This window comes from Amblyraja radiata, chromosome 30 (genome assembly GCF_010909765.2).
Source record: "Amblyraja radiata isolate CabotCenter1 chromosome 30, sAmbRad1.1.pri, whole genome shotgun sequence".
NCBI lineage: Eukaryota > Metazoa > Chordata > Chondrichthyes > Rajiformes > Rajidae > Amblyraja > Amblyraja radiata.
The window spans coordinates 9,094,436-9,215,464 of NC_045985.1; the positions used below are offsets into that span (position 1 = coordinate 9,094,436).

The 121,029-nt window shown below is 48.3% G+C and overlaps 3 protein-coding genes across 5 annotated transcripts; 1 reads left to right on the forward strand and 2 right to left on the reverse strand.

The window, feature by feature from the left end:
- Window positions 1-18,209: 18,209 nt before the first annotated feature.
- Window positions 18,210-33,390, reverse strand: tcf19 (transcription factor 19). The gene is made up of 3 exons (XM_033047424.1): window positions 32,888-33,390; window positions 26,052-26,826; window positions 18,210-19,220 (listed from the first exon to the last, which is right to left on the reverse strand). The coding sequence occupies exons 1-3, from the start codon at window positions 33,162-33,164 to the stop codon at window positions 18,965-18,967; spliced, it is 1,308 nt and encodes a 435-aa protein (XP_032903315.1). The 5' UTR covers window positions 33,165-33,390; the 3' UTR covers window positions 18,210-18,964.
- A 3,952-nt stretch (window positions 33,391-37,342) lies between these two features.
- cchcr1 (coiled-coil alpha-helical rod protein 1) lies at window positions 37,343-90,566 on the forward strand. Of its 2 annotated transcripts, XM_033047404.1 has the most exons (17): window positions 37,343-37,526; window positions 41,029-41,236; window positions 45,577-45,889; window positions 50,808-51,199; window positions 51,310-51,445; window positions 54,622-54,732; window positions 57,838-57,981; window positions 60,352-60,462; window positions 63,059-63,165; window positions 68,997-69,109; window positions 71,276-71,354; window positions 74,496-74,620; window positions 79,166-79,354; window positions 82,816-82,917; window positions 85,135-85,286; window positions 88,483-88,636; window positions 89,997-90,566. In XM_033047404.1, the coding sequence occupies exons 1-17, from the start codon at window positions 37,463-37,465 to the stop codon at window positions 90,098-90,100; spliced, it is 2,604 nt and encodes an 867-aa protein (XP_032903295.1). In that variant the 5' UTR covers window positions 37,343-37,462; the 3' UTR covers window positions 90,101-90,566. The 2 variants fall into 2 exon arrangements, with proteins under 2 accessions (XP_032903295.1, XP_032903297.1); XM_033047406.1 differs by lacking the exon at window positions 88,483-88,636.
- Window positions 90,567-92,184: 1,618 nt separating this feature from the next.
- On the reverse strand, window positions 92,185-102,338 carry LOC116989848 (protein FAM111B-like). 2 transcript variants are annotated; one of them, XM_033047412.1, is made up of 2 exons: window positions 102,227-102,338; window positions 92,185-95,906 (listed from the first exon to the last, which is right to left on the reverse strand). In XM_033047412.1, exon 2 carries the CDS (start codon window positions 95,878-95,880, stop codon window positions 94,072-94,074), a length of 1,809 nt encoding a protein of 602 aa, XP_032903303.1. In that variant the 5' UTR covers window positions 95,881-95,906; window positions 102,227-102,338; the 3' UTR covers window positions 92,185-94,071. The 2 variants fall into 2 exon arrangements, with proteins under 2 accessions (XP_032903303.1, XP_032903305.1); XM_033047414.1 differs by lacking the exon at window positions 102,227-102,338 and adding an exon at window positions 102,085-102,222.
- Window positions 102,339-121,029: the final 18,691 nt, after the last annotated feature.

Sequence of the window (121,029 nt, forward strand, 5' to 3'; positions counted from 1 at the left end):
GAAACGTCACCTATCCACGTTCCCCACAGATGCTGCCTGATCTGCTGAGTTACTCCAGCACCCTGTGAAACTTCACCGATTCCTTCGCTCCATAGATGCTGCCTGACCCGCTGAGTTACTCCAGCACTTTGTCCGTTTGGTACTGTAATTGTGATGCCGGTGACACCGTACAGGGCGTGAATCAATCCGTACCAACAATACTCAAATTCTAGACTAGGACTTCTTGTCCTTAGACATAAATACTCCATCTCCCAAGTTTTGATTTTTAATCACCAATCTGCTTTATTACACAATTCTAGGAAAAGGAGAAATTGGGGGGAAAAAGGGAAGAGCTAGGGTTTAACCTTCATTGCACATTTGTATTGATTGAAAGATACAACATGGAAACAGGGCCTTAGGCACACAGCATCCATGCTTTATAATAACTTTATAATTTACTCCACGATTTATTCCCCAACGTCATAAAGTTTGTTATAACGTTAAAAGTTCCAACTTGCAACCTGACAGGTAAGAGTACAAAATAGTGTACTCTGTTTGAAAGATAAGTTGAAAAGGGTCTGGACCCGAAACGTCGCCCAGTCCTTCGCTCCATAGATGCTGCCTGACCCGCTGAGTTTCTCCAGCATTGTCTACCTTCAACTTTTAATAAAATTTCTCTGGATACTTTCATGAGTGTAGATACATGTCACTCATGTTATGAGCCATGCTTTGGTAGTTACGCCCACTTGCTTTTACAGTAGTCCTCCCTGCCTGTTCCCTTCAGCATTAGAAAGATGTGCTAGCATGAAGTTATCTATGCTATGTCGTTAATACAGTCTTTGGACCTTTATCATGGTGTATCACTGATTCCTGGGATGGCAGGACTTTCATATGAAGAAAAGCTGGATCGACTCGGCTTGTACACGCTAGAGTCAGAAGATTGAGGGGGGATCTTATAGAAACTTACAAAATTCTTAAGGGGTTGGACAGGCTAGATGCAGGAAGATTATTCCCGATGTTGGGGAAGTCCAGAATAAGGGGTCACAGTTTAAGGATAAGAGGGAAGTCTTTTAGGACCGAAATGAGAAAATCATTTTTTACACAGAGAGTGGTGAATCTGTGGAATTCTCTGCCACAGAAGGTAGCTGAGGCCAGTTCATTGGCTATATTTAAGAGGGAGTTAGATGTGGCCCTTGTGGCTAAAGGGATCAGGGGGTATGGAGAGAAGGCAGGGATGGGATACCGAGTTGGATGATCAGTCATAATCATATTAAATGGCGGTGCAGGCTCGAAGGGCCGAATGGCCTACTCCTGCACCTATTTTCTATGTTTCTATGTAAGGCTTCATTTATTACAACAGCCGACAGTTATTACAACAAAGAGAGAGCTAGATAGGGCTCTTAAAGATAGCGGAGTCAGGGGATATGGGGAGAAGGCAGGAACGGGGTACTGATTGGGGATGATCAGCCATGATCACATTAAATGGCGGTGCTGGCTCGAAGGGCTGAATGGCCTCTACTCCTGCACCTATTGTCTATATTGTATGCTCATATTTGATTTACTACTGTCAAAGAGATATTTATATATCAAACTTAAAAAAACTCTTGACTCAGTGCCGATACACGATCCTTTTTTAACAAATAAAGCTGATGGCTTTTATCATTTGGTTCAAATTTGAGAGGAAATTTGCTTCAACAAAGACCCGACACACTCTGCTTAAAACAGCATCGCACAGAGGCAGATAAATAGTGAGAATTCAATCATGCCACAGCAGGGGAAGGAAGAAAGAGGCAAGATAAAGAAACAGGGGAGCATTGAGCTAATCTACATACTCATCACTTGGAAGTAATGTAGGTAGCCAGCTGCCTACTCCCTGCTAACAAAAGCAGGAGGAACATATGAACTGATTCTTTGAAGATTCATTACACTTGCTGTTTTTTTCTAATGAGGGGTTGGAGGGGGAGAGGGGGGGGGTGGGTGGGTGAAGAAAATATCTATACTATTACTAAAACTCTCATCTTGGCCACTTCCTGTCTACGTTGTAATTAAATTTGCGCAAAAACGATCCCCCATAGCGCTACGATTTTTCACCACCTTACTCACCATTGTCCTCTGCTGCAAGTCAATAATTTTTGTTCCAATCGGTGAAATGGTACAAATGTTATGAAGGTTTTCCCCCACACCCCTTCCCCAGGGTGGTGGAGCATACCGTTGGTGAATGGGTTGCGTTGGGGGGGGGGGGGGGGGACCAGGCCTCCCGTGTGACTGGGACCCAACGGGTCCCACTTAGTCTGGTTAGATTATAACAATGGTATCAACACAGTATGAATGTACGATGTACACCCCAAAGATCCTATAGCGGAGCAAGATAGACCACTTCTAAATGCAATGGGCTGACGTGTAGTACGCAACGGAGCGGAACGTGGGCCTTTTTTTCATCCATTTCAGTAACCCGACTCGCAGTGTAATCAACGTTGCAGGGGAACAGTTTGTGTTAATAAATTATAATTCTGAAAATGAGGAGAAGATTTTTACCAAATAACTTTTATTTTTACGAGGATGTTTCCGTAACCGGCTTCCGTCTCCGCACTAGTATCCTATGGGATCTTTGGTGCGGAGACGGAAGCCGGTTACGGAAATGGGGCCGAAAACTACCCATGAATCTGCCCATGACCGTACTACGTCTTTTTCATCGAGTGATCGATCTTGCTCGCTGTAGGATCTTTGGTACACCCGGTGTGTGTGTGTGTGTGTGTGTGTGTGGGGGGGGGGGGGGGGGGGGAAGAAAAAAGGGAACTGGTGCGTGGGGGGAATCTGTAACTTTGTAAGTGCCCTTTATGGGTGACTATATGCACACCATGGGAAGGTGACTTGTCACATGTGATAATAAAGTTTTCAAATTCAAACAAAGAACTGCAGACGCTGGTTCATACCAAAGCTAGACACAAAGTCTCAGCCTAAGACATCATCCGTTCCTTCTCTCCAGAGATGCTGCCTGTCCCGCTGAGTTACTCCAGCCTTTTGCGCCTATCTTCGGTTTAAACCAGCATCTGCAGTTCCTTCCTACACAGGATTACTAAGGAATCTGAAGGAGAGCTAGATAGAGCTCTTAAAGATAACGGAGTCAGGGGATATGGGGAGAAGGCAGGAACGGGGTACTGGTTGGGGACGATCAGCCCATGATCACAGTGAATGGCGGTGCTGAATGGCCTACTCCTGCACCTATAATCTGATCTCCATCATTCTCAGTCAGTGCATTTCAGGTCACAACAAATCACTTAAAACATTTTTTTTTTAAATCTATTCTCCCCGTTTCGTTTTTTCTAGTATATTCAACTCTGTTCCCTGCAACTATCGACATTAGACCAGGGACTGCACTTCTGAAATGTTGCCTATTTCCTTCGCTCCATAGATGCTGCCTCACCCGCTGAGTTTCTCCAGCATTGTTGTCTACCGTAGCTCACTGTAAGGTGCTTTGGGACCTGCAGAGATCAGGCAATGCTATTCAATTGCAAATCAAGCATTGCAAAGTTGTGGAAATTTCCCACCCACCCGCATACACTCACACCATTCAGCCCATTTCATTTCAGCTCCAAGAACATTTGCTGTACTCGAGCTGAACCTCTGTGCAACATCCAGAGAGATTTTGTTTCAAATCATTCCTACAATCGATCTAGATTTAAACAGAATTCTAATGTTGTGAATGCTGAATTAACAAAGTTTTGCATCACTCTTACTCGAGCACACCATATCCCCCTCCCACCCACACCCCCCTTTTACAACACCACCGATTATTAAAATAAATAGCCCCATAAGTGCTATGTTAATACTTTTAGTGCCAAAATACTTTTCCATCAGAATGCAGATCAGCTAAAGGCTGTTCTTTGAAAGTACAACCTGCTTGTGTTTGGTTTATGGTCAAATAAAACAGTGTCATTTTCTCAGCAACACACCCACATACATCGTTCCATGTAACCATATAACAATTACAGCACGGAAACAGGCCATCTCGGCCCTACAAGTCCGTGCCGAACAACTTTTTTCCCTTAGTCCCACCTGCCTGCACTCATACCATAACCCTCCATTCCCTTCTCATCCATATGCCTATCCAATTTATTTTTAAATGATACCAACGAACCTGCCGCCACCACTTCCACTGGAAGCTCATTCCACACCGCTACCACTCTCTGAGTAAAGAAGTTCCCCCTCATGTTACCCCTAAACTTCTGGCCCTTAATTCTGAAGTCATGTCCTCTTGTTTGAATCTTCCCTATTCTCAAAGGGAAAAGCTTGATCACATCAACTCTGTCTATCCCTCTCATCATTTTAAAGACCTCTATCAAGTCCCCCCTTAACCTTCTGCGCTCCAGAGAATAAAGACCTAACTTATTCAACCTATCTCTGTAACTTAGTTGTTGAAACCCAGGCAACATTCTAGTAAATCTCCTCTGTACTCTCTCTATTTTGTTGACATCCTTCCTATAATTGGGCGACCAAAATTGTACAGAATTTCAGAATTCAGAGCTTCATGGGCCTGTCCCACTTAGGTGATTTTTCAGAGGACTGCCGGCGACTGTCTAGTTGCTGGCAGCCACCTGAAAAACCGGGAACTGGAACGGCGACTGTCAGAGCGGAACACACACACACACAAACACATCGCAAAGGCGGGGGCCTGGGAAAGCGGGGGGAGCACTGTCTAAAAACATTCCCACGGTGCAAAGCCAAGGCGATACAGACACACACCGCGATGAACAGGAAGGATGGCGCTGAAAAGATTTCGGATAAGGAAGTCATAATCACGAGAACATACGACGCCAGCCTTATTTTCATTTTCCTATAAAACCAGGCCTGCGAATGCCCCAGTTATGTACGTCCCTGCCCAGGATAACGGATGTGAATTGAGCATGGTACAGTCTGGGGGGCTGTCAGTTCAATTACATGCCACCTTCACCATGGATTGTTAAGAGTTTGGACACGCTAGAGGGAGGAAACATGTTCCCGATGTTGGGGGAGTCCAGAACCAGGGGCCACACACAGTTTAAGAATAAGGGGTAAGCCATTTAGAACGGAGACGAGGAAACACCTTTTCTCACAGAGTTGTGAATCTGTGGAATTCTCTGCCTCAGAGGCCGGTTATCTGGATACTTTCAAGAGAGCTAGACAGGGCTCTTATAAATAGCAGAGTCAGGGGATATGGGGAGAACGCTGGAACGGGGTACTGATGAACGGGGAGCCAGCTATTAACAGTAAACCTGTGTGCATGGAAGGAATATGGCTTAAAATGTTCTAGTTGGCATTAACCTGAAATGTTGGTTATTAGTATAAATCTATTATTATAAGGTTAAGTAATAGTCAGTGAGCTGGATAATCTCTTAGAATGTAAAAGGATTAAGTCCAAGGCAGAAAACACAAAACACAGTGAGAGAACAGAATATAGGGCACCTGAATAGCAACAGGTAGCATGGCTTTTCAAATGGCAGGAAAGTTGCCCCTGTTAGATTCTGGGTGTAATTTTGAGAAATGGACTGAAGTCTTGGAAGCTTCGTTCATTTCCAATATCACTGCAGAGAAGACATCATGGTTCATATTAGGCTTAGGATTAGAGGGTTATCACACCTTACGTACGTTACTGCGGCCAGCAAACCTCACGGATAAAACATACGAGGAGTGTAAGGAGGCATTAAGGAGGCTCATTTCTCGCCAAAACCTCCAAGGGCATCCAGAGGCAAGGAGCCTGAACTAAAGAGGGCAGGGAGTCCCTCAAAGGACAAACGGGAGGTGCAAATAGACAAAAGTCAAGTGGACAAATGACGAAGGTCAAGTGCAAAAGGCCAAATGTAAAAGGCAAAGGAAAAAAAGGCTAAGAGACATTGCCATCCAGAGGGCAACGCTAACTATTCAAGCTGCATTCAGGGGTAGGAAGGTACGGAGAGAGAACCGGATCAAACACAAGGCAGCAACGGTAATCCAAGCAGCATTTAGAAGTCAAAAGAAACGTGACGGACGAGAAAGAAAGAATTCACCGGAGATGGACAAAGCTCAAAAGATGACTCAGCAGAAACCATGCGCTCAATGCTACACAATATCAGTAAGGAAATACATGACTTCAGGACTGAATATAAAGTGGACTTACATAAATTTAAAGAAGAAATCAAAGAAGACATGAAAACCGAACTCAGGAGTACTGAAGCAAGAAATTTATCATAAACTTTCTGCAAACTGCGAACAAATCCACGCCCATGAAACTAGACTAAACAAAGCTGAAGCACGAATAGAAGAGGCTGAGACCATTAACATGGCTGTGAAAAATGTGCTGTTTAAATCTATGAAAAAACAGAAAGCCATGCAAGAAAAACTGACTGATTTGGAAGGACGGCCTAGACGAAATAACATTCGCATCTACGGCGTACCTGAAGAGATAGAAGGCAAAGCTATGTCTGAATTTGTGGAGCAACTTTTAAAAACTGAACTCGTAATAACAATGGACACCAACGTACTGATCCAGCGCGCGCACAGAGCTTTGGCTCGCAAACCGGAAGGTAATTCACCACCTAGGTCTATAGTGGTAAACTTCCTGGAGTTTAGTACCAAAGAAATGGTATTGAAAAAGGCCTGGGGAAAGAAGATAATGATTGATGGGCGACGGGTATCATTTGACCACGACTATGCAACGGAGGTTGTCCAGAAGCGCAAGGCATATAAGGGAATAAAGAGGGCCCTGAAGTAGAGAGGTGTCCGCTTCCAGACCCCGCTGGACAAGATGCGTATTCACTGGGACTCAGGAACATGCACATATCATAGTGCACAAGACGCAGCGCAGGAATTGAGGAGGAGAGGCAACTCCGTGGAGACACCTGATTACAGCGCTGAGGAGCTGGCGGACCCAGAGATGGAGCGTCTTCTCCAGGCTTTGACATGGCAGAGAGTTGGAAAGAGGAGTGAAGATGAGAGTGAGCAGCAAGAGAGTGACTACAGGAGTCTGAGCAGACCCCATCCAACTAACCTTTATTGTGTCACAACTTCTTTTGGACTAAAAAATAAGTGCTATCGGATGACGTTGGACGATACTAGGATGCGTGAAATGGAGTGTTTCACCTCTAGTGAGGGGCCCTCTGGGAGGAGGCTTTCCCCTCTACCTGCCAACGGGGACTCAGGGTGGAAAGGAATCACCCTTACTTGGAAGTCAACTGTTTTTTCTTTTATTTATTTTTTTTAATTTGGCACATGTTGTCCAGATGTTCAGACCTGCACAGTTTCAAGGTGTCTGGAGATTTATGAATGCAACACAGGAGTAGGTAAATTAAATGTCACGTAATACTATCAAATTGGTGTCACTCAATGTAAATGGGATGAATAATCCAGTTAAAAGGAGCAAGGTCCTGGCTAAACTGAAAAAAGAAAAGGCCCAGGTACTATTTTTACAAGAAACCCACCTGCCTCAACAAGAAACTAAAACGCTTTGGCTTTAGAAATGCATTTTATAGTTCCTATAAAACTAGCCAAAAGAGGGGAGTGGCTATCCTTATTACAAATGCAGTCCAATTTGAATGCCATAAAGAAGTCAGGGACAAATAGGGAAGGTATGTATTAGTTAAAGGAAAGTTGGAAAACAAAGTTGTGACACTGATCAATGTATATGCCCCCCCAGAGAGTAGCAAATGTTTTTTCAAAACTCTGTTTGACTTTATTGCTTTAGAGACTGAAGGTATTTTGATATGTGGAGGGGACTTCAATGTGGTCATGAATCATAATTTGGATACAACAAGCCTAAAACACCCCAAGATGCATCTGACCAAGTTTATTAACACATCAGTACAGGAAATGGGCCTAATTGATGTTTGGAGGGATCTTCACCCTTTAGAAAGGGACTACACACACTATTCAGTACCTCACTCAGTCTACTCCAGGATTGACTACTTTTTAATGAATACGGGTGAAAGTCACAGGATCATAGAGTGTAAAATCGGGGTGGCAGATGTATCTGATCACAGTGCGATCAGCTTGACAGTACACCTGAATAGTAGAAAAAGAAATACTGTTTGGAGGCTCAATGTGGGTATTTTGAATAATAAGGCAAATGTGGAACAAATAAGCGAAGAGATAAAAAGGTACATAGAAGAGAATGATAACGGGGATGTGGATCCTGTAATACTGTGGGATGCTATGAAGGCAGTTGTACGTGGAAAGCTGATCGCCCTGACATCATCACAAAAAAAGGCCCGGCTAGCTACGTATGAACATAAAGTAGAAAAACTGAAAGAATTGGAGAAAAAACATAAAAACATACAGGATCAGTTGGTACTAAAACAGATTAATGAAAAAAGGGGGGAGATAGATGAGATCCTCAGGGGAGATATGGAAAAAAGGGCAAGATTCGTAAAGCAGACCTATTATGAAGCAGGTCCAAAAGCAACTAGACTCCTGGCCAGACGCCTGCGTAAACAGCAGGCCTCTAATACAATTCATCAAATATGAGATCCTAAAACCAATCAATTATCACATGAGCCAGATGAGATAGAAAGAATATTTGAAGAATACTATAAGAAATTCTATTCTAAACCACCATCAGCTGACGAAAGGACAATGAGAAGTTTTCTTAACTCACTTGATCTGCCATCCATTGGTGAGACACAAAATAATACCATTACATCACAATTTATGGTTAATGAGCTGGAAGCTGCAATCAGTAGACTCGAGGCTAGTAAATCACCAGGCAGCGATGGGTTTCCACCAGAATGGTACAAGGCCTTTAAGAAAGAGCTAACGCCTCTGCTCCTGTCTTGCTTTAACTGGACCCTTAAAGAGGGCAGGGCTCCCCCATCATGGAAGGAAGCAATTATTCCCATTTTACCCAAGGAAGGCAAAGACAAAGAGCAATGTAAACATTTCAGGCCAATCTCAATTTTAAATGTAGACTACAAACTATTTACCTCAATCATTTGCAAAAGACTCGAGATCTGATTAATGAAGACCAAACTGGATTTATTCGGGGGCGTCAAACACAGGATAATATTAGAAGAACCCTCCACATTGTGGATAATGCTCAAAAAAAGGATACAAATATGGTCCTGGTCAGTTTAGATGCAGAAAAAGCCTTTGATAGTGTTAGTTGGGTATTCTTATATGAAGTACTGAGGAGATTTGGTTTCAATGAAGATGCAATTCGGTGTATTAAAACAATATATCAGGAGCCTACAGCTAGGATTAAGGTAAATGGAAACATATCAAAAAGGATCCAGTTAGAGAGGGGCACAAGGCAAGGATGCTGTCTTTCTCCTACTCTCTTTGTTTTGTATATCGAACCCTTAGCACAAGCAATAAGGCAGAGAGAAGACCTCAAAATAGGGGGGAAAGAACATATAATTGGTCTTTTCGCTGATGATATCATTATTTTTCTTGAACGACCAGATATATGTCTCCCAAATCTAATGAACCTATTTGAAACATATGGATACTACTCAGGGTATAAATTGAATATAACAAAAACACAAATTCTTTCATTCAATTATTCTCCATCCCAACAAATCAGAGATGCATATAATCTGAAATGGAATTCTAAAACGATGCAGTATCTTGGTGTAACTATAACCAAAACACTTTCCAACTTGTTTGAAACTAATTATAACAAAATTGAAGAAAACATCGAAAAGGATGTTGAGGTGGTCGACCCTTCCTCTAGACTTCAGTGCCAGAATACAAACGGTAAAAATGAATATCCTACCTAAACTACTATATTTATTCCAATCTCTCCCAATTAATGTTCCCCGAGATAAGTGTATAGCCTGGGATAAAATGATCTCTAGATTCATTTGGAATAGCAAAAAACCAAGAATAAAATTAACAACACTTCAACTGCCGAAAAGCAAGGGTGGAATGGCTTTACCAAATCTGAGGAAATACTTTTATGCAGCTCAACTCAGACCTCTGGCTTGTTGGTGTAGACCTGATTATGAATCTCGATGGAAAGAAATGAAAGGGAGATACAGGGTTACCAGACCCAGATTTTGGTGGGAGACAAATATCTGAGAGGGGCTTTGAGACATGCTATTGTATTGTATTTGTATTGTATTGTATTTTAATGACCACACAGCCAGGCTGGTGGAATTTGTTATCAGTACAGCTCGATACAGGTTCCAACATTTCATCAAACATTAAACTTGTAACATAGATATACATACAAACAGACACATTTCATAATACATAAGGGCCATGCTTATGGATCCAATAGTAGCATTTACGTTAGAAATATGGAATGTTATAGTGGAAAAATACAAATTAAAAAGAGGGGTTCACGCATTGAAGTGGTTCGCATATGACTCCAAGTTTAAGCCAGGTGTATGATTCAAAATTCAAAGAATGGGCACAAAAAGGCATAATGGCAATGTATACAGTTTCAGAAAATGGCGAGTTTATGAGCTTCCAAGATTTAAAGTCAAAGTATGGTCTCGAAAACAAAGATTTTTTTAGATACTTGCAATTAAGAGACTACTTTATAAAAGAGATAAGGCCAGAACTAGATGAAACTTCAAATAATGTGATCAAGGTGATTGTGGATGCATACAAACAGAAGGGGTCTCGGGTCATCTCTGCTTTCTACCAAGCTCTGGTGGAAAGCGGGGGAGAATCAACGCTCTACATAAAAACAAAATGGGAAGCAGAATTAAAGATTCAAATAACAGAAGAAGAATGGTATCAAATGTGTGAAACACAATGTTCATCCACAAGCTCACTAGTATGGAGAGAATTTTGCTGGAAGAATCTATCTCGCTTTTTTATAACACCCAAAATAAAAGGCAGACAACTTGCTGTCCAACAACACTGTTGGAGGCTGTGTGGGAGTACGGAGGCAGACCACTCGCATATTTTCTGGAACTGTGTAAAGATAAGGCCATACTGGGATAAATGTTAATGCAGCTGTAATTAATATCTTGGGTTATAAAATCCCAAATACCTGCCCTGTGATGTATCTGGGGCATATTAAAGATAGTGTACAAATAGAAGATACATATTTGATTAAAGTTTTGCTTGCAGCAAGTAAGAAGGCCATTACCAGGCAGTGGCTTAATGAAAAAAGTCCAAAACAGGAACAGTGGTTAGAAATTGTGCGAGACATCTTTAATATGGAGAAATTGACATATTCCTTGCGAGTCGAGGAGAATTCATTTGAGAAGATCTGGGAAAAATGGACTGTTTATTTGAGCCATGACACCAATTAGATAAATGCCGAGCTAGATATGGGAAGATTGCGTTATATAGAACTAGATGGTATGTTTGTATGAATGTTGAATTATCTCCAGATAACTAATCAATGTAATGGTTTTTCTTTTTTTAATTTGGTAAGTGAACCACACGGTCTTATTCCAATTTTTTTTTTTTTATTTACTTTCCCCCCCCCCCATAGAAACATAGAAATTAGGTGCAGGAGTAGGCCATTCGGCCCTTCGAGCCTGCACCGCCATTCAATATGATCATGGCTGATTATCCAACTCAGTATCCCGTACCTGCCTTCTCTCCATACCCTCTGATCCCCTTAGCCACAAGGGCCACATCTAACTCCCTCTTAAATATAGCCAATGAACTGGCCTCGACTACCCTCTGTGGCAGAGAGTTCCAGAGATTCACCACTCTCTGTGTGAAAAAAGTTCTTCTCATCTCGGTTTTAAAGGATTTCCCCCTTGTCACCCCTTGTCCTGGACTTCCCCAACATCGGGAGCAATCTTCCTGCATCTAGCCTGTCCAACCCCTTAAGAATTTTGTACGTTTCTATAAGATCCCCTCTCAATCTCCTAAATTCTAGAGAGTATAAACCAAGTCTATCCAGTCTTTCTTCATAAGACAGTCCTGACATCCCAGGAATCAGTCTGGTGAACCTTCTCTGCACTCCCTCTATGGCAATAATGTCCTTCCTCAGATTTGGAGACCAAAACTGTACGCAATACTCCAGGTGTGGTCTCACCAAGACCCTGTACAACTGCAGTAGAACCTCCCTGCTCCTATACTCAAATCCTTTTGCTATGAAGGATAGCATCTACTTATTTTTTTATTTTGATTGCTGTTTTTCTTACTTTGTTTTATTTATGGTGTTGCACTGTTTTGTAAAAATATCTTAAAAATCAATAAAAATGTAAGTGAAAAATAAAAGATACGCAGCAGCGTTGTACTGCTCCAGGCTGTCTACCGAGGAATGGTCGTTCGAAAGCAATTGCACAAATCTGCCAAGGTCGATACCAACGAGTCAATACAAACTGTCCTGGAGAAGCCTGTCAAAAGCCTCGGGTGATGGTACACCGCATACCTCAAGGATGCAGAGCAGGTGGAACAACTCAGGCAGGATTTAATCAGTGGCCTCAAGCAAATCAACAACACTGCTCTCCCAGGGAAGCTGAAGCTTTGGTGCCTTCAACTTGGTCTACTGCCCCGACTCATGTGGCCAATTACCATCTACGAGGTCACTTTATCCCATGTCAACCAGCTGGAGAGACTGGTGACTCCCAAGTGAGGAAGTGGCTTGGGCTACCGAGATGCCTCAGCAGCATAGGGCTCTATAAGAATGGAGCCCTCTCATTGCCAGTCTCAAGCCTGGTGGAGGAGTACAAATGTGCCAAATTATGTGCTGGTTTAGATAGGATTATTAGTTACGAGGATGTATTGTAACATTAATGTAATAATACCATTTTGCAACAGTGTATTAATCAATTTTATTTTAGGTAAAGAGCATATTACCGTGGTTTAGATATGATTATTACAGTTATGAGGATGTATTGTTAGATGACTGTAATAATACAATTGTGCAAGTGTATTCATCAATGATATGTTAAGTAAAGAGCATATACCGTGCAGGTGAAATTGAGTTTAAAGGAGAGGAGTGCGGTGCATGTAATAGAAATGGTGTTACCTGCCTCCAAGTTAAAGGGGGAGGAGTGTTAGGTATGTGATATAATTAAAGCGCTTTTTCACGGGGCGACTTGACACAAGATGTAACCAGTGAAGTGGTCGTGGTCTAGCACGACATCACACGATATAACGGGGGGTAGATAAAGAGTTCCCACGGGTACTCGGCATTTCTGTTATTTGTGCGAGTGACTTGTCCGTCTCCCGAGCTTTCCCGTTAAATCTTGAATGAACATTGTGAATCCCCATTCATAAAAGAGAAGGTAACCCTCATTCCAGGAGGGTTAATAATTGACAATCTGCTGCTGCTGCCTGCTGAGTTAAAAAGTTCCCACGGTCACGATATACAGTGTAGCGTGAGTCTTGCATGGGAACTTTTTAACTCAGCAGGCAGGCAGCAGCAGATTGTCGCTCCCTTCAGTTTCACCCCACCTACACCCCTCTGCTTCCCGGCCATGTGTGTGACCCCTTCCCTCCCCTCTTCAGCTCCCCGCCCATTGCACCGGCGCGGGGGCTTTGCACTGTCTTCACGTAGGCGATGCCAGCAGGTCAGTGCCAGTCACCGGAGACGCCAGGACCAACGGGACACCGACCCCCAGGCCCACTGCAAGCACTGAGATCCCAGAGACCCACAGCCAGCAGCAGCGCAGCCCCGTTCCAACTCCAGAGGAACACGCTCCCCGTAGGGACAGAAGCTGATGGTGTGCAAGGTACGTCTTGTTCTTGGGGTTGCGGATGAGGGGGCGCAGCTCGGGCTGTGACGTCTCCGGCCACCCCCCTGTACAGGAGCTGAGACTGGGAACTGTGGGGTTGTTTGCAGTTGCAGAGGGAGGGGGCAAGGGCGGTACAGTTCACAGTCTCAGCTCCAGTCCAGGGGGGTGGCCGGAGACGTTAGGACCAACGGGACACCGACTGCAAGCACGGAGATCCCAGAGACTCACAGCCAGCAGCAACTCTAGCCCAGCCCCGCTCCAACTCCAGAGGAACCCGGGTTGCGGATGAGGGGGCGCGGATTCCTCTGGAGTTGGAGGGACAGGGAGACACGGCGGCTTTTGAGAATGGTGGGCAATCACTTCCAAAGTTCTGCCCACACAGTCAGTACACCTCTCCTACACTTGTCTCCCGCACTAAGATCATCTCGCAGAGAATGATCCCAGCCTAACAGCATGTTCATTCCAGATTACTCACCTTCTGTCCCCTCTGTCCAGCTTCCGGGTTCACCGTTCGCAGGAGTTCCCACGGTAAACGCAAGAGTTATTACGGATATCGCACTGGCCACTACGTGCATATAATGTTGCAATCTTCAACCACAAGTGTACAAGTCACTCTTGGAGAAATTCAAACTTGCTTGAATTTTCTCCCGAGTCACCAAGTTACACGAGTACCTGCCGTTAGCGCCACGGTGGTCCACGAATGCCGTACGGTTATCGCACGGGGTTCCCACCATGTTCAACTCTGGTTAACTCTTGCGTCAAGTCGCCCCGTGGAAAAGGCCTATTAGCATATGTGATGTCTTGTGCAAGACTGAAGGTGGCGTCCTGGAATAAAGAAGCTTGTTAGTGTACTTCCATGTCCGAGTGTTATTTTAAGTCTGTTCCAAGCAGCCAAATACACAACAGATAGAGCTGATAAAGATATATGGGGAGAAGGCAGGATAGGGGTACTGATTGGGAATCACAGCTGGTTCGAAGGGCCGAATGGCCTACTCCTGCACCTATTGTCTATTGTCTACAGCAAATGAAACAGGTCCTTCGGTCCAATTAGTGCACTCCCATCATCGATCACCCACTCACTTTCTCATCCACTCCCTACACACTAGCGGCATTTTACTAAATGCACTTCACCAACAAACCCGTACATGCTTGGGATGTCCTTCCTCAAGGACGTACTAGAGGAAGGCCATCCTTGCTATTCGGGGAGTGCAGCGTAGGTTCACAAGGTTAATTCCCGGGATGGCGGGACTGTCATATGCTGAGAGAATGGCGCGGCTGGGCTTGTACACACTAAAATTTAGAAGGATGAGAGGGTATCTTATTGAAACATATAAGATTATTAAGGGTTTGGACACGCTAGAGGCAGGAAACAGGTTCCTGATGTTTGGGGGGGGAGGGGGAGTCCAGAACCAGGGGCCATAGTTTAAGAATAAGTGGTAAGCCATTTAGAATGGAGATGAGAAAAAAAATTTTCAGGCAGAGAGTTGAGAATCTGTGGAACTCTCTGCCTGGTGGAGGCCGGTTCGCTGGATGCTTTCAAGAGAGTTAGATAGAGCTCTTAGGGATAGCGGAGTTAAGGGATACCGAGAGAAGGCAACAACGGGGTACTGATTGGGCATCGCCAATCAGGACCCCGTTCCTGCCTTCTCTCGATATCCCTTAACTCCGCTATCCCTAAGAGCTCTATCTAACTCTCTCTTAAAGATAGCGTAGTCAGTGGATATGGGGAGAAGTCAGGAACGGGGTACTGATTGGGGATGATCAGCCATGATCACATTGAATGGCGGTGCTGGCTCGAAGGGCCTCTCCTGCACCTATTGCCTATACATGATCAAACAAACCCGAGCACAGTCGAGGAGCAAATGCAAAAAATTGGTTGACAACTGTAATGAGCCTAAATCCCCGCAAGCGACTGCCCATTTTGCTAAATAGAAAGGCGGTGAAAATACAGGATGGATGAGAAACTGCACAACATAAATACAATTTGTATCTTCGTGAGGCAGGGAGCTCAGCAGCAAGAAGAATCGCTGACTTCTACGGAAATGATGCAAGAAACTAAATCGGTTTCTTGAATCAGTTAAAACAATCAACCGATCCTTTGAAGAAGTTCTCCTCCTCTCTCCAAAATTTTTTTTGTCTACCTTCGATTATTCCAACATCTGCAGTTCTTTCTTAAACAACTGATCCTTTGTGCAGGACGGACATGCAGATGCTGGTTTATATCGAAGATAGACATCAAATGCTGGAGTAACTCAGCGGGATAGGCAGCATCTCTGGAGAGAAGGAATGGGTGGCGTTTCGGGTCGAGACCCTTCTTCAGACTGATCCTTTGCCTTCCTGCCCACCTCCTGAATATCCAACTCCAACCAGGCAAATTTTGCATTGTCTGAAGGGCCTCGACCCGAAACGTCACCCATTCCTTCCCTCCAGAGATAACCATATAACAATTACAGCACGGAAACAGGCCATCTCGGCCCTACAAGTCCGTGCCGAACAATTTTTTTCCCTTAGTCCCACCTGCCTGAACTCATACCATAACCCTCCATTCCCTTCTCATCCATATGCCTATCCAATTTATTCTTAAATGATACCAACGAACCTGCCGCCACCACTTCCACTGGAAGCTCATTCCACACCGCTACCACTCTCTGAGTAAAGAAGTTCCCCCTCATGTTACCCCTAAACTTCTGTCCCTTAATCCTGAAGTCATGTCCTCTTGTTTGAATCTTCCCTATTCTCAAAGGGAAAAGCTTGATCACATCAACTCTGTCTATCCCTCTCATCATTTTAAAGACCTCTATCAAGTCCCCCCTTAACCTTCTGCGCTCCAGAGAATAAAGACCTAACTTATTCAACCTATCTCTGTAACTTAGTTGTTGAAATCCAGGCAACATTCTAGTAAATCTCCTCTGTACTGCACTGTGCTGCCTGTCTCGCCGAGTTACTCCTAGCCTTTTGTGTCTATCTTCCAGCATTAAAGGCAATCTCCTCCCACAAGACTGAGTAGTAGGTTGATGTTGCAACCATCAAATCCTGACTAAAACAAAAACAAAAAAACGAGGATGCTGGAATCTTCCCGTTGAACACAAAGTGCTGGAGATGGTGCAACACAGAACATTGACTGTCCACGTCCACCAGAGACGCTGCCTGACCAGGAATCACCGGATGTTTGAATCACCAGATCCTGTCAAGCACCAATTGCCATCAGGCATGGCTTTACCCAAGGGCCAAGCTGCCTATGCATATCGGCACTGGCAACATTCGCAGCACATGCTAGCAGTGTTTGGATCCAGTCTTCACATAAACCTACCAGACATCTGACATAAACGTACCAGACAATCGGCAAATACGAAACCAAATGGATTTTCATCCCTTCATGATAAACAACAAGTGGAGTTCATTGCCACAGACGGCTGTGGAGGCCAAATCAATTGATATTTTAACGGCAGAGATAGATAGATTCTTGATTAGTACGGGTGTCAGGTGTTGTGGGGAGAAGGCAGGAGGATCATATAGAAACATATAAAATTATAAAAGGACTGGACAAGTTAGATGCAGGAAGAATGTTCCCAATGTTGGGCGAGTCCAGAACCAGGGGCCACAGTCTTAGAATAAAGGGGAGGCCATTTAAGACTGAGGTGAGAAAAAACTTTTTCATCCAGAGAGTTGTGAATTTGGGGAATTCCCTGCCACAGAGGGCAGTGGAGGCCAAATCACTGGATGGATTTAAGAGAGAGTTAGATAGAGCTCTAGGGGCTAGTGGAGTCAAGGGATGTGGGGAGAAGGCAGGCACGGGTTGTTGATTGGGGACGATCAGCCATGATCACAATGAATGGCGGTGCTGGCTCGAAGGACGAATGGCCTCCTCCTGCACCTATTTTCTATGTTTCTATGTAACAGGGTTAGGAATGAGAGATAGATCAGCAATGATTGAATAGGAATGGACGATGGGCCGAATGGCCTAATTCTTCTCCTGTCACCTATGAAGACATATATGTATAGCAAAGACTATTAGCTAAATTGTCAGATTGCAGCCAGATTAATGCAACATCCATGGTTCTGTCCCTTTAAGGAAACAATTAAGGGGCTGTCCCACTTGGGCCGTCATTTACGCGACAGGCCGGTAGTGAGACGGTCCCGCGAGAGTCGCGCGCATCATCATGCGTCCGCACAGCCGTCTGGAGCGCATGACGTCATTTGAAGATAGACACAAAATGCAGGAGTAACTCAGCGGGACCGGCAACATCTCTGGAGAGAAGGAATGGATGATGTTTCGGGTTGAGACTCTTCTTCAGTCGGAAAGAAGGGGCTTGACCCGAAAGGTCACCCATTGCTTCTCTCCAGAGATGCTGCCGGTCCCGCTGATTTACTCCTGCATTTTGTGTCTATTTTCAATTTTCTTTGCCCCGCTCTGGGAGTAGGAGCTGATCCGGATCCGCAACGGCCGTGAGCCCCAGGCCGAGCTTGGCGATCGTATGCCTGCTTCTGCTGCTGTTGGAGGTGAGACGTTGCGTCGCGCCAGGGTCTTGGGCCTCACCCACTTTGGCCGTCAGTTATGCGACAGGCTGGTGGCGCGCGAAGATTTAGTGCAGGACGAAGTACACACTCCTCCACGCCACTCCACACCACTCCATGCGCCCGCCACCGCACTACCCACACGCTAGCAGGTCGCTTAAATGGCGCGCGAAAGACAGCCAAGTGGGACAGGCCCTTTAGTCCATAATGCCCCGAATTCAGCAAAAGTAACGCCTGCTCCCTCTTTCTGTTTAAAGATGTGTTCAGAACGTCAATCTCGTGGCATGAAAATAGTTTCTGTAAATGGAAGAAAGAAAGTTGCGGGCAATTTGATCCAGCCCGATTCAGCCAAAGAAATTAAATTCCTCAGATCTTCACAGGCATTTTTCAAAGTTTGAAGACCATGCTGATGATGTCTGAGGGTTGCCATACAGGCTTCGTCTGGGTGGATACAACCACAGAGGCAAATGTAGTAGAGTCCCCCTTTGGAGAAAACCAACTAAAATTGCAACATTTCAGTTCCAGGAAGGTTCGACTCAAAAAAGCACCAGTCCGCCCACGTTCTCCGGGGATGCCGCCCGACCCAGCCGAGTTATTCCAGCACTTGGTGCCTTTTTGTTTCAATTCGCTCGTCGGGGTTCCGCTTGTCAGTGGCCGCCATGTGGCCAGCACGTCCCCAGTTTAAACGCAACGGCCCTTTTAAAGTGTGGAGTTCGCTGGAAGGAAATGATGGATAAAGGGACTTTTAAGATCACTGGCGTTTTCACTCAAGCTGACAGAGCTTGAAGGTAAAGCCCGACTGGAAGGCGGCGGGCGGGCGGTGGGTGGGGGGGATATTTTGTCTTTTGGCGCACGCCAGGTGGCCATTACGTGCAGCCACAGTGGAACTCCGCCGATGACTCCTTCATGGCAGTGTAGTTGCAGCCGACACACTCCGTGTGATACCAAGCGTCACAGTCATCACATTGCACCCACTCCAGGGTGTCCTCCTGCGGCAGCTGGCACTGCTCGGCTGCACACTGCTCGGCAGAGTACAGCGTGCGGCTGAAGACCTGACAAGTCACCTTGGAGCCAAGGGGAACGCTGCCCAAAGGGTGCTTCCGTGGTCGCCCCCGCTTCTTCCTGAAAGACAAAAAGCCCACGAGAGTCAACAAACCCTCCTCGTTGCCGAGCAGCGATGATCAGCCATGATCACAGTGAATGGAGGTGCTGGCTCGAAGGGCCAAATGGCCTACTCCTGGACCTATTGTCTAAATCATTTTTAAAAAAAACAATTCTCGAAGGGCCGAATTGCACCTATTGAATATTGTCTAAAACATTTGTAAAGATTGCGCTAATGTCGATAGTTGCAGGAAACGGAGTTGAATATACTAGAAAAAACAAAACAGGGAGAATAGTTTTTTTTATTAAATGATTTAGACAATAGGTCCAGGAGTAGGCCATTTGGCCCTTCGAGCCAGCACCGCCATTCAATGTGATCATGGCTGATCATCCTCAATCAGTAACCCGTTCCTGCCTTCTCCCCATATTCCCTGACTCCGCTATCTTTAAGAGCCCTATCTAGCTCTCTCTTGAAAGCATCTAGAGAACCTGCCTCCACCGCCCTCTGAGGCAGAGAATTCCACACTCACCACTCTCTATGAGAAAAAGTGTTTCCTCGTCTCCGTTCTACATGGCTTACTCCTTATTCTTAAACTGTGGCCCCTGGTTCTGGACTCCCCCAACATCGGGAACATGTTTCCTGCCTCGAGTGTGTCCAAGCCCTTAACAATCTTATATGTTTCAATTTGTTGTGACCTGAAATGCACTGACTGAGAACGATGGAGATCAGACAATAGGTGCAGTAGTGGTCCATTCGGCCTTTCGAGCCAGCACCGCCATTCAATGTGATCATGGCTGATCATCCCCAATCAGTACCCCAATTTCACATCTATTGCATCCGCTGCTCTAGGTGTCGGCTGCTCTACATCGGTGAGACCAAGCGTAGGCTTGGCGATCGTTTTGCCCAACACCTCCGCTCAGTTCGCCTTAACCAACCTGATCTCCCGGTGGCCCAGCACTTCAACTCCCCCTCCCATTCCGAATCCGACCTTTCTGTCCTGGGCCTCCTCCATGGCCAGAGTGAGTCCCACCGCAAATTGGAGGAGCAGCACCTCATATATCGCTTGGGTAGTTTACACCCCAGCGGTATGAACATTGACTTCTCTAAATTCAGGTAGTGCTTGCTTTCCCTCTCTCCCTACATCCCCTCCCCCTTCCCAGTTCTCCCACTAGTCTTACTGTCTCCGACTACATTCTATCTCTGTCCCGCCCCCTCCCCTGAATCAGTCTGAAGAAGGGTCTCGACCCGATACGTCACCTACTCCTTCACTCCGTAGATGCTGCCTCACCCGCTGAGTTTCTCCACCATTTATGTCTACCTTTGATTATTCCAGCATTTGCTTCTTTGTCACACAGCAATCTTTTACATGCAACCTTCCAAACTCCTTTACTCACCACAGGTAACGGACTTTTCCAAAAGCCAACCCAGCAAAAGGGAAGGAATGTAGAAGCAAGGAACTGCAGGTGCAGATCACACAGGCAGACTGACACAAAATGCTGGAGTAACTCAGCGGGACAGGCGGCATCTCTGGACAGAAGGAATGGGTGACCTTTTTTGCATCAAGCCCCTTCTTCAGACTGGTCTGTCTGCCTGTCGGATGCTGCCTGTCCCGCTGAGTTACTCCTGCATTTTGTCGATCTTCGACATAAACTAGCATCTGCAGTTCTTTTTATTTTTTCACATTGGATAACTAAGTGTTGCCCATATGCTTGCAAATAGCTAATTTCCCTCTTAATTCGTGAAAAACTGGGAACTAAAATGGAGAATTGAATATTTGTATCAGGGGTGGGGAACCTGTGGCCTTAAGCCCATATGCGGCCTTCTAGGCCTTTTGAATGAATCCGAATTTTGTAGAACAAATCCTTTTATTTTTATTAATGTCTTTGTTCGTCTTTTGTTTTTTTTATTTTAATCTTAAAATGAACGTATTTAAAATACCAGAGTAAAAGAAGATCCAACAAAATAATCCTCCCCGACTGACGGCCACAATTAAAACATTAGTAAGTCATGAGGGCTATTTTAACACTTGTTATGCTCGTGATTTAGTTCTAATGCGACTCTAATAATAATAATGGATGGGATTTATATAGCGCCTTTCTAATACTCAAGGCGCTTTACATCGCATTATTCATTCACTCCTCAGTCACACTCGGTGGTGGTAAGCTACTTCTGTAGCCACAGCTGCCCTGGGGCAGACTGACGGAAGCGTGGCTGCCATTCTGCGCCTACGGCCCCTCCGACCACCACCAATCACTCACACACATTCACACACAGGCAAAGGTGGGTGAAGTGTCTTGCCCAAGGACACAACGACAGTATGCACTCCAAGCGGGATTCGAACCGGCTACCTTCCGGTCGCCAGCCGAACACTTAGCCCATTGTGCTATCTGTCAAAAGCAGTCACAACAAAGTCATTAAAAGCAAAGATCCTATAGCCAGCAAGATAGATCACTCGACGAAAAAGACGTAGTACGGTCATGGGCAGATTCATGGGTAATTTTCGGCCCCATTTCCGTAACCGGCTTCCGTCTCCGCACCAAAGATCCCATAGGATACTAGTGCGGAGACGGAAGCCGGTTACGGAAACATCCTCGTAAAAATAAAAGTAATTTGGGAAAAATCTCCTCATTTTCAGAATTAAAATTTATTAACACAAACTGTACCCCCGCAACGTTGATTACACTGCGTGTCGGGTCGGGTTACTGAAATGGATGAAAAAAAGGCCCACATTCCGCTCCGTTGCGTACTACACGTCAGCCCATTGCATTTAGAAGGAGTGGTCTATCTTGCTCCACTATAGAATCTTTGATTAAAAGGTTAGTTAACTTTAGAATGAACAAACTTTTTTCATTTTCTTGAAGTTAGTACATAGCAGTTGGATTTTTACAAATTAATGTACATTTTGAGGTATATCTAATTGATGTTTCTTGGATGCGACCATATTAGATTACAGCTAACTTAATGCGGCATTCCAACATGAAACGGTTTCCCATCCCTGGTTTGTACCATTGGGCAATAAGCTACCCAAGTAAAGCCTATGGCTGCACTCTGGCAATGGAGGAGAACCAGGGGAGAAGAGTTCTGGCAACACACGTAATCAGCATGCAACGCGACAAAACAAGGTATCAAGGTCTCCATAGATGCTGCTGCACCCGCTGAGTTTCCCCAGCAATTTTGTGTACCTTCGATCTTCCAGCATCTGCAGTTCCTTTTTGAACACAAGGTATCAAGGTCAGTTTGTCACATGTACCAGTTAAGGTAGAGTGAAATACGAGTTACCAGGACAAACCTGAGTTTCCATCCAATATTTCCATTGCAAACGAATGGAGTGCAGGTGGCAGTGAAGAAAGCGAATGGCATGTTGGCCTTCATAACGGGAGGAGTTGAGTATGGGAGCAAAGAGGTCCTTCTGCAGTTTATAGAGGGCCCTTGTGAGACCACACCTAGAGTATTGTGTGCAGTTTTGGTCCCCTAATTTGATAGAAGGACATTCTTGCTATTGAGGGAGTGCAGTGTAGGTTCACCAGGTTAATTCCCGGGATGGCGGGACTGTCATATGCTGAGAGAATGGAGCGGCTGGGCTTGTATACTCTGGAGTTTAGAAGGATGAGAGGGCATCTTATTGAAACATATAAGATCAGTGAGGTTTTGGACATGCTGGAGGCGGGAAACATGATCCCGATGTTGGGGGAGTCCAGAACCAGGGGCCACAGTTTAAGGATAAGGGGCAAGCCATTTTGAACGGAGACGAGGAAACACTTTTTCACACAGGGAGTTGTGAGTCTGTGGAATGCTCTGCCTCAGAGGGCGGTGGAGGCCGGTTCTCTGGATACTTTCAAGAGAGCTCGATAGAGCTCGTAAAGATAGGGGATAGGGGATATGGGGAGAAGGCAGGAACGGGGTACTGATTGGGGATTATCAGCCAAGATCACATTGAATGGCGGTGCTGGCTCGAAGGCCCGAATGGCCTACTCCTGCACCCATTGTCTATTGACTTAAGCATAGACACAAACAGCTGGAGTGACTCAGCGGGTCAGGCAGCATCTCCGCAGAGAAGGAATGGTTGACGTTTCGGGTCGAGACCCTTCTTCAAACTGAGTCAGGGGAGAGGGAAACTGGAGATATGGAAGGGTCAGGTGTGAAAACGACTGATCAAAGCAGATGACGATTAAGGAAACGTAGAAAGATTCATAGATGGCTGGGGGGGGGGGGGGAGTGACTTCTCTGCAAAGAGGCTGCTTGTCCCGCAATTACTCCAGCATTTCGTGCCTATCTTCGGTGCAAACCAGCAGAAGGTCATAACGAACAGGAGTAGAATTAGACTTGATGGTCCGAATGGCCTATCATGGCTAATTCATCTCTCCCTCTCAACCCGATTCTCCTGCCTTCTCCCCAAAACCTCTGATACCTGGCAATGCGCGCCTGCAGTTCCTTCCTACACAAATGTGCAATCTGCAAAGTGCAGTATTACTCGAGAAAACATGAGGTTTATTATTACACTTTTCATCCACATGCAACATTGATCTAAATTGAATCATTTGAACCCATTTTTTTTTTCTGGAGCAAAGAATGCTGAGGTGTGACCCGAGGCGTATATAATGAAATCAAGGGTGGCAGAAATATGTTGGATGCTCAGTCTCTTTGCTCCCCAAGATAGGGAATTCTGAAACCTGGGGGCAGAGATGATTAGCATTCTTATAGGCAATAGGTGCAGGAGTAGGCCTTCGATCCTTTCAAGGGAGAGCTAGATATGGGCTCTTAAAGATAGCAGAGTCAGGGGATATGGGGAGAAGGCAGGAACGGGGTACCGATTGGGGATGATCAGCCATGATCACATTGAATGACGGTGCTGGCTCGGGGGAGGGGGGGGGGCTAATGGCCTATTCCTGCACCTATTGTCATGAGACATTCACCGTGACCATGGCAGATCATCCACAATCAGTACCCCGTTCCTGCCTTCTCCCCATATCCCCTGACTCCGCTATCTTTACGAGCCCTATCTAGCTCTCTCTTGAAAGTATCCAGAGAACCGGCCTCCACCGCTATCTTTAAGTTCAGGAGTTCAAGAGTTTAATGTCATGTGTCCCTGATAGGACAATGAAATTCTTGCTTTGCTTCAGCATACCAGAACACAGTAGGCATGAATACAGAACAGATCAGTGTGTCCTTCAGTGTAAGAGCTCTATCTAACTCTCTTTTGAAAGTATCCAGAGAACCGGCCTCCACCGCCCTCTGAGGCAGAGAATTACACTGGCTCACAACTCTGTGTGAAAAAGCTTTTCCTCATCGCCGTTCTAAATGAGTATAGAAGTTGGGATGTAATGTTAAAATTGTACAAGGCATTGGTGAGGCCAATTCTGGAGTATGGTGTACAATTTTGGTCGCCTAATTATAGGAAGGACGTCAACAAAATAGAGAGAGTACAGAGAAGATTTACTAGAATGTTGCCTGGGCTTCAGCAACTAAGTTACAGAGAAAGGTTGAACAAGTTAGGGCTTTATTCTTTGGAGCGCAGAAGGTTAAGGGGGGACTTGATAGAGGTCTTTAAAATGATGAGAGGGATAGACAGAGTTGACGTGGATAAGCTTTTCCCACTGAGAGTAGGGAAGATTCAAACAAGGGGACATGACTTGAGAATTAAGGGACAGAAGTTTAGGGGTAACATGAGGGGGAACTTCTTTACTCAGAGAGTGGTGGCTGTGTGGAATGAGCTTCCAGTGAAGGTGGTGGAGGCAGGTTCATTTTTATCATTTAAAAATAAATTGGATAGTTATATGGACGGGAAAGGAATGGAGGGTTATGGTCTGCGCGCAGGTATATGGGACTAGGGGAGAATACGTGTTCGGCACGGACTAGAAGGGTCGAGATGGCCTGTTTCCATGCTGTAATTGTTATATGGTTATATGGTTAAATGGCTTACCCCTTATTCTTAAACTGTGTGTGGCCCCTGGTTCTGGGCTCCCCCAACATCGGGAACACGTTTCATGCCTCGAGCGTGTCCAAACCCTAAATAATCTTACATGTTTTAATAAGATACCCTCTCATCCTTCTAAATTCCAGTGTATACTTGATTGGTAATTGGTAAGAGTGTCGAAGGTTACAGGGCAAAGGGAGGAGAATGGAGCTGAGAGGGAAAGAAAGATCTGCCATGAGTGAATGGCAGAGTAAACTCAGTGGGCCGAATGGGCAGAAGGCTGTGGAGGCCAAGTCGATGGATATTTTTAAGGCAGAGACACGCGAGACAGATGGATTCTTGATTAGTACGGGTGTCAGGGGTTATGCGGAGAAGGCAGGAGAATGGTGTTGGGAGGGAGAGGTAGATCAGCCACGAATGAATGGCGGAGAAGGCTTGATGGGCCGTATGGCCTAATTCCGCTCCTATGACTTATGATCATAAATGAATAGAAACAGAAACATAGAAAATAGGTGCAGGAGTAGGCCATTCTGCCCTTCGAGCCTGCACCGCCATTCAATATGATCATGGCTGATCATCCAACTCAATATCCCATCCCTGCCTTCTCTCCATACCCCCTGATCCCTTTAGCCACAAGGGCCACATCTAACTCCCTCTTAAATATAGCCAATGAACTGGCCTCAACTACCTTCTGTGGCAGAGAATTCCAGATTCTGTGTGAAAAATGTTTTTCTCATCTCGGTCCAAAAATATTTCCCCCTTATCCTTAAACTATGACCCCTTGTTCTGGACTTCCCCAACATCGGGAACAATCTTCCTGCATCTAGCCTGTCCAACCCCTTAAGAATTTTGCCAGTTTCTATAAGATCCCCCCTCAATCTTCTGAATTCTAGCGTGTACAAGCCGAGTCTATCCAGTCTTTCTTCATATGACTTACCCAGTGGGGGTGAGGTGGGCATTATCCGTTGGGCTTCGGAGAATATGAGCACTGTGCTCCTGTTTGTGCTTCTTGACCGTTGGCTTTGGACCGGGCGGCGTCAGTGCCCGAACGCCCAGAGTCAATTGCCGTAGGAGATCAGGGTCGACGTCAGACTCGGACTTACAGTGCCGGCGGCTGGTGGCGCTTTGCTGAACCTCCACCGAAAACCGCTGTATCTCCTCCTCCAGCTCGATGTCGGGGAGGACAGTGTGGACCGTCTTCCGCCGGTGTTTGGCTGCCGGCCGCGTCGGGCCAGGGACGGCGGCAGGAGCAGCCGCGGAGTCGCTCGGGCGGCGTCCGTCCAGGGAGAAGCGTCGGAACTTGCCCGGGATCCCCCCCGCGTCTCCGCCCCCCCACTCGGACTGGAAGGGGGGCAGCTGCGACTTCAGCGTGCTGATGCTACCGATGGAGTTGAGGATCAGCGTGGCCCGCGAAGCCGCCGGCGCCTCGGTGAAGCTGCGGATCCTGGCGCCCTGCGGAGAGATGCACTTGTCCGTGGAACGGACGGGCCGGAATCCGCTCTGCTCCTGGACCTTCGGGAGCGTTATGGCGTCAAAGTCCGCCGGACGCACCCGGACCTTTTGGAACAGGAAGTAAAACTCGGAGTCCTGCTGACTTGCCACACAACCCTCCGGGATGTTCACCGCATCCGGGTGGCCGAAGGTCACCGTGTCTCCATCCGCCATCTCCGTCCTTTGGCCTTTGGGTATGCGGACATCATTCACAAAAGTACCTGGAGAGACACATACACACACACACAGCCATAAGAATAATCCATTTTCGATGAAGTAAGATGATAATCAGCTTGCAAACATTTCGATCAGTCTATTGTCACAAGTCCCGAGGTACAGTAAATAGCTTTTTTGTGATAATAGACAATAGACGCAGGAGTAGGCCATTCGGCCCTTCGAGCCAGCACCGCCATTCATTGTGATCATGGCTGATCATCCCCAATCAGTACCCCGTTCCTGCCTTCTCCCCATATCCCCTGACTCCGCTATCTTTAAGAGCCCTATCTAGCTCTCTCTTGAAAACATCCAGAGAACCTGCCTCCACCTCCCTCTGAGGCAGAGAATTCCACAGACTCACCACTCTCTGTGAGAAAAAGTCTTTCCTCGTCTCAGTTCTGAATGGCGTACTCCTTATTTTTAAACTGTGGCCCCTGGTTCTGGACTCCCCCAACATCGGGAACATGTTTCCTGCCTCTAGCCTGTCCAAGCCCTTAACAATCTTATACAGTTTAAGAAGGAACTGCAGATGTGGAAAATCGAAGGTAGACAAAAATACTGGAGAAACTCAGCGGGTGAGGCAGCATCTACGGAGCGAAGGACATAGGCAACGTTTCGGGTCGAAGAAGGGTCTCGGCCCAAAAAGTTGTCTATTTCCTTCGCTCCAGAGGTACAGTGAATAGCTATCCAATAATGACGTGCTATCCAATCGGTAGGAAGACTATACGTCATTCCAATCAAGCAGACAACACTGTACAGATTCAGGATAAAGGGAAGATAGACAAAAATGCTCGAGAAACTAACCCGCTGAGTTTCACCAGCATTTTTGTTGACCTTCGATTTTTCCAACACCTGCAGTTCTTTCTTAAACAGGATAAAGGGAATAATGTTTAGTGCAGGATAAAGTCCAGTAATGTCTAATTAGTTTAGTTTCATTTGGAGATACGGAGTGGAAACGGGCTAGGAAACTGACCAGCGATCCCCGTGCACTAACATTATCCCACACGCACCAGGGACAAATTCCAACCACATAAGAATAAGGAGGAAGCCATTTAGAACGGAGACGAGGAAACACTTTTTCTCAAGATTGAAAAGACTAGGCTTTTATTCACTGGAGTTTAGAAGGATGAGGGGTAAAACATATAAAATTATAAAAGGACTGGACAAGCTAGATGCAGGAAACATTTTCCCAATGTTGGGCGAGTCCAGAACCAGTCTTAGAATAAAGGGGCGGCCATTTAAGACTGGGGTGAGAAAAAAACGTTTTCACCCAGAGAGTTGTGAATTTATGGAATTCCCTGTCACAGAGGGCAGTGGAGGCCAAATCACTGGATGGATTTAAGAGAGTTAGATAGAGCTCTAGGGGCTATTGGAGTCTAGGGATATGGGGAGAAGGCAGGCACGGGTTATTGATAGGGGACGATCAGCCACGATACCAATGAATGGCGGTGCTGGCTCGAAGGACCGAATGGCCTCCTCCTGCACCTATTGTCTATGTTTCACAGAGTGGTGAGTCTGTGGAATTCTCTGCCTCAGAGGGCGGTGGAGTGGTGTTCTCTGGATGCTTTCAAGAGAGAGCTAGATAGGGCTCTTTAAAAAAAGCGGAGTCAGGGGATATGGGGAGAAGGCAGGAACGGGGTACTGATTGGGGAACCATGATCACATTGAATGGCGGTGCTGGCTCGAAGGGCCGAATGGCCTACTCCTGCACCTATTGTCTATTATCAAGCCAAATAACCTATAACCTGGACGTCTTTAGAGTGTGAGAGGAAACTGGAGTCCCGGAGAAAAGCTGCACAGGTAATGGGGAGAACGTGCAAACTCCAAACAGACAGCACCCATAAATCAGGATCAAACTCAGATTGCTGGCGCTGTAAGAAAGCACTGTACCACTGCGCCATCGTGGGTCTTCAACGAGATAGATGGTAGGTCAGGACCGCTCTCTAGTTGATGATAGAATGGTTTGGATGCCCAATAACGGCTGAGGAGAAATTGATTCCTCAAATGCTGAGAGAATGGAGCGGCTGGGCTTGTACACTCTGGAGTTTAGAAGGATGAGAGGGTATCTTATTGAAACATATAAGATTATTAAGGGTTTGGACACGCTAGAGGCAGGAAACATGTTCCCGATGTTGGGGGAAGTCCAGAAACAGGGACCACACAGTTTAAGAATGAGGGGCAAGCCATTTAGAACGGAGACGAGGAAACACTTTTTCACCCAGAGAGGTGCGAGTCTGTGGAATTACTCCAGCTTTTTGTGTTTACCTTCGGATTAAACCGGCATCTGCAGTTCCTTCCTACACAGAGCATCTCTCACAGAGAGTTGTGAGTCTATGGAATTATCTGCCTCAGAGGGCGGTGGAGGCAGGTTCTCTGGACACTTTCAAGAGAGAGCTAGATAGGGCACTTAAAGATAGCGGAGTGAGGGGAAATGGGGAGAAGGCAGGAACGGGGGGGTACTGATTGGGGATGATCAGCCATAATAATAATAATAATACATTTTATTTAATGGGTGCCTTTCAGACATCTCAAGGACACCTTACATAGTAATCGGAATAACATATAATCGGAATATAACAAGTAATAAAGACATCACTTCTTAAGGGGTTGGACAGGCTAGATGCAGGAAGATTGCTCCCGATGTTGGGGAAGTCCAGGACAAGGGGTCACAGCTTAAGGATAAGGGGGAAATCCTTTAAAACCGAGATGAGAAGAACTTTTTTCACACAGAGAGTGGTGAATCTCTGGAACTCCCTGCCACAGAGGGTAGTCGAGGCCAGTTCATTGGCTATATTTAAGAGGGAGTTAGATGTGGCCCTTGTGGCTAAGGGGATCAGAGGGTATGGAGAGAAGGCAGGTACGGGATACTGAGTTGGATGATCGGCCATGATCATATTGAATGGCGGTGCAGGCTCGAAGGGCCGAATGGCCTACTCCTGCACCTAATTTCTATGTTTCTATGTTTCTATCACAGAGACACAAATTAAAAACAGAATTCAATCCAAAAACAGAAAATCAAAAACACAGTGTGAAGAGCCATGATCTCGAAGGGCCGAATGGCCTACTCCTGCACCTATTCTGAATCTGTAGGTGCGCGTTTTTGCATTTCTTGGCATTGACTCAGAAGGTGCAAGTCAGAAAGTTCCCCGTTAATGTAGACTTAGTGATCCGTGACCCTACTTTGCTTTCCCCTCTCAGTGAAGAAGCACCTGGCTCTGCGCCCCAGCGTAAACAGGATTACAAACAACAGAATGCCGCGCTGGTTTAGAGAGCAAATCACAGATGTGAACGCTTGTCAAACCACATGGCGCTGCCTTCTAATGGGCCATCTGTCTGGGGAGGGGTGGGGGGGGATTACAGGAACAGGGCAGTCATCTCAATTTACAATTGTGGGCCTCTAATGAACAAATGGAAGCAGCTTGCATTAATATATCCCCAACCCCAAATGCCAAATGTCATGAGAGTGACAGCCAGAGGCAGTTGACACAGTGAGATATAATGATTTCCACACTTTCAAGAGAGAGCTAGATAGATAGGCCTCTTAAAGATAGCGGAGTCAGGGGATATGGGGAGAAGGCAGGAACAGGGCTACCGATTGTAGATGATCAGCCATAATCACATTGAATGGCAGTGTTGGCTCGAAGGGCCGAATGGCCTATTCCTGCACCTATTGTTTATTGAGACCCTTCTTCATGATCACTCCCTACCCTTTTCGCCTTCTTCTACGAAAATCTATCCCCCATGAATCCCCTCGTTTTAAATAGAGATTTGTCTGCTTTCCATTGAATTCGCCCCCCTCTCCTCTCCCCCCCCCTCTCCTTCATCCCCTTTCCTCTCCTCTCAACCACCCTCTTCTCCTCTACCCATCTCTCTCCACTCCCCTACAATCCTCTCCCCTCCTCTCTCCTGACTCTTTCTCCCCTCCCCTTCGTCTCTCTCCCCCTCCTCTCCCCTCTATTCTCCCCCCCTCTGCCCTCCCTCCTCTTCTCCCCCCTCTGAACTGTTATCTCCTGTTCTGTACTATGTTGACACATTCTGTTGTGCTGCAGCAAGTAAGAATTGCATTGTCCTATCTGGGACACATGACAATAAAACACTCTCAACTTGACTCTTCCCCCCCCCCCCTCTCCTCTCCACTCTCCCTCTCTCCTCCCCCCTCCCCTCCCCTGTCCTCTCATCTCCCCCTCTCCCTACACTGAACTTTTATCTCCTGTTCTGTACTATGTTTACTATATTCTGTTGTGCTGCAGCAGAGCAAGAATTTCATTGTCCTATCTGGGACACATGACAATAAAACTCTCTTGAGTTGATGTTCCCCCCTCCTCTTCCCCCTCCCTACTCCTCTCTCCCCCTCCCTACTCCTCTCTCCCCCACCCCCCTCCTCTCCCCCCCTCTGAATTGTTATCTCCTGTTCTGTATTATGTTTACATATTCTGTTGTGCTGCAGCAAGTAAGAATTTCATTGTCCTATCTGGGACACATGACAATAAAACACTCGCGACTTGACTCTTTCCCCCCCCTCCCCTCCTCTCCTCTTCCCCCTCCCTACTCCTCTCTACCCCTCTCCACTCCCCTCCTCCCCTCTCCCTACACTGAAGTTGTATCTCCCGTTCTGTATTATGTTTACAATATTCTGTTGTGCTGCTGCAAGCAAGAATTTCATTGTCCTATCTGGGACACATGACAATAAAACTCTCTTGACTTGACGTCGTCCCCCCACTCCCCTCTCCCCCCTCCCTACTCCTCTCTACCCTCTCATCTCCCCCTCTCCTCTCTCCCTACACTGAACTTTTATCTCCTGTTCTGTATTATGTTTACAATATTCTGTTGTACGGCAGCAAAGCAAGAATGTCATTGTTTTATCTGGGACTCTTGACTTGACTCTCTCTCCCCCCCCCCCCCCCCCCCCCCCCCCTCCCCTCCCCTCCTCTCACAGAACTGTTATCCCCTGTTCTGTATTATGTTTACAATATTGTGTTGTGCTGCAGCAAGTAAGAATATCATTGTCTGGGACACTCTTGGCTTGACTATCTCCCCCCACCCCACCACCTCCCTCCACTCCCCACACTTTTATCTCCTGTTCTGTATTATGTTTACTATATTCTGTTGTGCTGCATCAAGCAAGAATGTCATTGTCCCATCTGGGATACTCTTGACATGACTCCCCCCCCTCTCCCTACACTGAACTGTTATCCCCTGTTCTGTATTATGTTTACTATATTCTGTTGTGCTGCAGCAAGGAATAATGTCATTGTCTGGGACACTCTTGACATGACTATCCCCTCCCCCCTCTCCCTCCACTTTTATCCCCTGTTCTGTATTATGTTTACTATATTGTGTTGTGCTGCATCAAGCAAGAATATCATTGTCCCATCTGGGACTCTTGACATGACTATCTCCCCCCCCCCCCCCTCCACTCTCCCCCCTCCCTTCCTCTCCTCTCTCTACACTGAACTTTTATCTCCCGTTCTGTATTATGTTTACAATACTCTGTTGCGCTGCAGCAAAGCAAGAATATCATTGTCTGGGACACTCTTGGCTTGACTCTCTCCCCCCCATCACCTCCCCTCACTGAACTTTTATCCCCTGTTCTGTATTATGTTTACAATATTGTGTTGTGCTGCATCAAGCAAGAATATCATTGTCCCATCTGCCACCCACACCCCCCCTCTCCCTACACTGAACTTTTATCTCCTGTTCTGTATTGTTTACTATATTCTGTTGTGCTGCAGCAAGGAATAATTTCATTGTCTGGGACACTCTTGACATGACTATCCCCCCCCCCCCACCCCCACCCCCTCTCCACTCGCTGAACTGTTATCCCCTGTTCTGTATTACATTCTGTTGTACTGCAGCAAAGCAAGAATATCATTGTCCCATCTGGGACTTGACATGACTCCCCCCCCCCCACTCTCCCCTCTCCCCCCCCCCCCTCCCCTCCACTCTCCTCCTCTCCTCTCCCTACACTGAACTTGTATCCCCTGTTCTGTATTACATTTACAATATTGTGTTGTGCTGCATCAAGCAAGAATATCATTGCCCCATCTCCCCCTCCCTTCTCCTCACCGTTGGTGCTCCTGTCCAGGACGTACACGGTCCATTCCCCGGCCGGGCTCCTGTGGGCCTGCAGCTCAGCGTGTACCCGGGAGATGAGCTGGTCGGCGCGGCCCGAGCTGAGGCGCAGGTCGGTCAGGTCGGCCTGCCGGCCCAGGCGGAAGGTGCAGCGCTGGCCGCGGGGCAGGAAGGTGTAGAGGTCGCTGGGGCTGGGGCTGGAGCCGGGGCTGGGCTGGGGCCCGGGGCCGATCCGCAGCAGCTGCAGACACGGCTGCACCTCCGACAGCATCGTCGCCCTGTCTGTCTGTCTCACCCACAGCTGGCGGGCGGGCGGGAGCCGGGCCGCCCTCACGTCATCAAAACCCGCGCTCCCCGACCCCACCAATACACTACGTCATCAAAACCCGCGCTCCCCGACCCCCACCAATACACTACGTCATCAAAACCCGCGCTCCCCGACCCCACCGATACACTACGTCATCAAAACCCGGGGGGGGGACACTGGAGGGTCACGTCATCAATCCCCACCAATACACTACGTCATCAAAACCCGCGCTCCCCGACCCCACCGATACACTACGTCACCAAAACCCGGGGGGGGGGGGACACTGGAGGGTCACGTCATCAAAACCCGCGCTCCCCGACCCCACCGATACACTACGTCATCAAAACCCGCGCTCCCCGACCCCTCCAATACACTACGTCATCAAAACCCGGGGGGGGAGAGGGGGAGGGTTTACGTGACCAAAATCGGGGTTGGAGTCATTCACGTCAACGAAACCCGCGCTTCCAACCCGACCCCCCACACTACGTCATCAAAATCCGGAGAGGTAGGGGGGGGGGGGGTTCCGTTATCGAATTCGGGGCCGGGGCAATTACGTCATCGGAATCGGGGCTCGGATGGGGGGTGGGGGGGTGTCACGTCATCGGAATTGGGGGTCGGGAGGTTGAACGTCATCGAAAGTGGGGTTCGGGTAAGGAGGTGGGGGGGGGGGGGGGGTGTCACGTCATGGAAAGCCGGGGTCGGCGGCGATTGTCCCGTCACCCGGAGGACCAGGCGGCGATTGTCCCGTCACCCGGAGGACCAGGCGGCGATTGTCCCGTCACCCGGAGGACCACGGCGCTCGCTCGCCCGCCCGCTCCCCTGGACGACAGCAACTCCCGCGCTCGCCCGCGCTTCCCCTTCTGTTTACAGGAAATCGCCTTTGAAAATTGGCGCGCTGCGGCTGCCGGCGGGCGGGCGGGCATCGCGAGATCTCACGCCCCGCGCATGCGGGTCGGCGACCTGGGGGCACACGGGGGGAGGGGGCCGCCATCTTTGATGCTGGCGGACGTGACCATGGGCGCCAGGCAGAGCTGCCAGCAGCTGCTGTGCCCAGGGCTCCAGGCTCATGAGTGCTTCATTGTCATCTGTCACATGTGGAACAAATTTGATTATTTCTCCCCTCTCTCTCCTCCAACAGAATATGTAAACATAGCATTCAAGAAGGAACTGCAGATGCTGGAAGATCGAAGGTACACAAAATTGCTGGAGAAACTCAGCGGGTGCAGCAGCATCTATGGAGCGAAGGAAATAGGCGACGTTTCGGGCCGAAACCCTTCTTCAGACCCATAGTACATATAAACATAGTACTCGATGTTGGGGGAGTGAGACCACACCTGGAGTATTGTGTGCAGTTTTGGTCCCCTAATTTGAGGAAGGACATTCTTGCTATTGAGGGAGCCCAGCGTAGGTTCACCAGGTTAATTCCCGGGATGGCGGGGCTGACATATGCTGAGAGAATGGAGTGGCTGGGCTTGTACAGTCTGGAGTTTAGAAGGATGAGAGGGTATATTATTGAAACATCTAAGATTGTTAAGGGTTTGGACACGCTAGAGGCAGGAAACATGTTCCCGATGTTGGGGGGAGACCAGACCCAGGGGCCACACACCGTTTAAGAATAAGGAGTAAGCCATTTAGAACGGAGACGAGGAAACACATTTTCACACAGAAAGTGGTGATCTGTGGAATTCTCTGACTCAGAGGGCAGTGGAGGCCGGTTCTCTGGATGCTTTCAAGAGAGAGCTAGATGGGGCTCTGGAAGACAGCGGAGTCAGGGGATATGGCGAGAAGGCAGGAACGGGGTACTGATTGGGGATGATCAGCCATGATCACATTGAATGGCGGTGCTGGCTCGAAGGGCCGAATGGCCTACTCCTGCACCTGTTATCTATTCTCTACTCTGTAAACAATATAATAAACGATTAAAAAAATGTTCAGTGTGTGCATTTACATACATATAAAAACATAATTACACATTTATGTTGCCTTCATAATGAGAGGATTTGAGGAAAGGAGTAAAGAGGTCCTTCTGCAGTTGTACAGGGCTCTGGTGAGACCACATCTGGAGTATTGTGTACAGTTTTGGTCTCCTAATTTGAGGAAGGACATCCTTGTGATTGAGGCAGTGCAGCGTAGGTTCCGAGGTTAATCCCCAGGATGGCGGGACTGTCATATGAGGAAAGACTGGGCTTGTATTCACTGGAATTCAGAAGGATGAGAGGAGAACTTATAGAAACGTATAAAATTATAAAAGGACTGGATTAGCTGGATGCAGGAAAAATGTTTCCCAATGTTGGGCGAGTCCAGACCCAGGGGCCACAGTCCAAGAATAAATGGGAGGCCATTTAAAACTGAAATGAGAAATAACTTTTTCACCCAGTGAGTTGTGACATTGTGGAATTCAATGCCACAGAGGGCAGTGGAGGCCAATTCACTGGGTGAATTTCAAAGAGAGTTAGATAGAGCTCTCGGGGCTAGCGGAATCAAGGGCTATGGGGAGAAGGCAGGCACGGGGTACTGATTGTGGATGATCAGCCATGATCACAATAAATGGCGATGCTGGCTCGAAGGGCCGAATAGCCTCCTCCTGTACCTATTTTCTATGTTTCTATATACGTACAGATACATACACTCCTCAACTAGCATGTCCACCACCAACATAGTGCTGAGAGATGCTCTACCTAGAGCTTTTCAGAGATCCACATCCAGCTCCAGATCCAGACATAAAACAAACAATAATAGTACCAGAAGCCAAAACCAATGCCCCCAAGTCTATGTAGTTCAGAGCTTATTTGCAGATTGGAGTCTTTAATAGGCTGATATAGAAACATAGAAAATAGGTGCATTCGGCCCTTCGAACCTGCACCGCCATTCAATATGATCATGGCTGATCATCCAACTCAGTATCCCATCCCTGCCTTCTCTCCATACCCCCTGATCCCTTTAGCCACAAGGGCCACATCTAACTCCCTCTTAAATATAGCCAATGTATATTACATATACATTATAACTTAATGTATGGTTTATTATGTTGTTTGCTCTTAATTATATTATACACACACACACACACTTATATACATAAACATAATGTGCAGGAAAGAACTGCAGATGCTGGTTTAAAGCGAAGGGAGACTCAGGGCAGTCTTCACATTGTGTTTTTGATTTTTTTTGTCTTTGGATCGAATTCTGTCTTTAATTTGTGTATTGGTGATGTCTTTATTATTTATTTTACTCCGATTATATGTTTTTTACTCTTGTTAAATTCTGTAAGGTGTCCTTGAGACTTTTGAAAGGCGCCCACAAATAAAATTTATTATTATTATTATTATTAGATGTCTGAAGAAGGGTCTCTCCAGAGATGCTGCCTGTCCCGCTGAGTTACTCCAGCATTTTGTGTCTATCTTCTACATTTCTACATGCATACAGATAAAAACAAACCAACAATAATAGTGCAAAAAGACCAAACCAATGCCTGTAAGCAGGGGGCGGGGTGATAAAGAAAGTTGCAGTAATTTGCAACTTTATCTGAATCTGAATCTGAATCTTTAGGGCTCAGGAGGCTTTGAGGGCGGCAGCGTCGTGGAGGTGGGACCGAGAGGTCGCTGCTGGCGTTCTCCAGCCGGAGGACTGTTGTGGGTGCGGCACACGGGCTTGGCGCTGGTGGCAGGCGGGAGAGAGGGAAGGAGGAAGGAGAGAGAGAGAGAGAAAGGAGAGAGAGAAGGGGAAAGGAGAGAGAGAAGGGGAAAGGAGGGAGAGAAGGGTGAAGGAGAGAGAAGGGGAAAGGAGAGAGGGAAGGGGAAAGGAGGGAGGGAAGGGGAAAGGAGGGGGGAGAGAGAGAGAAGGGTGAAGGAGAGAGAGAAGGGGAAAGGAGAGAGGGAAGGGGAAAGGAGAGAGAGAAGGGGAAAGGAGAGAGAGAAGGGGAAAGGAGATAGAGAAGGGGAGAGAAGAGAGAGAAAAGGAAGGAGAGATAAGGAGAGAGAGGAGGAGGAGGGAGGAAGAGGGTGGGAGTGAGAGGAGGGAGGAAGAGAGAGGGAGGGGACGGGGTTGGAGGGAAGGGAGGGGATAGGGAGGGAGAGAGGGGAGAGGAAGGGGGAGAGGGAGAGAAAGGTGAGGGAGGGGACGAGGGTGGGAGGGAGAGAGGGGATAGGGAGGGGAGGGGAGGAGGAGTGGGGGAGAGGAAAAGGACACAAGGGCTTGCCACTGGTTTGAGGTGAGAGAGAGTGGAGGCGGAGGAAGGGGAGAGGGACATCATCATCCTCAGGACGATGGAGGAGAGGCCGGGACCTGGCAGAGGGCTGGAGCCGCCGTCTACTTTCTGGGGCAAAATAGGTACAAAGATTGTTTAAAATAAAAATCATCTTGAGCGAAACACAAAGTGCTGGAGGGGAGGAAGGCTGCGGGTCAGGCAGCATCTGCGGGTGGGGTGGTGGGGTGGGAGGATGAACTGACTGGGGTGTGGGGGGGGGGGGAGCTGGAGGACAGGTGAGGGCAGGACAAAGCCTTGCAGGGAACGGGTGGGTACAGGTGAGGGGAGTGGGTGTGTGTGGGCAGGTGGGTGGACTAAATGAGAAAGAGGGCGAAAGGGTTTTCGGAGGAGGGGAGAGAAGAATAATGAAATGTAAAGCCGGAGGGGAGAGATGTTGGCGGAAGGGGATGGGGAACGGAGCGGGGGGGGGGCAGGATAATGGGAGAAATGGGTCGGCAGGAGGAGGGGGGAGGAACAGGAGGAAAGAGGGCTTGGATAATGGGAGAAAGGGGGGAGGTCTTGATTAGCCAGGGTGTCAGAGGTGGGGAGAAAGGAGGAGAATGGGGTCGAGAGGGAACGATAGATCAGTAGACCTGATGGGCCGAATGGCCTAATTCTGCCCCGATAACTTATGGGGTGGGGCGGTGGGGGGGGGGGGGTGTGGAGGAACTTACTTATTATATGATGCCTCCTGGCATGCAGGGCAGTAACGAAGGTCCTCCACTCCTGTCTGTTCTGGGCAAGTCCATCACGCCCAGCAGTGTTGATTCCTTCAGTTGCTGTTTCCGTAACATATTTGTTTTACGAGAATTCAGGGATCAGGAATCAGGAGGACCAGGAATCAATCCTGATGTTCCGGGTGTTGTTTTTCTATTAAGACTGAGGTGAGAAACAACTTTTTCACCCAGAGAGTTGTGAATTTGTGGAATTCCCTGCCACAGAGGGCAGTGGAGGCCACAGAGGTGATATTGTTTGGTCCCAATGGCTGCCGTGAACCTCCCCCTGTTGACTTGGGTCCCCTGGCACTGTATGTGAAGCCAACAGTTTTGTACCTGGGTTTTAAGATGAACAGTGATTTTAAATTAGATCACCAAATAGGCGCGGTGGTTAAGTCCAGCTTCTTTCATTTAAGGCAGCTGGCAAAGGTGAAGCCCATTCTTGAGCGGCAGCATTTTGAAACAGTAATCCATGCCTTCATCACGTCTAGGCTGGATTACTGTGACGCACTCTATTTTGGAGTTACTCGATCTTCCCTGGCTCGTCTCCAATTGGTTCAGAATGCTGCTGCTCGCCTCTTAACTGGAACTCGAAAGAGGGAGCACATATCGCCAATTCTGGCCTCCCTCCACTGGCTCCCGGTGTACTTTCGAGTTCATTTTAAGACTCTTTTATTTGTTTTTAAATCTTTAAATGGTCTCGCCCCGCCTTACCTCTCTGAGCTGCTTCATCCCTACGCTCCTGCCTCAGGTCAGCTGATCAGCTGCTCCTGGAGGTACCGAGGTCTAAGCGGAAGCTCAGAGGGGATAGAGCCTTCTCTGTTGCTGCTCCGACATTATGGAACACTCTGCCGTTGCACGTCAGACAGGCCCCCTCACTGTCCATCTTCAAAACCAATCTTAAAACCCTTTTCTATTCCTTGGCTTTTGACCCTGCTTGAGACTTTGCTCCTGTTTTAGTGTTTTTAATGTTTTTTTTAATTGTTTTTACTCTCTCTTTTAATGTTTTTATTGTCGTGTAATAATTTTTTGTCCATGATTAGTCATGTACAGCACTTTGTTGCAACAGTGGTTGTTTTTAAAGTGCTCTATAAATAAAGTTATTATTATTATTATTATTATTATTATTATAAATCACTGGACGGATTTAAGAGAGAGTTAGATAGAGCTCTAGGGGCTGGTGGAGTCAAGGGACATGGGGAGAAGGCAGGCACGGGTTATTGATTGGGGACGATCAGCCATGATCGCAATGAATGGCGGTGCTGGCTCGAAGGGCCGAATGGCCTCCTCCTGCAACTATTTTCTATGTTTCTATGAGGCAGGTTTGTTAGCCCTGTGCTCAACCTCCAACCTGGAGGAGCAGTGGATCGCTCTTCGTCTCTTCGTCGCGCCTCTACCCTTCGACCTGTCCAGCACGGGAGACCCTAACAGGAGACGAATCTCCCACTGGCATCGCTCTAGGGGTCACTGAGACACACGGCAAGGTTGACATCCAACGGGGAGGACGGGGGGCAGGGAAATGGGCGCGCTTTGAGGGAAAGAGTTCTGGAGGAAGAGGGATGGTGTAATGGGCGCACACCAAGGGAAGGGATGGGGGTGAAGCAGGAGGGTGGGGAAAGAGGGGCTGGATAATGGGATGCCAACCGAGCAATCATCCAAAATGGCGCCGGAAACGTGGCAACTCTTGGGTACTGTCTCAGTGTAAACAACCACTCTTAGTTCAGTAGGATTGTGCCTGTGTATGGCACTTTTTTTTGTTCCTGAACTGTATGCACCAAAAGGAATTTAATAGTGTCTAGGTACATGTGACAATAAAGCAGCATCAACCAATGTCAGGGAAATACTAGTGTGGAGAAAAGCTTGCAAAAAATATGGGCCATGATTCAACAAGAGTGGCGCAGTGGTAGAGTTGTGGCCTCATAGCGTCAGAGACCAGGAATCGATCCTGACTACGGTCGTTGTCTGTACGGAGTTTGTTCGTTCTCCCCGTGACTGCTTGGGTTTTCTCCAGGTGACAATAGACAAGCGAAGGAATAGGCCTCCATGGCCAGAGTGACTCCCACCGTAAATTGGAGGAGTAGCACCTCATATTTCGCTTGGGCAGTTTACACCCCAGCGGTATGAACATTGACTTCTCCAATTTACAATTTCTCCTTCCTTCCCCTCCCCTTCCCAGCTCTCCCACAGCCCACAGTCTCCGCCTCTTCCTTTCTTCTTCCCGCCCCAGAGAGGGGATCTTATTGAAACATATAAGGGGATCTCATTGAAACATATAAGATTGTTAAGGGTTTGGACACGCTAGAGGCAGGAAACATGTTCCCGATGTTGGGGGAGTCCAGAACCAGGGGCCACAGTTTAAGAATAAGGAGTAGGCCATTTAGAACGGAGATGAGGAAACACTTTTTCTCACAGAGAGTTGTAAGTCTGTGGAATTCTCTGCCCCAGAGGGCGGTGGAGGCCGGTTCCCTGGATGCTTTCAAGAGAGAGCTAGATCGGGCTCTTAAAGATAGCGGAGTCAGGGGATATGGGGAGCAGATGATCAGCCATGATCACATTGAATGGCGGTGCTGGCTCGAAGGGCCGAATGGCCTACTCCTGCACCTATTATCTATTGCCCCCCCACCCCCACATCAGTCTGAAGAAGGGTTTCGATCCGAAACGTCACCCATTCCTTCGCTCCACAGATGCTGCCTCATCCGCTGAGTTTCTCCAGCATTTTTGTCTACCTTTAAAGCCTCAACTGAATGCTTTAGGCAGTGAATAGTTCACCAGAGTTTAATTAATCCAAGGGTCAGGGACAGTTAAAGAGGTTCTGCCCTCCTAGTGATGTGCCCACTGAGTGTTAATAAAAGCCTGTTCATATCTACAGGAGCGCAGAGCCTGATTCCTCCCTCGCACTTCAGCGGTCGAAGCTACGCCCCATCGCCGCTGGACTCAAACCCCTGGGCTGCTCTGTCCAAGGCGACCAAAGAGATCCTGGAACTGAGGCAGGAGAATGAACATCTGAGGAGGACGCTGGTCCCATCGAGCAGACGATGCCCAAGAGTTGAAGAGGAAACGGCTTGCATTAAACCCAGGTAACGTTTCGACACAGGCGCGTGGGACATAGGTTTACGGTGACGGGCGAAATAGTGTAATGGGAATCCGAGGGGCGACCTCTTCACGTGGATGCATGGAATGAGCTGCCGGGAATAATATGGGGAGAAGGCAGGAACGGGGTACTGATTGTGGGATGATCAGCCATGATCACATTGAATGGCGGTGCTGGCTCGAAGGGCCGAATGGCCGACTCCTGCACCTATTGTCTATTGTCTGCCGGGGGGGAGGTAGTTGAGGCAGAAACTATGACGTTTAATTTAGAGATACAGCGCGGAAACAGGCCCTTCGGCCCACCGGCTCCGTGCCGACCAGCGATCCCAGCACATTTAACACTATCCTACACTCCAAGTACATAATTTTGATAGACTCAAAAAGCTGGAGTAATTCAGCGGGACAGGCAGCATCTCTGGAGAGAAACATAGAAACATAGAAAATAGGTGCAGGAGTAGGCCATTCGGCCCTTCGAGCCTGCACCGCCATTCAATATGATCATGGCTGATCATCCAACTCAGTATCCTGTACCTGCCTTCTCTCCATACCCCCTGATCCCTTTAGCCACAAGGGCCACATCTAACTCCCCCTTAAATATAGCCAATGAACTGGCCTCAACTACCATCTGCGGGAGAGAATTCCACAGATTCACCACTCTCTGTGTGAAAAAAGTTTTCCTCATCTCGGTCCTAAAAGATTTCCCCTTTATCCTTAAACTGTGACCCCTTGTTCTGGACTTCCCCAACATCGGGAACAATCTTCCTGCATCTAGCCTGTCCAACCCCTTAAGAATTTTGTACGTTTCTATAAGATCCCCCCTCAGTCTTCTGAATTCTAGCGAGTACAAGCCAAGTCTATCCAGTCATTCCTCATATGAAAGTCCTGCCATCCCAGGAATCAGTCTGGTGAACCTTCTCTGTACTCCCTCTATGGCAAGAATGTCTTTCCTCAGATTAGGAGACCAAAACTCTACGCAATACTCCAGGTGTGGTCTCACCAAGACCCTGTACAACTGCAGTAGAACCTCCCTGCTCCTATACTCAAATCCTTTTGCTATGAATGCTAACATACCATTCGCCTTCTTCACTGCCTGCTGCACCTGCATGCCTACTTTTAATGACTGGTGTACCATGACACCCAGGTCTCGTTGCATCTCCCCCTTTCCTAATCGGCCACCATTCAGATAATAATCTACTTTCCTGTTTTTGCCACCAAAGTGGATAACCTCACATTTATCCACATTATACTGCATCTGCCATGCATTTGCCCACTCACCCAGCCTATCCAAGTCACCTTGCAGCCTCCTAGCATCCTCCTCACAGCTAACACTGCCCCCCAGCTTCGTGTCATCCGCAAACTTGGAGATGTTGCATTCAATTCCCTCGTCCAAATCATTAATATATATCGTAAATAGCTGGGGTCCCAGAACTGAGCCTTGTGGTACCCCACTAGTCACTGCCTGCCATTGTGAAAAGGACCCGTTTACTCCTACTCTTTGCTTCCTGTCTGCCAGCCAGTTCTCTATCCACATCAATACTGAACCCCCAATACCGTATGCTTTAAGTTTGTATACTAAGAGAAGGAATGGGTGACGTCAGAAGAAGAGTCTCGACCCGAAACGTCACCCATTCCTTCTCTCCAGAGATGCTTCCTGTCCCGCTGGGTTACTCCAGCGTTTTGTGTCTATCGTCGGTGTAAACCAGCATAGAAACATAGAAACATAGAAATTAGGTGCAGGAGTAGGCCATTCGGCCCTTCGAGCCTGCATCGCCATTCAATATGATCATGGCTGATCATCCAACTCAGTATCCCGTACCTGCCTTCTCTCCATACCCTCTGATCCCCTTAGCCACAAGGGCCACATCTAACTCCCTCTTAAATATAGCCAATGAACTGTGGCCTCGACTACCCTCTGTGGCAGAGAGTTCCAGAGATTCACCACTCTCTGTGTGAAAAAAGTTCTTCTCATCTCGGTTTTAAAGGATTTCCCCCTTATCCTTAAGCTGTGACCCCTTGTCCTGGACTTCCCCAACATCGGGAGCAATCTTCCTGCATCTAGCCTGTCCAACCCCTTAAGAATTTTATAAGTTTCTATAAGATCCCCTCTCAATCTCCTAAATTCTAGAGGGTATAAACCAAGTCTATCCAGTCTTTCTTCATAAGACAGTCCTGACATCCCAGGAATCAGTCTGGTGAACCTTCTCTGCACTCCCTCTATGGCAATAATGTCCTTCCTCAGATTTGGAGACCAAAACTGTACGCAATACTCCAGGTGTGGTCTCACCAAGACCCTGTACATCTGCAGTTCCTTCCTACACCATGTTCCAACGTTGCCCGCCTCGACAACTCCCTGTGGTATTCTCTCCCAAATACACTTTGGCCTACATACCTGTTCGTCTTTGGTGTGTGGGAGGAAACCGAAGATCTCGGAGAAAACCCACGCAGTTGACGGGAAGAATGTACAAACTCCGTACAGACAGCACCCATAGTCGGGATCGAACCCTGGTCTCCAGTGCAACTTTAGCGCTGCGCCACCATGCCGACCTTTTTTTAAGGGATATTTAAAAGACATGTGGCCAGGTACATGAATAGGAGCGTTGTAGAGTGATATTGGCAAAAATGTGGGGCAGGTGGGACTAGTGTAGATGGAGCACATTGGTCGACATTGGCAAGCTGGGCCGAAGGGCCTGTTTCCATGCTCTATGACAATGATTCAGGACTAAATGCACCTTTTGAACATCACTCCATCCACCACCGAATGCCTGTTTACATAACACATCTCCAAACTAAAGCAACAGTGAGAGCAAGGAGGATTAGTTTAGAGATACAGCACGGAAACAGGCCCTTCGGCCCACCGCGTCCGCACCGACCAGCGATCGGGCATCATGTTCCCGATGTTAGGGGAGTCCAGAACCAGGGGACACACACAGTTAAAGAATAAGGGGTAAGCCATTTAGAACGGAGACGAGGAAACACTTTTTCACACAGAGAGTTGTGAGTCTGTGGAATTCTCTGCCTCAGACGGCGGTGGAGGCCGGTTCTCTGGATGCTTTCAAGAGAGAGTTAGATAGGGCTCTTAAAGATAGCGGAGTCAGGGGATATGGGGAGAAGGCAGGAGCGGGGTACTGATTGGGGACGATCAGCCATGATCACATTGAATGGCGGTGCTGGCTCGAAGGGCCGAATGGCCTCCTGCTGCACCTATTGTCTAGTGTCTATTGTGACGTTGATCCCGACACACACTACGGCCAATTTACATTTATACCAGGCCAATTAACTTACAAACCTGGACATCTTTGGAGTGTGGGAGGAAACCAAAGATCTCGGGGGGGAATCTACGCGGTCGCGGGGAGAACGTGCAAACTACGCACAGACAGCACCCGCAGTCGGGATCGAAGCCGGGTCTGCGACTCTACCGCTGCGCCACCTTGAGGTATATATATGCAGCTGTACACAGTATTAGTGAGACCACATTTGGAATACTGTGTACAGTTCTGGGGTCCATACTTAAGAAAGGATGTACTAGCCCTGGAGGCAGTGCAGCGAAGGTTTACAAGATTAATTCCTGCAATGAGGGGATTAAGTAGGCTGGAACTCTACTCTTTGGAGTTTAGAAGAATGAGAGGCGATCTCATTGAAACATATAAGATCGTGAGGGGCCTTGATCGGGTGGATGCACCGAGGATGTTCCCAATGATCGGGGAAACTAGAACTAGGGGACATAGTTGCAGAATAAGGGGGGGCTCTTTTAAAACTGAGATGAGGAAGAACTTCTTCACCCAGAGGGTGGTTAATTTATGGAATTCACTGCCCCAGGGAGCAGTGGAAGCAGAAACGTTAAATATATTTAAGTCTAAAATAGATGTTTTTTTAGCTGCCAAGGGGATAAGGGGCTACGGGGAGAGGGCAGGGATATGGACCTAGGTATGGTTAGTATAGTAAGACCTGAGTGATCTCCTGGACAAGTGTCGATCGCCTGGATTGGGGTCGGAGAGGAATTTCCCGGATTTTTTTCCCGAATTGGACCTGGGTTTTTATCCGGTTTTTTGCCTCCCCCACGAGATCACGCGGTTCTTGGGGTGGAGAGGGGTGATAGCGGTATAAAGGGGAGGGTAGTGTTTTGTGTTCTGTGTCTTGTGTCTACTGTTTGTGGGTAAGTGTGTCTGTTTAGTGTTCAGGAGCGAATGGCGGTGCGGGCTCGACGGACCTGGTGGTCTACTCTCGCACCTACTTTCTATGTTTCTATGTTTCTATGTGTCCGAGGGCGCTCCAAACACTTGCCTTGCTTTTACCACTGTATTTCTCTTCTTCCCGACCGGCGGCACAGGTCCTTGGAGCAGGAGAGGGCGCCTGAGACCGGCCGCCCTGCCGACGAGCCGAACGGGAGGATACAGACGAACGCGGTGTTGCGGCAGGCGGCGGCGGCCATCGCCGAGAAGGACGCGCTGCTGGCCCGCCTGGGTCAGCAGCTGCGGAGGCTGGAGGGGGAGAGGCCGGAGGGTTTGCCGCCCGCTGGGATCCAGCTGCCGACGCCGCGGCAACGGGACCGCCGTCCCGCCGGGGAGACGCTGCCAGAGCACGGGGAACAGCGGGATGGGGCGACCAGGCAAAGAGACCGGAGCAGCGGAACGCATTCGCAGGTCAGTGTGCCGGCTGCTGGGAAACACAGACAACACACACAACAGGTGCAGGAGTAGGCCATTCGGCCCTTCGAGCCAGCACCGCCATTCAATGTGATCACGGCTAATCATCCCCAATCAGTACCCCGTTCCTGCCTTCTCCCCTGACTCCACTATTTTTAAGAGCTCTATCTTACTCTCTCTTGAAAGTATCCAGAGAACCGGCCTCCACTGCCCTCTGAGGCAGAGAATTCCACAGACTCACAACTTTCTGTGAGAAAAAGTGTTTCCTCGTCTCCGTTCTAATTGACTTACCCCTTTTTACATAGAAACATAGAAACATAGAAATTAGGTGCAGGAGTAGGCCATTCGGCCCTTCGAGCCTGCACCGCCATTCAATATGATCATGGCTGATCATCCAACTCAGTATCCCATACCTGCCTTCTCTCCATACCCTCTGATCCCCTTAGCCACAAGGGCCACATCTAACTCCCTCTTAAATATAGCCAATGAACTGGCCTCGACTACCCTCTGTGGCAGGGAGTTCCAGAGATTCACCACTCTCTGTGTGAAAAAAGTTCTTCTCATCTCGGTTTTAAAGGATTTCCCCCTTATCCTTAAGCTGTGACCCCTTGTCCTGGACTTCCCCAACATCGGGAGCAATCTTCCTGCATCTAGCCTGTCCAACCCCTTAAGAATTTTATAAGTTTCTATAAGATCCCCTCTCAATCTCCTAAATTCTAGAGAGTATAAACCAAGTCTATCCAGTCTTTCTTCATAAGACAGTCCTGACATCCCAGGAATCAGTCTGGTGAACCTTCTCTGCACTCCCTCTATGGCAATAATGTCCTTCCTCAGATTTGGAGACCAAAACTGTACGCAATACTCCAGGTGTGGTCTCACCAAGACCCTGTACAACTGCAGTAGAACCTCCCTGCTCCTATACTCAAATCCTTTTGCTATGAAAGCTAACATACCATTCGCTTTCTTCACTGCCTGCTGCACCTGCATGCCCACTTTCAATGACTGGTGTACCATGACACCCAGGTCTCGCTGCATCTCCCCTTTTCCTAGTCGGCCACCATTTAGATAATAGTCTGCTTTCATGTTTTTGCCACCAAAATGGATAACCTCACATTTATCCACATTATACTGCATCTGCCAAACATTTGCCCACTCACCCAGCCTATCCAAGTCACCTTGCAGTCTCCTAGCATCCTCCTCACAGCTAACACTGCCCCCCAGCTTAGTGTCATCCGCAAACTTGGAGATATTGCCTTCAATTCCCTCATCCAGATCATTAATATATATTGTAAATAGCTGGGGTCCCAGCACTGAGCCTTGCGGTACCCCACTAGTCACTGCCTGCCATTGTGAAAAGGACCCGTTTACTCCTACTCTTTGCTTCCTGTTTGCCAGCCAGTTCTCTATCCACATCAATACTGAACCCCCAATGCCGTGTGCTTTAAGTTTGTAAACTAATCTCTTATGTGGGACCTTGTCGAAAACCTTCTGGAAGTCCAGATACACCACATCCACTGGTTCTCCCCTATCCACGCTACTAGTTACATCCTCGAAAAATTCTATAAGATTCGTCAGACATGATTTACCTTTTGTAAATCCATGCTGACTTTGTCCAATGATTTCACCACTTTCCAAATGTGCTGCTATCCCATCTTTAATAACTGACTCTAGCAGTTTCCCCACTACCGATGTTAGACTAACTGGTCTGTAATTCCCCGTTTTCTCTCTCCCTCCCTTCTTAAAAAGTGGGGTTACGTTTGTTACCCGCCAATCCTCAGGAACTACTCCAGAACTACTTTTCTTCAACAATGGCCCCTGGTTCTGGACTCCCCCAACATCTGGAACATGTTTCCCACCTCTAGCGTGACCAAACTCTTAATAATTTTATATGTTTCAATAAGATATAACCATATAACCATATAACAATTACAGCACGGAAACAGGCCATCTCGACCCTTCTAGTCCGTGCCGAACACATAATCTCCCCTAGTCCCATATACCTGCGCTCAGACCATAACCCTCTATTCCTTTCCCATCCATATAACTATCCAATTTATTTTTAAATGATAAAAACGAACCTGCCTCCACCACCTTCACTGGAAGCTCATTCCACACAGCTACCACTCTCTGAGTAAAGAAGTTCCCCCTCATGTTACCCCTAAACTTCAGTCCCTTAATTCTCAAGTCATGTCCCCTTGTTTGAATCTTCCCTACTCTCAGTGGGAAAAGCTTTTCCACGTCAACTCTGTCTATCCCTCTCATCATTTTAAAAACCTCTATCAAGTCCCCCCTTAACCTTCTGCGCTCCAAAGAATAAAGCCCTAACTTGTTCAACCTTTCTCTGTAACTTAGTTGCTGAAACCCAGGCAACATTCTAGTAAATCTCCCTCATTCTAGATCCCCTCTCATTCTTCTAAACTCCAGAGTATACAAGCCCAGTCGACCCATTCTCTCAGCATATGACAGTCTCGCCATCCCGGGAATTCACCTTGGGAACCTACGCTGCACTCCCTCAATAACAAGAATGTCCTTCCTCAAATTAGGGGACCAAAACTGCACACAATACTCCAAGTGTGGTCTCACTGGTGCCCTGTACAACGGCAGAAGGACCTCTTTGCTAAAAAGGTTGAGAAACGCTGCTCTGTACTCTAAGGTAGACAAAAATGCTGAAAAAACTCAGCGGGTGAGGCAGCACCCATGGAGCGAAGGAACAGGTGACGTTTCTGGTCGAGACCCTTCTTTAAACTGATGTGGGGGAGGGGGAGGGGTGGTGGGAAGAAGAAAGGAAGATGCGGAGACAGTACGCTGTGGGAGAGCTGAGAAGGGGAGGGGAAGGAGGGAGAAAGCAGGGACTACCTGAAATTATAGAAGTCAATGTTAATACCGCTGGGGTGTAAACTACCACAATAGTCCCCGAGGATTGGCGTACTGCGCATGTTGTTCCATTGTTTAAAAAGGGTTCTAAGAGTAAACCTAGCAATTATAGGCCTGTTAGTTTGACTTCAGTGGTGGGCAAATTAATGGAAAAGATACTTAGAGATAATATATATAAGCATCTGGATAAACAGGGTCTGATTAGGAACAGTCAACATGGATTTGTGCCTGGAAGGTCATATTTGACTAATCTTCTTGAATTTTTTGAAGAGGCTACTAGGGAAATTGACGAGGGTAAAGCAGTGGATGTTGTCTATATGGACTTTAGTAAGGCCTTTGACAAGGTTCCTCATGGAAGGTTGGTTAAGAAGGTTCAACTGTTGGGTATAAATGCAGGAGTAGCAAGATGGATTCAACAGTGGCTGAATGGGAGAAGCCAGAGGGTAATGGTGGATGGTTGTTTGTCGGGTTGGAGGCAGGTGACTAGTGGGGTGCCACAGGGATCGGTGTTGGGTACTTTGTTGTTTTTCATGTACATCAATGATCTGGATGAAGGTGTGGTAAATTGGATTAGTAAGTATGCAGATGATACCAAGATAGGGGGTGTTGTGGATAATGAAGAGGATTTCCAAAGTCTACAGAGTGATTTAGGCCATTTGGAAGAATGAGCTGAAAGATGGCAGATGGAGTTTAATGCTGATAAATGTGAGGTGCTACACCTTGGCAGGACAAATCAAAATAGGACGTACATGGTAAATGGTAGGGAATTGAAGAATACAGTTGAACAGAGAGATCTGGGAATAACCGTGCATAGTTCCTTGAAGGTGGAATCTCATATAGATAGGGTGGTAAAGAAAGCTTTTGGTATGCTAGCCTTTATAAATCAGAGCATTGAGTATAGAAGCTGGGATGTAATGTTAAAATTGTACAAGGCATTGGTGAGACCAAATCTGGAGTATGGTGTACAATTTTGGTCGCCCAATTATAGGAAGGATGTCAACAAAATAGAGAGAGTACAGAGGAGATTTACTAGAATGTTGCCTGGGTTTCAACAACTAAGTTACAGAGAAAGGTTGAATAAGTTGGGTCTTTATTCTCTGGAGCGCAGAAGGTTAAGGGGGGACTTGATAGAGGTCTTTAAAATGATGAGAGGGATAGACAGAGTTGATGTGGACAAGCTTTTCCCTTTGAGAATAGGGAAGGTTCAAACAAGAGGACATGAGTTCAGAATTAAGGGACAGAAGTTTAGGGGTAACATGAGGGGGAACTTCTTTACTCAGAGAGTGGTAGCGGTGTGGAATGAGCTTCCAGTGGAAGTGGTGGAGGCAGGTTCGTTGGTATCATTTAAAAATAAATTGGATAGGCATATGAATGAGAAGGGAATGGAGGGTTATGGTATGAGTGCAGGCAGGTGGGACTAAGGGAAAAAAGTTGTTCGGCACGGACTTGTAGGGCCGAGATGGCCTGTTTCCGTCCTGTAATTGTTATATGGTTATATGGTTACCATGGAGGAGGCCCAGGACAGAAAGGTCGGATTGGGAATGGGAGGGGGAGTTGAAGTGCTGAGCCACCGGGAGATCAGGTCGGTTATTGCAAACCGAGCGGAGGTGATGGGCGAAGTGATCGCCAGGCCTACGCTTGGTCTCACCGATGTAGGGCAGCCGACACCTAGAGCAGCGGATGCAATAGATGAGGTTGGAGGAGGTGCAGGTGAACCTCTGCCGCACCTGGAAAAATTGCTTGGGTCCTTGGATGGAGTCGAGGGGGGAGGTAAAGCGACAAGTGTAGCATTTCCTGCGGTTGCGGGGGAAAGTACCAGTGAGGGGGTGGTTTGGGTGGGAAGGGACGAATTGACCAGGGAGCTACGGAGGGAGCAGTCTCTGCGGAAAGCGGAAAGGGGAGGAGAAGGGAAGATGTGGCCAGTGGTGGGATCCCGTTGGAGGTGGCGGAAATGTCGGAGGATACTCTAAACTCACTTTGGGCAATCACAGAGGTCAATTATCCCACTGATTTAAAATCTTTCCCCGCCTGGTTCCAACAGATATTATCCCCGGATGTCAACGGGTGCGTGGATGAGGATGGAGAGACTCTGCGGCAAAGGGCGGCGGAAGTAGCGGAGGACCGTGAGAGGCTGCGGCGGAGGGTGGCGGAAGTGGAGGAGGACCGTGAGAGGCTGCGGGGGCGTGTGGCGGAAGTGGAGGAGGACCGTGAGAGGCTGCGGGGGCGGGTGGCCGAGCTGGAGGATGTTCGGGAGAGACTGCGGCGAAGGTTGGCGGAGTTGGAGGTGGATGGAGGGACACTGAGACAAAGGGCGGCCGAGCTGGGGGAGGAGCTGCGGCAGTGTCGAGAGGAAGGCCAGCGCGAGGTGATGCTCTCGAGCGAGAGGCTGGACGACATGGGTCGGGAGCGGGACGCACTGCAGGAGGAGATGAGGTTAGTGAAAGGCAATAGACAATAGGTGCAGGAGTGGGCCATACGGCCCTTCGAGCCATTCAATGTGTTCAAAAGGCTATAAAAGGTTTGTCTTCCTTGTCCTGCTGCAGTGAAGCCAGAGGCAAGTTGGATTCGCAAAGCTCCTTGATCCAACAACTCCGCACTTATATCGGACAACTGGTGCCGGACGAGAAGCAACTGGAAGAGGCCCGGCAGGAGAAAGAACAGCTGAACAACAGGGTCCAGGTCAGCTTGCCTCGTGGCCTGATTCACCAACGGCACACGGCACTGTTCCCCCAACAACAACAACACAACAGAGTCACAGAGTTACACAACGGTCACAGATTCAGATTCAAACTTTATTGTCATTGTGCAGTGTACTAGTACAGAGACAACAAAATGCAGTTAGCATCTGACCCAGAAGTGCGAACACAGAATAATGGAACAGTAAAATATATATATATAATAATAATAATACATATTATTTATGGGCGCCTTTCAAGAGTCTCAAGGACAACTTACAAAAATTTAGCAGGTAGAGGAAAAACATGTAAGGGGAATGAAATAAATAGTAGAGGCATGACTAGTACACAAAGTAAAGACAGAATTCAATACAAAACACAATATGAGGCAATTAATGCACAGATGAAAAGGGAGGGGGACGTGGGGCTAAGGATAGGCAGAGGTGAAGAGATGGGTCTTGAGGCGGGACTGGAAGATGGTGAGGGAAACGGAATTGCGGATCAGTTGGGGGAGGGAGTTCCAGAGCCTGGGAGCTGCCCTGGAGAAGGCTCTGTCCCCAAAACTGAGGAGGTTGGATTTGCGGATGGAGAGGAGACCGGCTGATGTGGATCTGAGGGACCGTGAGGGTTGGTAGGAGGGGGAGAGGAGGTCAGTGAGATATGGGGGGGCCAGATGGTGGAGGGCTTTGTAGGTGAGGACCAGGATTTTGTAGGTGATCCGGTGGGAGATGGGAAGCCAGTGAAGTTGTAATATATGTATATACAGTGGCAGTAGTGCAATTTCCTGGGGGGGGGGGGGGAGAGATCAGTCACTGGGGGAAGGAGTGTCCGGGGGGGGGAGGGGGGGTGACTGGCAGTCACCAAGGTGCAGAGTTAAGTAGTGTAACAGCCGCAGGGAAGAAGCTGTTCCTGAACCTGCTGGTCCGGCAACGGAGAGACCTGTAGCAAGTTCAAGTTCAAGTTCAAGTGAGTTTATTGTCATGTGTCCCTGTATAGGACAATGAAATTCTTGTTTGCTTCAGCACACAGAACATAGTAGGCATTTACTACAAAACAGATCAGTGTGTCCATATACCATAATATAGATATATACACACATGAATAAATAGACTGATCAAGTGCAAATAACAGAAAATGGGTTGTTAATGATCAGAGTTTTGTCTGAGCCAGGTTTAATAGCCTGATGGCTGTGGGGAAGAAGCTATTCCTGAACCTGGTTGTTGCAGTCTTCAGGCTCCTGTACCTTCTACCTAGCGCCTCCCTGATGGTAGGAGGGTAAACAGTCTGTGGTTGGGGTGAGAGCAGTCCTTGGCGATGCTGAGCGCCCTTCACAGACAACGCTTGCTCTGGACAGACTCAATGGAGGGGAGTGAGGAACTGGTGATGCGTTGGGCAGTTTTCACCACCCTCTGCAGTGCTTTCCGGTCGGAGACAGAGCAGTTGCCATACCATACTGTGATACAGTTGGTAAGGATGCTCTCGATGGTGCAGCGGTAGAAGTTCACCAGAATCTGAGGAGACAGATGGACCTTCTTCAGTCTCCTCAGGAAGAAGAGACGCTGGTGGGCCTTCTTGACCAGAGTTGAGGTATTGTGGGTCCAAGAGAGGGCATCGGAGATGTTGACCCCCAGAAACCTGAAGCTGGAAACACGTTCCACCTCCGTCCTCCACCTCAGTGGCGCAGCGCTGGAGTTGCTGCCTTGCAGCGAACGCAGCGCGGAGACCCGGGTTCCATCCCGACTACGGGTGCTGCCTGTACGGAGTTTGTACTCGAGGGAACACCTTTCCTCACAGAGAGTTGTGAGTCTGTGGAATTCTCTCCCTCAGAGGGCGATGGAGGCCGGTTCTCTGGATGCTTTCAAGAGAGAGCTAGATAGGGCTCTTAAAGATAGCGGAGTCAGGGGAGAAGGCAGGAACGGGGTACTGATTGGGGATGATCAGCCATGATCACATTGAATGGCTCGAAGGGCCGAATGGCCTACTCCTGCACCTATTGTCTATTGTACGTTGTACCCGTGACCAGCGTGGGTTTTCCCCGCGTCTCCTCCCACACTCTAACGATGTACAGATTTGTAGGTTAATTGGCTTGGTAAATGTAAATATTGTCCCTCGTGGGTGTAGGATGGTGTCAATAGACAATAGACAATAGGTGGCCCTTCGAGCCAGCACCGTCATTTAATGTGATCATGGCTGATCATTCACAATCAGTACCCCGTTCGTGCCTTCTCCCCATATCCCCTGGCTCCGCTATCTTAAAGCGCTCTATCTGACTCTCTCTTTAGTGGAAGGTAAAGCCAGTAAAATCTGAACAAAGATAGTCCGAGGGTCACCAATGAGGTAGATAGTAGTGTAGGGAGGAACTGCAGATGCTGGTTGAAACCAAAGATGCTGGAGTAACGGGACAGGCGGCATCTTTGGAGAGAAGGAATGGGCGACATTTCGGGTCGAGACTGAAACGGTCGCAGAGTCATGGAGTGATACAGAGTGGAAACAGGCCCTTCGGCCCAACTTGCTCACACCGGCCCACATGTCCCAGCTACACTAGTCCCACCTGCCTGCGCTTGGTCCATATCCCCTTCTTCAGACTGATGAGTAGTCCGAGACTGATGAGTAGTCCCTGGGATGGCGGGACGGTCATATGAGGAAAGATTGAAAAGACTAGGCTTGTATTCACTGGAGTTTAGAAGGATGAGAGGGAATCTTATAGAAACATATAAAATTATAAAAGGACTGGACACGCTAGATGCAGGAAAAATGTTACCAATGTTGGGCGAGTCCAGAACCAGGGGCCACACAGTCTTACAATAAAGGGAAGGCCATTTAAGACTGAGGTGAGAAAAAACTTTTTTACCGAGAGAGTTGTGAATTTATGGAATTCCCTGCCACGGAAGGCAGTGGAAGCCAAGTCACTGGATGGATTTAAGAGAGAGTTAGAAAGAGCTCTAGGGGCTAGTGGAGTCAAGGGATATGGGGAGAAGGCAGGCACGGGTTATTGATAGGGGACGATCAGCCTTGATCACAATGAATGGCGGTGCTAGCTCGAAGGGCCGAATGGCCTCCTCCTGCACCTATTTTCTATGTTTCTATCACTACTGTCGGATTGTGGTGGGACGATGGGATGCTGGTTGAATGGGATGAGGAGTGGCAGTCGGTCACTCTTGTGCTGCTTTGTGTTGCCAGCATCTGGAGAAGGAGCGGGAGACGTTGCGATCCACGGTGGAGCTGCTCAACGTGCGTCTGACCTCGCTGACGGACATCCTCGCCATCCAGGAGAGCCATCGCGGCGGCAAGGTACGCTCCCAGCTCGCGGCTAAAGCGCAGGCTCAATACGCCGCTGTTCGGGCCACATTTAGAGTATTGTGAGTAACGTTCGGCCCCATTCTGAGGACCGATACAGGAAGCAACTGCAGATGCTGGCTTACACCGAAGATAGACACAAAATGCTGGAGTAACTCAGCGGGTCAGGCGGCATCTCTGTGGAGAAGGAATGGGCGACGTTTCGGGTCGAGACCCTCCTTCAGACTGATGTCAGGGGAGGGGGCGGGACAGAGATAGAATGTAGTCGGAGACAGTAAGACTGGTGGGAGAACTGGGAAGGGGGAGGGGATGTAGGGAGAGAGGGAAAGCAGGGACTACCTGAATTTAGAGAAGTCAATGTTCATACCGCTGGGGTGTAAACTACCCAAGCGATATATGAGGTGCTGCTCCTCCAATTTGCGGTGGGACTCACTCTGGCCATGGAGGAGGCCCAGGTCAGAAAGGTCGGATTCGGAATGGGAGGGGGATAGAAGTGCTGAGCCACCGGGAGATCAGGTTGGTTATTGCGGACCGAGCGGAGGTGTTGGGTGAAGCGATCACCAAGCCTGCGCTTGGTCTCACCGATGTAGAGCAGCTGACACCTAGAGCAGCGGATGCAATAGATGTGAAATTGGGGTAGTGATTGGGGATGATCAGCTTTGATCACATTAATAATAATAATACATTTTATTTATGGGCGCCTTTCAAGAGTCTCAAGGACACCTTACAAAAATTGAGCATGTAGAGGAAAAACATGTAAGGGGAATGAAATAAATAGTAGAGACATGACTAGTACACAAAGTAAAGACAGAATTCAATACAAAACACAGTATGAGGAAATTAATGCACAGATGAAAAGGGACGGGGACGTGGGGCTAAGGATAGGCAGAGGTGAAGAGATGGGTCTTGAGGCGGGACTGGAAGATGGTGAGGGACACGGAATTGCGGATCAGTTGGGGGAGGGAGTTCCAGAGCCTGGGAGCTGCCCTGGAGAAGGCTCTGTCCCCAAAACTGCGGAGGTTGGACTTGTGGATGGAGAGGAGACCGGCTGATGTGGATCTGAGGGACCGTGAGGGTTGGTAGGGGGAGAGGAGGTCAGTGAGATATGGGGGGGCCAGATGGTGGAGGGCTTTGTAGGTGAGGACCAGGATTTTGTAGGTGATCCGGTGGGAAATGGGAAGCCAGTGAAGTTTTTTGAGGACTGGAGTGATGTGATGCCAGGATTTGGTGTGGGAATGCTGGGGAGTTGAATGGCGGTGCTGGCTCGAAAGGCCAAATGAACCACTCCTGCACCTATTGTCTATAATCTGATCTCCATCGTTCTCAGTCAGTGCATTTCAGGTCACAACAAATCGAAATATAAGATTGTTAAAGGCTTGGACACACTCGAGGCAGGAAACATGTTCCCGATGTTGGGGGAGTCCAGAACCAGGGGCCACAGTTTAAGAATAAGGGGTAAGCCATTTAGAACGGAGACGAGGAAACACTTTTTCTCATAGAGAGTGGTGAGTGTGTGGAATTCTCTGCCTCTGAGGGCGGTGGAGGCAGGTTCTCTGGATGCTTTCAAGAGAGAGCTTGATAGGACTCTTAAAAATAGCGGAGTCAGGGGACAAGGGGAGAAGGCAGGAACGGGGTAAAGATTGAGGATGATCAGCCAAGATCACATTTAATGGCGGTGCTGGCTCGAAGGACCGATATAGGAAGGAACTGCAGATGCTGGCTTACACTGAAGATAGACACAAAATGCTGGAGTAACTCAGCGGGTCAGGCGGCATCTCTGGAGAGAAGGAATGGGCGACGTTTCGGGTCGAGACCCTCCTTCAGACTGATGTCAGGGGAGGGGGCGGGACAGAGATAGAATGTAGTCGGAGACAGTAAGACTGGTGGAAGAACTGGGAAGTGGGAGGGGATGTAGGGAGAGGGAAAGCAAGGGCTATTTGACGTGAGAGAAGAGTTTCGACCCGAAACGTCACCCATACCTGCCATCCAGAGATAGTCACTCCAGAATTTTGTGTCTATCTGAGGAAGGATGTGCTGGCTCTGGAGAGGGTCAAGAAGAGGTTTACAAGAAAGATCCCAGGAATTAGTGGGTTAACATACGATAAGCATTTGATGGCACTGGGCTTGTACTCGTTGGAGATTTGAAGGATGAGAGGAGACCTCATTGAAACATACTGAATAGTGAAAGGCCTGGATAAGGCTAGGGTAGACAGTCCAAACCTTTTCCCGAGGGTGGAAATGTCAAAGACTAGAGATGAGACAATAGGTGCAGGAGTAGGCCATTCAGCCCTTCGAGCCAGCACCGCCATTCAATGTGATTATGGCTGATCATCCACAATCAGTACCCCTTTCCTGCCTTCTCCCCATATCCCCTGACTCCGTTATCTTTAAGAGCCCTATCTCTTAAAGAGCTCACTCTTGAAAGCATCCAGAGAACCGGCCTCCACATCCCTCTGAGGAAGAGTATTCCACAGACTCACAACTCTCTGTGTGAAAAAGTGTTTGCTCGTCTCCGTTCTAAATGGCTTACCCCTTATTCTTAAACTGTGTGGCCCCTGGTTCTGGGCTCCCGCAACGTCGGGAACATGTTTCCTGCCTCTAGCGTGTCCAAACCCTTAATAATCTTACGTATTTCAATAAGAATCCCTCTCATCCTTCTAAACTCCAGAGTGTACAAGCCCAGCCGCTCCATTCTCTCGGCATATGACAGTCCCGCCATCCCGGGAATTAACCTCGTGAGGGGTAAAATTGAAAGGTGATGAATTTAAAAGAGAGGGCTCTAGGGGCCTGCGGAACCAAGGGATATGGGGAGAAGGCAGGCACGGGTTACTGATTGTGGATGATCAGCCATGATCACAAAGAATGGCGGTGCTGGCTCGAAGGGTCAAATGGCCTCCTCCTGCACCTATTGTCTATGTGTCTATGTTTGCATCGAGCTTCATGCGGGGGGGGGGCTGAGGGCAGAGTGGGTTTGGATTGAAGGGACAGATCGTTGGAAGCTGGATACACGGACTGGGACTCGAGCCAGCATAGACCTCCATCGAAGAAGAAGGAAAGGCAGCGGTTAGTGAGGCTCCTCCTGACTTGTGTTTTTGCCAACCGAAGCCGGACATCGGGGGCGGTGACGATGGGAAGAAGGCAACGCTGGTGACTCGCTGGAGGGAGAAGGTCTTTGCGCTGATGGTGCAGCTGAAGTCCCAGGAGATCAGTCACACCAACGATGTCAATCACCTCCACGTCAAGGTAGGCCCTGGACCTGATGCCTCTCTCCGTGCCTCTTTTGCAAAGGATTTGTTGACCCAAACAAGCCAGAAACGGCCTTCGATATGACTGCAATGTTTGCTTTATCTTGCTGTTATAGAGTGATACAGTGTGGAAACAGGCCCAACTCGCCCACCCCGGCCAACAATATCCCGCCTACCCTAGTCCCACTTGCCTGTGCTTGGTCCATATCCATGTACCTGTCCAACTGTTTCTTAAACGATGGGTAGTCCCAGCCTCAACTACCTCCTCAGGCAGCTCGTTCCTTGGATTCCTAGTAAATCTTTTCCCCTTCACCTTGAACAATAGATAATAGACAATAGAGAATAGGTACAGGAGGAGGCCATTCGGCCCTTCAAGCCAGCACCGCCATTCAATGTGATCATGGCTGATCATCCTCAATCAATACCCCGCTCCTGCCTTTTCCCCATATCCCCTGTCACCACTATTTTTAAGTGCCATATCTAGCTCTCTCTTGAAAGCATCCAGAGAACCTGCCTCCACCGCCCTCTGAGGCAGAGAATTCCACAGACTCACCACTCTCTGTGAGAAAAAGTGTTTCCTCGTCTCCGTTCTAAATGGCTTACCCCTTATTCTTAAACTGTGTGGCCCCTGGTTCTGGACTCCCCCAACATCGGGAACATGTTTCCTGCCTCTAGCGTGTCCAAGCCCTTAACAATCTTATATGTTTCAATGAGATGCCCTCTCATCCTTCTAAACTCCAGAGTGTACAAGCCCAGCTGCTCCATTCTCTCAGCATACGACAGTCCCGCCATCCCGGGAATATCAAGAATGTCCTTCCTCAAATTAGGGGACCAAAACTGCACCCAATACTCCAGGTGTGGTCTCACTAGGGCCCTGTGCAACTGCAGAAGGACCTCTTTGCTCCAAAAGTCAACTCCTCTTATTCCTCTTGTTTCCTCCCACATCCTAAAGCCGTGCGGGATTGTAGGTCAAATGGCCCTCTGTAAATTGTCCCAAGTGTGTGGGGAGTGAATGGCAAAGTTGGATAACATCGAGGCCGAAGGGCTTGTTTCATCACTTGGACAATATACAGCTCACACCCCCCTCCGTGACACACTGGTCAACCTGAGGAGCACCTTCAGCAACAGACTGGTTCCACCAAGATGCAGCACAGAACGCCACAGGAGATCCTTCTTCCCTGTGGCTATCAAACTGTACAACTCCTCCCGCTTCTGTCGTGGGGTAGACTGACTCCCCTCACTCGCTCCCCAAATCGTTGCACATCCCCAATCCTTTCCACTCGTCACTTTAATTTCATGTGTCGTGTATCTTGTGTTTTTATGGCTGTCCGCAGATCAATTTCCTTCCTGGGATAAACATAGAAACATAGACAATCGGCGCAGGAGGAGGCCATTTGGGCCTTCGAGCCAGAACCTCCATTCACTGTGATCATGGCTGATCATCCACAGTCATTCAGTACCCCGTTCCTGCCTTCTCCACATATCCCTTAATTCCACCAGCCCTTAGAGCTCTATCTAACTCTCTCTTAAATCCATCCAGTGATTTGGCCTCCACTGCCCTCTGAGGCAGGGGATTACACAAAATCACAACTCACCTCAGTCTTAAATAGGCTCTTTTTTATTCTTAGACTGTGGCCCCTGGTTCTGGACCCCCAACATCGGGAAATTTTTTCCTGCATCTAGCTTGTCCAGTCCTTTTATAATTTTATGTTTCTATAAGATTACCCCTCATCCCTCTAAAGCCCAGTCTTTCCAATCTTTCCTCATATGACAGTCCCGCCATCCCTGGGATTAACCTGGTGAACCTACGCTGCACTCCCTCAATAGCAAGGATGTCCTTCCTCAAATTAAGAGACCAAAACTGCACACAATACTCAAGGTGTGGTCTCACCAGGGGCCTGTACAACTGCAGAAGGACCTCTACTATACTCAAATCCTCTTTATGAAGGCTAACATGCCATTAGCTTTCTTCACTGCCTGCTGTACCTGCATGTTTACTTTCAGTGACTGGTGTACAAGGACACCCAGGTCTCATTGCACTTCCTTTTTTCCTAATCTGACAACATTGAAATAATAATCTGCCTCCTTGTTCTTGCCGCCAAAGTGGATAACTTCACATTTATCTCATAAATAAAGTTCTCTCGTTTCCACGCTGTGTCTCTAACCTAAACCAGACAAAATTGTCAGAGTCTTAGCTTGGCTGCTAAGGCCCGTTGCCGTGGCGATGGCACTGGGTGGGAGTTGCAAGGGTACGTCGATATCCTCCTCCTACTCCGCCGCTCCGCGCCACTGCAGTTTGCGTCCGATCTGTGCTCAGCGGCGCATTTATTGAGAAGCATGCGCAGCTCAAACTCTTGTCCCAATGCAGATAGCAGACCTGGAGGAGGAACTTGCGGTGAAAGGCCAGGAGCACGCGGTGATGGGACACAGCCTCCAAGACAGAACGGCAGAGATGGACCTGGAGCGAGTGAAAAACCAGGTGAGCAGTCGTGACAGGAGGAGGGAGAGTGTGAACACACACTCACAGCGGCAAGGACTCAGGTTCCACCCAGACTACAGGTGCTGTCTGTGTAAGAGTCTGCAATAGACAATAGGTACAGGAGTAGGCCATTCTCCCCAACCCGAAACGTCACCTATTCCTTCTCTCCAGAGATGCTGCCCGACCCACTGAGTTACTCCAGCATTTTGTGTATCTTTTCTGTACATACAATACAAGACAATAGACAATAGGTGCAGGAGTAGGCCATTCAGCCCTTCGAACCATTCAATGTGATCATGGCTGATCATCCACAATCAGTACCCCGTTCCTGCCTTCTCCCCATATTCCCTGACTCCGCTATCTTTAAGAGCCCTATACAGCTCTCTCTTGAAAGTATCCAGAGAACCGGCCTCCACCGCCCTCTGAGGCAGAGAATTCCACAGACTCACCACTCTCTGTGAGAAAAAAGTGTTTCCTCGTCTCCGTTCTAAATGGCTTACCCCTTATTCTTAAACTGTGGCCCCTGGTTATGGACTCCCCCAACATCGGCAACATTGTGACCCTGTGACCGTGTGGGTTTTCTCCGGGTGCTCAGGTTTCCTCCCACACTCCAAAGACGTACAGGTTTGTCAGTTAATTGGCTTGGTATAAATGTAAAAACTAATTAAACATGCTGGTACAACAGGCAGTGAAGAAAGCTAATGGCATGTTGGCCTTCATAACGAGAGGACTTGAGTTTAGGAGCAAAGAGGTCCTTCTGCAGTTGTACAGGACCCTAGTTAGACCACATCTGGATTATTGTGTGCAGATTTGGTCTCCTAATTTGAGGAAGGACATTCTTGCTATTGAGGGAGTGCAGCGTAGGTTCACCAGGTTATTTCCCGGGATGGCGGGACTGTCATGTGCTGAGAGAATGGAGCGGCTGGGCTTATTTACTCTGGAGTTTCGAAGAATGAGAGGGGATCTTATTGAAACATATAACATAATTAAGGGTTTGGACATGTTAGAGGCAGGAAACATGTTCCCGATGTTGGGGGAGTCCAGAACCAGGGGCCATAGTTTAAGAATAAGGGGTAAGCCATTTAGAACGGAGATGAGGAAAAACTTTTTCACACAGAGAGTTGTGAGTCTGTGGAATTCTCTGCCTCAGAGGGCGGTTATCTGGATGCTTTCAAGAGAGAATTAGATAGGGCTCTTAAAGATAGCGGGGATATGGAGAGAAGGCAGGAACAGGGTACTGATTGTGGATGATCAGCCATGATCCCATTGAATGGCAGTGCTGGTTCGAAGGGCCGAATGGCCTACTCCTGCACCTATCGTCTATTGTCTTGTATTTCATGTACAGAAAAGATAGACACAAAATGCTGGAGTAACTCAGCGGGTCGGGCAGCATCTCTGGAGAGAAGGAATAGGTGACGTTTCGGGTTTGAGACCCTTCTTCAGACTGTTTTTGTGGGGGCCGGGGAGCAGGAGGAGGGGAGCAGCAGTGAAGAAGCAGATTTATTATCTAAATGGTGGCCGACTAGGAAAAGGGGAGATGCAGCGAGACCTGGGTGTCATGGTACACCAGTCATTGAAAGTAGGCATGCAGGTGCAGCAGGCAGTGAAGAAAGCGAATGGTATGTTAGCTTTCATAGCAAAAGGATTTGAGTATAGGAGCAGGGAGGTTCTACTGCAGTTGTACAGGGTCTTGGTGAGACCACACCTGGAGTATTGCGTACAGTTTTGGTCTCCAAATCTGAGGAGGGACATTATTGCCATAGAGGGAGTGCAGAGAAGGTTCACCAGACTGATTCCTGGGATGTCAGGACTGTCTTATGAAGAAAGACTGGATAGACTTGGTTTATACTCTCTAGAATTTAGGAGATTGAGAGGGGATCTTATAGAAACTTACAAAATTCTTAAGGGGTTGGACAGGCTAGATGCAGGAAGATTGCTCCCGATGTTGGGGAAGTCCAGGACAAGGGGTCACAGCTTAAGGATAAGGGGGAAATCCTTTAAAACCGAGATGAGAAGAACTTTTTTCACACAGAGAGTGGTGAATCTCTGGAACTCTCTGCCACAGAGGGTAGTTGAGGCCAGTTCATTGGCTATATTTAAGAGGGAGTTAGATGTGGCCCTTGTGGCTAAGGGGATCAGAGGGTATGGAGAGAAGGCAGGTACGGGATACTGAGTTGGATGATCAGCCATGATCATATTGAATGGCGGTGCAGGCTCGAAGGGCCGAATGGCCTACTCCTGCACCTATTTTCTATGTTTCTATGTTTCTATGAGAGGGGATGTTGCACAACTCCCGTCAGAGAGAGGAGGAGAACGTCTTCAATGTCGGCATACCTTGAGGAGATTTCATGGTGGAGCAGGCAATATATGGAGCAGCTCGTGCTTGGACCGAAGATGGACACAAAATGCTGGAGTAACTCAGCGGGTCAGGCAGCATCTCTGGAGAAAAGGAATGGGTGACGTTTCGGGTCCCAGTACTCAACGCTGCAAATGGTCTCACTACATTTTAAATAATTCCTCTTTCCTTTTTAATCATTTTATTTCTCTTGTTGCTCCTCACAGCCCTGTTCTCACATAGCTCTGTTTATCCTTGCAGTCTCTCGGTGATGACCTGGCTTGTGCTCAGAAGACTGTGGTTCGGCTTCAGGAGAGAGCAGACCAAGCGGACAGTGATCTGCGCCAACTGCAGGAGCTAACGGGCAGGTAGGTGGGGGTGATGGGCGGCAACGGTGGCGCAACGTCAGCGCCAGAGACCCGGGTTCCCTCATGACCGCAGTTGCTGTTTGTACACAGTTTACACGTTCTCCCTGTGACCGCGTGGGCTTTCTCCAGGTGGCAATAGACAATAGGTGCAGGAGGAGGCCATTTGGCCCTTCGAGCCAGCACCGCCATTCACTGTGATCACGGCTGATCATCCCCAATCAGTACCCCGTTCCTGCCTTCTCCCCATATCCCCTGACTCCGCTATCTTTGAGAGCCTTATCTAGCTCTCTCTTGACAGTATCCAGAGAACCGGCCTCCACTGCCCCCTGAGGCAGAGAATTCCACAGACTCACCGCTCTCTGTGAGAAAAAGTGTTTCCTCATCTCCGTTCTAAATGGCTTACCCCTTATTCTTAAACTGTGGCCCCTGGTTTGGGAACATGTTTCCTGCCTCTAGTGTGTCTAAACCATTAATACTCTTGTATGTTTCAATAAGATTCCATCTCATCCTTATAAACTCCAGACTATACAAGCCCGGCCGCTCCATTCTGCCTTGTTTCTATGTTTTTGTTTCTATATATATATATGCATAACAGCATGAATTATAATCTGATTTCCATACATGAGTATACTAAGGTCATTCATGTGCTGCACCTGTTGATCAGAGCCTGGCTCTACGGTGGAATGTAATTAGGAATGTAATTTAGCCTAACTGTATTCATACCTAATCCAATTTGAAGCATAAATATTGCATTCAAGTGTAAGTTAAAAGACTTGCTACACACCAGATTGCACAATTTCAAGCTGAAAAATGCAAAAGCTCCCAACCGTGTTCAAGAGTTGAGGGGGAAACAGTTTCTGAAGACAGCAGAAAGGGGTGCAGGTGGGAAGATGTGGCCAGTGGTGGGATCCCGTTGGAGGTGGTGAAAGTGTTGGGAGGATTATATGCTGTATGCGACGGCTGATGGGGGTGGAAGGCGAGGACAAGGGGGACTCTGTCCTTGCTGCGGAAGGGGGGAGGTGGAGGGTCTTAGGGTTGCGGCAAATTCCACAGACTCACCACTCATCTCCATTCTAAATGGCTTACCCCTTATTCTTAAGCTGTGGCCCCTGGTTCTGGACTCCCCCAACATCGGGAACATGTTTCCTGCCTCTAGCCTGTCCAAGCCCTTAACAATCTTATATGTTTCAATAAGATCTCCTCTCATCCTTCTAAACTCCAGTCTGAAGAAGGGTTTCGGCCCGAAACGTCGCCTATTTCCTTCGCTCCGTAGATGCTGCTGCACCCGCTGAGTTTCTCCAGCAATTTTGTGTACCTCCAGAGTGTACAAGCCCAGCCACTCCATTCTCTCAGCATATGACAGTCCCGCCATCCCGGGAATTAACCTGGTGAACCTACGCTGGGCTCCCTCAATAGCAAGAATGTCCTTCCTCAAATTAGGGGACCAAAACTGCACACAATACTCCAGGCGTGGCCTCACTAGGGCCCTGTACAACTGCAGGTGCTCCGGTTTCCTTCCACACTCCCAAGACGTACAGGTTTGGAGGTTAATTGGCTTGGTAGAAATGTTTTAAAAAAATTGTCCCCAGTGTGTGCAGGATAGTGTTAACGTGCGGGGATCGCTGGTCGGTGCGGACTCACAGGGCCGAAGAGCTGTATCGGCAAAACGACTTAGTTGCAAACTAAACCAAAAGAAAAATTTAAATCTTGCCCACATTCCAAAGACATGCCAACTTGTAAATTGTCCCTAGTGAGTAGGATAGAATTCATCATCAGCGGCCACTCGAAACGAGTATGACTGTCCTCTCATGGAGGACGCCTGTGCGTGACTTTGTTTAACGTGGGGAGACTGGTGCACAGACAGCCACCCCACGGTCCTTGACAGATCTGGGTCGGGATCCAGTGGCATGGAGTCCAAGACGACCGGAGACCCTTTTCTGCCGCAGCCTTCATCCGCCTTCCCAGCCGTTGTGACTGTGATGCTCCACTAAGGTCAGCCATCGTCCTCCGCCTGTTCCGCCGTTGAGGTCTTGGTTGGATTGCTCTTTATCAGAGACCTCCCCCTCGACCTTACCGCCATGGGTGGCCCTACCAGGAGCATAGACAGCTCCAGACGGCATCGCTCTCAGGATCTCAGGTCCACACAAGCTTCTCCACCACGACAAGGTGACAATCCATGGAGAAGAGGATAGAACTGGTGATAATAGACAATAGGTGCAGGAGGAGGCCATTCGGCCCTTCGAGCCATTCATTGTGATCATGGCTGATCGTCCCCAATCAATAACCCGTGCCTGCCTTCTCCCCATATCCCTTGATTCCACTAGCTCCTAGAGCTCTATCTAACTCTCTCTTAAATCCATCCGGAGATTTGGCCTCCACTGCCGTCTGTGGCAGGGAATTCCACATAAAATACAACTCATTGGGTGAAAAAGTGTTTTCTCACCTCAGTCTTAAATGGTTTCCCCCTTATTCTAAAACTGTGTGTGGCCCCTGGTTCAGGAATAAAGGGGAGGCCATTTAAGACTGAGGTGAGAAGAAACCTTTTCACCCAGAGAGTTGTGAATTTGTGGAATTCCCTGCCACAGAGGGCAGTGGAGGCCAAGTCACTGGATGGATTTAAGAGAGAGTTAGAGAGAGACCCTCCCCCTCGACCTTGCCGCCATGGGTAGCCCTACCAGGAGCGTATCTCCAGGCGGCATCGCTCTCAGGATCTCAGGACCACACAAGCTTCTCCACCACGACAAGGTGACAATCCACGGAGAAGAGGATAGAGCTAGTGCACGGGTGATCGATGGTCAGCATGGTCTCAGTGGGCTGAAGGGCCTTTTTCCACACTATCTGTATATTAAAAAACACCGTTGGTTACTACTTGGGCACAGTAATAATAATAATAATAAATTTTATTTATGGGCGCCTTTCAAGAGTCTCAAGGACACCTTACAAAAATTTAGCAGGTAGAGGAAAAACATGTAAGGGGAATGAAATAAATAGTAGAGACATGACTAGTACACAAACTAAAGACAGAATTCAATTCAAAACACAATATGAGGCAATTAATGCACAGATGAAAAGGGAGGGGGACGTGGGGCTAAGGATAGGCAGAGGTGAAGAGATGGGTCTTGAGGCGGGACTGGAAGATGGTGAGGGACACGGAATTGCGGATCAGTTGGGGGAGGGAGTTCCAGAGACTGGGAGCTGCCCTGAAGAAGGCTCTGTCCCCAAAACTGCGGAGGTTGGATTTGTGGATGGAGAGGAGACCGGCTGATGTGGATCTGAGGGACCGTGAGGGTTGGTAGGGGGAGAGGAGGTCAGTGAGACATGGGGGGGGGGGGGGGGTGGGGGGGGGGCAGATGGTGGAGGGCTTTGTAGGTGAGGACCAGGATTTTGTAGGTGATCCGGTGGGAGATGGGAAGCCAGTGAAGTTGTTTGAGGACTGGAGTGATGTGATGCCAGGATTTGGTGTGGGTGATGAGTCGGGCGGCTGCGTTCTGGTCCAGTTGGAGTCGGGTACAACCCATTGTTTACTTCACTGCCAAAATATTACCTCCAAGCAGAGGTCACCTGAACACACCTTACACAGGAGAAAGATACAAAAGGTAGACACAAAATGCTGGAGTAACTCAGCAGGTGAGGCAGCATCTCTGGAGAGAAGGAATGGGTGACGTTTCGGGTCGAGACCCTTCTTTCAGACTCGACCCGAAACGTCGCCCATTCCTTCTCTCCACAGATGCTGCCCCACCCGAGTTACTCCAGCATTTTGTGTCTACCTTCGATGTAAACCAGCATCTGCTATTCTTTCTTACACACTTAGATAGATACAAAATGCTGGAGTAAATCAGCGGGACAGGCAGCATCTCTGGGGAGAAGGAATGTGTGATGTTTCGGGTCGAGACCGTCGAATGTAACCTATCTCTGTCTGCTTTGTTGCCACCTTCCCATCGCTAACAATGATCTATTCTATATTTTCCTTGAGTTGTATCCCCTTTGATGTCTTTTTTTCACACCGTACACCTCCTTATCTCTGTGTCTCCCTCTCCCCAACTCTCAGTCTGAAGAAGGGTCTCGACCCGAAACATCACCTCTGCCTCAGAGGTGGAGGTGGAGACAGGTTCTCTGGATGCTTTCAAGAGAGAACTGGATAGGGCTCTTAAAAATAGCAGAGTCAGGGGATATGGGGGGGGAGGCAGGAACGGGGTACTGATTGGGGATGATCAACCATGATCACATTGAATGGGGGTGCAGGCTCGAAGGGCCAAATGGCCTACTCCTGCACCTATTGTCCATTGTCTATCACCCATTCCTTCTCTCCAGAGATGCTGCCTGACCAGCTGAGTTACTCCAGCATGCTCCACTATTTCACTTCTTCAGAATCTTCACCTATTCAGAGACTCTGTCTCACTTGCCCTTTGAGAGAGATTTCCAAAGACTCGGATCCTCGAGAAAAAAAATATTTTGTCACATCTGTCTTCAAAAGGTGACCACTAAATTCCATCTCATCACCTGTAGGGTTAGATAGAGCTCTTAAAGATAGCGGAGTCAAGGGATATGGGGAGAGGGCAGGAACGGGGTACCAATTGTGGATGATCAGCCATGATCGCAGTGAATGGCGGTGCTGGCTCGAAGGGCCGAACGGCCTACTCCTGCACCTATCGTCTATTGTCATTTTGTGCTTCATCTTCGGTGTAAACCAGCATCTGCAGTTCCTTCCACCACACACTTCTTGCACAGTCCTCATTGTCCCAGATCAGAACATCCATCCTCAGGAACGGCCATCTAGATAGATAGATAGATAGATAGATAGATATAATTTATTGCCACACAACCAGGGTTGGTGGAAATTTGGGTTGTCAGCAGCAGTACAATAATAAAGAACACACAATAAAACTGTAACACAAACATCCACCACAGCATTCATCACTGTGGTGGAAGGCACAAAAAATTTGGCCAGTCCTCCTCCATTTCCCCCCCGTGTACAGGACCAGAGTCCAGAGTCAGTCCAGGATCGGCTCTTCCTCACCGGAGACCACGGCTTTAAGATGGTGTAGGCCGCAGGCCGGCGGTTGAGATTTAAAGTCTCCGCCGCAGCCAGAAGCAGCGTAGACTGCAGGGCCGGCGGTCGAAGCTCCCCTCCAGGGGTGATGGTAAGTCCATGCCGCACCCGCGGTAGAAGTTGGCCGCGGGCCGGCAGTGATGGCTTCTTCTTCCCCCGGGTCCCCCACGAGGGATCCCTGGCTGTAGACGCCGCACCAGCTGGAGCTCTGCAGACCGTGGCTTCAGGCTGCGACTTCAGGCTGCCGGCTGCCCCGGGCCAGCGAAACGGAGCGCTCCCCTCCAGCGAGGGCTCACCCGCTCCACGCCAAGAGTCCACGCTGAAGCCCCGGGCGCGTCTCCGGGAAAGGCCGCGCCGATCCTTGATGTTAGGCCACGGGGGAGGCGACCTGGAAAAAGTCGCCTCTCCATGGAGGAGGCGACCGAAGCGGTTCCCCCTTACCCCCCCCCCCACACCACCCCGCACACAAAACACACGAAGGAACATTAAATACACACTTTAAAACATACTAAACAATAATAAAAAAGTTGAAAAAACGGACGCGCTGCTGACATGGCTGCACACAGAGGAGCGCCCCCTACAGAGACATCTTCCCAACGGCCATCAGGCTATGGGACCCTGCGAGCTCCAACTAAACTCCAAACCCACGAACTGCAGAAACGGGGAACTGTAGATGCTGGCTTGCACAAAAAAAAAGGGCACGCAAAGTGCTGGAGTAACTCAGCAGGTCGGGCGGCCTCATTGACCAAGTCTTTGTTTCCCCACTTCTGCGACCCTTTAGTTTCTACCAGAAGTTCTTGGACCAGGAGGCAGAGCTGAGGAAGGCCTTGTGTCAGCTGGTGAACCTGAGTCAGAGGGTGACCTTCGCGAACAAGCGGATTGATACCATTCACGGTGGGTAGCCTTCCACGGCCGCTTCGGGAAGTTACTGCTTTGGGAAACATAGAAACATAGATGCAGGAGTAGGCCATTCGGCCCTTCGAGCCTGCACCGCCATTCGATATGATCATGGCTGATCATCCAACTCAGTATCCCATCCCTGCCTTCTCTCCATACCCCCTGATCCCTTTAGCCATATCTAACTCCCTCTTAAATACAGCCAATTATCTGGCCTCAACTACATTCTGTGGCAGAGAATTCCACAGATTCACCACTCTCTGTGTAAAAAAATGATTTTCTCATCTCGGTCCTAAAAGACTTCCCTCTTATCCTTAAACTGTGACCCCTTGTTCTGGACTTCCCCAACATCGGGAACAATCTTCCTGCATCTAGCCTGTCCAACCCCTTAAGAATTTTGTAAGTTTTTATAAGATCCCCCCTCAATCTTCTAAATTCTAGCGAGTACAAGCCGAGTCTATCCAGTCTTTCTTCATATGAAAGTCCTGACATCCCAGGAATAATAATAATAATAATAATGGGTGGGATTTATATAGCGCCTTTCTAATACTCAAGGCGCTTTACATCGCATTATTCATTCACTCCTCAGTCACACTCGGTGGTGGTAAACTACTTCTGTAGCCACAGCTGCCCTGGGGCAGACTGACGGAAGCGTGGCTGCCATTCTGCGCTTACGGCCCCTCCGACCACCACCAATCACTCACACACATTCACACACATTCACACACAGGCAAAGGTGGGTGAAGTGTCTTGCCCAAGGACACAACGACAGTATGCACTCCAAGCGGGATTCGAACCGGCCACCTTCCGGTTGCCAGCCGAACACTTAGCCCATTGTGCCATCTGTCGTCCCGCTTGGAATCAGTCTGGTGAACCTTCTCAGTACTCCCTCTATGGCAAGAATGTATTTCCTCAGATTAGGAGACCAAAACTGTACACAATACTCCAGGTGTGGTCTCACCAAGACCCTGTACAAGGGAAGGAAGAAAGGAGGACCCGGCGTGGGAGAGGGGGGGGGGGGGAGATGGGATCGCCGTGAGGGGGAAGATAATGGGGACCCAGGCGTGACGGGGGAAGAACAATGGAAGACCCATTATGGTCGGGCGCTCACGGTGGCGCAGCGGTAGAGTTGCTGCCTCACAGCGAATACAGCGCCGGAGACCCGGGTTCCATCCCGACTACGGGTGCTGTCTGTACGGAGTTTGCACGTGACCTGCGCGGGTTTTCTCCGAGATATTCGGTTTCTTCTCACACTCCAATGATGTGCAGGTTTGTAGGTTAATTGTCTTGGTAAATGTAAAAAATTGTCCCTAGTGGGTGTAGGATAGTGTTGATGTGCGGGGATCGCTGGTCGGCTGTTAGGGGAGTCCAGAACCAGGGGCCACACAGTTTAAGAATAAGGGGTAAGCCACTTAGAACGGAGATGGGGAAATACTTTTTCGCACAGAGAGTTCTGAGTCTGTGGAATTCTCTGCGTCCGAGGGCGGTGGAGGCCGGTTCTCTGGATATTTTTAAGAGCGAGCTAGATAGGGCTCTTGAAGATAGCGGAGTCAGGGGATATGGGGAGAAGGCAGGAACGGGGTACTGATTGTGGATGATCAGCCATGATCACATTGAATGGCGGTGCTGGTTTGAAGGACCGAATGGCCTGCTCCTGCACCTATTGTGTATTGTCTATTGACAACCAGAGCGCGGTCCTGAACTATTTCTACCTCATCGGTGACCCTCGGACTAATCTGAAAAAGGGTCTCGACCCGAAACGTCGCCTATTCCTTCCCTCCATAGATGCTGCCTCACCCGCTGTGTTTCTCCAGCATTTTTGTCTAGCTCGGACTATCCTCGATCTGACATTACCGGCTTTAAATTGCACTAAACGTTATTCCCCTATCAGGTATCTGTACACTGTAAATGGCTGGATTGTAATCATGTATTGTCTTTCCGCTGACTGGATAGCACGCAACAAAAAGCTTCTGACTGTGACTCGGTACACGTGACAATAAGCTAAACTGAAGTGAAACTGAACTATGCCCTGGAGTTGTAGACTCCTCTGCCCTGGGTTAGTGATAGTGCATGGGTAAACATGTGAAAGTGTTGCCCGTGCCAGGTGTAGTTGGCATTGCATCGCAGGCACCATTGTCATGACTTCTTTCTTGCTCTGACTAGGGTTATGGGCTCGGAAGGAGGCCCTCGTACGCCTTCATCTGCAGGAGAGAAGCAGAGAGCCGGGGCCGGACATCAGCAGGTTGGTACCATGCTCGGGCGACAGTGCCCCTTCCACTCCACCCGCCCCATCTTGCCAACAAAGATACAATACAATACAATTTATTGTCATTTGAGCCACAGCCATACAAACAAAGACAATGTCCTAGACATACACACAATTTAGTTCACACAAACATCCATCACAGTGGACCCACTGTGATGGAAGGCAAAGTCTTTTCTCTCCCCTGTTCTCCATGACTCTCCCGATGTCGAAGCCCCAGGCGGGTGATGATAAGTCCCACGGCCATTTTAGGCCGTGCCGGGCGATTTACGGCCCCGCTCCCAGTCTAGAAGTCTCGAAGTTGGATCCCCCGGCGGGTGCTGGAATGTCCCACGGCCATGAAGCCGTGCTGGGTGATGTACGTCCCCGCTCCAGGTCGTTCCAACCCCGCGACACGGGCTGGAGAAGTCGCGTTGCGGGAGCTCCGGGAAGCGGTCTCTCTCTCCCCCCCCGGACCCGCGAGCTCCCGATGTCCCGACAGTCCACCGGACCTGCGGCTGCGTTGCTGGAGCCTCCGAGCCCCAGGAGTCGAGTCGCAGCAGCAGCGAGTCACCACCGCTCCCCACGCACCGAGGCCGGCCAGCTGGTGAGTCCGCAGCTCCGCAGTCTCCAGAGCCCCCGGGTCGTTCAGGCTGGAGGCCGCTCCACGGTGCTAGGCCCCAACGACAACGGAGACCCGACAGGGAAAAGGTCGGGTCTCCCGGACAGGGAAGAGATTCTAAACAGTTTCTCCCGCCCCCCACATATACACATTTAAAACCAGTATTAAAAAACACCAACACTACATTTAACTAGACAAAAGACAGACAGGCTGTAGGGGCCGCTGCAACGGGTGAGTCGCGCCGCCAAGGTGCGATGTTTAAGAAAGAACTGCAGATGGTGGAGAAGGTAGACAAAAATGCTGGAGAAGCTCAGCGCATGAGGCAGCATCTGTGGAGCCAAAGAATAGGTGACGTTTCGGGTCGAGACCCTTCTTCAGACTGATGTGGGGTGGGGGGGGGCAGGAAGAAGAAAGGAAGAGGCGGAGACAGGGGGCTGAGGGAGAGCTGGGACGGGGAGGGGAAGGAGGGAGAAAGCAGGGACTACCTGAAATTGGAGAAGTCAATGTTCATACCGCTGGGGTGTAAACTGCCCAAGCGGAATATGAGGTGCTGCTCCTCTAATTTACGGTGGGCCTCACTCTGGCCATGGAGGAGGCCCAGGCCAGAAAGGTCGGATTCGGAATGGGAGGGGGAGTTGAAGTGCTGAGCCACCGGGAGATCAGGTTGGTTATTGCGAATCAAGCAGAGCGAAGCGATCGCCGAGCCTACGCTTGGTCTCACCGATGTAGAGCAGCTGACACCTAGAGCAGCGGATGCAATAGATGAGGTTGGAGGAGGTGCAGGTGAACCTCTGCCTCACCTGGAAAGACTGCTCGGGTCCTTGGATGGAGTCGAGGGGGGAGGTAAAGCGACACGTGTAGCATTTCCTGCGGTTGCAAGGGAAAGTACCAGGGGAGGGAGTGGTTTGGGTGGGAAGGGACGAATTGTCCAGGGAGTTACGGAGGCCAAACAAGATGCTCTGTTTGAGCTCGTCCCATTTGCCCGCCCAAATGCCCGCACGGGCGGCATGATGGCGCAGCGATGGTGGAGTCGCTGCCTTGCGGCGCCAGAAACACGGGTTCCCTCCCAGCTTCCGCACCCAGAGCCACGGTTGAATCGGGGTCTGGGGGAGCTGTGATGGAGCAGCACTAACAACTGCACAGCTGTGCCTCCCATTGCCCCTCCATTCCCCGAGGACTGTGAGGACGTCACGGTTGCGCAGCGGTAGAGCTGCTGCCGTACAGCGCTTGCAGCGCCAGAGACCCGCCTTCAATCCCAACTACGGGTGCTGTCCGCATGGAGCTTCTACATTCTCCCCGTGACATATATACATCGACAACAGGTGCAGGAGTAGGCCATGCTGCCCTTCGAGCCAACACCGCCATTCAATGTGATCATGGCTGATCATCCCCAATCAGTACCCCGTTCCTGCTTTCTCCCCATATCTTCTGACTCCGCTATCTTTAAGACCCCTATCTAGCTCTCTCTTGAAAGCATCCAGAAAACCAGCCTCCACCGCCCTCTGAGGCAGAGAATTCCACAGACTCACAACTCTCTGGGTGAAAACGTTTCTCCTCATCTCTGTTCTAAATGGCTTACCCCTTATTCTTAAACGGTGGCCCCTGGTTCTGGACTCCCCCAACATCGGGAACATGTTTCCTGCCTCCAGCGTGTCCGACCCCTTAATAATCTTATAGGTTTCTATAAGATATCCTCTCATCCTTCTAAACTCCAGTGAATACAAGCCCAGCCGCTCCATTCATTCATCATATGACAGTCCCACCATCCCGGGAATTAACATGGCGAACCCACGCTGCACTCCCTCAATAGCAATTGCGAGACAGATGGATGGAACAGTTGCGAATTGTGAAGCCGGAGGAAGGAATGTAGATGGAGCCGCGTGGGTTTTCTCCGAGATCTTCGGTTTCCTCCCACCCCCCAAAGACATACAGGTTTGTAGGTTAATTGGCTTGCAAGAGGTGTAAATTGTCCCTAGTGTGTGTAGGACGACAGATGGCACAATGGGCTAAGTGTTCGGCTGGCAACCGGAAGGTAGCCGGTTCGAATCCCGCTTGGAGTGCATACTGTCGTTGTGTCCTTGGCCAAGACACTTCACCCACCTTTGCCTGTGTGTGAATGTGTGTGAAGAGTGATTAGTGGTGGTCGGAGGGGCCGTAGGCGCAGATTGGCAGCCACGCTTCCATCAGTCTGCCCCAGGGCAGCTGTGGCTACAGAAGTAGCTTACCACCACCGAGTGTGACTGAGGAGTGAATGAATAATGCGATGTAAAGCGCCTTGAGTATTAGAAAGGCGCTATATAAATCCCATCCATTATTAGGACAGCGTGAGTGTGGGGGGGGGGTCGCTGGTCGGCGCGGACTAGGTGGGCCGAAGGGCCTGTTTCCGCGCTGCATCTCTGACATAAACTAAATTAAAGACTAACGGGGGTTTGCTCTTGCCCAGGCGGAGGTTGACGTACATCTTGGTGGAAGACCATAAGCACCCGCCTTGACTAGCTCTCCCACTCCCCATCCCACAGGCGCACCAACGAGGAACTGGAGAAGGAGCTGGAGCTGCTGAACGGGGAGCGGGACCAACTGGCAGTTGAGCTGAAGCGGAACTCGCAGCTGATCGAGAAGAAGGTCTCCGAGGCGCGGCTGAAATGTGAGTCCATCGTGATTGCTGCCCTGCTGAAGGCAGCCTCTTCCACCGCCGGGCAGCAGGGTACGCAGAGGCCGGTTCTCTGGATGCTTTCAAGAGAGCTAGATAGGGCTCTTAAAGATAGCGGAGTCAGGGGATATGGGGGGAAGGGAGGAACGGTACTGATTGTGGATGATCAGCTATGATCACATTGAATGGCGGTGCTGGCTCGAATGCACCTATTGTCTATTGTCTGGAAGGGCCTGTTTCCAATGAAATAAATCTTCCGTTATTTAGCTAAACAAGCCATTTAGAACTGAGATTACATTTATTTTTAACTTAGTGAGTTGCGAATTTGTGGAATTCTCTGCCTCAGAAGGCAGTGAAGGTCGATTCACTGGATGGATTTTAAAGAGATTTCGATAGAGCTCTTTGGGCGAGCGGAATCAAGGGATATGGGGAGGCAGGAACGGGGTACTGATTGGGGATGATCAGCCATGATCACATTGAATGGCGGTGCTGGCTTGAAGGGCCGAATGGCCTACTCCTGCACCTATTGTCTATTTACTACAGACTGGAAGGGCCTTCTTGCGTATGGCGTGCACAGGCTAAAGTTGCAGGACAACTTGTTCTATTTGATTATTTTGATATTTTCTTATTTGATTGTGCACGCCAGGTTGATTGCATTTGTCGAAACAGGGAAGGTTGCAATCTCCCACCCCACTGGAAGGGCCTGTTTCCAGTGAAATAAATCTTCCATTATTTAGTGAAACAAGCTAGATTAGTTTAACTTATTTCTAAACTAAACCAATACCAGCACCAATATCCCCTTCAGCAATGCTAGCGCCACCGTTTATACTTCTGAAATGACAGACAATAGGTGCAGGAGTAGGCCATTCGGCCCTACGAGCCAGCACCACCATTCAATGTGAGGTTATCCATTTTGTGAGGTTATCCATTTTGGTGGCAAAAACAGGAAAGCAGACTATTATCTAAATGGTGGCCGACTAGGAAAAGGGGAGATGCAGCGAGACCTGGGTGTCATGGTACACCAGTCATTGAAAGTAGGCATGCAGGTGCAGCAGGCAGTGAAGAAAGCGAATGGTATGTTAGCTTTCATAGCAAAAGGATTTGAGTATAGGAGCAGGGAGGTTCTACTGCAGGTGTACAGGGTCTTGGTGAGACCACACCTGGAGTATTGCGTACAGTTTTGGTCTCCAAATCTGAGGAAGGACATTATTGCCACAGAGGGAGTGCAGAGAAGGTTCACCAGACTGATTCCTGGGATGTCAGGACTGTCTTATGAAGAAAGACTGGATAGACTTGGTTTATACCCTCTAGAATTTAGGAGATTGAGAGGGGATCTTATAGAAACTTACAAAATTCTTAAGGGGTTGGACAGGCTAGATGCAGGAAGATTGCTCCCGATGTTGGGGAAGTCCAGGACAAGGGGTCACAGCTTAAGGATAAGGGGGAAATCCTTTATAACCGAGATGAGAAGAACTTTTTTCACACAGAGAGTGGTGAATCTCTGGAACTCTCTGCCACAGAGGGTAGTCGAGGCCAGTTCATTGGCTATATTTAAGAGGGAGTTAGATGTGGCCCTTGTGGCTAAGGGGATCAGAGGGTATGGAGAGAAGGCAGGTACGGGATACTGAGTTGGATGATCAGCCATGATCATATTGAATGGCGGTGCAGGCTCGAAGGGCCGAATGGCCTACTCCTGCACCTAATTTCTATGTTTCTATGTTTCATGTGATCATGGCTGATCATCCACAATCAGTACCCGGTCCTGCCTTCTCCCCATATCCCCTGACTCCGCTATCTTTAAGAGCCCTTTACAGCTCTCTCTTGAAAGTATCTAGAGAACCGGCCTCCACCGCCCTCTGAGGCAGAGAATTCCACAGACTCACAACTCTCTGTGAGAAAAAGTGTTTCCTCGTCTCCGTTCTAAATGGCTTGCCCCTTATTCTTAAACCGTGGCCCCTGGTTCTGGACTCCCCCAACATCGGGAACATGTTTCCTGCCTCTAGCGTGTCCAAACCCTTAACAATCTTATATGTTTCAATAAGATAGAAACATAGAAAATAGGTGCAGGAGTAGGCCATTCGGCCCTTCGAGCCTGCACCGCCATTTGATATGATCATGGCTGATCATCCAACTCAGTATCCCATCCTTGCCTTCTGTCCATACCCCCTGATCCCTTTAGCCACAAGGGCCACATCTAACTCCCTCTTAAATATAGCCAATGAACTGGCCTCAACTACCTTCTGTGGCAGAGAATTCCACAGATTCACCACTCTCTGTGTAAAAAATGACTTCCTCATCTCGGTCCTAAAAGATTTCCCCCTTATCCTTAAACTGTGACCCCTAGTTCTGGACTTCCCCAACATCGGGAACAATCTTCCTGCATCTAGCCTGTCCAACCCCTTAAGAATTTTGTAAGTTTCTATAAGATCCCCCCTCAATCTTCTAAATTCTAGCGAGTACAAGCCGAGTCTATCCAGTCTTTCCTCATGAAAGTCCTGACATCCCAGGAATCAGTCTGGTGAACCTTCTCTGTGCTCCCTCTATGTTAAGAATGTCTTTCCTCAGATTAGGAGACCAAAACTGTACGCAATACTCCAGGTGTGGTCTCACCAAGACCCTGTACAACTGCAGTAGAACCTCCCTGCTCTTATACTCGAATCCTTTTGCTATGAATGCTAACATACCATTTGCTTTCTTCACTGCCTGCTGCACCTGCACGCCTACTGCATGCCTACTCTGAAGAAGGGTTTCGGCCCGAAACGTCGCATATTTCCTTCGCTCCATAGATGCTGCTGCACCCGCTGAGTTTCCCCAGCAATTTTGTGTACCTGCCTACTTTTAATGACTGGTGTACCATGACACCCAGGTCTCGTTGCATCTCCCCCTTTCCTAATCGGCCACCATTAAGATAATAATCTACTTTCCTGTTTTTGCCACCAAAGTGGATAACCTCACATTTATCCACATTATACTGCATCTGCCATGCCTTTGCCCACTCACCCAGCCTATCCAAGTCACCTTGCAGCCTCCTAGCATCCTCCTCACAGCTAACACTGCCCTCCAGCTTCGTGTCATCCACAAACTTGGAGATGTTGCATTCAATTCCCTCATCCAGATCATTAATATATATTGTAAATAGCTGGGGTCCCAGCAGTGAGCCTTGCGGTACCCCACTAGTCACTGTCTGCCATTCTGAAAAGGACCCGTTTACTCCTACTCTTTGCTTCCTGTCTGCCAGCCAGTTCTCTATCCACATCAATACTGAACCCCCAATACCATGTGCTTTAAGTTTGTATACTAATCTCTTATATGGGACCTTGTCGAAAGCCTTCTGAAAGTCCAGATACAACACATCCACTGGTTCTCCCTTATCCACTCTACTAGTTACATCCTCGAAAAATTCTATAAGATTCGTCAGACTTGATTTGCCTTTCATAAATCCATGCTGACTTTGTCCAATGAATTCACCACTTTCCAAATGTGCTGCTATCCCATCTTTAATAACTGACTCCAGAATTTTCCCCACTACCGATGTTAGACTAACTGGTCTGTAATTTCCCGGTTTCTCTCTCGCTACCTTTTTAAAAAGTGGGGTTACATTAGCTACCCTCCAGTCCTCAGGAACTACTCCAGAATCTAAAGAATTTTGAAAAATTATCACTAATGCATCCACTATTTCTGCGGCTACTTCCTTAAGTACTCTGGGCTGCAACTTATCCAGCCCTGGGGATTTATCGGCCTTTAATCCATTCAATTTACCCAACACCACTTCCCGGCTAACCTGGATTTCACTCAGTTCCTCCATCTCATTTAACCCCCGGTCTCTTGCTATTTCCGGCAGATTATTTATGTCTTCCTTAGTGAAGACGGAACCAAAGTAGTTATTTAATTGGTCTGCCATGTCCTTGTTCCCCATGATCAATTCACCTGTTTCTGACTGCAAGGGACCTACATTTGTTTTAACTAATCTTTTCCTCTTGACATATCTATAAAAACTTTTGCAGTCAGTTTTTATGTTCCCTGCCAGTTTTGTTTCATAATCATAATTCAAGATCCCCTCTCTTCCTTCTACACTCCAGAGTGTACAAGCCCAGCCGCTCCATTCTCTCAGCATATGACAGTCCCGCCATCCCGGGAATTAACCATGTAAACCTATATCACTCCCTCAATAGCAAGAATGTCCTTCCTCAAATTAGCGGACCAAAACTGCACACAATACTCCAGGTGTGGTCTCACTAGGGCCCTGTACAACTGCAGAAGGACCTCTTTGCTCCAAAATTCATCTCCTCTTGTTATGAAGGCCAACGTGCCATTCGCTTTCTTCACTGCCTGCTGTACCTGCATGCTTACTTTCATAGACTGATGGACAAGGACCCCCAGATCCCGTTGTACGTCCCCTTTTCCCAACTTGACGCCATTTAGATAGTAATCTGCCTTCCTGTTTTTGCTACCAAAGTGGATAACCTCACATTTATCCGCATGAAACTTCATGACAGCGGTGACATTTTCTCCGTTCTCTTTTCCCTGTCGTGGATTTAGTCGAGGCAGAGACGAAGGACTGCCTGGCCGCGTCGGGGCGACTGCAGGAGGCGTTGGCGGAGAAGGTGCAGGCGCAGCAGAGACTGACCGAGCAGCTGACCGAAGCCCAGCGTGAGGTGGAGGAAACTCAGGAGACCGCCGAGACCCTGCGTCGGGAGCTGTGCAGCCAGCAGGGGGCGTACCAAGAGGGTGAGTACCACCGTCGCCAATGCAATAGACAATAGACAACAGGTGCAGGAGGAGGCCATTCGGCCCTTCCAGCCAGCACCGCCATTCAATGTGATCATGGCTGATCATCCCCTATCAGTACCCCCGTTCCTGCCTTCTCCCCATATCCCCTGACTCCGCTATCTTTAAGAGCTCTATCTAGCTCTCTCTTGAAAGCATCCAGAGAACCGGCCTCCACCGCCCTCTTGAGGCAGAGAATTCCACAGACTCACAACTCTCTGTGAGAAAAAGTGTTTCCTCATCTCCGTTCTAAATGGCCGACCCCTTATTCTTAAACTGTGGCCCCTGGTTCTGGACTCCCCCAACATCGGGAACATGTTTCCTGCCTCTAGTGCAGTGGTTCCCAACCTTTTTTTGGCCATGCCCCACCTAATCACCTCTAAAATCCTGATGCCCCCCCCATGTGGTGATATATAATTCTTATCATTTAAAAAGTGAACTCCGTTTCAGCTGAAGATGCTTAAAAAGCCAATACCTTGGTTTAAACAAGCTTCAAAAGAAATATGATAATAAAAGAGTATTCACAGGTAATAAAGAGAGAGAAAATTTCTATATTAGAATATTGAAATATTTGTGGATTGGCTCAATTGCCCCCTTAAAAATCAAATTGCCCCCCTGTGGGGCGTACGCCCCACGTTGGGAACCACTGCTCTAGTGTGTCCAAACCCTTAACAATCTTTTATGTTTCAATGACAATCTTATATGTTTGAATGCAACGGGTGACTGGGGCCTGTTGGCAGTGAAAGCTGTCTCTTTGTGCCCCTTGCACTAACAATGTTTGGGACAAAGACCCGCCATTTATGCATTTGCCTCTATTCAAGTTCAAGTTACATTTATTGTCACATGCACCAATTGGTACAGTGAGATTTGAGTTGCCATACAGCCATACGAATAAAAATAACACAATACACGATAGAATTTAACATGGACATCCCCACACAGCTGAATCAACGTTTCCCACTGTGAGGGAAGGCACTAAAGTTCAGTCATCTTCCTCTATGTTCACCCGTGGTCGGAGCCATTGAACCCTCCGCAGTCGCCACTACGGGGGCCCGATGTTCAGGCCCCCTCGCCGGGATGATCGGAGCTCCGACGTCAGAACGGAAGAACACTCTCAGCGGCTTGGAGTTTCCGAATCATATAACCATATAACAATTACAGCACGGAAACAGGCCATCTCGACCCTTCTAGTCCGTGCCGAACACATAATCTCCCCTAGTCCCATATACCTGCGCTCAGACCATAACCCTCCATTCCTTTCCCATCCATATAACTATCCAATTTATTTTTAAATGATAAAAACGAACCTGCCTCCACCACCTTCACTGGAAGCTCATTCCACACAGCTACCACTCTCTGAGTAAAGAAGTTCCCCCTCATGTTACCCCTAAACTTCAGTCCCTTAATTCTCAAGTCATGTCCCCTTGTTTGAATCTTCCCTACTCTCAGTGGGAAAAGCTTTTCCACTTCAACTCTGTCTATCCCTCTCATCATTTTAAAAACCTCTATCAAGTCCCCCCTTAACCTTCTGCGCTCCAAAGAATAAAGCCCTAACTTGTTCAACCTTTCTCTGTAACTTAGTTGCTGAAACCCAGGCAACATTCTAGTAAATCTCCTCTGTACTCTCTCTATTTTGTTGACATCCTTCCTATAATTAGGCGACCAAAATTGTACCCCATACTCCAGAATTGGCCTCACCAATGCCTTGTACAATTTTAACATTACATCCCAACTTCTATACTCAATGCTCTGATTTATAAAGGCCAGCACACCAAAAGCTTTCTTTACCACCCTATCTACATGAGATTCAGCCGCTTCTTACTGGAGACCGCGGCTCCCGAAGTCCACAGGCCGAGCTCTAACACCGGCGACCCCCGTCAAAGGATCCCAGGACTCCGCGATGTTAAATTCAGCGCCGCCCCGAGGCCGGAAGCTCCACGGTCAAACCACAGCTCCACGGTGTTAAAGCAGCAGGCCCAACACTCCGGAGCTTCAACGTGGTGATCCCCGGTAAGGCATCGGCCCGCTCCGCGATGGAATTCAGTGCTGCGCCGCTGTTGAAGCTCTGGCCAGTCTCTGGTAGGAAAGGCCGCCACAATCCAGCTGGTAGGCCGCTGGGGGGGGGGGGGCGAAGATGCGGCAGAGAAAATACGTATCTTCGACCAGGAAGTGACTGGGAAATCTGACCTCCCCACCATCGAAGGGGATCTATCGCAGTCGCTGCCTCAAAAAGGCTACCAACATTATCAGAGACCCACACCATCCTGGCCACACACTCATCTCCCCGTTGCCATCGGGAAGAAGGTACAGGAGCCTGAAATCTGCAACATCCAGGTTCAGGAATAGCTGCTTCCCCACAGCCATCAGGCTATTAAACTCACCATCAAACAAACTCTGAACTATAACAGTCTGTTTCACTTTGTCTGTTTATTTATTGTGTATATATATGGTCTATGGCAGTGGTTCTCAAATGGGGGTACGCGTACCCCTGGCGGTACGTAGATACATAGATACATAGAAAATAGGTGCAGGAGTAGGCCATTCGGCCCTTCGAGCCTGCACCGCCATTCAATATGATCATGGCTGATCATCCAACTCAGTATCCCGTACCTGCCTTCTCTCCGTACCCCCTGATCCCTTTAGCCACAAGGGCCACATCTAACTCCCTCTTAAATATAGCCAATGAACTGGCCTCAACTACCCTCTGTGGCAGAGAGTTCCACAGATTCACCACTCTCTGTGTGAAAAAGTTTCTTCTCAACTCGGTCCTAAAGGATTTCCCCCTTATCCTTAACCTTGTCCTGGACTTCCCCAACATCGGGAACAATCTTCCTGCATCTAGCCTGTCCAACCCCTTAAGAATTTTGTACGTTTCTATAAGATCCCCTCTCAATCTCCTAAATTCTAGCGAGTATAAGCCAAGTCTATCCAGTCTTTCTTCATATGAAAGTCCTGACATCCCAGGAATCAGTCTGGTGAACCTTCTCTGCACTCCCTCTATGGCTATAATGTCCTTCCTCAGATTTGGAGACCAAAACTGTACGCAATACTCCAGGTGTGGTCTCACCAAGACCCTGTACAACTGCAGTAGAACCTCCCTGCTCCTATACTCAAATCCTTTTGCTATGAAAGCACTCCAGGGGGTACGTGAGATTTTAAAATATAGGCCTACATATATGTAGGCCTATATTTTTGCGCTGGTTAGGGGGTACTTGGCTGAAAAAATATTTCACAGGGGGCACATCACTGAAAAAAGGTTGAGAACCACTGGTCTATGGTATATAGACACACTGAACTTTTATCTCCTGTACTGTATTATGTTTACATATTGTGTTGTGCTGCAGCAAGCAAGAATGTCATTGCCCTATCTTGGACACAAGACAATAAAGCTCTCTTGACTTGACTTGACTTGTTCCCCACAGCGCTGCAGGAGAAGGTGGCGGCGGCGGAGAGCCTCATGGCCGAGCAGCTGTCGGAGATGGAGAAGCATCTGAACGAGGCCCGCAGGGAGCACGCCAAGGCTGGTGAGTGGGACCCCCTTCCCCCCTCCTCCAGGGGGGTGGTGAACCAGTGGTGGAATAGCTCCCCCTCCCACTCCCTCAGCCTCCTCCCCCCCCACCCTCCCCCATGGACCAACGTTCTCAGTTCATCTCCGACGTCTTGTTCATACCTTCCCCTTCCCTCCATGCCCCTACCCCTCATCTCCCTCTTCCTCCAGCCCCTCCCAAGCTGATCTGCCGAGAGCCTTGTGCAGGAAAGAACTGCAGATGCTGGTTTAAAATCGAACTTAGACGCAAACACACGGGACAGGCAGCACCTCTGAGGATCATTCAGTCTCTCTGAGGATCCTCCAGTGCTTCTACTCAGCGGCTGTAGAAAGCATCTTGTCCGGCAACATCACAATCTGGTTTGGGAACAGCTCTGCCCAGGACAGGAAGGCTCTGCAGAGAGTAGTGCGTTCGGCCGAACACACCATGGGAACTACACTCACCCCCCTGCAGGTGCAGATCCAGAGCCAGCAACATTATGGGGGACCCCTACCCCCCCAGCAACGGACTGTTCCAGCTGCTACGGTCAGGCAAACGCCTCCGCTGTCATGCTGTGAAAACAGAGAGGATGAGACGGATTTTCTTCTCACAGGCCGTCAGGACTGTAAACTCTGATCCCACCAGGGACTTATTTACTGTTGTGTTGTGTCTTTTTTAAATTGCTGTTTTTTTTTCTAATAATGTAAATACTGATTCTGTTCTATTGTGTTCTGTTGTTTTTTGCACAATCCGCAGGCATTGCCACTTTCATTTCACTGCACATCTTGTGATAAATAAACTTGACTTGACTTGACCTCTGGAGAGAAGGAATGGGTGACGTTTCGGGTCGAGACGGGTCTGAAGAAGGATCTCGACCCCAAAACGTCGGTCCATTCCTTCTCTCCAGAGACGCTGCCTGTCCCGCTGAGTTACTCCGGCATTTTGTGTCTTATCTTCAACCAAGAGCCTCCGCTCTTCACTCGAGAACCAATTCCTGATTTCATCAGTTGCTCCCTGACGGCCCTTCCGACGGTTGTCCAAGCCCCCCAGCCTCCAACATTGCCCACACCTACCTCTCCCCCCCACACGCATCCCCCTCGTGCCTCCCGTTCACCCTCCCCACTCCGTTCTTGCGACCAAACTCGGTCAGCTGCTAACAAAGATCTCAGAGCACAGGAGGAGTATATTGTGTTCTGTTCAGGGGCACCATGTTATAGGAAATATATTGCCACGGTTGAAAGGCTTCAGAATAGATTTACGAGGATCTCGCCAGGACTAGGAATAGAGACCCAGCCTGCTCAACCTCTCCCTATAGCTCACACCCTCGAGTCCTGGCAACATCCTCGTAAATCTTCTCTGAATCCTTTCCAGCTTGACACCTTTCCTATGACATGGTGTCCACAGAAGGCAGTGGAGGCCAATTCACTGGATGAATTTGAAAGAGAGTTAGACAGAGCTCCAGGGGCTAGTGGAATCAAGGGTTATGGGGAGAAGGCAGGCACGGGTTATTGATTGTGGATGATCAGCCATGATCACAATGAATGGTGGTGCTGGCTCGAAGGGCCAAATGGCCTCCTCCCGCACTTATTTTAGACAATAGACAATTCGGCCCTTCGAGCCAGCACCGCCATTCAATGTGATCATGGCTGATCATCCCCAATCAGTACCCCGTTCCTGCTTTCTCCCCATATCCCCTGACTCCGCTATCTTTAAGAGCCCTATCTAGCTCTCTCTTGAAAGTATCCAGAGAACCGGCCTCCACCGCCCTCTGAGGCAGAGAATTCCACAGACTCACAACTCGCTGTGTGAAAAAGTGTTTTCTCGTCTCCGTTCTAAATGGCTTACCCCTTATTCTTAAACTGTGGCCCCTGGGTCTGGTCTCCCCCCAACATCGGGAACATGTTTCCCGCCTCTAGCGTGTCCAAACCCTTAACAATCTTATATGTTTCAATAAGATCCCCTCTCATCCTAAATTCCAGAGTATACAAGCCCAGATGCTCCATTCTCTCAGCATATGATAGTCCCGCCATCCCGGGAATTAACCTGGTGAACCTATGCTGCATTTCCTCAAAGGCAAGAATGTCTTTCCTCAAATTAGGGGACCAAAACTGCACACAATACTCCAGGTGTGGTCTCACTAGGGGACTAAAACCCAGTGTACTGCCCCTTGTCCCAACTTGCCAGTCACGTTGTTTTGCTTTCTCACGCATCCAGTTGTGGCTCTCCGTCAAGCGGATCGCCAGGCAGCCCGGGACAAGGAGAGGCTGGAAGCCTGCGGGAAGCTCCAGGAGGAGCAGCACAAGCAGGAGAGGCAGCTGCTGAGCGGACAGCTGCGCCAGCTGCAGAGGGACAAGACCCTGCTGGTGGTGAGTGGTTCCCTGGCTCAATGCTTCTTTATTCTCACTGACCAACTGATCCTCGCACCTGTCGCTATTGGCTTTGGTAACATTGTAAATTGCCCCAACTGTGTAGGATAGTGCTAGTGTACGGGGATCGCTGGTCGGCGCGGACTCATAGAAACAGAGAAAAATAGGTGCAGGAGTAGGCCATTCGGCCCTTCGAGCCAGCACCACCATTCAATAGGGTCATGGCGGATCTAAAATCAGTACCCCGTTCCTGCTTTTTCCCCATATCCCTTGATTCCTTTAGCCCAAAGAGCTAAATCTAACTCTTGAAAACATCCAGTGAATCGGCCTCCACTGCCTTCTGTGGCAAAGAATTCCACAGATTCACAACTCTCTCCTGTATCGCTGCAGACAACCCAAATTTCCACCAGCCTGGCTGTGTGGCAATAAATTATATCTATCTAATCTAATCTAATCTAAAAAGGTTTTTCTTAATCTCAGTCCAAAATGGCCTGCTCCTTATTCTTAAACTGTGTGACCCCTTGTTCTGGACTCCCCCAACATCAGGAACATGTTTCCTGCCTCTGGCATGTCTAATCCTTTAATAATCAAATGTTTCAATAAGATACCCTCTCATCCTTCTAAATTTCAGGGTATACAAGCCCAGCCGTTCCATTCTATCAACATATGGCCTGCCCCTTATTCTTAAACTGTGTGACCCTTGGTTCTGGACTCCCCCCAACATCTGCAAATGGTCCTCTAAAGTCTAATTCGTACCCCTATCCCTAAATCAGCCCGGGTTTGAATCACCCACACTCGTTAGTCAGTTAAGTTTATGTCGCGGGTACCGAGGTACAGTGAAAAGCTTTTGTTGCGTGCTAACCAGTCAGCGGAAAGACGATACATGATTACAATCAAGCCATTCAGAATGTACAGATACACAACCAATGGAATAACGTGAATAGTGCAAGACAAAGCCAGTGAAGTCCAATCAAATATAGTCCGAAGGTGGACAAAAATGCTGGAGAAACTCAGTGGGTGAGGCAGCATCTACGGAGCGAAGGAATAGGTGATGTTTAGGGTCGAATGGGAGGGGGAGTTGAAGTGCGGGGCCCACTGTCTCCGCCTCTTCCTTACTTCTTCCCACCGCCCCCTGATCAGTCTGAACAAGGGCCTCGACCCAAAACATCACCTGTTCCTTCGCTCCATGGATGCTGCCTCACCCGCTGAGTTTCTCCAGCATTTTTGTCTACCTTCGATTTTTCCAGCATCTGCAGTTCCTTCTTAAATAAAGTCCGAAGGTCTCCAGTGAAACGTGAGGCCCTTATCCCAGTCCTAGGAAAATTGGGATGAACAAACAACGAATAGCAGATGCTGGTTAATACTTGATGGGACACAGAGTGCTGGAGTAACTCAGCGGGTCAGGCAGCATCTCTAGAGAATATAGATGGATAACGTTTTGGGTTGGGACCAGAAGACTGATTCTGTCCCGAAAAGTCGCCTATCCATGTTCTCCAGAGATGCTGCCTGACCCGCTGAGTTTAGTTTTTTTGTTTTAGTTCGGAGATACAGTGTGGAAACAGGCCAATCGGCCCACCGAGTCCACGCTGACCAGAGATCCCTGCACCCTAAAGGGCCTTGTCCCACTTTCACAACCTAATTCACAGCCTCTTTTTCTCGTGGACATTTTTCATCATGTTGAAAAAAAAGCCCCGACCTACTTGATGCCACGAGTACCTACGACTAGCATCACAACCTCCTACTACCTACCTATGAGCTCCTACGACCTCGTGACGACCATGCTGCGTATGAGTCAAGGGCAAACTCGGCAGAGGTCGTGAATTAGGTCGTGAAAGTGGGACAGGCCCTTTAACACTATCCAACACACCAGGGGAAAATTTACAATTTTACCGAAGCCAATTAACCTACAAACCCGCACGCATTTGTAGTGTGGGAAGGAAACCGGAGACCCGGAGAAAATTCACGCAGTCACTGTGAGAACATGCAACATCCGTACAGACAGCACCTGTAGTCGGGATCGAACCTGGGTCTCTAGCGCTGAGAGGCATCATCATTACCCCTGCGCCACTCTGCCGTCCCTAGGACATAAGAACACAAAGTGCTGGAGTAACTCAGTAAGTCAGGCAGCATCTCTAGAGAACATGGATTGATAAAGTTTCGGGTCGGATATCTGAAGAAGAGTCTCAACCTGAAGCGTCACCTACCCATGTTCTCCAGAGCTGCTGCCTGACCTGCTGAGTTACTCCAGCACTGTAATCAGCAACCTCACTGCAGAGCGCTCCTGTGTTATAGACAATAGGTGCAGGAGCGTTCGACCTTTCGAGCCGGCACCGCCATTCAATGTGATCATGGTTGATCATCCACAATCAGTACCCCGTTCCTGCCTTCTCCCCATATCCCCTGACTCTGCTATCTTTACGAGCCCTATCTAGCTCTCCCGGGAATTAACCTTGTGCATCTACGCTGCATTCCCTCAATAGTAAGAATGTCCTTCCTCAAATTTGGAGACCAAAACTGCGCACAATATTCCAGGTGTGGTCTCACTAGGGCTCTGTACAACTGCAGAAGGACCTCTTTGCTCCTATATTCGATTCCTCTTGATATGAAGGCCAACAAGCCACTACATCCACTGGCTCTCCATTGTCCATTTTCCTAGTTACATCCTCAAAAAAAATCCAGAAAATTAGTCAAGCATGATTTCCCTTTCGTAAATCATGCTGATTCAGACCGATCCTGTTACTGCTATCCAACCTGTCCAAGTCACCCTGCATTCTCATAGCATCCTCCTCACAGTTCACACTGCCACCCAGCTTTGTGTCATCTGCAAATTTGCTAATGTTACTTTTAATCCCTTCATCTAAATCATTGATATATATTGTAAATAGCTGCGGTCCCAGCACTGAGCGATGCGGTACCCCACTAGTCACTGCCTGCTATTCTGAAAGGGACGTGTTAATCCCTAATCTTTGTTTCCTGTCTGCCAACCAATTTTCTATCCATGTCAGCACTCTACCCCCAATACCATGTGCCCTAATTTTGCCCACTAATCTATGCGGGATGTTATCAAATGCTTTGTGAAAGTCCAGGTACACTACATCCACTGGCTCTCCCTTGTCCATGTTCCCACGGAGCCGACACCCGGCTTCATTCCCTGGGGACACATGACCAGGAATGTTGTGATTTTCTTGTCCGGCAGGCCACGCTGAGACAGGAAGGGCTGCTCGGCCAGTTCAAGAGAAATCGGGCTGCAGCTGTACACACCTCCGCTGCTCTGTCTGATCAACAGGAGCCACCGAGACCCCTACAGCCGCCACAGGCATCGAGACCCAGAGCCAAGGACTCCAGCAAAGGTAACAATGGCCATTCAGTGTCCCGATAACAATGGCAACAGAAAATACGATACAATAGAACTTTATTTATCCCAGGAGGGAAGTTGATCTGCCCACAGTCATAAAAACACAAAATACATGAAAGTTGTACATGAAATGGTGCTGCAATGTCAGTTTTGTCATATGTCAAGAGTGGAGCGGCAGTGCTTGTATACTCTGGAATTTAGAAGGGCATCAAATTGAAACATATAAGGTTATTAAAGGATTGGACACACGAGAGGCAGGAAACATGGTGGGGGAGTCCAGAACCAGGGGCCACAGTTTAAGAATAAAAGGTAGGCCATTTAGAACGGAGATGAGGAGAACCATTTTCACCCAGGGAGTTGTGAGTCTGTGGAATTCTCTGCCTCAGAAGGCAGTGGAGGCCAGTTCTCTGGATGCTTTCAAGAGAGAGTTAGATAGAGCTTTTAAAGATAGCGGAGTCAGGGGATATGGGGAGAAGGCAGGAACGGGGTACTGATTGGGGATGATCAGCCATGATCACATTGAATGGCGGTGCTGGCTCGAAGGGCCAAATGGCCTACTCCTCCACCTATTGTCCATTGTTTATTATCTGAGTTACTCCAGCACTTTCCATCCTGTTGTGTATTAACCAGCATCTGCAGTTCTTTGTTTCTAGATCATAACAATGTCATTTGTATGAGGTTGCGCCTAGCGTCAGCTAGTATTAAACGTGCCTTTCACCAAAGATAGACTCTAAATGCTGGAATAACTCAGCGGGACAGGCAGCATCTCTGGATAGAAGGAATGGGTGATGTTTCAGGTCAAGACCCTTCTTCACACTGAGAGTCAGGGGAGAGGGTGAGGTGTGAAAACGAGACATCAAAAGAGATGGGGAAATCACGGAACGTGTGGAATAGATCATTGTTAGCTAGGAGAAGGTGACAACAAAGCAAACAGAGAATAACATGTAATCAGGGGGCAGTCAGACTCAGATACTAGAGCAAGGGGATGGGGAGGAAGGATGGGAGGGAAATGGGCAGAAACCGATTGAATTAGCAGGGAGGAAAACATTGTAAAAGAAAATCAACAAAAAGATGTGAATTGGTGAATTGGTAGATGAGCTATATCACAAACACATACTGTTCCCCCGCAACACCAAGAGGCGTAAGGGAAGTCGGGTTCCTAAAATGGCGGACGTTCCGCTCCGTTGCGTACTACACTACAAATCTGTCCATTGGATTTTGCAGGAGTGGTCTATCTTAGCCTTCTTTGATCTTTGGTCAGACAGGTTCGAGAACTGGGAAGGGGGAGGGACGGGGAGAGAGGGAAATCAAGGGTCATGAAAGCTGTAGAGTAATAGGTTATTTTACTCTTCCAGATTCTCTTGCAGAGGTGCTGGACGAACTGCAGGCTCTGAGTGCAGCAGTGATCGCTGACCAAGAGGAGAGGGAGATGACTGACGAGGAGGAAAGGACAGATTAGGCGGAAGATAGGGAAATCCAAGCCGCCTCCTTGAAGATCACCGACTGGCCAATGCTCGCGGCCGACCAAAGACTTCCACGAACAAGACGAGTGGATGGAAAGTGATGAAGATTGGAGCTCGCTTCTCCCAGAGAGTGTTGAGGCAGTTCTTCATCGCAGTGGTTTCCGAGCGCCTTTTGTATCGAGTGGGCCTCGCATAGGGAGTCATGTGAGGATCGATAGTGTGACTGAGGCAGTAGCTGCAAGGCTGGGACCCCTGCAGACCGCCATCACAGCAAGCATTAGACCACCAATAACATGACGAAGCAAATCTCAGCGGTATGAGCCGATGCTTCATCAGTAAACATCAGATGACATATCACGAGTAAAATGATTAAGCATGTTTCAACACTACAGCCGGCGCTTCATTGTAAAATTGAAAGAGAACCACAGAAACTTTAAAAAATAAAAACAATTTAAAAATGTGCCTTCCGTTAGTTTCATTTTTAGTTTAGAGATACAGCGCGGAAACAGGCCCTTTCGGCCCACCGGGTCCGCGCCGACCAGCGATCCCCGCACATTAACACTATCCTACGGGGACAATTCTTCTACATTTATACCAAGCCAATTAACCTACAAACCTGTACGTCTTTGGAGTGTGGGAGGAAACGGACGATCTCGGGGAAAACCCACGCTTGTCACGGGGAGAACCTGCAAACGTAGTCGGGATGGAACCCGGGTCTCCGGCGCTGCGTTTGTGGTAAGGCAGCAACTCTACCGCTGCGCCACCGTGACTGCCGGGATAGAGTTAATTTAACACCAATAAACAGCACCATGTTTTCAGCCTCTGAACACCAGATGATATAGATCATAGTGATAAAGGGCAGTCAGGAGCTCAAGGGAAATGGACAGGGTCTGGAGACGGTCCAGAGGAGGTTTACAAGAATGATCCCAAGAATTAGTAGGTTAACATATGATGAGAATTTGATGTCTCAGGGCCTGTATTTGCTGGAGCTCAGAAGAATGAGGGGGGGTGGGGGGGGATCTTCATTGAAACATACAGAATATGTACAATGTTGGGCAAGTCCAGAACCAGGGGCCACAGTCTTAGGAAACCTGAACGGGAACCTCTGGAGACTTTGCGCTCCACCCAAGGTTTCCGTGCGGTTCCCGGAGGTTTTTGTCAGTCTCCCTACCTGCTTCCACTACCTGCAACCTCCGGAAACCGCACGGAAACCTTGGGTGGGGCGCAAAGTCTCCAGAGGTTTCCGTTCAGGTTTCCTAAGTGGGACAGGGGCATTTGAATAAAGGGGAGGCCATTTAAGACTGAGGTGAGAAATAACTTTTTCACCCAGAGAGTTGTGAATTTGTGGAATTCCCTGCCACAGAGGGCAGTAGAGGCCAAATCTCCGGATGGATTTAAGAGAGTTAGATAGAGCTCCAGGGGCTAGTGGAATCAAGGAATATGGGGAGAAGGCAGATACGGGTTATTGATTGGGGACGATCAGCCATGATCGCAATGAATGGCGGTGCTGCCTCGAAGGGCCGAATGGCCTCCTCCTGCACCTATTTTCTATGTTAATAGTGAAAGGCTTGGATGGAATGGATGTGGAGAGGATGTTCCCACCGGTGGCAGAGTCCAGGACTGGAGGTCACAGCCTCAGAATTAAAGGACGTTCTTTTAGAAAGGAGATGAGGATGAATTTCTTTCGTCAGAAGGTGGTGAATCTGTGGAACTCTGCCACAGAAGGCTGTGGGGGCAAAGCCAGTGAATATATTTAAGGAAGAGATTGATAGATTTTTGATTTGTACGGGTGTCAGAGGTTATGGGGCGAAGGCTGAAGAATGGGGTTAGGAGAGAGATAGGTCAGCCACGATTGAATGGGCCGAATGGCCTCATTCTACTCCTATCACTTATGCTCACCGTGTACTTTTAAACTTAAGTATGCATCAATATCCCTAAAACTTGCTTTATTTAAACTATTCAGATCAGGAATTTTATAAATTCTCAACTATTTTTTGAAGCGGGCCTTTTACAAAGCGCTAATGTTAGTTTGAAAACTCGTATATATTATGTGCACTATATTATATTTGAAAGACAATAATCAGGTTTGCCAGATTTTTTTAATTGTAAATAACATGTTTATAGTGCTGAGGAACACGACTTTGAAACAAACTCAATACTAAAATAAATCCAAATGTGAAAATATGACATGCAATAACCCAGGTGTTTAACTCCGCTTTACAAAGAAAAGGCATAACTTTGACCCCGGCTTAAACTGTAAATAATCACCTAAATACTTTCATGAATCATCATCAGCCCATCTGGCTCAGAAATTAATACAGTACTTGATTCTTTGAGTCACAGACTGGTTTCATTGCCAGTCCCGTGTTGAGTTTGAAGGCAAGCAAAATGGAACAATTGATCATTGCATCTTTGGGTTTAGACAAATAAACAAAGCAACCAGATTTCATGCATCCGATTGACGCAAGTAACCCCATCATTAGAACCTGTTTCACTTTCCTTATCTAATCCCGCTTAGGCAAGTCGCCTCTGTTCCGCGATCCCACCATATTCATTTCTGGTTACACTCTCGAGAACATCCAGAGACAAAGATTTGTTAACTACGTAGCCTGAAAAAATAATGAGGGGAGACATTGCCAAAGGAGGGCAGGGGGAAAAAAAGTGTAAATACTCTTCCTCTGGCATGGGGTAAAATGTAGAAACAAGGAACTGCAGAATAACCTGTAATCGTTTTCAGCTCAGATATTATGAGCCAAAGGGCCACTTCCTGTACTATTCTAGGCTTCATTAACATCTTGCTCTGACTGGCAAGAATCTTGAGCAGAAGTCATTTCTATAAATGTAAATAGACTAGATGCCAATATATACATTTGGGGGGGGGGGTTGAAAATAAATCTGTGCTCGAGGCAAGAAATTGCAACTGAAGAAGCCAAATTAAACTTGTTATTATCACCATTTGTTAATTGACAAATTTACTGCATGGACACAAGTCTAAAAGAAAAAAAATTATAAAACAAGGAGGGACCACTGTCCTTTTAAGCAACTTTCCTGGACATTATCCTAGATTATACAAGGGGAAAACTAAATCATGTGGTCAGTGACAGAAGGCTAACTTTGCATTTAATTTTTTTTAATGCCTTGTAAATGACATAAAAATGCAAAAACAGACAACAAAAACCTTAAATGAAGGCATTCTTTTAGAAGAAACGAGATCTTGTAAACATTTTGACAAGAGACGAGAATAGCTGCCCAATCTGGCTGGAGCCAGTAAACCTGCCCAATCTGACCTGATTTCTAAACTCGATGAATTATTAGCAAGTTGTTTGTTATTGGGGTTTTTAAGCTGCTCTGGGACCGGCAATTTGCAAAAAAACACACAACCTTTGGAGATTAAGATGGAGGGGAACGTTGGAATGATGGGGATTGTTAGTGTGTAGGAAGAAACTGCAGATGCAGGTTTAAACAGGCGATAGACATAAAAAGCTGCGGAAACTCAGAGGGTCTGGAGAGAAGGAATAAATGCAAAGAAGGGCACCTATTCCGTTTCTCCAGAGATGCTGTCCAAAAATACCAAAATACCTTTTTAACCATATTAACTTTCAGAACAGCAAATGTCACCTAATGCTAGAATAAAGAAAATGTGTTCTCTGCATTTCCCAAACTCATAACTCCGTAATTCAAGTATTTAGCACCCTGGTAAATGTATATTATTACATCGGGCAAACGTTCGGTGTACAGTTTTCCCCATTGGCCCCAATATGTAAAGCACATGCAAACTAAATTGTATTGGAATCATCGCTATTCCAATAAACATACGCAGGGTCTGTTCTGAAAAGGATGGGTTCATTTTTCAGGTGGAAACCTTTGAAACGATACTCAGATGCACCTTTTCCCACACACATGAGGAAGTCCACATCCAGCATCCAGCCTGGTCACGGCATGTCAGTTCTCTCTGGGCAGACACATTTCATTTGAAAGAACTCTGCAAATCCTTGATGAACTGCTTTGATTTTTCCGTTGCCAGCGAGTCGCTTTTGCAAGCCATGTTGTGGACGATGAGCTTGATGGAGCGCCCAAGTTCCACGCAGAACCTCTCGGGGTCCTTGTTCTTCTTGTGGATCTCCCCCCCGCAGTGCAGGCCAACGACGAGGCCGTCGGCGTTGAAGATGGGAGAGCCCGAGGCGGCGTGGTGGAAGTCAGCCTTGTAGAGGATTGTATTGGGGTACCTGGCTCTGTTGAAGGCGTGGCTGGCCACCATGACTATGTCAGGCAGGTAATTCTCGGCGTCTCCCCCCGCGATGGCGGTCCGCAGGTTTTCCAGCAGGTTGGCGGAGTCTCCGGCTGCCCGCTGCTGGTCGCAAGTCATGAGCGAGCAAGGACACACTTTCTTCACCTGCCCATCGGGGTGGCCGGCGATGTAGAGGTTGCCGGCGTCCGGCGGCAGGAGGGCGCAGTGTTCCGCCAGACCCTGCAACCCGGGCGGGCTCTCCTCCAACTCCAGCACGGCATAGTCCAGGGCCTGGTCGAAGATCTCCAGCCAGGCGGCCAGCTTGAGCGGCCGGCCCTTCTGCCCGTCCTCCTCGTAGCCGAAGAAGACCTGGCCGGCGTCGTGGACGGCTGCGGGCCAGCTGTCGGGCGGGGTGGTGTTCCCCACCATCATCTCCACGGCATGGTAGGAGGTGAGGAGGTATCTGTCCCTGAGGAAGAAACAGCTGCCGCCCCCCTGTGCACTGGGTGTTTGCCAGCTGAGGCAGCCCACGCTGGCCAGACGTTCGATCACACGGCGGATGGCTCGGGCTGGGATGGGCGACTGGGCCTCTTGGTGGAGCCGGTTCAAGTACTGCCTCTCTGACATGTTGCCCAGCTCGGCGTTCCTCGACACGGCCAGCTTGAACCTGAGCAGCGCGGCTTTGCGGGCCTCCACATGCCACCGGGGCAAGGGGTAGCGCCCGCTGTCCGACGGCGGCAACGCCTCGGCAACCTTGCCGGCTCTCGGCTTCCAGTTCTTGCCGCCGCTCCCGTCGTCTCCCGGCAGCTTCTTCTTGTAGCTGCTCATCTCCACCTGGAAGCTGCGGCCGTTCAGCCCGTCCACGGCGTGGTTGAACTGGATCTTGCGCGGAGGCTCCACCTTCTCCAGCAGCTTGTGGGTGTCGTCGTGGACGCGGGGGTCGAAGCGGCCGTCGGCGGTCAGCGCCTGGCGGACAGTCTGGCCCTCGAAGCCCAGGACGCACAGCTTGGTCTGGCCCTGGGCGATGCGGTCGGACAGCACGATGCGCTGGGCGGTGTTCACCACCGTGCGGCCACTGGGCTCCACGTAGAACAGGACGTGGCGGCAGTCGTGGCGGGTCGCCGGGGGTCGCCGCAACTCGCCGCCCGCCCCCTCCCGCCCCGGGCCCGGGCAGCGCAGGAAGAGCAGGCGAAAGTGCGTGTGCGGCGGCAGGTAGCGGCACAGGATGTCCACGTTCACCAGGCCCTTCAGCCCGCCCTCCCCGTACACCAGGATGGTGCTGTCCACCCTCACCTTCTCCTCGAAGTCGCAGGAGGAATTGAGGGCGGTGATCAGGCCGTCGTCAGGGTCGCCGGTGAAGGCGTACTGGATGTTGTCCGGGTCCCCGCACACGCTGAAGGTGAACTCCTTCCTCGCCAAGTTCTCCGCCCCGCAGTCCATCTGGTCCGCCGAGTTCTTCAGGATCTTCCCGTTCTTCGGCACGAACTCCTCCGAGTACCGGCTGGTCTGCAGCTTTCGCTTGTCTCCCGGGAGACCGTCGCTCATCATTTTGCTCCCCTGCTGCCCTTCCTCGGCTACGAAGACAGAAAAAAAAATTGTCAATCAATCAATCAATCAACCTTTATTGTCATCTTGCAAAGCAGCAGTTGTACAGTGCAAAATGAGAAGACGTTTCCCAGGGAATACCGGAGCATCGCACATAAAACGGAAACATTTCACACATAAATAAAAACAATCCAGTCCCTGATAAAAACAGTAGGAATAGTTTAAAAAAGTGCAGGTAACAGCAAGTAAAAACAGTTATAAATTGTCCAGGGCAGTTGATTTAAGTGGCCAGTGCCAGAGTTTGTTATTAAAGTGTCAGTGCAAAAGCAGCAGAATCAGGTGGAGTGACCTGAAGAAGAAGTCTGAGTCTGAAGAAGGGTTTCGGCCCGAAACGTCGCCTATTTCCTTCGCTCCATAGATGCTGCTGCACCCGCTGAGTTTCCCCAGCAATTTTGTGTACCTTCAGGTGGAGTGACTGTTTGTTCAAAAGGGAACTGCAGATGCTGGAATATCGAAGGTACACAAAATTGCTGGGGAAACTCAGCGGGTGCAGCAGCATCTATGGAGTGAAGGAAATAGGCGACGTTTCGGGCCGAAACCCTTCTTCAGACCCTTTAGACTGTTTAGCAGCCTCACAGCCTGTGGGAAGAAGCTGTTTAGCAGTCTGGTTGTTCGGGCTTTGATGCTGCGGTATCTCTTGCCTGATGGCCGATTAGGAAAAGGGGAGATGCAGCGAGACCTGGGTGTCATGGTACACCAGTCATTGAAAGTAGGCATGCAGGTGCGGCAGGCAGTGAAGAAAGCGAATGGTATGTTAGCTTTCATAGCAAAAGGATTTGAGTATAGGAGCAGGGAGGTTCTACTGCAGTTGTACAGGGTCTTGGTGAGACCACACCTGGAGTATTGCGTACAGTTTTGGTATCCAAATCTGAGGAAGGACATTATAGCCATAGAGGGAGTGCAGAGAAGGTTCACCAGACTGATTCCTGGGATGTCAGGACTTTCATATGAAGAAAGACTGGATAGACTTGGCTTATACTCGCTAGAATTTAGGAGATTGAGGGGGGATCTTATAGAAACGTACAAAATTCTTATGGGGTTGGACAGGCTAGATGCAGGAAGATTGTTCCCGATGTTGGGGAAGTCCAGGACAAGGGGTCACAGCTTAAGGATAAGGGGGAAATCCTTTAGGACCGAGATGAGAAGAAACTTTTTCACACAGAGAGTGGTGAATCTCTGGAACTCTCTGCCACAGAGGGTAGTTGAGGCCAGTTCATTGGCTATATTTAAGAGGGAGTTAGATGTGGCCCTTGTGGCTAAAGGGATCAGGGGGTATGGAGAGAAGGCAGGTACGGGATACTGAGTTGGATGATCAGCCATGATCATATTGAATGGCGGTGCAGGCTCGAAGGGCCGAATGGCCTATTCCTGTACCTATTTTCTATGTATCTATGTATGTATCCAGGTGTGTGTGGAGGGGGTGCAGTGTGTCGGCATTTAATAGGTGCAGGAATAAGCCATTCGGCTCCTTCGAGCCAGCACCGCCATTCAATGTGATCACGGCTGATCATCCCCAATCAGTACCCCGCTCCCCTGACATCTCTCTGAAGAAGGGTCTCGACCCTGAAAGGTGAGAAAACACTTATTCACCCAGAGAGTTGTGAATTTGTGGAATTCCCTGCCACAGAGGGCAGTGGAGGCCAAATCACTGGATGGATTTAAGAGAGGGTTAGATAGATCTCTAGGGGCTAGCGTAATCAAGGGGTATGGGGAGAAGGTAGGCATGGGTTATTGATTTGGGATGATCAGCCATGATCACAATGAATGGCGGTGCTGGCTCGAAAGGCTGAATGGCCTCCTCCTGCACCTATTTTCTATGTTTCTATGAAACTTCGCCCATTCAATAGATAATAGACAATAGGTGCAGGAGGAGGCCATTCGGCCCTTCGAGGCAGCACCACCATTCAATGTGATCATGGCTGATCATTCCCAATCAGTACCCCGTTCTCCCCAGATCCCCTGACTGCGCTATCTTTAAGAGCCCTATCTAGATCTCTCTTGAACGCCTGAAAAATAGACTGCCGTTTGCTTTTCACCCCGCAGCCCCAGCCCATCCTGCCCCACCTTAGCTCCGAGGCAGCCAGCTTTCACTTTGGATGCAAGCGAAGGTACCGATGCAAAAAGCTGGAGTAACTCAGCGGGGACAGGCAGCATCTCTGGAGAGAAGGAATAAGGGGTAGGCCATTTTGAACGGAGACGAGGAAACACTTTTTCACACAGAGAGTTGTGAGTGGGGAATTCTCTGCCTCAGAGGGTGGCTCTCTGGATACTTTCAAGAGAGAGCTAGATAGGGCTCTTAAAGATAGCGGAGTCAGGAGATATGGAGAGAAGGCAGGAACGGGGTACTGATTGGGGATGATCAGCCATGAATGGCGGTGCTGGCTCGAAGGGCCGAATGGCCTACTCCTGAACCTATTGTCTATTGAAACCCACCAAGTTCCAGGGACAGCGCGCAGAAGGTCAGTATTCAACCTGGGCCTCGGGCACCGTAAGGCAGCATCTCTACCTGCTTCTTGGGAGCAGGGGAGTTACATCCTCACACTGGGAGTGCACTCTCACGTCCCACTGGCCATTCACCATAAGAAATTCTCCACTCTCCACCTTACGATCTCCCATGGTTTTGAGACCATCACCGGTTCTGACCTCCCCACCATCGAAGGGATTTATCGGAGTCGCTGCCTCAAAAAAGCAGCCAGCATCATCAGAGACCCACACCATCCTGGCCACACACTCATTTCACCACTGCCATCGGGAGGAAGGTACAGGAGTCTGGAAACTGTAACGTCCCGGTTCAGGAACAACTTCTTCCCCACAGCCATCAGGCTATTAAACACTACAACCTCATATAAGCTCTGAACTACAATAGACTATTATTATTATTATTATTGCACTATTATTGGTGTTTTTTGAGTTTGTGTCTATGTGTATATAAATATATATGTGTGTGTGTGTGTGTGTGTGTGTGTGTGTGCTTGTATGTGTATATATACACACTGAACTTCTCTTTCTCTCTGCCATTTATCATATCATACTATGTTTACATATTCTGTTGTGCTGCAACAAGTAAGAATTTCAATGTTCTATCTGGGACACATGACAATAAAACACTCTTGTCTCTTGACACGCTCACAACTTCAACTCCCCCTCCCATTCCAAATCCAACCTTTCTGTCCTGGGCCTCCTCCATGGCCAGAGTGAGTCCCACCGCAAATTGGAGGAGCAGCACCTCATATTTCGCTTGGACAGTTTACACCCCAGCGGTATAAACATTGACTTGTCCAATTTCAGGTAGTCCTTGCTTTCTCCCTCCTTCCCCTCCCCTCCCAGCTCTCCCACAGCCCACTGTCTCCGCCTCTTCCTTGCTTCTTACCCCCCCTCCCCTCCACATCAATCTGAAGAAGGGTCTCGACCCGAAACGTCGCCTATTCCTTTGCTCCATAGATGCTGCCTCACCCGCTGAGTTTCACCAGCATTTTTGTCTACATTGACTCTGGACTAAGTGGTTTGTTCGGGAGGAGTCAGAAGCCACATCTCCCTAACATTCCCTCTCAACACCCGCCATCCGTGGATTATTTGGAAGAATGGTTAGTCGTTTGCAAACCTTGACACTCAGTGTTGCATTTTACCAACTACCCCTCAACCGATTCCAAATCCTATGTTGCTCTGATCAAAATACCACATTCTCTCTGATTCCCATTAGCGACCGCTCCAATGAAAGAAGATGGAGCAAGACCACACACAAACCCTACTTCCTAAACACACAGACCAGTGACAGAGGCTTCAGCCAATACACTAACAGTTTGTGCAGAAACTACCACTAGTGAGGAGTTTTACTTCAATTATTTTCAGAGCAGTCTCTGGCAGTTTGAGAGGTGGGGAGGGGGGTTAAGGGGCCAATGTGGACCACAGAGGGTGGGGTGGAAGGCAACGTTGTCTCCAAGGGGGTGGGGGAGCAACATGGACCCTCAAGGGAGGGGGGAGGGGGGGGGGGGGAGTAGAGTGTGTGGATCCCAGAGGATGGGGAAAGATGCAATGAGAAACCTCAGTGAGGGGATGGGGGAATCAACATGGACCACCGTGGGTGGAGGAAGCAACATACAACCTCTGGGGGTGGGGGGAGAAACATACAACCAGTGGGGGTGGGGGGAGAAACATACAACCAGTGGGGGTGGGGGGAGAAACATACAACCAGTGGGGGGGGGGGAAGAAACGTACAACCAGTGGGGTGGGAGGAGCAACGTGGACCCCTGGGGGTGGGAGAAGCAACATACAACCCAATAGTTACGCGACCCCCGAGCAACTAAATTTAAAGTAGCTCTTTCTTCCCAATAACCCTTTCTGGCTTAAGCCCTCCCTTCACCACCTCCAGTTTAAATTCCAGTTTGGAATATTTTGGAGGACCAAGAAACCAAGAACCAGTGGGGGTAGGGGGAGTAACATACAACCACCTTGGCTTGGGGCAGTAACATACACCACTGGGGGTGGGGGGGAGTAACATATAACATACACCCCTGGGGGTGGGAGTGGGGGGAGCAACGTGGGCCCCTGGAAATGGTGGCCGACTAGGAAAAGGGGAGATGCAGCGAGACCTGGGTGTCATGGTACACCAGTCATTGAAAGTAGGCATGCAGGTGCAGCAGGCAGTGAAGAAAGCGAATGGTATGTTAGCTTTCATAGCAAAAGGATTTGAGTATAGGAGCAGGGAGGTTCTACTGCAGTTGTACAGGGTTTATACTCTCTAGAATTTAGGAGATTGAGGGGGGATCTTATAGAAACTTACAAAATTCTTAAGGGGTTGGACAGGCTAGATTGCAGGAAGATTGCTCCCGATGTTGGGGAAGTCCAGGGCAAGGGGTCACAGCTTAAGGATAAGGGGGGAATCCTTTAAAACCGAGATGAGAAGAACTTTTTTCACACAGAGAGTGGTGAATCTCTGGAACTCTCTGCCACAGAGGGTGGTCGAGGCCACAGTTCATTGGCTATATTTAAGAGGGAGTTAGATGTGGCCCTTGTGGCTAAGGGGATCAGGGGGTATGGAGAGAAGGCAGGTACGGGATACTGAGTTGGATGATCAGCCATGATCATATTGAATGGCGGTGCCGGCTCGAAGGGCCGAATGGCCTACTCCTGCACCTAATTTCTATGTTTCTATGTAAAAGCTGAATAAATTACTGCTTCAGTCTTCACTGAGGACTGTGCAGTGAAATGTAATTTACCATGCAGTGTTACAATTAAAAAAGGGCACAATACAATTCAACACAGACATCCACCAAGGCATTCTTCACTGTGGTGGAAGGCAATACAGTTCAGACAGTCCTCCTCCCTTGTTCTTGGTTCCTGCATCTATTGTCTATGTTTCTATGTCAATGATAAAGGAGGATAAGAGGTGGGGAGAAGGGGACCTGTCCCTGGGGTTAGCAGGAGGCCACAACTCGGCCCCATCAGTGCAGGAAGGAACTACAGAGGCTGGTTTACACCACAGATGGGCACAACATGCTGGAGTGTCTCAGGGGGGCCTTTCCTCCCACCCGGACATAGAAACATAGAAATTAGGTGCAGGAGTAGGCCATTCGGCCCTTCGAGCCTGCACCGCCATTCAATATGATCATGGCTGATCATCCAACTCAGTATCCCGTACCTGCCTTCTCTCCATACCCTCTGATCCCCTTTAGCCACAAGGGCCACATCTAACTCCCTCTTAAATATAGCCAATGAACTGTGGCCTCGACTACCCTCTGTGGCAGAGAGTTCCAGAGATTCACCACTCTCTGTGTGAAAAATGTTCTTCTCATCTCGGTTTTAAAGGATTTCCCCCTTATCCTTAAGCTGTGACCCCTTGTCCTGGACTTCCCCAACATCGGGAGCAATCTTCCTGCATCTAGCCTGTCCAACCCCTTAAGAATTTTGTAAGTTTCTATAAGATCCCCTCTCAATCTCCTAGATTCTAGAGAGTATAAACCAAGTCTATCCAGTCTTTCTTCATAAGACAGTCCTGACATCCCAGGAATCAGTCTGGTGAACCTTCTCTGCACTCCCTCTATGGCAATAATGTCCTTCCTCAGATTTGGAGACCAAAAGAGGAAGAGGCACATGCTGCTGCCTTGCCTTGCCTGTCCCCGCCGAGTTACTCCAGCATCTGGCGTCTACCTCCAGCCGTGGTCTCCCCTCCACCGGGCCCAGTTGTTGCATCCGCCGCCCAAAGGCTCCAGGCCCGGCCCGGCCCGGCCGGCAACCAACGCGCTGCCGAGGGACTTCTCTCCACCGCGGTCCCTCACCCTCACCCACTCACCTGCCCTCTCGACCGGTAACTACAGCAACGGGCCCGGGACGTGGCGTCAACGCGGGTCGCGGCCGCTGAGGGGAGCGGCGGCCATCTTAGTTAGGGGCACCAGCGTCACTGAACCCGGGGTAGGCGGCCATCTTAGTTAGGGGCAACAGTATCACTGAGTATCACTGATTCCTAGGGTAGGGCGGCCATCTTAGTTGGGGGCAGAAGTGTCACTGAATCCGAGGGTATGGCGGCCATCTTAGTTAGGGGCAGTAGTGTCACTGAACCAGGGGGGCGTCGGCCATCTTTGTTAGGGGCAGAAATATCACTGAACCCGGGGGTAGGCGGCCATCTTTGTTAGGGGCACCAGCATCACTGAACCAGGGGGGCGTCGGCCATCTTAGTTAGGGGCAACAGTATCACTGATTCCTAGGGTAGGCCGGCCATCTTAGTTGGGGGCACTAGCGTCACTGAACCCGAGGGTTGGCGGCCATCTTAGTTGGGGGCAGCAGTGTCACTGAGTCCGAGGGTAGGCGGCCATCTTAGTTAGGGGCAGAAGTGTCACTGAACCAGGGGGGCGTCGGCCATCTTTGTTAGGGGCAGAAATATCACTGAACCCGGGGGTAGGCGGCCATCTTTGTTCGGGGCAGAAGTGTCACTGAACCCGGGGGTAGGCGGCCATCTTAGTTGGGGGCACCAGTATCACTGAACCAGGGGTAGGCGGCCATCTTAGTTAGGGGCAACAGTATCACTGAACCCGAGGGTAGGCGGCCATCTTAGTTAGGGGCACAAGCGTCACTGAACCCGAGGGTAGGCGGCCATCTTAGTTAGGGGCACAAACGTCACTGAATCCGAGGGTAGGCGGCCATCTTAGTTAGGGGCAACAGTATCACTGATTCCTAGAGAGGGGGCTTTTTTTTTTTTTTTTAGATGAGGGGGTGAGGGTCTAAAGAATGGAATGCGCGGAGGCGGCGGAGAGTGTCTGAGGTGTCTTGAACATAGGTAGGAAGGGATTTGACCAAGTGGGATAGTATGGAGTCAAGGTATGTGGCGATGAAAGGTACACAAAAATGCTGGGGAAACTCAGCGGGTGCAGCAGCATCTATGGAGCGAAGGAAATAGGCGACGTTTCGGGCCGAAACCCTTCTTCAGACTGATGGGGGGTGGGGGAAAGAAAGAAGGAAAAGGGGAGGAGGAGGAGGAGCCCGAGGGCGGGCGGATGGGAGGGTGGGAGGAGACAGCTAGAGGGTTAAGGAAGGGGAGGAGACAGCAAGGGCTAGCCAAATTGGGAGAATTCAATGTTAATGCCATAAGGACGCAAGGTCCCCAGACGGAATATGAGGTGCTGTTCCTCCAATTTCCGCTGTTGCTCACTCTGGCAATGGAGGAGACCCAGGACAGAGAGGTCGGATTGGGAATGGGAGGGGGAGTTGAAGTGCTGAGCCACCGGGAGGTCAGGTAGGTTATTGCGGACTGAGCGGAGGTGTTCGGCGAAACGATCGCCCAACCTACGCTTGGTCTCACCGATGTAAATCAGCTGACATCTAGAGCAGCGGATGCAGTAGATGAGATTGGAGGAGATACAGGTGAACCTTTGTCGCACCTGGAACGTTGGGTGGGGCACGAACAGGCAGAGACAGTGGGTCTACCGGGACAGTCAGGTTTGTGGATTTTGGGGAGAAGGTAAAAACGGGCCGTGCGGGGCTGGGGAACGATGAGGTTGAAGGCTCGGTCGGGCAGTTGATGAAGTCGGTGATGGTGCTAGAGATGGTGGCCTGGTGCTCGTCAGTGGGGTCAAGGGCTTTGGCCCGAAACGTTACCTATTTCCTTCGCTCCATAGATGCTGCTGCACCCGCTGAGTTTCTCCAGCATTTTTGTGTACCTTTCACTGAACCCGAGGGTAGGCGGCCATCTTAGTTAGGGGCACGAGTCTCACTGGACCCGAGGATAGGCAGCCATCTTAGTTTGAGGCACGAGTCTCACTCAACCCGAGGGGAGACGGCCATCTTGTTAGGGGCAGTAGTGTCACTGAACCCGAGGGGAGACGGCCCTTAGTTAGGGGCACTGAACCCAACTGCTATGAGGGACTCGTGGCCTCGGGACCTTTTGTGCCGGGTTTCCAGCCGCAACCCTAAGACCCTCCACCTCCCCCCTTTCCGCAGCAAGGCCAGAGTCCCCCTTGTCCTCGCCTTCCACCCCCATCAGCCGTCGCATACAGCATATAATCCTCCCAACACTTTCGCCACCTCCAACGGGATCCCACCACTGGCCACATCTTCCCACCTGCACCCCTTTCTGCTGTCTTCAGAAACTGTTTCCCCCTCCACTCTTGAACACGGTTGGGAGCTTTTGCATTTTTCAGCTTGAAATTGTGCAATCTGGTGTGTAGCAAGTCTTTTAACTTACACTTGAATGCAATACTTGTGCTTCAAATTGGATTAGGTATGAATACAGTTAGGCTAAATTACATTCCTAATTACATTCCACCGTAGAGCCAGGCTCTGATCAACATGTGCAGCACATGAATGACCTTAGTATACTCATGTATGGAAATCAGATTATAATTCATGCTGTTATGCATATATATATAGAGAAACAAAAACATAGAAACAAGGCAGAATGGAGCGGCCGGGCTTGTATAGTCTGGAGTTTATAAGGATGAGATGGAATCTTATTGAAACATACAAGAGTATTAATGGTTTAGACACACTAGAGGCAGGAAACATGTTCCCAAACCAGGGGCCACAGTTTAAGAATAAGGGGTAAGCCATTTAGAACGGAGACGAGGAAACACTTTTTCTCACAGAGAGAGGTGAGTCTGTGGAATTCTCTGCCTCAGAGGCCAGTGGAGGCCGGTTCTCTGGATACTGTCAAGAGAGAGCTAGATAAGGCTCTCAAAGATAGCGGAGTCAGGGGATATGGGGAGAAGGCAGGAACGGGGTATTGATTGTGGATGATCAGCCATGATCACATTGAATGGCAGTGCTGGCTCGAAAGGCCGAATGGCCTACTCCTGCACCTATTGTCTATTATTGACCTCCATCTCCCAAAGTGAATGCACAGACTGGTAAGTCAATTGGCCATTGTAAATTAGTGAGTAAAATTGCTGTAATCTAATGTGCAGGCGAGCGGTGGAAAATAAAGGGATCTGATGGGCAAGTGGAGAGAATATGTTCCAGAGAAAATGATTTTAGGAATGGTATTGGTTTGTGAACTGGCTATAAAGGCCTCCAGTTATACCTTAAAGAAATACAGATAGTTATGAACTACAACACTAAAGACAATGACAGTTCCGTCTCTCCTTTTCTACCTGAAAACTGAAACTGCTGAGTTCCTCCCGCAGTTTTTTTTTTGCTCCACATTTCAGCATCTACAGTCTCCTGTGTCTATTGACTGCGTGCTGGAAGACATCATTGGGGTGGAGAATTCAAGAGTCAAGAGTGTTTTATTGTCATATGTCCTGGATGGGACAATGAAATTCTTACTTGCTGCAGCACAACAGAATATGTGAGCATGTAAACATTGTACATAACGGGGGCAAAAAAAAAGAAACGGGTTCAATAAATAACAAATATAGTGCAAATAACAAATAATAATATAGTATTTTGCAGTTCTGAGCTCATAGCTTATTCGTTGTGTTCAATAGTCTGATGGCTGTGGGGAAGTAGCTGTACCTGAACCTGGATATTACAGTTTTCAGGCTCCTGTACCTTCTTCCTGATGGGAGTGGTGAGATGAGTTAGAGTTGTGCATTTGTGGAATTCTCTGCCACAGAAGGCAGTAGAGGCCAATTCACTGGATGAATTTCAAAGAGTTAGATAGAACTCTAGGGTCTAGCGGAAGCAAGGAGATATGAGGAAAAGGCAGGCATGGGTTACTGATTGTGGATTATCAGCCACGATCACAAGGAATGGCAGTGCTGGCTCGAAGGGTCAAATGGCCTCCTCCTGAAAGTATTTTCAATGTTTCTATGTTTAAGAAGGAACTGCAGATGCTGGAACAATCGAATGTAGACAAAAGTGCTGGAGAAACTCAGCGGGTGCAGCAGCATCTGTGGAGCGAAGGAAATAGGCAACGTTTCGGGCTGAAACCCTTCTTCAGACTGATGGGGGGTGGCGGGGAGAAGGAAGGAAAAAGGAGGAGGAGGAGGAGCCCGAGGGCTAAGGAAGGGGAGGAGACAGCAAGGGTTAACAAAATTGGGAGAATTCAATGTTCATGCCCCCCGGATGCAGACTCCCCAAGGTGAGGTGAGGTGCTGTTCCTCCAATTTCCGGTGTTGCTCGCTCTGGCCATGGAGGAGACCCAGGAAAGAAAGGTCGAATTGGGAATGGGAAGGGGAGTTGAAGTGCTGAGCCACCAGGAGGTCAGGTAGGTTCTTGCGGACCGAGCGGAGGTGTTTGGCGAAACGATCGCCCAACCTCCGCTTGGTCTCACCGATGTAGAGCAGCTGACATCTAGAGCAGCGGATGCAGTGGATGAGGTTGGAGGAGATACAGGTGAACCTCTGTCGCACCTGGAACGACTGCTTGGGTCCTTGAATGGAGTCGAGGGGGGAGGTGAAGGGACAGGTGTTGCATTTCTTGTGGTTGCAACGGAAAGTGCCCGGGGAGGGGGTGGTACGGGAGGGAAGGGAAGAATTGACAAGGTAGTTGCGGAGGGAGCGGTCTTTGCGGAAGGCAGACATGGGGGGAGATGGGAAGATGTGGCGAGTGGTGGGGTCACGTTGGAGGTGGCGGAAATGGCGGAGGATTATGTGTTGTATTTGCCGGCTGGTGGGGTGAAAGGTGAGGACTAGGGGGACTCTGCCCTTGTTGCGAGTGCGGGGATGGGGAGAGAGAGCAGTGTTGCGGGGTATGGAAGAGACCCTGGTGCGAGCCTCATCTACGGTGGAGGAGGGGAACCCCCGTTACCTGAAGAGTGATGCACCCGCTGAGTTTCTCCAGCTTTTTTGAGTACCATAGCATTATGTGCGCTGAGTCTGTATAATGAGGGCTGGAGACGAGTATCTCAGACAATACCAAATGTTCACATTTCAGCATTGGGACTTAAACCTGCAATCTTTTGCCGTAGAAGTGTGAGTTCCACTCGCTGAACCCTAGCTGACACTGGGAATTATAAATGAAGCAAAAAAAAAGACAGAATGCATAATTTTGAAGCACAGTGTAGCTCATTAGAAATTATTGCAGCAGGTACAAAATGGCTGATCCAACCTCAGCTGTGAGAAAGTGGCACTCGCTTAAATTTAGCAGCGTAGGCTGACATTTCAAAGCAGGTTGCCAAGGAAACAAGGATGTGGAATTCTTGGCAGCTCACCAGATGGGAACAGAGTGAGAAATGGAAAGAAATGTGTCTTTCATTGGCTGTATCCAGAACAAGAGAGAAGAAGAGACCAGAATGTTATGGGGGGGGGGGGGGGGGGGGGGTGATAGTTACACCTTTGGTTGTAAAACTGAAAAAAATAACACAGTAGGCAAGAAGGCTTACACAGCATTGGACTAAAATTAAATCTGGGAGAGGATCTTTCCCCTTGTAAGCAGTCTGTAACTGTGACACTATAATGCCGTAACCTTCCAGGTGAGGCAGAGATTCACTCGCACCTCCTCCAACCTCATCTACTGTATCCGCTGTTCCAGGTGTCAACTTCTCTACATCGGCGAGACCAAGCGCAGGCTCGGCGATCGTTTCGCTGAACACCTCCGCTCAGTCCGTTTTAACCTACCGGATCTGCCGATGGCCCAGCACTTTAACTCTGCCCCCCCCCCCCCCCATTCCCACACTGACCTTTCTGTCCTGGACCTCCTCCATTGTCAGCCAAGATCTTAGAGCGGAACTCTAGGGGCTAGATCTAAGGTCTTTGATTGTCAGTGTGAGGCCCAGCACAAATTGGAGGAACAGCACCTCATATTTCACTTGGGTAGTTTACACCCCAGCAGTTATAATAATAATAATAATGGATGGGATTTATATAGCGCCTTTCTAATACTCAAGGCGCTTTACATCGCATTATTCATTCACTCCTCAGTCACACTCGGTGGTGGTAAGCTACTTCTGTAGCCACAGCTGCCCTGGGGCAGACTGACGGAAGCGTGGCTGCCAATCTGCGCCTACGGCCCCTCCGACCACCACCAATCACTCACACACATTCACACACAGGCAAAGGTGGGTGAAGTGTCTTGCCCAAGGACACAACGGCAGTATGCACTCCAAGCGGGATTCGAACCGGCTACCTTCCGGTTGAACATTGAGTTCCCTAACTTCAGATAGCCCTTGCTTTTTCTCTCTCCCATTCCCAGTTCTCCCACTAGTCTTACTGTCTCCGACTACATTCCATCTTTTTTTTGCCCCCCTCCCCTGACATCCGTCTGAAGAAGGGTCGCCCATTCCTTCTCTCCGGAGATGCTGCCTCACTCGTTGAGTTACTCCAGCATTTTGTGTACATTCGATTTAAACTAGCATTTGCAGTTCTTTTACATTTTCTGTACTCTGGTATTTTTCTCTTTGTACTACGTATGTGTATTTACGTGTAGTTTGACTGTATTCATTAGTGATTGTACAGCATATAAGTAGGCCATTCAGCCCAAGTTATTCCCACCGACCTGGTTTGAGGCATCATTCTAGCATTTTAGGTGCAGCTTAGGTTTACGAGGTTAATTCCCGGGATGGCGGGACTGTCATATGTTGAAAGAATGGAGCTTGTATACACTGGAATTTAGGATGAGGGGGACCTTATTGACACATGTAAGATTATAAAGGGATTGGACACGCTAGAGGCAGGAAACATGCTCCCGATGTTGGAGGAGTCCAGAACCAGGGGGCCACAGTTTAAGAATAAGGGGTAAGCCATTTGAAACGGAGACGAGGAAAAACGTTTTCACCTAGAATCTGTGGCATCTCTGCCTCAGAAAGCAGTGGAGGCCAGTTCTCTGGATGCTTTCAAGAGAGTTAGATAGAGCTCTTAAAGATAGTGGAGTCAGGGGATATGGGGGGAAGGCAGGAACGGGGTACTGATTGTGGATGATTAGCTATGATCACAGTGAATGGCAGTGCTTAGTCGAAGGGCCTACTCCTGCACCTATTGTCCACTGTCTATTTTGATTATGACAGCGTGCCTTCCATCACCAGACCGCGTCTGGTCTGGTCAGTTCCTTGGAGCAAGGAAACAAAGATTCTCACTGTACCTCCGTACGTTTCTCAATAACAAACCAACACCAGCGTGAGGATAACGAGTCGAGAATTTATGATTACCCCGACGAGGAATTGCTTCTCTTGGAAGAACTATGAATCTTTGAATTCTCTTAGCCAGGGGGATGGACACATTGAATATAATCAAAACCAAAAGAGGCAGATTTCGAACCTGAGATCTGTTCCAGTGTCAAATGAAAAATACACAGCCAGAATCTGGTATAGCAGACGCCTGAGCCCTCAACCTTAACGAGGTTCAGTGTGGAGGAAGTTTACACAAATACTCTACCCCTTTCACCACAGGTGCTTCCTGACCTGCTGAATATTGCCTTTTATTCATACAAGGCTCTCATCTGTTGGCGGGGTGTGCCCAAGTCGCATAATCCAACTAAAAACATATTTTAACCATTTCCCATGGGATGGCATAATTTCACTTTGTTCGACAACTCTTCAAAAATCTCCTTTGTCAGATTTCCATTGCCCCTGTAAAACCGGCAAGAGGTGTTTGAGATGCCAGGAACTGCAGCTACTGGAATTATGATCACAAAGTGCTGGAGGAACTTGGTAGTGATAGAAGCAGAATCAGGCTATTCGGCCCATCAAGTCTACCGCCCCATTCAATCATAGCTAATTAAAACATTTAAAAACACACAAACAACTAAAACAACTAAAAACAGATATACTACTTTTACAAGAGACTCACTTAACCATATAACCATATAACAATTTTAGCACGGAAACAGGCCATCTCGACCCTTCTAGTCCGTGCCGAACACGTATTCTCCCCAAGTCCCATATACCTGCGCTCAGACCATAACCCTCCATTCCTTTCCCGTCCATATAACTATCCAATTTATTTTTAAATGATAAAAATGAACCTGCCTCCACCACCTTCCCTGGAAGCTCATTCCACACAGCCACCACTCTTTGAGTAAAGAAGTTCCCCCTCATGTTACCCCTAAACTTCTGTCCCTTAATTCTCAAGTCATGTCCCCTTGTTTGAATCTTCCCTACTCTCAGTGGGAAAAGCTTATCCACGTCAACTCTGTCTATCCCTCTCATCATTTTAAAGACCTCTATCAAGTCCCCCCTTAACCTTCTGCGCTCCAAAGAATAAAGCCCTAACTTGTTCAACCTTTCTCTGTAACTTAGTTGCTGAAACCCAGGCAACATTCTAGTAAATCTCCTCTGTACTCTCTCTATTTTGTTGACATCCTTCCTATAATTAGGCGACCAAAATTGTACCCCATACTCCAGAATTGGCCTCACCAATGCCTTGTACAATTTTAACATTACATCCCAACTTCTATACTCAATGCTCTGATTTGTAAAGGCCAGCACACCAAAAGCTTTCTTTACCACCCTATCTACATGAGATTCCACTTTCAGGGAACTGTGCACAGTTATTCCCAGATCCCTCTGTTCACCTGCATTCTTCAATTCCCTACCATTTACCATGTACGTCCTATTTTGATTTGTCCTGCCAAGATGTAGCACCTCACACTTATCACCATTAAACTCCATCTGCCATCTTTCAGTCCACTCTTCCAACTGGCATAAATCTCTCTGTAGACTTTGAAAATCTACTTCATTATCCACAACCCCACCTATCTTAGTATCATCTGCATACTTACTAATCCAATTTACCACACCATCATCCAGATCATTGAAGTACATGACAAACAACAGTGGACCCAACACAGATCCCTGTGGCACCCCACTAGTCACTGGCCTCCAACCTGACAAACAACCATCCACCATTACTCTCTGGCATCTCCCATTCAGCCACTGTTGAATCCATCTTGCTACTCCACCATTAATACCCAACCATTGAACCTTCTTAACCAACCTTCCATGAGGAACCTTGTCAAAGGCCTTACTTAAGACTGCAAGATCATAATAGACTGCGTAAAACGTGGGTTAGTCAGATTTTTCACTCCAGATTTAATAGTAGGTCCAGGGGTGTGGCAATATTAATCAACAAAATTATACAGTTTACACCGTCTGACGTAGTCAGTGACCCTAATGGCCGGTTTATTATAGTTTCCGGGTGTCTTTTTCAAAAGCCTGTCGTTTTAGTGAATGTTTATGCCCCTAATTGGGATGATGTTCACTTTGCAAATAAGGTTCTGTCATTAATACCCGATCTGAACACGCACCAGCGAATTTTTTCGGGAGACCTGAACTGCGCAATGAATCCACTGCTTGATAGGTCTAGTTCTAAGGGGACACCTTCTGGTATGGCAAAGACCTTCTCACTGTTTATGCAACAAAATGGTTATGTGGACCCCTGGAGATTTCTGAACCCAACTGCTAGACAATTCTCTTTTTTTTCTCATGTTCACCATTCTTTTTCCAGAATAGACTATTTTTTTATAGACAGCCCCTTCATTCCTAGGGTTAAGAAAATTGAATATACTGCTATAGTAATATCAGATCACTCACCTGTGATACTGGACCTAGGCTTTCCTTTAAATATTAAAGAACGACCTCTTTGGAAACTCAACCCCCTTTTGCTTCCCAATGAAAAATGTTGCAGTTTTGTATCAGCTAACATAGACACATTCCTCGAAATTAATAAAACTGACCGTATCCTGCTCTTTAATTTGGGAAACTTTAAAAGCCTACTTAAGAGGTCAAATCATATCTTATACTTCATACGCCAATAAAGAAAGCAAGAAGGAAATGGAAACCCTGTTAAAATCCATCTTGACCCTGGATAGGCAATATTCTGAAGCACCCACCACCCAATTATACAAAAGCCGTGCTGATTTACAAACGAAATTCAATCTTTTATCTACTAATCAAACAGAACAACTAATTCTCCGGACTCGTGGTCTTTATTATGAATATGGTGACAAGGCGAGCCGGCTTATGGCTCACCAACTGAAGCGTCAATCCGCGTCACGGCTTATTCCTCAGATAAGAGACATACACCAAGACATGACAAGCAATCCAAAAGAAATAAACAATACTTTCACAGCCTTTTATTATTCTCTTTACACCTCAGAATTCCCCTTGGATACTATGAATATGGAAACTTTCTTAGACGATTTGGAAATACCCACTCTGGAATTAGAAGACGCAGAAAATCTAGACCAACCCCTTGGGCAGGAAGAGATTAATAATGCCATTATGGCGATGCAGAGTGGTAAAACCCCAGGCCCTGACGGCTACCCATTCGAATTTTATAAGAAATTTAAGGATAAGCTCACACCTGTTCTTTTAGAAATGTTTCAAGAATCTTTGGAAAAAGGTTCATTACCCCCCACTCTTTCACAGGCTTCTATTTCACTTCTTCTTAAAAAAAGACAAGGATCCGACTCAATGTGAATCATACCGCCCCATCTCACTTTTGAATGTAGATGTAAACATTTTGGCGAAGGCGCTGGCTTGCCGTTTAGAATGCCAACTTCACAAAATAATCTCAGACGATCAAACGGGTTTCATTAAAAATCGTCATTCCTTTTCTAATATCCGCCGATTGGCCAGTGTGGTCTATTCGCCCAGTGCTTCTCCGCGCCCAGAGGCTGTTATCTCTTTGGACGTGGAGAAGGCATTCGATCGAGTGGAGTGGTCATATTTGTTCAGAGTCTTGGAGAGATTTGGATTTGGCAAAAAATTTGTAGCCTGGGTTAAGCTATTATATCATTCACCCTTAGCATGTGTACAGACAAATTATTTGCGATCTGATTATTTTCAATTAACACGTGGCACTCGTCAAGGCTGCCCATTGTCTCCGCTTCTTTTTGCGATTGCAATTGAGCCCCTCTCTATTACACTTAGGTCAACCACATTATTCCAGGGCATTAGGAGTGGAAACAGGGAACATCGTGTGTCTCTATATGCCGATGACCTTCTTTATGTGAGTGACCGTACAGCCAGTGGCCATGCAATTGTGTCCTTGTTGGATCAGTTTGGAACTTTTTCCGGCTATAAACTAAACCTCCAAAAAAGCAAATGCTTTCCCATCAACCTAGCCCTACAGATCCAACAGGAAACCCTGCCCTTTCCCATATCTCAAGAAGGTTTTGTATATTTAGGAATACACATCACCCGCTTTTTCACATCCCTGTTTGCAGCTAACTACATGCCTCAAGTTAGCCAAATGAAGGCTGACTTTGAGAGATGGCGTAGTCTGCCACTCACTATGGCTGGGAGAGTGCAGTCAGTGAAGATGACTGTACTTCCCAGATTTCTTTACTTGTTCCAATGTTTGCCGGTTTTCCTACCCAAGTCATTTTTTAACTCAGTTAACCAATCTATAACCTCTTTATATGGGGTAACAAGGTTCCAAGGGTCAATAAGTGCACTCTCCAAAGAGGTCGTGAAGTAGGTGGACTGGGCCTTCCTAGCTTTATTAATTATTACTGGGCATCCAATATCCAAAAGATATTATTCTGGCTCCACCGACCAAATACAGACTGGTGTCTGCTTGAATCACAATCCTGTTACTCCTCGTCTCTCCCAGCTTTAGTATATTCCTCCCTGCCATTGAAACCCTCTAGATTTACATCCAACCCTGTCGTACTATCCACCATCAAAATGTTTAACCAATTTTGTTGCCATTATAAGCTTACATCAGCTTCAGTTCTGGGTCCCATTCATAGTAACCATTTATTCCCCCCCTCTACACTTGACTCAACCTTTCGACAGTGGGGTTTGAATGGTCTTATGTGCATTAAGGATTTATACACTAACAACATATTTGATAGTTTCGACTACCTACACAAAAAACATGGCCTCCCACATAATCATTTCTTTAAATATCTTCAGGTCCGCCACTTTGTCATGAAAACATTTCCTTCTTTTCCTGATCTCCCTCCTGTCAGTGTTGGATAAACTCACTCTTACCTTTGCAAATAAAGGACTGATCTCTATTATATTCTCAATTGATGTATTTAGGAGATCAAAACCTGAACAAAGTTAAAGCTAGGTGGGAGGATGACCTTGGTATGGATCTGTCTGAGGAATGCTGGACAGAAGCGCTGAAAAAAGTCCACTCCTCGTCATCATGTGCTAGATTGGAGCTCATACAATTTAAAGTTTTACACAGGGTTCATTTAAGCAAAGCCAGGCTTGCTGACATATATCCAGGGACGGACGCTGGCTGTGACAGGTGCTCGTTCTCTCCAGCCAATCTAGCTCGTGCATTCTGGTCTTGCCCCAAACTTGTTAACTACTGGGCAGTGGTTTTTAAAACTATCAGTGAAGTCCTTGGGATGACAGTGAGACCTTGCCCGCTTGTAGCTGTATTTGGTGTAACAGATAAAACCTTGGGTTTAAATACAACCCAGTCTGATATCATTACATTTACATCACTTTTGGCCCGTAGGAGAATCTTGCTGGTCTGGAAATCTACCACTCCTCCATCTGCCGCTGCTTGGCTGGAAGACGTCATGTTTTTTTTAAGGCTAGAAAAGATTAAATTCACATTGAGGGGGTCTGTGAAAAAGTTTTATTTGAAATGGGAACCCTTTTTATCATACTTTGAGGGTCTAAAGGAACTACCTATTGACTGAGGGCACTTGACAGTAAGTGGAGATCCGCCTTTATTCTTTGTTACTTTATTATTGTTAAAAAGTGCATTTGATTTTGTGATATATTTGGATTGTGAAAAAATAAGCTGTCAATGGGTGTTAAGGGAGGGTGGGTTAGGGGTATTTTGTTTATATTATTATTATTATTTATAAAAAAACAAAATGGAGGAAAATGTAATGCCATACGTCAGATGTACTGTGATTTTTTAATTTTTTTTCCCCCTCCAATAAAAAACTATTAATGATAAATAAAAAAAACCACACAAACTGTTCCCCCGCAACGCTCAATACACGGCGAGACTGAAGTCGGGTTGGGGTTACTGAAATGGCGGATGGTTACGCTCCGGTGCGTACTACACCTCAGTCCATTGTATTTCGCAGAAGTGCTCTGCTCTTAGATCTTTGTGATTGGTGGCGTTCCGACCATCCCGACCAGAGGGCTTGAACGTCGGGCCGTCCGTAGCGGCGACTACGGAGGGTCAGGGCCCCGACCACTTACCTGGCAGGGGAGCGACCGTGATCAAAAAGGCGGTTCTGCCTGGAAGAGTCTATCCCATTCGATCCAATTTGAGATACCAGCTACTAAGACAGATGTGTACAGCAATTCATTCTTCCCCCGCACAATTAAAGCATGGAATAGTCTTCACCCTACCATAGTTACCCAACCAGACGCAACTACATTTACGGTAGCTCTTCTTCTCCAAGGACCCTTTTTTGCTTAAGTCCACCCTCCGCCACTTCCAGTTTAAATTCCATTTGGAATATTTTGGAAGACCAAGAACCAAGAACAAGGGAGGAGGACTGTCTGAACTGTATTGCCTTCCACCACAGTGAAGAATGCCTTGGTGGATGTCTGTGTTGAATTGTATTGTGCCCTTTTTTAAATTGTAACACTGCATGGTAAATTACATTTCACTGCACAGTCCTCAGTGAAGACTGAAGCAGTAATTTATTCAGCTTTTACATTGGCAACCTCCGCTGCCACCAATGCAGGCCGAGCCAAGAGATTGTCCCACATATCCATTGGAGAATAAAGGTCGACAGCCAAGTGTGTCTCCAGCAGCCCTGGCTCATTGATTTTTCAGATCAGCAAGTATTAGCCGAAATATTTTGCACTGATAGTTCACCAGAATTAAACGGATGCAAATGAAACAAGCAGTTGAGAGCCTGGCGATTGCAATTCCACTCATGTTAGAAACATAGAAAATTGGTGCAGGAGAAGGCCATTCGGCCCTTCGAGCCAGCACCACCATTCATTGTGATCATGGCTGATCGTCCCCTATCAATAACCCGTGCCTGCCTTCTCCCCATACCCCTTGATTCCACTAGCCCCTAGAGCTCTGTCTAACTCTCTTAAATCCATCCAGTGATTTTGGCCTTCACTGCCCTCTGTGGCAGGGAATTATACAAATTCACAACTCTCTGAGTGAAAAAGTTTCTCACCTCAGTCCTGACTAACCCATTACTACACATCCACACCAATCCACATTCTTTAGACTCCAGAGGTACAGCGCGGAAACAGACCCTTCTGCCGAACAGAGTCCACGCTGACCAGTGATCACCCCGTACACTAACACTAAGGACAATTTACAATTTTACCAATGCCAATTAACCTATGAATGGATGAATGAGTGAACAATTTTATTGGCCAAGTATTCACCTACAAGGAATTTGCCTTGGTGCTCTGCCCGCAAGTGACAACATGACACACAGCGACAGTTAGGAATGACTCATAAAACATTAAACATTAATAATAAAATATTATCGATTAACCCAGTGAATTGTAAATCTGTGGAATTTTCTGCCACAGAAGGCAGTTGAGGCCAATTCACTGGATGTTTCAAAGAAAGAGAGTTAGATTTAGCTCTAACGGCTAAAGGAATGAAGGGATATGAAGAAATAGCGGGAACGGGGTACTTATTGTGGATGATCAGCCATGATCATATTGAATGGCGGTGCTGGCTTGAAGGGACGAATGGCCTACTCCTGCACCTATATTCTATGTATCCATGTATCACTCTTTGACTATGACTGCACAAACTCTACTGCTCTACCATTGCACCTCTATGCCACCCGTATTTTTCCCATTTCTATTCTCACTTCCTTGCCCATCAAACCCCTCCCCCCCCACCACCGCAAGTCTCGTTCACTCTTGCCCGAACTCAGCTGTTTCTATGAAACATAGAAACATAGAAAATAGATGCAGGAGGAGGCTATTCGGCCCTTCGAGACAGCACCGCCATTCATTGTGATCATGGCTGATCGTCCCCAATCAATAACCCTTGCCTGCCTCCTCCCCATATCCCCTGACTCCACTAGCCCCTAGAGCTCTATCTAACTCTCTCTTAAATCCATCTGGTGATTTGGCCTCCACTGCCCTCTGTGGCAGGGAATTCCACAAATTCACAACTCTCTGGGTGAAAAAGTTTTTTCTCACCTCAATCTTAAATGGCCTCCCCTTTATTCTAAGACTGTGGCCTCTGGTTCTGGACTCGCCCAACATTGGGAACATTTTTCCTGCATCTAGCTTGTCCAGTCCTTTAATAGTCACTGCCCAACATCCAGATATGAAAACATACACAGGCCACTGAAATTGCAAAAAAAAGGTTTATTCGTCAGTTAAGAAACAGGCTTGCTCGACACTTTTCAATATGAAAAAAAGGAAAAAGGATTCAAAGTGGTGAAAAACATGAGAAAAGTCCACAAGACAAAGATTGAAAAGTGCTCAGCAAGTAGTGTAGAAAAAAGCTCGACAGCTTCCTGGTCAAAATTTTAAGCAGTGGAGTTTTGGCTCAACAACACGAATCAGGCACCATTTGCAGTGGTTGCAACTCAAAAAATGGCCACAGATCTCGGGTGGCCTTCCGGTAACCTTGTACATCATTCACAACCAAAATATCAGATCACTAATAACAATGATCCTCAATATGCTTTTGCATTGAGGAATCAGATGTCACGCATCTTCATCTCTCACTCAACAGAAGAAATAAACCAAAACATGGAAAATGGGAGGGAAAGGAGGAAAATTACAATGTATGTACTTTGGATTTCAACCACAGACAGTTCAAGTTAAGAGTACAAAATTTAAGAACAGGATCAAGGTCAAAGCAAAATTTTGCTGTGTTCGAGGTGGTCTGGCAAACATGTTGGAGACCAGGCAAAATGGTACTGGAATTGCAAATATCCATTCTCTACAAGAAATAATGAGTGAAACCAAACACGGTTAAATTCAGTAGCAAATCAGTCACCTGGCTTTCTATACCCAATATTGAATTTGTAGATGGTCCCATATCAGATTTACAAACATTCACTGGCAAGACTGTGGGATGATTTGTGGTTAGAGTTAAGGATACAAAGCAGGTGGCATGACGAGGAAAGCAGATTGAAACTTCTAAGGCAGGGGTGGGCAACCTTGTTCTGCATAGGGGCCAGGACGCATGTGTGTGAGGGGATGGCGTGCCACATCTATCACGTGTACACATGGATCCCGCACCTTCATACTCGCTTGTCCCAGGCCTATTGACAACCCCGACCAAAGATCGTAGAACGGTTCTCTGATCCCGACAGTGAAGCCGAGACATCGAAGGTGCGTGGCCGTGCTAGCAGCTGCACTCAGGATGCGGTACAGCCAGAGCTCGGTGCTGCTCGACGGCAGCTCCGCCATCGCGTCACCGAGGCCTCGTGAGGTACCGGAGACGATGGAAGTCGGCGGGCTGGATAAATACGGCAAAAAAAACCCCCCAAAAAATAAAACGCCTGCGGGCCGGATGATTTCGGATTACGGGCCACATTCGGCCCGGGGGCCGAAGGTTGCCGACCCCCCCCCCCCCCCCCCCCCGTTCGAAGGTGACCTGAGCAATCAATGACTTTGTATGAAAGTGAAGTACCCCAAATGGAAAAAAAAAGCATTGCGGCATATCCCAACAATCGAATGCCGGGCGGAATTTGTGGGGTTTATTGAAGGGTAGGATTTAAGTCCCAGCAACAAAGTACACAATGTTTTCTCCAAGTGTAGGCCAAAATAAGACTGGTGCATTGGAATCCGAATTATCTTCCACCGAGGCTAGAGGTCGGCAAACCTTTCTGCCAAGGGGCGAGGACACATGTCCTGTGAGCGGATGGAGGGCCACATCTATCACTTGTACGCATGGATCACGCCCCGGATGGCTGGCATCAAACCACATGTTCACAAAGATCCCGCCCCTTCGAGGATGCACTGGTCCCTAGTTACGGGCGCTTACCAACATGGCGTACACACGGACCATTGTCTTGGCTACGCCCTGAAGGCGGTGGCTCGAATACTCACACTCACTCGTCCCCGACCTACTGACAACCCCGATCCAGACAGTGAAGTCCAGACACAGAAGGTGCGGGGCCATGCCGGCGGCTTTGCGCAGGATGCGGTACAGCCAAATCACATTCCAGGTACTGGAGGAAGGAGAAAAAATGGTGGAAAATCTTCCACAGTATTTTTTTTCTACCATCGATTTTGCCAGCATCTGTAGTTCTTCCTTAAACATTCCAGGCACCGGAGATGGCGGAAGTCTGCGGACCAGATGATTGAGGGGGGGGGGAAAAAAATGCCTGCGGGTTACGGGCCGGATTCGGCCCGGGGGCCGTAGGTAGCCGACCTCTGACCTAGGCACTAACGTTTGGGCAAGGTGACTTCACGCGCCCAGCAACAGAATGACTGTGCAATCATTGATCTCACCATCTCCGTGTTTCCATTCACTAATGTCAAATTAGTATCATTGAAGTGTTTGCCCGAAACCATCAGCATATCCAACGTTTGCCAAACCCACCACACAGCTGTACTAAAGACGTATCTATTGACCAGAAACAGGGGGGAAAAAATGGCTCAGAAACAGTCAAAACAAAGACTTGAGGAATACTGCAACACAGGGCTCGAGTTCACCACAGGAGTTGAGGGCCACAGTCTAAATTTGTGCTTGCACTGCGCATGGATATTGGATTTACAGATCAGACAGAGCCCATATCTGTCTGATCTGTAGTTGGCTCCCTGCCTCCTCTGGTGGCTGGGCTGACTCATCTGAATGATTTGAGACTTAAAAGGTTTCACACAATGGAAAAATTATGGAATCAAAAATATAGGACATCTTTATGGGAAAGGTACTTTTCTTTCATTTCAAGAGTTACAACAGAATTATGGACTGCACTCAAATAATTTCTTCAGATATCTACAAATTAGAGATTATGTTAAATCTAATACACAAGTCTACAGGAATAGGGAATCAGAAATTCTTGATGAATGTCTGAACAAGCATCCTAATACTGAAAAACTAATAGCTTATATTTATAACACCCTACTAAACAACGAGGTACCACCGACCGAACCATATAGATACAAATGGGAAAATGAAATAGGTCACCCTATCACGAAAGATATGTGGGACGAAAGTTTACAACAAATACATCAATGTTCATTAAATGCCAGACATACTTTAATACAATTCAAGGTCTTACATAGACTACACTACTCTAAAATAAAACTAAATAGAATCTTCCCACAAATCTCTCCTATTTGTGATAAATGTCTACATCTAGAGGCTAATTTAACACATACGTTTGCAAACTGTATAAAACGTAAAAATTTCTGGACTGATATTTTTGAAATAACTTCAGAAGTTATTAACACAAAACTGGACCCAGACACAAAATTAATAATACTTGGAATATCAGAACAAAGCTTAACACTCACAACAAACCAAAGAAATTTCCTCAACTACAGTATAATAACCGGAAAAAATTAATATTAAAATTTTGGAAAGGCCCTACAACCCCCACAATTAAAATGTGGATTACGGAAATGTCGGAGACCCTATACTTAGAAAGAATTAGACTTGTCTTAATGGACAAACAAGATCTTTTCCATAAAATTTGGGCTCCATTCATTAACTATCTGAAGGGATAGATTGGCACAGCACGAGGACCCAACTGAAACTTGAACTCAGGAACAGATGAAAAGCTACACTTTATAACCTACGAACCTATCTCCATTGACGTATTACAGGTAACCCATTCCACCTCCCTTGTTTTTCTGTTGTGTTTTTTTTCCTTTCTATTTTATTTGTAACTTTCTAC

Bases quoted from the DNA above. Each gene is read 5' to 3' on its own strand.
- tcf19 (XM_033047424.1), bottom strand. From the start codon at position 33,164: ATGCTGTCGGAGGTGCAGCCGTGTCTGCAGCTGCTGCGGATCGGCCCC. The intron at 26,827-32,887 runs GTGAGGAGAAGG...GTGTCTCTCCAG, and splicing joins CCTGGACAGGAGCACCAACG to GTACTTTTGTGAATGATGTC. The intron at 19,221-26,051 runs GTAAGTCATATG...TTTGTCTTTCAG, and splicing joins GCCCACCTCACCCCCACTGG to GAAGAAGCGGGGGCGACCAC.
- cchcr1 (XM_033047404.1), top strand. From the start codon at position 37,463: ATGGAGGAGAGGCCGGGACCTGGCAGAGGGCTGGAGCCGCCGTCTACT. The intron at 45,890-50,807 runs GTCAGTGTGCCG...TGGTTCCAACAG, and splicing joins GCAGCGGAACGCATTCGCAG to ATATTATCCCCGGATGTCAA. The intron at 60,463-63,058 runs GTGAGCAGTCGT...TTATCCTTGCAG, and splicing joins TGGAGCGAGTGAAAAACCAG to TCTCTCGGTGATGACCTGGC.
- LOC116989848 (XM_033047412.1), bottom strand. From the start codon at position 95,880: ATGATGAGCGACGGTCTCCCGGGAGACAAGCGAAAGCTGCAGACCAGC.